Source organism: Macrosteles quadrilineatus, unplaced genomic scaffold (genome assembly GCF_028750875.1).
Source record: "Macrosteles quadrilineatus isolate MER2022 unplaced genomic scaffold, UCM_ALF_1.0 Scaffold_2__2_contigs__length_208266976, whole genome shotgun sequence".
In the NCBI taxonomy this organism is placed as follows: Eukaryota; Metazoa; Arthropoda; class Insecta; order Hemiptera; family Cicadellidae; genus Macrosteles; species Macrosteles quadrilineatus.
The window spans coordinates 206,620,342-206,762,157 of NW_026542595.1; the positions used below are offsets into that span (position 1 = coordinate 206,620,342).

The 141,816-nt window shown below is 34.7% G+C and overlaps 5 protein-coding genes across 13 annotated transcripts; 2 read left to right on the plus strand and 3 right to left on the minus strand.

Annotated features, from left to right (window-relative positions):
• Nucleotides 1–1,576: 1,576 nt before the first annotated feature.
• On the plus strand, nt 1,577–9,114 carry LOC128985318 (uncharacterized). The gene is made up of 7 exons (XM_054404711.1): nt 1,577–1,616; nt 3,706–4,350; nt 4,877–5,041; nt 6,073–6,315; nt 7,757–8,005; nt 8,648–8,701; nt 9,053–9,114. The coding sequence occupies exons 1-7, from the start codon at nt 1,577–1,579 to the stop codon at nt 9,112–9,114; spliced, it is 1,458 nt and encodes a 485-aa protein (XP_054260686.1).
• A 4,333-nt stretch (nt 9,115–13,447) lies between these two features.
• On the minus strand, nt 13,448–69,514 carry LOC128985678 (uncharacterized). Of its 2 annotated transcripts, XM_054405449.1 has the most exons (20): nt 69,385–69,514; nt 67,799–68,055; nt 66,561–66,680; nt 64,758–64,925; nt 64,076–64,166; nt 61,816–62,015; nt 60,437–61,315; nt 58,914–59,027; nt 51,547–51,712; nt 50,586–50,744; nt 48,709–48,804; nt 46,883–46,977; nt 45,817–45,921; nt 44,150–44,203; nt 43,646–43,823; nt 41,843–41,962; nt 40,375–40,509; nt 34,467–34,562; nt 30,287–30,427; nt 13,448–14,400 (listed from the first exon to the last, which is right to left on the minus strand). In XM_054405449.1, the coding sequence occupies exons 1-20, from the start codon at nt 69,440–69,442 to the stop codon at nt 14,285–14,287; spliced, it is 3,348 nt and encodes a 1,115-aa protein (XP_054261424.1). In that variant the 5' UTR covers nt 69,443–69,514; the 3' UTR covers nt 13,448–14,284. The 2 variants fall into 2 exon arrangements, with proteins under 2 accessions (XP_054261424.1, XP_054261425.1); XM_054405450.1 differs by lacking the exons at nt 34,467–34,562; nt 40,375–40,509.
• Nucleotides 69,515–70,976: 1,462 nt separating this feature from the next.
• LOC128986405 (protein lethal(2)essential for life-like) lies at nt 70,977–80,826 on the plus strand. 2 transcript variants are annotated; one of them, XM_054406764.1, is made up of 4 exons: nt 70,977–71,092; nt 75,358–75,516; nt 78,939–79,325; nt 80,464–80,826. In XM_054406764.1, exons 2-3 carry the CDS (start codon nt 75,358–75,360, stop codon nt 79,278–79,280), a joined length of 501 nt encoding a protein of 166 aa, XP_054262739.1. In that variant the 5' UTR covers nt 70,977–71,092; the 3' UTR covers nt 79,281–79,325; nt 80,464–80,826. The 2 variants fall into 2 exon arrangements, with proteins under 2 accessions (XP_054262739.1, XP_054262738.1); XM_054406763.1 differs by lacking the exon at nt 80,464–80,826 and having other exon boundaries at nt 78,939–80,082.
• A 1,557-nt stretch (nt 80,827–82,383) lies between these two features.
• Nucleotides 82,384–89,353, minus strand: LOC128987949 (uncharacterized). Its single transcript, XM_054409078.1, has 2 exons — nt 89,257–89,353; nt 82,384–85,635 (listed from the first exon to the last, which is right to left on the minus strand). Exon 2 carries the CDS (start codon nt 85,584–85,586, stop codon nt 83,772–83,774), a length of 1,815 nt encoding a protein of 604 aa, XP_054265053.1. The 5' UTR covers nt 85,587–85,635; nt 89,257–89,353; the 3' UTR covers nt 82,384–83,771.
• An 11,136-nt stretch (nt 89,354–100,489) lies between these two features.
• On the minus strand, nt 100,490–138,344 carry LOC128987948 (uncharacterized). Of its 7 annotated transcripts, XR_008490297.1 has the most exons (5): nt 138,053–138,344; nt 126,353–128,998; nt 125,305–125,390; nt 117,426–117,520; nt 108,548–113,383 (listed from the first exon to the last, which is right to left on the minus strand). XR_008490297.1 is itself a non-coding variant. In XM_054409076.1 (4 exons), exons 3-4 carry the CDS (start codon nt 113,175–113,177, stop codon nt 100,593–100,595), a joined length of 1,947 nt encoding a protein of 648 aa, XP_054265051.1. In that variant the 5' UTR covers nt 113,178–113,383; nt 117,426–117,520; nt 138,053–138,344; the 3' UTR covers nt 100,490–100,592. The 7 variants fall into 7 exon arrangements, 5 of the variants coding, with proteins under 5 accessions (XP_054265051.1, XP_054265052.1, XP_054265048.1 ...); XM_054409076.1 differs by lacking the exons at nt 125,305–125,390; nt 126,353–128,998 and adding an exon at nt 100,490–102,456 and having other exon boundaries at nt 113,095–113,383; XM_054409073.1 differs by lacking the exon at nt 126,353–128,998.
• Between the last annotated feature and the right edge of the window lie 3,472 nt (nt 138,345–141,816).

The following is a 141,816-nucleotide window of genomic DNA, read 5'->3' on the forward strand; positions in this document are numbered from 1 at the left end:
GCTTTAGCCTTTTCTTCACTTGATTGGGATAAACATGGGGTTCGTAATCCTCTGGAGTAAAATGTTTGCTACACAGGGAAGTCAACTGAGTTGGGACAAAGTTTTTCCTTTTGGTTGCTATTACCCATTTCTTGAGAAGTGCAGGATTCTTCAAAGGAAATCTACAAAGAAAATTTAATGAATAGTCAAAGAAATGCCAGCTGAATTAAAATGTGTAATTATATTATATTTTAAGGAAACTATAATATATATCTTTGACTGTAATATCCAACAAGTTAAAATGTATGGCCGACAAATTAAAACTAGTTGTTCTTGGGTCTCTATTTTCAATCCGGCCTTTAGTTTGGCCAAACTGTATTTATGTATACTACGTACGTTATTTCCAAAATCAATCACACTACTCCTGAATTGTGTCATTTTTAAGTTTGAAATATGCATCAAAGTATAAAACTAACAGTTTTTGTTTGTTTTATAGATAAATGAAATTGTAACAGTACCGGTACCCTTCCCATCCAGCATTACAATTTCTTTTATATCTGTGTTAATGTCCATAGTAGGTCTATCTAAGTTATTGAAGTGAAAGATGCAATGAGAACAGTTATTATAAATAGGAATTTACGGTTAAATATTGATAGTCATAGCCGTTACAGTATTCAAATTTTACCAAATTGAAGAATAATTTACTTACATATGAAATGAAATGTCGCTCCCTTTCTTCCATTGGGACGTGCAGTTAAAGGCAGCACAACTTCTCACCATTGGATGTAGACGTAGACTGAGACTGAGGGAGGTTATTGTAACACGCACGTGCGCCCAAGGTCAGGTGTCGAAAACACTGTTTCGCGCGCTTTATCCCACATGCTGCCTTCAATTTGCCCATGCGGCAACCCCTATACACACCTGTATTGGCTCGGAAAGCTCTACACGAGCCTTACGGCCTGCGCGCAATCCATATATGTCGATGGTTGTACCACATGTAGAAGTGTTTGATTGTTCTGCTGAGTTTGTTGTTCTGCAGCTGCCATTAACTGTAGCTTCATCTAGTTGGTAACAGACTCTCAGATAACCAGTATGCATTATCTTGCAAGTTATATTCGTTCTGAGTGACAATATTTCTTAGTAGTTTGTGAGTTTCATAGCTTCCATTTTATAGAACCAGTTCTGTTAATTTTAGGTCCTTTTGTGGATGATTTATTTCATAATACATTTTGGCAGTTTGGCAAACACCTGAGGTTTAGTTTACCTATTGTAATTTCCTGACATAACCCTAACTAATTGGTGATAGCACCTTATCAATGCTATCAGTGACTGTTATGAGATAATGATGTGAACTTCTACAGCTACCTAGTTTATTATTTGTTTTTCAACAAAAGTGGCAATAATAAGTCAAACTGGTTTTTAATTCTGCAAAATCTTTAGTGACATGTCCTATAGCTAATGAAAAACTTTTTAAAACAGTGATACCCTAATAACATTTACCCCACACAATAAAAATTAATTGTACTTCTTCAAAGTGTTTTGGTTCAGTTTTGATAAATTATTGCAAAGCTTTGTGTTTGTAAAGTTCTCGGTAATCATGGGAAAGAAGAAACGCAACTCTTCTGGAAAATCCCAAGGTATGTCTAAATTTAATTCTAAATTGTTTTACTTTCTCCAAACCCCCTATAGCCTACATAGTATATAGAGAAAGTACCCTTATCGTAAAATTTTTTTAGTTTCAGTTTTGAGTAGATATATCTGTTTTGGGCCTCCCTGAACCCAAAAAAGTGGTTTTCGAAGTGATGTCTGTGCGTGTGTGTGGATATGTACAGAGCGACAGACCACACCTGTAGTCCGATTTTGATGAAATTTGATGTGTAGGCGTAGGTACCAATCCATAGTATCTCCAGGCGTTTTTTTTCAAATTTAGATTTTTTAATGCAATTTTCCCATAAAAATCCATAGATAACAAAAAATGGATTTTCTAGAAAATGGCCCAAACGATGTTGATAAAAGTTTTGTATGTTATAGTCCTTTAAATTCTGAGCAAAATGGTACAAACACCATTCCGTAAAAATAATGGTTCAAAAGTTATTGCAAATTTAGTGATTTTTCATACAAAATATCATATTTACTCCCACCGCTTACCCATGTTAAAGGTTGTTGACAATGGGAGAAAGTATGTGTCAGATTGCTGATACCGTTTATTAAGCAATGCAGTAATTTACTTGATAGTTGATACTTAGTCATCACAACTTAAATAAAGCCAGCAAATTTAACGTGCTCCAGCTCCAGCTTAATTGTAAACAATGACTTTCAAACCAGCTGCCAGAAACCAGCTGCAATGTGTCAAAAACATAATTAGGGAGTAAAATAGCTTTTTAGACTGTAGCAAACTCAGAGTAAGTGTTATTGGTTGGAGAGGAATTTACATTATTTCCTGCAACGCAACTACATCATTGGAGTTGGCTCCATAGCACCTATAAATCACAAAACCTCATCAAGTTTGTTTAAAAGGTTCTAACATTTATTTTTAAGCATTCCATACAGTAACACATCACTTACGTAAATAAAAATTGTCTTGTTTTTAAATACGGTTCAAAATCCACCTGCTTCACAATATCAGTTTACATTCATTTAGCCTTTGGAATTTTACAGATTTTAGTAAGGGATCAGTTTTGTAATGTTTTTATTACAATTTTAGAAAAACCCTCTTTTATACCAGTTGTGAGAATACCACAAAAAAATGTATAAATATTGAATAAATATTGTACATCATATACAACATATACACAACATATACAATATTGTGTATAAATATTGTGAATATATCATTAGAATAAATTTTTTTGAGGGTGAATTTTTCACTGTAACATATTTGGTGTCATGGAAGCTCTAGATTAGAATAAATTTACCCAAGCTTGTCTCTATTGTGCTTCAAAATTCCCATGTTAAAATAATAAATTTTATCTAATTGGGTAATATCGGACAAGTGAAGCATTTGCAAAAACATTTTAACTCGGTAATGAAAATAACAACAGTTTTAATATTTCATCTTTCTTTTAATTTACTTTTACAGCACATTGAAATGTTACATTGATAAAGAACGTATAGCTTTGATTTTGAAAAAAAAACAGGCTGACATATACACCAGAGCCCTGCTAAACTTAATTAACCGGGACCCCACCTTGATCAGATAATCAAATTGTTCAATTTGGCTGGAGAGGTGGTATGGTAAAATTGAATTATTATAAAAATTAAAATGGTGTATTTTTATGAATCTAAGTGGCTATGTATTGCCACCGCAACACAATAACACTGTAATCATCTTTTGAATCTCGTCAAAATTTGTGAGCATCTCCTGCGATTGCATTTACGATATGAGAAAGAACACACCCACCCCATGTCAATACAAACATGCCACACATAGATCATGGTTAAAGAACCCATAGGCTTCAAAATTTCCGATTTCCACAAAAATGTACGTACAATTCCTGGTTTTGGTTTTCTTGGTTTCTTAGTCAGTCTATGTTTCAAAACAAATATACTACCTTTAATTTAATACATAATTTGAAATACAGTGAACTTTTTCCTCCAAGAGGTGATTCGGATTAGCTAGGGGGTTTGGATAGTCGGGAAACTGGTGAACATTCACTGGAATATTATGACTAAAAAATAAAAATTATAACAGCTCTAAATACTTCTGTGTTCTGTAATTTTGTTCAGACACCAAAAGCGAGCAAGGGAAGTCATGGCTGCTGACAGAACAGGTGAAACCACCCGAGCCTTTGAATTTTCAAGACTCTAATGGTTGGAAAAGCTGGATCAAACGTTACAAGATGTTTCACAGTGGAGTGGCACTGTCGTCTGCTAGCGAGGAACGTCAAATAAACATGCTGCTCTACTGCATGGGAGAAGAAGCAGAACCACTTCTCACTTCCATGGGAATGACTGAGGATAAAAGACTATCTTTCAACACCGTCGTTGCTGCATTTGAAGATTATTTTGCAATGAGGAAGAATGAATTTTATCACCGAGCTTTGTTCTTGGGGAGAGATCAAAAGCCTGGAGAAAAAGTCGACTCGTTCATAGACGATCTTCAAAAACTGTCTGAGAAATGTAACTGGTCTTGTAAAACGTGTAAGAGTAAAGGTTTTGTAGAAGAAATGATGGTGCTCAAGCTTGTGAATGGTCTAGCCGACAAAGATGTATCTAAATCTATTCTACGTGAAGGAGCCACAAGTTTAACTGAGGCTAAGAAGATACTAAGACTGAAAGAGTCTGACGCTAGAGGAAGAGAAAATGCAAGCGTATATGATCTTTCAGAGGATTTCAATTTGATGGCAACTGGGAATAAGGTTGGATGTACAGGTAAGATTCCCAATATATACTGTAGTATAAGTTAAATTATTTTGACAATACTATGGGTTTTTAACAAGGATTATCATACATTAAATATTATGAGTTTGAACAACCACAGAAATTAAATATTTTGAATCTAGGCCTATGCATCTAAACTTGGAATAGTCCCGTTATATGAAAACAATTTTTATATCTTAAAAGGGTTTCACTTGAATGAGTTTGTGATAGCCATGGGGCGAATAAAATCCCGTTTATTGTGTTTCCCAGTGTTTGCTTGGTTTTTACTCTCCTCTTGTTAAGTTCTAGCGATTTCATCCTACCTGAAGACGTGGACAGATTCCAGATCCAGAAACTTTGTGTGATTTCAGTTTTACTATTCAATGATAGACATTAAATTTACACAATAATCCTTAAAAAACATAAACTCAACATTAACACCAAAAGTGAACTTTGAACAATTAATGTAATCCGTGCAGTAGGTTAGATCTACGGTAAAATCTAGATACAAAGAAATCATTAAGATAAAACTGTTCAGGTGCAAAGAAAAAAGAGCTTTATAAGAGTGTAGCCACGTCAAGCAAAAAGGAACCGAGCAGTTTGCATTTCACAGAAGATGAAAGACCAAAGAGCTTATATTTGAACACAGAAAGAGTAAATAAGAAGTTATCCTTTTCTTCAGGTGTGGACTCAGGAGACGAATGTAAGTTATGTTTGTTTAGTCAAAGAATATAGATTCAATGATTCAAAGTCAGGTCAAAATATACTTTGTCAAAGAATATCCTCACATTTCAAGTCCTCTTAATGCTTTGGACAAACTTTAACTGTAGTGTTGTTTTGTTCTATAATATGACTAAATATGTTGATGTTAAAGCATATTGGTTATTTTATCATATTGAAGAGGAATTTAGTTTGCAAGTTAAATTATTACCTTTTTAAATGATAGACCTTAATTTTTTAAATGCCTCAAAAATAGTTTAATCATATTTACAAAAATAAATTTATAAAATTATCTCTAGTTTAAAGGTCCTTCCTCATAAATTCTAAATAAAATATATTCTTATTTATTTAAAAACTGTGATACATTGAATAATGTCAATACTAGTAGGCCTATACAGGGTGTTTCCAAATTGTCTGGACATATTTTGTGGACTTGTTCCTTGGGCTAAGACGAACATAAAATGCCATATAAGTATGGGACTAAAATGCCTAGATTTCTGTTTATCGGTCTGTTTGTGATTTTTAAGAATTATTTTATATCGTTAACATTTCTTAAGAAAGAAATTTCAAAATTTGTATAAATGTATACCAATTTTGAAATGTCTATCTTGAAATATGCCCAAGATATAAAGATATACCGGTAATTCTTATAAATCACAAACAGACCGAAAAAAGAAATCTAGGCATTTTAGACCCATACCCTTATGGCATTTTATGTTTGTCTTAGCACAAGAAACAAGTCCACAAAATATGTCAAGACAATTTTGAAAACACCCTGTATTTCCAAAATTTTGGTACTACACAAAAAAATATGATTACGGTACAGAGAAAATCTGTGTTCAAAAAACAATAGGTAGTTCTTCAGTAAACAATGAATTAAAATAACCTGATACTATTGTACTAAACTCTTCTATTGTTATTCTATTATGAATGACAACCAAGACATCTACCTTACAAATCATTTGTATTTGAAAGTAATTGAATAAACACTTAACTACTTTCATGTGTCAACAGATTCGACAGATGAGTTTTCTAGTGATACTATCTATTTCTTCCTGGAAGAAAAGGAGGGAAGTATTGTATTTAGAACCAAAGACCAAAAAGGAAATCTTATTCTAAAGGGAAAAAGTATCTGTGATGCAAAACAACTTGTGACGCAGTCAAATAATGGCTGTGAATGTACAGTGCACAACTGCCAACATTTAACATCCAAGAGGGAGACTGCTCCTAAAACATCTACAAAACTTGTAACTGCTGGTAAAAATAATTATTTAATTTATTAAATGTAGCTTATCTTTTAAAAAATATACACAGCCCTCCTGACGAGACCTCGTATAGGAACTCAAAAAGAATTCCTTCATTCACCTGTCTTGGGGGCAAGGTCTTTCTTTAATTGATTATGTACTATACTGTAGATTATATTTCTAAAACGACATGATTTTTAGGTGAGGTCAATAATTCAGTTAGATAAGTATTTTTGGGCATCACTCACCTACTTGAAATCAGGACCAGAACAGTCCTTGTCACCACAGTTCGAGTTCATTGTACCATAGACAAATAGAATAAATATAGACTGTCAAAGGAAAGTTCCAGCGCCCACCGCTAGGAGTGCCGTGTAGTTACGGCACACAACGCTGCAGGCGAGAAGCGCAGGAGCCGTATGCAACCAGCAGACGCTGCAGCGGTGTGTATGGTAACCACACGGCAAACCTATCAATTATCAATTTACAGCTAACGGTCTATATTTATTCTATTCGTACTGTATATGATTTTACACACACATTGATTAAAAATACAAAAATAAAAAATAAAATCACAGACAAAAGTTCTCTTACTCTGACGTTTCTCCGCACCAATATCAACGTGCGGCGTTTTCAAGGTTATTTTTTTCACGTTTTAAACGTTGTGAGCGCCTAACCACAACTCAATACAATGTATATACCGTACTGCAGATACACAATACACTGTGCATGTAAGGCCTAATGCAGTGATTGAATAAGGTATGCAACGATTCAAGCAAGAAGAGGTGAATATTGTAATCTTGTACAAGTTGCATGGACCCACACCTAGCTTATGCTCTGAGCCAGCTATTATTCACATAGCTTGTCATAAAACAATTTGATATTGTTTTCCTTTAAAACTTTATGTTAATTTGATACAAAATTTTACAAAAATCTATCCCAAGTTTACATTGGAACTTTATTCACATAGGTTACCTACTTCATATGTTTAATGCAACATAAAAATAATGAATAAAAATAAGTTAATGTTTTCTTAGACTAGGTCAGAAGAGGAAAAATAGAAAGGGAAAAATTTTAAAAACTAGTTTATCAAAACGGCAAAGCCCCATGCAGCAATTAATAAATAACTAATCTCAATGTACTGAGCAATTGTTGGAACAAAGCTAAATTTATCAAATTCCAAAGGTTTCAAAAATAGTTTGTGTCCTTTCAAAATCCCTACAATTAATTACATTATGTCCCTTCTGTGAAATGAGTGTCCTTAATAGCATATGTAATCATCTTAATAACACGTATAAATATTGATAAAACAGCCTCTCAATAACATGATTTTTTGAAGCGACAATTCAAGTTAAAATTTTCTGAGTAAAGCACTATGAAAACATTTAAGAGTTAATAACAAATGTTATGCAGGTCATTTCTAACAGTAATTATAACAACAATGCTGTTTCCATTAGGTTCTTCAGGCTCAAATACAATGCGACAATCACAGACGTTTCCAAACCAAGCTGTACCTCCAACTCATATCAACCGAGGAGAGCCTGAGATGCCGGGATGGTCCGTCTCCGAGTCTATGAGGCTGAACCAACAAAAGCAAGCATCAAACTTCAACACTGCCACAACATTCAACACAGCTAACATTCTCTCGGTAGACTCGTTTCCACCTTTGCGGCCAGAGAAAAGTAGAAGGAAGATCCGGCAAAGAAGTAATATAAAAATGTCCTATGAGTAATGATTAGTCTTTACAGTCAGATTTAATAATAGGCAATCTTAATTTACACCTGGGGATGCCATGGATTAGTACATACATACTAAATTCCATCAAAATAGGGCCACAGGTGTGGTCTGTAGCTCTGTACACACATACAGACAGACACACACTCGGACAGACAACTCACTTCGAAATCCACTTTTTTGGGTTCATGGGCACCCAAAACGGATATATCCACTCAAAACTCAAAACAATACCGTACTTTCTCCATATACTCTATATACTAGTATAGGAGGATAGAGTAAAAACAATACTTTCTTCATATACTATGTATAGGGGGAGAAAGTAAAAGGTACTCATCTTAAATTCCTATTTAGGTTCAAGTTAAAATGCACCGTAATGTTTCCATCTTGTCATATAATAAAGGTGATGGCAGTCTAGCTGAAATGCAATATTGATCACAAGTAATTGGGCTCATGTCTTAAAAGAAAAAATGTTACCTAACATGATAGTTTTGTTTAGTTATGTTGGACAAGATTTTGCAAGGAAATACTGTAATCAGTTTTGGTTTTTGCATCACCTCTAATGAAAAATAAGTTGGTTTTAGAATGAACAATATAGTCTGGTTTTTACACAGGCCTACCTTCGATGCAGTATGAGACCTACGAAGAGTTTGATTCTGATGATGAAAGTGAATATTTGGAACAATTTTACTTTAATCAAGTGGATGACCGATCACAGTTTTACAATGTGAGCCAAAATGAAGTACAAAAACCCCTTGAAAACTTTCATTTCTCTGTCACTGGACATCAGTCAAGGAAAACACTAAGGTTTGCTGTTATTTTAAAGGAAATATAAAATTTATTTGGTAAAATTGGTCACTTTTGACTTGTCCTATTTTGATTAAACTTTAATTTGCCATTTTTACATTGAGAGTTTAGATTTTAGAGAATTTTCCATAGGAAATAAGCTATTACTGTAGGTCTTATGGTAAAGACTTGTGCCTGGGATCGATATACTTTTTTTGTTTTTATGTCCCTAGAGGCCAACAACATCGTCAACATCATCCATTCAAATTCATATGTGTGTTTGTCTCTTAGATGATAACTCCTGTAAATTATCCAATTTTAATGAATAAAGCTTAAACGTTAAACATATGATTAAACGTACAAATTAAGTTCAATGTTAACATAGCTTTTTTCGAATAAACTTTATTTGAATGAGTATGGAGCATGATTGGACTATGGGAATGTGGTTAAGGGGTAAAAAAAATTGTTTTTTTCTATTTCTAACCCTCAAGATATAGAATTTTTAATTTATCATTATTGTCTTATATAGCATTAGACAATTATAAATTCGTCGAGTTTTAGGGGACGTAGGTTTAACTGGAAACCCCGTTATCCAGACCGAGAAGTCCGGATAAAAGGGAGTCTACTGTATTTTAATTGTGATAAATCCAACTGATTTTCTTTAACTGCTGATTTGTCTTTTGAGGGTGGTGAACATAGAAATTTGGTTTCTTTGCAGAAAGATGTGTCAACAAAAGTTGAAGCAGTTTCCCCAGTGAAGAAACTCTGAAGAAATTCAAGATTAATGGATTCTTCGACATATATTTACCCGCAGCATTCTCTTTTGTACTTTTTTGATAATCTTATCACACATTATGGTGTATGCCTGCTACTTTAAAATACACAAGAATTCTAAAAGTTATCTTTGTTGAATTCGTGTTCCATACACTGATCAAATATACTTTCTAGACTCTAATTTTTTACTAACAAGACGACTATATATTAGTCAACTACTTTTCAATGCAATCAGTAACAATGTGTACAATATTTTTTTTTAAGTTACTGACATATACAACACTTTTAAACAGTCACACAAAATGTTTTGATACTACCAATTATTGTGTTATTTTTTCATTCAACAGAAAACCATTAAATATTGGATATTGTTGTATTAATAGGCAAAGGTATAACCAATGTAATGTAATCCTAAAGCTTTACAAGCGTGTAAAGCATCTATCCAAATACACACAAACAGTGACATACAAATTTTTTCAGCTGATTACAAATGAAGGGTGATTATAATTGAGGTACCACTCAATGGAGGTTTAGACTTTTTTAGGTAGGTAGGTGAAATAGAGTAGATTATCCTACTGTATTTTGAGGCAATGGTCAAAGTTCCTCATCTTAAACAAGGTTCAATTTCATTAAAAAGATACTGAATTGTGCAGCTCTTCTACATAAAATACATACATTTTTTTTGACACTGATTAGTCCACAAATATACAGAAACATCACAAAATCAAAATCAGCGCTGGGTTTAATGAAAAACACAGTAAAACGGGGTCTTTATACCATGTTAAATTGATCATGGTTCAAAGTGTAAGAAATATATGAAAAAGATTGTGCTTAGTAAAAATGTATTCGAGTAAAAGAGGAACTGTAGAGGATTGAAAGGAAGAGTTATAGATTACAATAAGAGTCACTTTCAGTAAGGTACCTCAAAATCTATAAATCAAATTATCAGCAGTTATACTAAATGTTGTTGACATTTTATTTTAATTCTGTTGTGCCATTATGCCTTTGACAGAGGACCAAAGACGCAAAGTTAACAAGTAAAGGAGCTCAAAGAGTAACATGAGACTGAACCCGTTGAAAACACCTATCATCCCTAAACTGTAGGCAACAAACTCAGCAAAGCTATTGATGCTGTAGGAAATTGTCGAATACACCTCCTTGTCCTTATAGTTAATTTCAATAAATGTGTATTTGTACTGTTCCACACACTTGTTGCCAAAAGGACTGCTATTTTCCTCAAACAAAACATCATAAGTGAGAGAGGTACAATCAGGTAGACAGCCGCAGGTACAGTAAGGGTGGCAGTCGATTCCTGCACACACTTTGACTGAATCATTGGGTCTTGGAAGATAATGTTGTACGCAGCCACATTCTCTCAATGAACAATAGACACGGCATTCTATCTCACAATTCTTCTTTGAATAAATTTTGAACATCGTCAAATTGTTTTCATAAGAAAATAAACATCCTCTCTGAGAGGGCTGGTATTTGGCTAGATCTTCCTTGGTGTTGATAAGTTTTGGTACAAGTTGTAATCGGACGTATTTGCACTCTCGTAAAGAATACTCGATAGAGTTATGTATCATGGGCACTTCACTAGGGCTGTGAACTGTGATTAAGCCGATGTCACCTGGAAATACATTACAGAGATTTAAATATTTGTTATTCCGCTTTTTTACAGCAAAATACTGATGTTCGACGCCGTATATGGGAATCGTGCCTTCTTTACCATCAAATTCCAACATATTATCAGAAGTCCATTTGGAATTCTGGTAAAGCTTTTTATTCAGATGTGTCTCTTGGGATAGAGGGAATCTATATATTAATTTGAAACTGTTTTTCTTTGTGACAGCTAATTTGAGAGAACGGCTGGGTGTAGAAACTCGGTAGGGGTCTCTAAAGAAAGGTCTTGGTTAGATGATCCATCAAAAGAGAAACGTGGTAAATTCCCTTGGGGCTCTGCCCCAGTGGCCTTTAAATTCCCATCCCATGTTATTCTTATGGAGGAAAAACGGGGTATTGTCACAGCTAATTACAGAGAACGGCTGGGCGTAGAAACTTGGTAGGGTCTCTAAAGAAAGGTCTTAGTCTGTAGATGAGCCATCAAAAGAGAAACAAGGTAAATTCCCTTGGGGCTCTGCCCCAGAGGCCTTTAAAGTTCCCTCTTCAGATTTGTTTACATTACGACCATATGCATACATTTACACTACTTTTGAATGAAACAGTTTGCTGTTAATATTTAAATTGTGATTTACTAAATTTGTCAAAATGAAGTATTTGCAATGATTTTTTTATAATTTTAAAATCGATTTTCTTCTAAATCGTGCCATGTTTTGCAATATAATGTTCTATTACCAAATCAGTGGAAAATCCTAATATCACAGTAACTCTTATAATTATTTCTTATGGAGTTAATTGTATGGGTTGGTTTCTGCCTTTTTTACCACTTCTTGGAGATTGCACGTAGACGATATTCTTTGGCGTATTGCATCTGTAGTAGACGATACTTGGTTGGTGTAATTTTTAAAATTACAATGGAAAAAAGTGAGAAATACTGGACAATTTGATATACTAAAAATAAAACTTAAATAACACTGTGCTACATTTCTTGAGCAATAATTGAAAGAGCCGATTTGCAAACAATGGAAACAGGAAAGTCATAGAACACAACCAAGAACAGTAGAAGAAATAGAAATAATGTTTTTTTTTTTCATTTATAATCGTTATTATAGACAACCTAATGCGGCTATGAGTGGGAAACATTTTTAGAAAACACTAAAAAACAAGGTCAGCTTTTGAAAAAAGATATTTACAAAAAATTTTGATTATATCTAACTGCTGTGTACATCTTGAGTATTTCCATAATCTTTGAGTCGACTCTTATAAAGTCATCAGAAATTATGACCGTTATTCGTATTAAAACAACACCTGTAATGCTTCGCAATTGCTCGAATTCGAGCAACAGACACACTAGTAAAATATAATTTTCTATATTCGAATCCCGAGTACCTTTCTTTGTGTTCACAAGCGACAAAACCCCCCCCACAATTTCTCCATTACAATAAATAACCATTAAAAAGAAGTAACGCTTCAAATATAACCATTACAGTAAGTTGTTAGATTCTTATAGATTGTTGTCTTAAAATTAAAATATTATTAGGGTTTAGGAAGTAAGTAGGTTTACACTTTTAAGATTTTCTTTTCAAATTAAATCATAGAGTTAAAGTATTTTAAAACATGCATCAGTTCCACTTATGTGCTGTATTGGCTGCATAGAGAATTTGAAACAATTATCTGAATTAAAAGAAAATAATTTGAATACGTGTTAAATAAGTGTTTTGTTTCTAAAGTAAATAATATATGTGAACTATTTTATACAGCGGATACAAAAAATAGCATTATTCTTTTCCTTGTACTCCATCGCGAAGCGCAGGTATAACAGCTTGTGGTAATAGCTCACTCTAAACTAAAACCATTAAAAAATATATAAAGCTGTCACTTTGACTGGGATGGTAGATACATAGGATAAATATGCAACGTTAACAATTTTTTATTAATATTACCGGTAACAGTCTTTTAAATTAGGTAAATATAGTACAAAATAATATACAAATAGTACAAATAGTATACAAATTGTTGATTTAGATATACAATATCACAGAAAACATACTACTATAACCCAGAATGCCAACCGCATGGTAAAAAGCATTAAGTGGTTTGTGAGAGCTTTGCCTGTCAATCGTAGGCAGCGCCACCAGCGTTGCTATGCTGAGTGCATGGCAACGCTGGTGGCGCTGCCTACGATTGACAGGCAAAGCTCTCTCAAAACACTTAATGCTTTTTACCATGCGGTTGGCATTCTGGGTTATAGTAGTATGTTTTCTGTGACAATATACATTATATACAGAGGAAATCAATACTTTGCCTTTTTTTAATTAAATAAAAACAAAACAGATCATTATTTATATTATGAACACATCAAATGTATGTTAACTAAAATAAAATGTCATCACTACGATTAGCCGGATTAAACAACTTACAAATTTGTAAAATATAAATCACTGCTTGATTTTGCATCTAAGTTTATGTTTTCCCAAAATGTAGAAAATGTACAATAAACGGCTTATTTACAATTTGGCTTTAAGGAATTTTATATCCAAATGAACTCTATTAACTGAATGATTCCTTTATAATTATTAAACCTTTTACAATTTTGTTCCTGGAAATGGATGGTAAGATTTTAGTTTGTAGCTAACGGGTTCTTAACACTGAAAAAAACCTGATGATCTTCACACAGATACAATATAAAATATAATCGTGTTAAATACCTTATGAAGGGAAAAATGAAACAGGACATATAAAAAATACAAATAACCAAGATTAACAATTGTAAATTGCATCTAAACCACTATCAGTCTTAAATGGTGTAAGGAACCACATTTAATTTCAACTTGAACTTTATGAGGCCAAAATATTGACTGCAGCTTATCTGCGTGGCGTAAATCAATACAAATAAAAAATCCATGATCTCTCAATAATAATTACTGAATTAATATTATCTTTGAAAAGCAAAAATAATACAGTGGAAAGTTAAAGACAAAGTAATGTCAAATAATGATCTACATAACACATGATCAATCTACAAGAGTCTAAAGAAAACAAAATAAATAGTGTAAACACACAATAAGTATTTACTCCATTGATTCAGTGGCGGCTGGATCAATGACGTAGTACAGAACGTTGTCTGACAACAGCTGGTCTGATTCACTGACTGATTCGTCAGTCAAAATAAAAGCACTTGTAGATCCTGGAACAAATAAAAAAAAAAACAAATTTTAATATCTTCTATGAATAGAAATATTTATGAAAGACAATATTTTCTTCTATAAAGCCTTCCTTCAGATCAGAGTAGCTTTCTCATTTTTGTGGAGGTTTTAAGGTTATAACCTGATTTAAAATTGAATGAATTTTTATGTAATCACTTAATTTTGGCAGTATAATTTAAATTTTACTAGTAGTGTTATTTAAAGGTTCATAATGGACTTTTTCCATCTCAATGGTAAAATGCAATACACAAAATTTCAGAATCTGAAATCTGAACCTGTCCTAAGGTGAAAACAAACTTAACCAACGTATTACACTAGGGATATATTGACTCTCGATTAGGGATGGGCGAGTAGTGTTTTTTTGAGTCGAGTCGAGTAATTAGCCCTAATACTCGAGTATCGAGTCGAGTCGAGTCGAGTAGTTCACGAGAAAATCAACAATTTTATTTTACATATATTCCATCTTCATTTTTACGAACAAAGCATTTCTCAATTCACCAAAAATTAGGGGTCTGCGGTACAGAAAATTTAAGGTCGGTACGGTTCGGTACGGTACAATATTTTGTACCTCGGTTCTCGGTACAAAATCGGTACGGTACGCGGCTACCCGTATTTTTGCGGTTTTCTGCTCAGAACTGTATTTAGACCATTATTTTTAACTTTAATACATTGACATTACTATGAAAATTGATAGTATCCTACTTTCCTGGTATTCTAACAACAATTACTGTACCACACATTATTAAAACAAAACCTTTTACTACTACGAGGATTGTGTCAAGAAAAATCACAGTTAAGATAAAGGCTTTACCTATTTTACTCTGAGATACTTTGAATAGCCATGATAAAAGTGGTTTTAAAAATAGGGTAAGAGTTTTTAGGAATAAACATGTTTGAAAATTTATTGGCAAGATAATTTTACACAACTGGTAAATTATTTCCAACCAACACAATGTCTAGTTGTTTTTTAGATTTTTAAAAACATATAAAAGCATTCAGTACAAAGACAGTGTAGCTGCCAGCTGTTCACAGCAGACAACAATGAACAACTGGAGGATATGATGAAGTAATGGCAAAGAGCATCTTTTTTTATCAGCTCCAAAACTAGTTTATAAGATCGGGTCGGATTCGATACGGATATCCGAACCGGGCCCAAATTCGATATCCGACACTATCTGTTATATATCCGACTTTTTCGGATAGGCAATATATTTTGACGTTTTGGACAGAAAACTTAATCTCCATAGCCACCATTAGGTTCCCAGGACAAAATTACAGCAATACGTTTCCAACGACCTAACACCAAACGGCAAAGAAGCCGTATGATGCAATACTGATAACTAGTTTAGTCGTTATCGGCTGTTTTGCTTTACGATTAGATTCGTCTGGAACGAACAGACATAAAGCAGAAAAGAACTACCATGGTCAAATGAAAGTCAACTCGTGCTTGTCTCGCTCCTGACACTAGGGGCGCTGCGTAATAGTTTTTTTTTACAGCACTGTTTCAAAGTAGAAAAATCTAGCCTACTACTGTGATGTTACGTAAACAATAGATTTAATGTTTCCCGAAAAAAGTCAGAATAGAAACAATAGAAAGGCAAACAATAGAAGGGTGGGAGGGGTTGGGCAATGACCTCGAAAGGAACGCGGGTAGTGAGTCAAGTAGGACCGGAGGGGGAAGGGGTGGGTAAGACCTTGAAGCTTTAAATAGACTTGCACTACTTCCCTAAACCTAAAGGACTGGCCGGCGAGTGGTATTCCAATCACAGGACAAGATACGTTGTTTTTTGGGTATTCATTGCCCGGTTTGACTTTGGATTGTCTTACTGTGTAGAAACTTTGAATAATAAAAGATAAAGTTAGAACTAACCACGATTATTTAGCATTGATTGTGTACATATTAAATGATTAAACTATAGGGACCATGGATATATACAAACTTTTGTCAACATCAAAATACAATATTGCACAATCGTGATATTTTAGGTCATTGACTCAATTATGCATCTGGTATTGCTGTTTCAGAAGAGAAGCACGTTGATAAATTATAAATTGATATTCCCGTAGTTAAAAAGAATTATTTTATAAACCTATAAAACAAAATCATAAAATCTTACATAAAGATAACAATAACGGAAATTGTAAAAAGGGTATAAAGATAACAACGTCATTCTTTCTCTTTGTTCTTCTATTTCTTGGGTTTCCCTTCATACGCATTCAACAAGTTGCCATGGTTACTAATCGGCTGTTATTGAACCGCCACGAGTTTTATGGCCGTCCCGAGATACTTGAACTGCCACGATCATTAGAGCGGATTATAAGGGTCAGTTTCGTAGGGTTGTAAAACAGTTGAACTGCCACGCGGGTTCTGCAGGTAGCGAGGGAACTTTTTGAAATATTTATCCCTCCAGTTTCCCACTTATATATAGGATGGACTAGGAGTCAAGATTCAAGGCTACTGCGAGCAAAAAACTATGTACTTCCTAGTACAGAAACTCAATGTTAAGTATTAGATTTCGTTTTCTCATAGTTACTTCCTTTTTTTTTAACATACTACGTGTTTATTATATTTAATTTGTGTGCCAACATAAAAAAAACCTTCAATGATGTTTATACGTCAGTATATGTTCTATACTAACTCTAAAGGTCTGTAATTTATCACCTTTAAAATATTGAAGATACATAAGCTGTTAGATTTGTTTTGGTTTAACTATATATTTAACCATATTATAGTTTGTTTGTTTACTTTTACTTGAGTTAACATTTTGATTCTCCCATCGATTTTTTCATTTCAGGGAAATGACCTACGTTTTTCTTAAAATGTGGGATAGTGTTAAAACTTTTGAATTTTGTTTTAATTATTGTTTAATTATTATTTCAGCACTGTATATTTTAAAAACACAGCAGAGAAATGTTGCAGAGAAATGTTGGGTATATCCTACTCTATAATACTTATAATACTAGCTATGTCTGTTTGTTTGTCTGTCTGTTATATATACCTCAAAATCCAGCGGAAGGATTTTGACTAATTTTGGAATTAGGGACTTATAGCCCTAAAACCGTGATTGGTGACAGCCACTACGTTAAGAAAATTCGTATTTTACTACAAAGCTAATTTGAAAATTCATAAATTTAATATTAACGTTATGAGTAATTAATGCTAGTTTGCGCAATTTTAAGCGAAAATGTTCAACATCGTTAACAAAAACATAAAAATATAATTTGAAATATGTAAACGGTACGACTTTTCCACCGTTTCTACAAAAGTATATTCATAAAACTATTCTCATGCGCTTTTGAATACCGGGTTCAGAGCCTAGGTTGAGACAGCTACGGATTTTTGATTGGTGTTTGGCGATCCATCATTGCCTTCTTTATCACATTATAGGCACACTTTCAATCAAAAATTTATCACATTCATCACACATTACGAATAAGCTATTAACTCTTATTTAGAATTTGTCAATTTTATAAAACTGCCCAACAGAATATTAAATAGTACCAATATTTATATTGCCCGTTGTTTTTTAAGTGAACTGTCACCATATCGGCTAAGAAGCTCTGATATAAAACCAGGTTAATTTGAATCCATTAAAGAATGTGCTGTCATTATACATTCTAGAACTCAATTATTGGTAATTTGACCGATTTCGTTTGTACGTTAATTCAGGTCTTTGTGTTAGCCTCATTGTGGGCCTGAAATTCCAGCCCGTACATCGACATTTTTGTGAACACTTAAGTAATTTGTACAGGGGGTAAAACTCCAACTAAGCTACACAAATAATTTTTCTTGAGGAGGGGGGGGGGGTTGAAATTACAGGCCGTACATAGCAATTTCTCTGAAATCTTAGAAATATGTAAAGGGGGTAAACTTCCGGCAACCCGAAGAATTCACGCATAGTATAGACGGCGTGGTATTCGGTATATGCCTAGATGTGTACATAACTGTTAACATAAGCATGCAGTAAGTAGGTAAATTTTGTTTTCGCGTAAATCCTCAACATACAATTTGCATCTTTACTATAACGAATTATTTATTGATAACAAGCTTATATCAACTATGGGATGTTCAACTTTGATATTTTTATATTTATACCAGGCTTGTTTAATTCTTGGCTCTAAGATATATACCAACTATAAACCAACTAAAATATATAACAAACCAGTTATTTTCCAGGACTCCATGACCTAATGCACAAACTTATTATAAAATGTGGGATAGTGTTAAAACTTTTGAATTTTGTTTTAATTATTGTTTAATTATTATTTCAGCACTGTATATTTTAAAAACACAGCAGAGAAATGTTGCAGAGAAATGTTGGGTATATCCTACTCTATAATACTTATAATACTAGCTATGTCTGTTTGTTTGTCTGTCTGTTATATATACCTCAAAATCCAGCGGAAGGATTTTGACTAATTTTGGAATTAGGGACTTATAGCCCTAAAACCGTGATTGGTGACAGCCACTACGTTAAGAAAATTCGTATTTTACTACAAAGCTAATTTGAAAATTCATAAATTTAATATTAACGTTATGAGTAATTAATGCTAGTTTGCGCAATTTTAAGCGAAAATGTTCAACATCGTTAACAAAAACATAAAAATATAATTTGAAATATGTAAACGGTACGACTTTTCCACCGTTTCTACAAAAGTATATTCATAAAACTATTCTCATGCGCTTTTGAATACCGGGTTCAGAGCCTAGGTTGAGACAGCTACGGATTTTTGATTGGTGTTTGGCGATCCATCATTGCCTTCTTTATCACATTATAGGCACACTTTCAATCGAAAATTTATCACATTCATCACACATTACGAATAAGCTATTAACTCTTATTTAGAATTTGTCAATTTTATAAAACTGCCCAACAGAATATTAAATAGTACCAATATTTATATTGCCCGTTGTTTTTTAAGTGAACTGTCACCATATCGGCTAAGAAGCTCTGATATAAAACCAGGTTAATTTGAATCCATTAAAGAATGTGCTGTCATTATACATTCTAGAACTCAATTATTGGTAATTTGACCGATTTCGTTTGTACGTTAATTCAGGTCTTTGTGTTAGCCTCATTGTGGGCCTGAAATTCCAGCCCGTACATCGACATTTTTGTGAACACTTAAGTAATTTGTACAGGGGGTAAAACTCCAACTAAGCTACACAAATAATTTTTCTTGAGGAGGGGGGGGGGGGGTTGAAATTACAGGCCGTACATAGCAATTTCTCTGAAATCTTAGAAATATGTAAAGGGGGTAAACTTCCGGCAACCCGAAGAATTCACGCATAGTATAGACGGCGTGGTATTCGGTATATGCCTAGATGTGTACATAACTGTTAACATAAGCATGCAGTAAGTAGGTAAATTTTGTTTTCGCGTAAATCCTCAACATACAATTTGCATCTTTACTATAACGAATTATTTATTGATAACAAGCTTATATCAACTATGGGATGTTCAACTTTGATATTTTTATATTTATACCAGGCTTGTTTAATTCTTGGCTCTAAGATATATACCAACTATAAACCAACTAAAATATATAACAAACCAGTTATTTTCCAGGACTCCATGACCTAATGCACAAAACTTATTCAAAACTTTCGATAAGATAGCTGTTTTTAATAAATTGTACAACCATGTTAAGAACTAATTATGACAACTTAAAAATATTTCAAAGGTAGCTTTAAATGTATTAAAGGAACCATGTTATGATTTACATTTACTGCAATTCTCAAGTCCACAATTGTATCCAAATTGTCCGTCAGTTGTAAAAATAATCACAGTTCAAAGTCTGTGATATATTTGACGTATAGTTGATAAGGGCGAAACAGATTTTTCCTACAGTCACCCAACAAAGTTGGCTTCCTTGCACTGTTTATAGTACAGAAAGCTGGTAATTGCTGCATTTACTTACTTTGTCGCACGCTTTATACTTTGTCGTACCCGTACGATTCATGATTTGGCGCACATCGGGATTCAAACCAAACAACACAAAACAGCGTGGTTTTATTATGCACGTAATCTGGGTACGCTTGGAAATAGGTTGGCTACACTTAAATATAATAATACTATGATAACTGTACTAGAGTTATTGTACTATGATAGCCTGTACTAATAACTACAGTTTGTTGCTTGAATTATTATTGTTCCTTATATCTTAACTCTTATTCCATACTATATCTAAGTGGGATAATGGAGGGATAAATATTTCAAAAAGTTCCCTCACTACCTGCAGAACCCGCGTGGCAGTTCAACTGTTTTTCAACCCTATGAAACTGACCCTTATAATCCGCACTAATGATCGTGGCGGTTCAAGTATCTCTGGACGGTCATAAAACTCGTGGCGGTTCAATATTCCCCTACTAATCACCCATGTCGTTATCACCGAGTGCAGCCGAGCGGCACTAATGAGGGTCGGACCTTCTTGGGGGTGAACAATAGACGGCTTATCAGACCCTCCCCTCCCCCGTGGTCTGGAGAAAGCTTGTAAACAAACTATTGCACAAGCGCAATGAATACACAAACTATATAGTTTGTGTATTCATTGACAAGCGTGACTTGACATTGGGCTGACAGTAGGCGTAGGCTTGAATAACGAAAAAAAAATTATGCAAACAACAACTATCAACAACAACTATGCTTGTGGTTTCGTTAATAGAAAGATAAAATATCTATAACAAATATTTTAAGTTATAAAATAAGATTGTACATTAGTTACAAGTTTAATATGTAGCCATAAACAGTTTATGGCAGTAGGCAATGGCCAGCGGCAAATTTAATATTCACGAAAATACTGACTGAGTTCAAGATAACATTTAACAGTCATCATAAAACTATTATATTTATGATAAAATAGAATTGGGGGAAGTCGTGAAGAAATAAAAGTGATAAAACTCAACAGTTCTTGGAAGTACTTGAATACAACAATTATTGTCGTGATAAAATGTTAATGGACTTGGGACTGCTAATGGGGTTTTTATTGCATCATCACCCTAGTAATAAATTATGAAGATCGTAAACATACATCTGATAAGACTTTTATGTGCTTGGAACCAACTGTCGTTAACTACGATAGTAACTGAAAGTAATTTATTATTATAATAGGCTGTACCGAACCGAATTTGTACCGTGTAAAATGCTGTACCGAACCGATGACGGTAATTAAGCTTGTACCGTACCGTACCGACTTTTTCGGTGCACCGCAGACCCCTACCAAAAATAGACCTGGTTAAAAACTTCTATACCATATAAAATACCCCCGCCGCAGCAAACCTGCAGACTAAGCGAATTTCCATTTCCCTGAATGGATTTACACTAAAATGTCTCCTTAAAATTATCACATTTATTCCCTATTTAAATAGAATCAGTTTAAAACATACTTAGGTTTGCTGCAACAGGGAGGGTAAAAGTGTTTTTTATGTAAAATGTTAATAGTTAGTAAGAAATAAAAACATTTTCCAAATTTGGGCAAAATATGTTTATAAACAAGCAAACTACAACAGTTTACTTATTCTCCATAAGAATAACATGGGAATTTTAAATTTACAATTTTTTGGAATTTTCTCCGTAACCATTAGGCGCATTATCGATGACGATAATCGAATCATTTCTTATACTAGTAGAGCTGTATCGTGACGTAATCGATGCATCGGGATTTTGATGCATGCTGGATCAAATCGGGATTCGATGCATCGCACTCGCACACCTACACCTGTGCTGAGACAGCTGGTTTTTATAACCAGCTTTTTTTTGGTTTTGGTTTTTTTTGGTTTTTTGGTTTTTGGTTTTTGGTTTTTTTTGGTTTTTTAACTTGCGCAGTGGAAGCGTGCTGGGCCCATAACCCAGAGGTCCGTGGTTTCCTGCTTTAACTTTTTACAACTTTCTAAACTTAACTTCTTTACTCAAAATTTTTACAACTTCCAACTTTGAACTTCACTTTCCCGAATAACTAAGAATGACTTCAAGATGGGACCTTCGATTGAAATCTGCCTTACTACGACTGAAGACTTATACTACTGATACAAATGCATTCTTGGAGACTACAGACTTAACAGAACTACAACTTCAAACACGACTACGGACTTTGACAAGCTTTGTAAAGAGAGTGGAAGAAATTCAAAAACGTTTGGACACCGAGCCTATTACTGAAGATGGACAAACTGAAGGACCCACCACAGAGGACGACTTCATAAATACTATGATGGACTGTGAGGAGGTGCTTGCACAGCTTACGGTAAGACTAGATATTTCTCAAACTAATAAGTCACAGGCAACAGTGCCTGATACGTCTACCGTTCAGCCAATACCAACTATACAGCACCAGTATGTTCAACTACCAAAGTTGGTATTACCAACCTTCCAAGGGGACATGCTACGGTGGCAGGAGTTTTGGGATAGTTTTGAGTCTGCCATTCATAGCCACCCCACACTCAGTAACGTTGACAAATTTAACTATTTGATTGCACAATTAAAAGGTGACGCTAAACGTTGCATCGCTGGACTCCCCATTACAGATCTAAACTATGATATTGCTATTACCTTGTTGAAAGACAGATTTGCTAAGAAACAGGTAATAGTGAATTCTCATTACTGTGCCTTGAGGGATATGCCACCTATCAAGTCCAGTGACACGGTAACACTAAGGCGAGGATTTGACAACATTGAGAAACATATGCGTTGTCTTCAAGCCTTAGGTGAAGACGTTACTTCTAACTACTTTGTTTCTCAAATTTTCAGTAAGCTGCCCTATGAAATTGTTTTGAAAGTTGAAGAAATGAATATTTCTGGGGAATTGGATGTTAAAACTTTGTGCAAATTTGTAAATAACTTAATTTCGATTCGGGAGAAAGCAGAGCAACTGACGACCTCAACACCTAGCACTTCATCTTACTCTAATAGTTTTGTTACTGTTCCCAATCCACAGGCGGACACTAAGAGGTTGACAACTACCCACTCACTCGTGGGAAACGATAAATTAAATTGTATTTTTTGTGAAGGAACACATTGGAATGACCAATGTACAAAATATCAATCTGCTGAGGCACGTAAGAAAGCAATTCAAGGTAGGTGCTACGTATGTTTAAGTAAGGGACACACTGTGAAATTTTGTAAATCACATAAAAGGTGTGTTTACTGTAAACAGCAGAATAATCACAATAGAAGCTTATGTACCAAACAGTTTCCTACAGACCAAATTTCTAGAAACACCATCAAAGTAGACACCCGATCAACTAATCATGCCAAAGCTTTGCCTGCAAGTAACTTCAACCCGAGCAAGGTACCTATAAATACCGAAGAGTCTGCTTTAATTTCTATGTCGGAGAGTGTTATTCTTCAAACTGCAACTATTACTTTGCGTAATGCTGATACTAAACAAGAAACGCGTTGTGGTGTTCTTTTTGATAGTGGTAGTCAGAGGTCTTATGTGTCCAAAGGTTTGGCTTCTAAACTGAGTTTGAATAGTAAATATTGTCAATCATTATCTTTATTTACGTTCGGCAACCGTGAATCTAAAACTGTTGAGACTCAAGTAACAGATGTTCGATTACTGCTGAACGACGACACATGTATGGATATTATAGTAAACATTGTTCCACATATCACTGGGAAGGTAGTTTCTAGTACCAATATCAACTTAAATACAATTGCTTCCTCCTATCCCAAATTAAAGTTAGCAGACGGCCAGTTTACTTCACAAAATATTGATCTATTAATAGGGAACGATTATTATTTTGATATCATTCAGGGTCAGAAGATAGAAATTTCACCAGGCTTATTCTTAGTGAATAGCAAATTTGGTTGGATCGTAACTGGTAGGCATAACGATAACAATGATCATTTCCCTCTGATGTACGAGTCATCTTTTCTTACTCTAGTAAAACCCAACAACTTATTTCCTAGGTCACCACAAACTTTCAGCCAGATATCAATATTTGTGAAGGTGACGACATCAAAAACTTGTGGCAATTAGAGACTATTGGTATTAAGGATGACCCACACGTGAAAGATGATGACATCGCATTGATTAAATTTAATGAGACTGTTAAATTTGAGAATGGTCGTTATTCAGTTTCCTGGCCTTGGAGAGATTATCCTCCGAATTTACCCACAAACTACAATCTTTCTCTCGTTCGTTTGAAATCTTTAACAGATAGACTTTCAGACAAACATAATCTTCTATGTGAATACGACTCGGTAATTCAAACCCAATTGAAAGACGGTATAATCGAACGAGTGAGTTTTTCAGACAGAAACGATGGAGTCCTTCACTATATACCTCATCACCCTATTATCACTGAGTCGAAAACCTCAACTAAACTTAGGATAGTGTATGACGCGTCAGCCAAAACCAGAAAAGGCAACAATAGTCTTAATGATTGTCTTTACCGTGGACCTGTAATTTTGGAAAACCTATGTAGTTTACTTTTACGTTTTAGAATGAATGCTATTGGAATTATTGCTGATATTGAGAAAGCATTCCTTCAAATAAATCTTCAAACTCCAGATAGAGATGTAACTAGATTTCTGTGGCTCAAAGATCCTTTGTCAGCACCTACTAAGGATAATATTGAGGAGTATCGATTTTGTAGGGTTCCGTTTGGAATCATATCCAGTCTATTTTTACTCAGTGCTACTGTTTTTCATCATTTGTCAAATTGTGAACTTGATAATCTTAATGAAAGGTTGAAGTCTTCATTTTATGTTGATAATGTGGTTACCGGATGTGACACAGATCAAGAGGCCACAACACTATTTACAACTGCTTCTAGTTTGTTCTCTGATATTAACATGAACCTTAGATGTTGGTCTTCAAACTCAAAGACACTAATGACACAAATACCAATGGAAAAAACTACAACTGAGAATCCTACTGATGTTAATGTTCTTGGATTAAGATGGAACACCAATCTTGACAATCTTCACATAAAACCTGTTAACAATGACAGAAACAAACCTATTTCAAAAAGACAAGTTTTAAGTACTATATCATCCGTTTTTGATCCCTTAGGGTTATTATCCCCTGTAACACTGAAGGCTAAAATCTTTCTCAAACAGTTGTGGGAAGACAATTTGGATTGGGACGAATTACTAGATGAGCCTAAATGTAGGGAATGGAATATTATATGTGATGATATTATTAAAGTAACTGAAGTTTCTATTCCTCGATTCGCAGGATTACGAGCAGATCATGTAGAGCTCCATTGTTTTACGGATGCATCAAAGGATGTATATTCGTGTGCTGTGTATATCAAATTAATTAGTAAGGAGACTGTCAAAGTGACTCTCATGTTTTGTAAAAGCCATTTAACTCCAAAGTCAAAGCCGAAAATTACCCTTCCAAGACTCGAACTTTTAGGAGTGTTGATTGGAACAAGAGCATTACGTTTTGTGGAAGAATCCTTAAAATTTCCTGTTGTAAATAAGATACTGTGGACTGATTCACAATGCGTGTTACGTTGGATTAGCACAACAAAGCTGCTTCCTAAGTTTGTGGAGAGAAGAGTAATGGAGATCAAAACCAACACCGAGACGCAATTTAGATACGTTCCTACTGACGAAAATCCAGCTGATATGGCGACTCGAGGTAAAACGGTGGATAGTCTGAAACACTGCAATGAATGGTGGTCAGGTCCACAATGGATGTCTTGTAGTCAAGACTTGTGGCCGGATTGGTCTTCTGATTTTAACAAGCCATTAACTGAAGACGATATGGTTGAAACTATTGAAGAAAACGTCGTCACCTTGACTACAAAGACCGAAGACGTGAGTGAAACTAGTAGTCCTTTTGGCATAGATATACAAAGGTTTTCATTACTTTCGAAACTGATTTTGACAACAGTTTTTTGTAAAAGGTTTATAAGTGGATGCAGACGGAATAAACAACCAAATCATGTTATTCCTACATCTGAAGAACTCAAAGATGCTCGTTTATCGTGGATCAAACATGTTCAAAACACTTGTTTTAGTGAAACACTAAGTAATATAAGAGATGGTAGGTATGATAGATTGCAGAATCAACTTGGCCTATTCGTTGATATGAATGGACTTATCAGATGTAAGGGTAGGATCTCAAATGCAGACCTTGAAGAATATTGCAAGTTCCCTATACTTCTACCAAAGAACGATTTATTTACTCAACTGCTCATAGAAGAGTGTCACTGTAAGATTTTTCACATGGGAGTGCAACAAACTCTCTCGGAACTTCGGAAATCCTTTTGGATAATCCATGGCAGAGCTGAAGTCAACAGAGTTTTGCGAAAATGTTTGAAATGTTTAAAATACGAAGGTGGACCATACAAGCTGCCCCAAATACCCTCGCTTCCAACAGAACGGGTGACTGAAAGTATACCTTTCCAATTTACAGGACTTGACTACTTTGGCCCTCTCTACATTAAATCCTTTCAAGCTTCTAGAGTTGAAGTTTCAAAAGTTTACGGTTGCATATTCACCTGTTTAGTCACGAGAGCTGTTCATTTAGAGATCACCAATAACTTGTCGTCAGAAGAATTCTTACTATCTCTCAGGAGGTTTGAGGGAAGAAGAGGTACTCCGAAGAAGATTTACTTGGACAACGCTACTCAGTTTAAGAAGGCTTCCTCGTTCTTGAATGATATGTTTGTTGAGCATCTCGATACACCAGAATTACTGTCTTATGTAAGTGAAAACCACATCAAATTTACTTACATCCCAGAGTTTGCACCTTGGATGGGAGGAATGTACGAGAGGATGATATCTTTGATAAAGAGATGTTTAAGAAAGAGTATTGGTTCAGTTACTCTGACTAAATCACAACTCGACACTGTGATGATTGAAATAGAAGCTGTTGTCAACTCAAGACCACTAGTTTATGTATCTTCCTCAGATCAAAGTTTGACTGACTTTATTATAACTCCTGGCCACTTCCTTAACTTCCATGGAAAAAATGGTTTTGTAAATAGTTTGAATGAATGTCAAGAAAACGACATGGAGTTTATTTCTAAAGTGACTGAATCGGACTTATTAAAGATGTGGAAAAAGGGAACCAACAACTTAAATAGCTTTTGGAAGATTTGGAAGAAAGACTATCTGTTGAGTTTAAGGGAGAGAACTCAACATAATATCAAACAAGGAAGAATTCTGTCAACCCAACATCCACAAGTTGGTGATGTAGTTCATGTTCACGACACATTACCCAGAGGGACATGGCGACTTGGGAAAATAGAAGTCCTTAACGTCAGTGCTGATGGAAACGTAAGAAGTGCCAAATTAAAGTTAGGATCTGGGAAATACATCACCAGACCTATTAACTTGTTGTATCCCATTGAAGTCTCTGACGTGAATTCCGGAAAGAAAAAAGGGGCCCAGAACAACTAACTAATGATGTGGGAGTGTGCTGAGACAGCTGGTTTTTATTTTTTGTTTCCATGGAAATAATTGATTGTAAATAAACTAATACAAAAGAAAGAAAGTTGATACAATTTTAACTCTTTATTTATTCTACATTTATTAACTTAAAACTTAATTTAAAGCAGGAAAACCAAACATAACTTAAACTAATCCACGGATTCACTATAACACCACTGCCTATCGCCTATCACCGGTCACCGTATCACCCAGTGTCAGCTCAGCTGTCGGCGCTGTCGCTGTCAGTGAAATGGATGACGCAAGCGATGTCTAGGTTGCCGATTATTAGTAGGCCTAGGATGTCAATATTTAAAGGGGTTAAGGGATTAAATAAAACTCAAGCATCTTCCTTTCTTACTATGTATTTGTCAAATATCAATGAAAATAACGAAATCGGCTTAACGTCTACTACTCGACTCGAGTCACGAGTATCTTTAACTACTCGACTCGACTGTCGAGTATCTTTAACTACTCGACTCGACTGTCGAGTATTGCCAACTACTCGAGTAATTACTCGACAGTCGAGTACTCGCCCACCCCTACTCTCGATACCCCCGATACTAGGAGATTGGTATCGGTATCGAAAATCTATCGTCAAAAGTTGATTCTGACACCGATACCAAACAGGTCCGTGAAGATTGCATGATACTTTATTGAAGGACTTAAAGACAGGGGTTTGTGTAGTGTTACCAATTCATTAAGAAAATTTGGTAAAACTAATCTATAAATGATTGTATCCGTATCGATATTAGGAATTGATAAATTTTGTGATCAACACATCACTAGTCGTAATAATTATAAACAAAAAGTTACAACCAACATTGCTGTGAAAATTACGATTCAAAAGTTATTGCAGCTTTTGTGATTTTCCCCATAAAATATCATATTATTTAATTGCACCAATATCCAAATACAAATCAACAGCTTCATACTTGGGCTTATTTTTCATCATTCAACTGGGGTATTCAAACCCAAATATGAGTAAAAGATGTGTCAAGAATATAAAAAATAGTAGTTAACACAACGAACACGTAAAGATAGTGTTAACGACAAGAGTAGAATTTTAAAGCACGAGCCTAGACTATTTACACGAGTTACGTACACTACTTTACCTATGACCCGTTTTTAATCAATAACAATCACTACTCATAACTTTTAAGAGAGGTTATGTTTCCGTTTATAACCTCTCATTGCCACTGACAGAGATGCAACGACTCATTGTACCGACCACTAATTGCACCACTCATTAACAATTAAATTGGTGTTAACAGGTGATTAGTTGCAGTTCAAAGCATTACAATTTTACTTCTTTTCTCTCAATCCTTGAACCACATTGGTCCGTTATTCATGTTGTCAAGTAAAACAATGCTGTTAAGTGAATCTTTCTAATTCAAAGATCTGAACTGAAACGGCTAGTTAAAATACCCCCGCCGCAGCAAACCTGCCGTCTAAGCGAATTTCCATTTGGCCGAATTGATTTTCAATTGATCTATTTAAATAACATTAGGTTTAACGAGTACCTAGGTTTGCTGCTACAAGGAAACTAATAAAGTAGTGTGTTTTTAGTAAAATATTGATAGCTTACTATAAAATAAATAAATTTGCCAAGTTTGATCAAAATCCTACTAATATTATAAATGAGAAAGTTTGGATGGATGGATGTATGGATGTAAAATTTACCATTTTTTTAGTTTTCTCCGTAACCAATAACCGTACAAAAACACTTTGATATACTGAATTTTTTGTTTTTTTAAGCTCTTTAAGAAGGTTTAGAGAAAAATTGGGAAATTTTGTGTTTTGAGGTTAAGAAGTGAGAAAAACCAATTTTTACCCCATAAAACCCCCCCATAAAACCCTGTTCCCATAGTCCGATCATGCTGGATCGCGAACTCATTCAAGTTTATCCCGCCTTACACCTTCAAACCAAATTTCATCAAAATCGGATAAAAATTACTCAAGTTATCGTGTTCACGGACACATATATATATATATATATATAAATCTATATATATATATATACATATATAAAAATTTGAACGAATGGTGTTTTTGGCCTCTGGGGACATTAAAATGAAAAAGTAAATCGGTCCCGGGCCTAAGTCTTACCATGAGACCTACGGTAATAGCTACTTCCCTATAGGGAAATTCGCTAAAAACGGTCGTAGGAAAAATGACTTAGATAACTTTCTTACTGACTCAGATCAGCTGTTTTTTTGCATTTACTAAAAGTACAATGATCAAGGAAAATTCCTGCTTTGGGTCCAACCCAGAAATATTACACATAACCCTATCCACCAACTTTCATCCAAGCCATTCACAATTGTTAAATTACGCATTTACCACCAAAGACAGTGATTTTTTTGGGAGTCGTATACTTGAACTCAACAAGACGAGATTTGAACTTTCAAACTGAAGTCTCGTCTCTCAGCCAAGAAGACATCAGTAACTTACAATACTTGTATCACAGGTCACGTACCACTTATCGTTTGAATGTCACTGATGTTAATCAAAGTCGAGTCATCTTCTGATGGCTGTTTGGTCACCAAGTCGTTGTTTAACAGCAAACATCCGTCAGGCAAAACAACCGGGAAGTTCATCACAACTGGGCACTGATCATCTGAAAACATTCATACAATGCTAAAATGATGCCAATTTAAATTACAACTAGCAAGTCAATTATAGCTTGAGAGCCTAGCTATAACACAACTGTAACTCCAACACAACTGTAACTAGAATGATTTTGTTACTAGAATAACTAGAAATAGAATTTCTCTAGGCCAAGATGGCAATTTGCACAGTAAAGGGGTATAAGCTAGCTTAGCTCAAAAAAGTTCTGGTATGCCATACAATATATAGAAGACACAAAAATGCACAACATTTTTTCCCCTGAGGGAACTTGTCAAGTGTAGACAAAGAGGGGACTTGTAATAGTCAAATTTGAAAATAATAATCTCAAATTATTATTTTGAACTGAGTCAAATTCTTTTTTAGGCTTTGAGTTAACACCTTACTAATCTCTGTCCTGAGAATAGTTACAAAATAAGACAAATATGAACACGCCTAACAAGAAAATATTATTAACAAATATAAAAAGAGATAAGATTAGTAAAAGCTGGAAGTAGCTTATAGTGGAAGAATATTAGGAAAATCGACCTAACAAATTCGGACTAAGTGGAAACTTAGTTTATTTTCCTCCATAAGAATAACATGGGATTTTTTTATTTAATAATAACTTTTATTATTTATCTCAATAACCATTAGAGATAGAGCAAACATTGTAATATAAAAAAGATGTATTTTTAGATGTTCTTTAACTTTTGTATTTACAAAAATTGTCTAATATCAATAGTTTGTGAAATATTGTCAAAAAAGTGAAAATTGGCCGCCATTTTCCAAGATGGCGGCTGAAGCACAGCAGGGATTTATGGGGACTTTTGAAATTTTATTTATTTGGGCTTACTAAACAACTGTGCAAAGTTTCCACTTAGTCCGAATTTGTTAGGTCGAATGGCTATTATTCCTAAAATTCTTGGACTATTAGGAAGCTTAATTTAAAGTGAGACAAAATCTGACCTGAAACAAAAGAGGTGGATACAAAGTCTTGCTAACCACTCATCAGCATTAAGATATACCCAAAAGATTACCTGATAGAAGTGATGTAAAATACCCGGGTATTTAAAACTCGGGGTAAATACCCTGGGTATTTACCCGGGTAAATACCCAAAATCTATAAATACCCGGGTATTTTGGGTATTTATGAAATCGATTGAAATTAATTTATATCTAACCCTAAATATGTTATTGTTATTATTACATGATAAATTAGGATAGTTTAAAACACCTTTTACAGTAACTTGAAGCTTTGCTAGTACCTTTTAAGCACTTTTTTTAAATAATACATAACGTTTCTAAATAAGCATGGGGTTTCGTGTCTTAAATCGAGTAACATCAGTTAAATTTAACTTACTAAAAAAATATATTAAAAAAGGCTTTGGCTATTTCAATTTTTATAATTTTAAAAATGTATATAACCAATTAAATAACATAATCAAAATTTAATTTACAACATTTTTATTTATAAATATCCAGGAATTGTTGAAAGGTTTATTGTGCTATAAATTCAAATGTTTTGTATCACAAGTTAATGAAATTAGTTTTTTTTTTTTTTTTGATAGGTACCATTGATACCAACAAAAGATCTAGAACAAAAAAATTATTAAATCCTGCCATCCTACAGATTTAATTTTAACTAGCTGTGTACCCGTTCTACGCACGGGGATCTTATAATATTCAGTTGAAACCTTCTTATATAACGAACAGCAGTTGGTTTGCATATTTTAAGATATGCTGGCCAAACTATTATACATAGCTTCATTTTATGTTGTTTTTTGTTGTTCCGGATCGGTATGACAATCAATAAAAGGTTAAATTACCTCTGTGTCTGCCGGTCGATCCTATAACGGTAGGCTTACTTTTATTTTTACTATCTGATCTCGTTTGCATGGCTCAATCACGTCCTGGTTGAAGTTCGTTCGCTACGCTCACTCACCTGTATGTTGGAGCTCGTTCGCTGCGCTCACTTTCCTTCAGGTTAGCTCGTTCGCTACGCTCACTTGCCTTCAGGTTAGCTCGTTCGCTACGCTCACTCGCCTCCAGGTTGCAAATTAGCTGTTGTCATAAATGTAAAAGAAATAATAGTGCTAGTGCTGCACCCTGTTGGTAATCCTTGTAACTTTAATGCTATTGAACATCACAGAACAGAACCAACTTGTTTAATTGAAACAGCTGTTAAGATTCAATAATTTCATTTCTCATAAGGTTAACATGGGCTTCCAGAAATTCCACGTCAAAAATCGACAAAAACTTGATTTTCAAGGGTTTACTGTTAAATATCTAACTGTCTCATATTCGATGAAATACGTCTAAAACCATCTCATATATGTATAGTATTTGGAAAATAAGTTTCAGGCGGGACAGTGCTATAGTTATTGAGGAGTAGTTGTAATAAAGTGCGTATTTTAGCGTTACCAAGAGAATGACAGATAGACAGACAGACAGACAGACAGACAGACAGACAGAAATTGAGATAAGGTTTGATTCGGTTTCTCTGACCTATGAAATGTAAAAATAACCAAAAAGTTCATTATTCTAAGCAATGTACAGACAAAACTCTAATTTTATTTATATAGATTATTTTCTTAAGTTGTTTACACATAGGCCATCTACTAGGTAAAATTTTACTGTCTTTCTAAATAACATAATAATTATTACTTACTTTACAATAGTTATTTGTGTAACTAGTGGGCAAAGTGGCACTTTGCTGCACACGAGAGCAATGTTTACAATGTTAGCAATGTTAGGAATGATCTCTAGTGCAGCAAAGGCCTTTTGCACTCGTGTTACACTTACACATTATATTTTTCCTACAGTCACTATAAAGCATATAAATAATTAGTCTTTCAAACACTATACAACACGTTTTTAGGTTCAGCTGGCAACACAAAAAGGTGCCCTAGAGAAAGTAGTACCCGGTCCGTATCACTCCGCTATTTTTCCTCGGCAAGAAATGTGCTCCGCGACTTGAGAATATAGTTCCGTATGTTTTTGTAATTTGAAGTGGTTTCCGCGCCTAAAAAAAATTGCTTTAAAGGTATTTTCTTGTTTATTAAGATCGTAGGAATGTTTTAAAAACGTTTAAAAGAAAAGTCCAGAAAGTTCAGAAATACCAAAACTATAAACACGAAATGACAGGTTAAATCATAGTCAATCAGCTGCTCATAGTATTATTATCTATAAGTGTTGCCAACCTATTTCCAAGCGTACACGGATTACGTGCATAATAGAACCACGCTGTTTTGTGTTGTTTCGTTGGAATCCTGATGTGCGCCAAAGTATAAACCATACGACAAAGTATAAATATGCAGCAATTAGCAGCTTTCTGTACTATAAACAGTACAAGGAAGCCAACTTTGTTGGGGGACTGTAGGAAAATTATTTTTCTTCGCTTTCAATCAAATAAATTCATCTATCTATCATAGAAATTAAAAAATCATAAGTAGTCAGGACCAGTGCAACCGATTATTTATGCCGATTATACTTTATGCTCAGACCTGGGTATTTATGGCGATTACAGCCAGAAGTAAAATGCTAGTATTGACCGTATGAAATTTTGTTTAACACATTTTATCATCATTTTACCATCCTTGCAGGGTAATAATTTCAAAAAAACATCTCAATCTTCTCTAACTTTAATAAAAATTATAAATACCCAGTTTTTGGGTATTTACCCGGGCCTGGGGTAAATACCCAATTTATATTTACCTACCCACTGGGTATTTACCCGGCCCACATCACTACCTGATAGGGATTTTAATATTAAAATAAACCACTTTCTTTGTAATCAGCCATTTTACTCAATATAAGATTATCTGTCAAGAACGTTGACTACACGATACTTTATTTAATGTTATAAACTAATTTCACGTGCCACTATATTTGTATGAGACCTTCACTATTAAATAAAATCTCATTTTCATAAAATACATATTTTGATAAAAACTAATTAAATTTAAAATTGTTTCTGACAACCAGGTGATTCCTTTTGACTATGGTATAGATTATCATAACTGTTACCATCATTAATGGTAAATACAGACCTAGCGTTGTGAGGCCAGAGGGAGAGGGAATATCTTGAACAAAAGCAACAGGCATCGAGAGAACTTCTCCATCCAAGCTGACTAACTGTTGTATGTCTGTAACAGAAATGTAACAAGTGAGGAAAACTGTACAGGAATACATTCACAGCTACGATTACGACAATAAGGTATGGATTGTAGAAGATGCCTTTATAAAGCTATATTACACAGAAGCCAAAGGTCCCAAACATGACGGATTAGAAGAATTTTCTTGATAACCAAGCCACTGTTTAGCCGTCATACTCAACTAATCAAACTAAAAAAAAAAAAACCAAGATGGCGGACAACCAACACATTCTGTGAAAGTGTTCCACCAGTTTAGTGCAGTTTAAGTGGGTTAAACCAACAAAAGATCCATTAAATGTGCTACAAAACCTCTAAAACTTATGTAAGTTAAACTCACACATATGTAACTCAATGAAACTAAGAAAAATCAATACTAAAGCAACTCACCTTGTGATGACCTACCAATTTCTAATGGAATTATAAAGGAATCATTTATAAGAATACCAAGCATTTTCAAATCACTCTTTTAAAGGAAAAGAAATATTACACATTTAATTTTTAGCACTAAAATTCAAGATAAACCATCTCATTTGTAAATTCAATAAACTGCCAGTCAGGGAATACTAGGCTTCAACATAATTCCAACTCATCACTATACGTCACAGCCAAACTAGGTGACACAGACTGAGGCAATAACACTGCTGACGACACAATCTGACGACACAGCTGGTAGACGTCAACACTGCTGACTCTGTAACTAACGTCATAGCTAGCAGACAAACAGACATAGCACACTGCTGATCAACAACAGTTGTGTGTTCAGACAACTAGCCTCTCCAACTGAGGTAGAATTATGTATAAAGCAGGTGATTTAGTTTTTGCAAAGATAAAAGGCTACTGTTTCTGGCCTGCAGAAATAAAGGAGACTGTTCCAAAGAAAAATGATAGACAACCACAGTATACTGTTTCTTTTTTTGGAGATAATAAAACAGCTAAAATAAAGGAAAATGATGTATGTCTTTACTCAGAAAACAAAGCAATATATGGTAAACCTAAACAAGACAATTTCAAAAATAAATATTTTAATGCAGCTTTAAAAGAAGCAGAAATCGCTTTTGCAAGGAAATCAAGCAAAACTGATGATAAGCATTGCTCTGAAAGTCAAACCTCAGACGACACCTTGCTTAGCTGCATCACTCAAAGTCATACCTCAATTAACAAGCCCGAACCTATGTTAAACAATTTAAATCTTACCATGGACGATTTTCAAAACATTGTACAAAATTTTGATACAGAAGAGAATGATTTGGAAAGTTCTCTTAACCTAGCAGCGGAGGTTGGAAATGCTCTCCTTGAAGTTGAACAATAAACTTAGAGAGGATGTACACAAGCTGAGTCTCGAAAATGCCAAACTGTCTTTTCAAGTAACAAAAATAAAAAATGGAAATGAAGCAGCAGCTTGGGAAGAAAAAATAGACACACTATTAGACCAAAATGAAAGATTGTTAATGAAAAACAACTCGTTAGTGGAAACCATCAATAATCTTGAAAAACAGCTCGACAATGAGAAGATGCTTCGCAGAGACTTAGAACACACCTTTGAAGAATTGGACAAGGAAAAAGAAGACACATTAAAAAAATATGAACAAGAAACTCAACAACTTAAACAGAACATAAAAGATCTGACACAAAAACACAATGAAGTTAAGCTGGATGAAAAAGAGGAAAATCTGGTTAGTACAAAGCCTGCTGTAGCCCAGACCCATCAATGTATAGCTGGTCACAGTCCTTTACTCTTAGCTGAACTTGCTCAAATTAAAATGAAACAAAATCAAATTGAACACGTCATTAACACCCTGAAAATGCAGATGAACAAAGAGATTTCTAATACCATTTCTCCGACAACTCATACAAATCCTTCCATTCCAACACCAAGTTCATTAAAAAATAAAAGGGCTCAAAGAAATCATAACAGAACTAACATATTCAGCGTATCCCTGCAAAATGCTAAATACCTAGAACAAACAAATCACAAACTTGCTACTGACTGCCGAGAAATAACCAGCAAAACCTTCAAAAACACAACGTGGAGAGCCAGACAAACTCCAACGAAAAAACTGCAAACTGAAACAACAACCGGGAGAGTCAGACAAACTCCTACTAAAAAACTGCCAACCGAGACTACAACAGGGAGTCAGACAAACTCCTACTAAAAAACTGCCAACCGAGACTACAACAGGGAGAGTCAGACAAACTCCTACTAAAAAACTGCCAACAGAAACTGCAACAGGGAGAGTCAGACAAACTCCTACGAAAAAACTGTCATCTGAGACCTCAACGGAACAAGTATCAACAGGGGAAACCAGCCAAACCCCGCCACAAAAACTGTCACAAGTGTCACAAACAGTAAAAGCTCAAAAAAGCCTGAAAGAGACTAAAAATAAAAATAAACTTCCACCCCTAAATGCTAAGCCAAAGAGCAAAGACGAGGATTACAATGATTTCTTTGTAAAAAATATAGGATTTTATTCAGAACATATGAAGAAGCATTATGGATATTTAGTAAAAAGGGAGGCTGCATCGCTACAGGATAATAACTTTGTTTTTTCCTCACCTTCTCAGATTATTCCAACGCAGCCTGATTTTACTTGAAGAAAACTGCAAAAATCAGCAGAGACAAGAGAAACGCAACCTGACTGTTTTTTAGACAATCGAGTCAGGATGTAAACTCCAAACTCATCCTGCTGCACCAAAATACACAGGAAGTCTCAAATAAAATAAATAGACTACAGCACCTTTTAGAAGAAACCAAACCTGACATAGTAATTCTGACAGAACATGGACTGAAACCTGAGACAATAAGTAGCACCGTCATAGCTACTGGATTCTGCCTCAAGGCTCACTATAGTAGAATAGAACACAGAAAAGGAGGTGTTTGCATTCTTGTAAAAGAAAGCCTTGAGAGCAGCACAGTAGCCATAGATGTTTCCAAGTACTGTAAAGAACTGTTATTTGAAGCAGCTCTTATAAAAATAAAATTCAAGAACTCAAATCTGTTTGTACTGGGAACCTACAGACCCCCAAACGGAGACCTTGAGGAATCATTAAACACCTTTACAGAACTAATTGAGGAAACAAAAATTGAAAATTCCCCTCTTATCATCATGGGAGATATTAACGTTGAATTGTGTAACCCAAACAGGAAACACATTATCTTAAATGAAACTCTTGCTATGCACAACATCCAGAGACTACAGCTTCCACCTACGAGAATAACAAATCTAACACAAACCTCCATTGACTGGATATGTACAAATATGGACACAAACCAACTCACTCCAGAAATCATCAATGCAGGACTTTCTGATCATACTGCTCAACTCTGTACTGTAAACTTCAAATCACACATCAACTCAAGTTATCCTGCCCAAATTGGACGCTGCCTAAAAAATAAAAACCTGCAAGACCTCAAGTATCTTCTCAGTCAAGAAAACTGGCTTAGTGTTACCTCAATAAACAATGCCGAAGAGGCTTTTAAAACTTTTAGTAACATAGTGAGAGTAGCTATGGATGCAGCCTGCCCCCAAAAGAAGATAAAAATACAAAGAAAACATAAACTAAAATTCTCCATGGACCCAGAAGCAGTGAGACTTAAAGCCGAATTTCTTAAAGCTCTAAGAAAGTTTGAGGTGACGGGAAATCCAGATGACAGAAGGGTTTCTATTGAAAATAAAAAGAACTATGACCTGTACTTGAAAACGATGCGGAAAAAGGTTAACTCTGACCAGTTGATGAAAGCTGAAAATAAATCTAAAGCTATCTGGGAAACAATAAACACAGTGTGGTCCAAAAAGGAAACATCCCTAAATGAAATAACCCTTCAAGTAGATGGCCAACTCATAAGTAATGTGACCCATGTTGCAGAGCATTTGAATACATTTTTTACACAAGTAGGAGAAAAAACAGTAGAGAAACAAAAACACCTAAAGACCACAGCTCAAACTCCTGACGTAACTCAAACAGGTCCACTGTTTTCCTCCTTTCAAAGCACAGACGAGAAGGAAGTTAAAATGATTATAAACAAACTTAAAGCAAAAAACTCGTCTGGAATTGATAAAATCTCGTCAAAAATACTTAAGCATTGCTGCAATGAACTAGCACTACCATTGGCTGATTTGATAAATAAGTCCCTAAAACAAGGCATCTTTCCTTCACTACTTAAAATAACTAAAGTATACCCGAAATTTAAAAAAGGTAGCACATTAGAAGCAAGCAACTACAGACCAATTTCCCTCGTTTCCACCTTCTCCAAAATATACGAAAAAGTTGTTTTAAAAAGACTTTTAGACCACTGCACAAGTCACAACCTACTAAACAACCTTCAACATGGATTTACAAAAGGGAAATCCACAACAACAGCAATAATTCAGATGGTTGAGTCCCTGATTGACAGCCTAGATGAAGGAAATCTAACAACAGGAATCTTTCTTGATTTCAGTAAGGCATTTGACATGCCTTGACCACCAGCTAATCATTAAAAAGCTGGATTCCCTGGGGGTATCAGGGATAGTAAGAGAATGGTTTCAAAGCTACCTTACAGACAGGAGTCAGTTTGTAGAACTAAGGCACAGAGATAACAGCCTAATAAGAAAAACAAGATCAAATTTTCAACCAATAAATCGAGGAGTTCCCCAAGGTTCAGTTATGGGTCCGGTACTGTTTATTCTTTTTACCAACGATTTGCCGCAACAAATAGGAGACGCCTGCCTTACTCTCATGTATGCTGATGACACAACCTTAGTGTTTAATGAACCACTAGCTGAAAATCTAGAAGTAAAATCCTATGTGTCACTCAGTATGGCCTACCAATACTGCTATAACAATGATCTCGCAGTAAACACGTCTAAAACAACTCAAATAGCTTTTGGCCGTAAATCTCAAGAAGTGCCACGACTCCCAGATGTAGAAGTGGAAGATGAAGCTAAGTTTTTGGGCATCACACTCGACAAGAATTTAACCTGGACCCCTCATGTGGACAATATATGTAAAAAATTAAGTTCAACCATCTATGCTCTTAAACATATAAAAAATGCAACAGATGACATGACAACAAAAGTAGCATACTTTGCACTTTTCGAGTCGCATATGAGATATGGACTTGTAGCATGGGGTGGAACCTCTGCCACTAACATGCAAAGAGTTCTCAGAAAACAAAAAAAGGCAGTCAGAATAACTGCAGGACTCCACAGACTCGACAGCTGCAGGGAAGCATTCAGGTCACTCAAAGTACTTACCCTTGTAGCACTCTACATCCAGGAAGTTGTGTTATTTGCAGTAAGAAATAACCCTACAAGGCGTGGCGAAATGCACCAACACAACCTGAGAAACACCATGCAGTACAACCTTCCACAACATCGCACGACACAGTTTGAAAAGAAACCTTCATACGCAGGAATGAAAATCTACAACAGGCTACCTCCAGATCTAAGAAGCAAGTCAGAAGATGACCTCAAACCAGCTTTGCATCAATGGCTCATTAATCGACCTTTCTATTCCTTAGAAGAATACCGTCAACAGGTCTTTGACTAAACAACACCTCAACCAAACATTTAGAAAAAATTGTAAATTGACGCTACTACTATTCTTAATGAATGTGTAAATAAAGATTATTTGTCTATTGTCTATTGTCTAATCATCAGCAGCTTTTTTATTTCATTTTATCGCTACAAAAAAATTGTATTGGTAGAGAAAAAGGTGTTCACTGAACTTATAAAACATATTTTACACAGATTTTATTGAACAGGTGCATGTTCCCGTATTTTACACTCGAGAACACAAAATTACACCACTATCTCTCACTCACCGTCAGTTCCTTGTAGAACATTTATGTCGAACGAGACATTCTGAGTGTTACCATCTGCCATGGTTGTGACCAGGTTTGTAGTAGTCAGCTGAGAAATATCTGGCATTTGCACATCCTCCATGGCTTCATCGGGATCTAAAGTACAAAGAAAAATAAACATACAGTAGACTCCCTCTTAACCGGAACGGTTTAACCGGACTACACTCGGCGGAAATTACATCTCTTTAACCGGAAAATTTTTATCAGCACATCGGTTTAACCGGACTAGATCGGTAGGAAGTGGGCTGTACTGAAACGACTGTTCTCGTAGGCAATATTTGAGACCAGTGATTACGTGTCTAAACACTATACTGATTCTTGTATTGTTAGTTTATAAAAAAAAATCCAGCAAATTTAGTTATAGTATGTAAGAAGCATAATTGATTTATTTTAATTGTTTGTAGTGGTAACATTGTTTCTTTTTTCATTTCCCTCACAAAGTTTGATTTCATTCATAATTCTGTATCTCATGGCAGGCAAATCTCGTAGACATTGTAAGTACAAAATATTATTATCCATTATAATCTAGGAAAGTTAAATCTGAAATTAAAATTAGTATTAAAAATACTATTGAACATGGATATGGGAAAATAATATTCACTGTTGGTTAACCTCAAATTCTAAAATATGTTAAATTAGGTTATAAGTATGTTAACTTGCAAAAAGCACATTGTACGAAAGAAAATGGTAATTTAAATTTATATTTAGAATAGTTATATTAGTAATATTTATGCATTTGTATATTTTTTTTACAGACGAGTTCCTGTATTAAAATAGAGCTCTACGGAAGGTCATCATAAAGTAAGACTGTTTCAATTAAATAATTATTTAGGACTGAGATACAGAGGTATAATTTAACTAAATGAAAAGTATATATTTGTTATAATTTCATTTATTTTATTAATAAAATGTCAGTGGTGTACACGGAAATGAAATGGCTTCCTTTTAACTTAGGCTAAATCCTATTGAAGTTATATAGTTCTGTATTATAAATTATTACATTTATACTTGTTTATTGGACCTTACGAGTACAACACAATGCTCTCCTTAATTTAGGTCAAATATTTGCGTTACATAACAAGTTTTCGGGGACGTCGGTTTAACCGGAAAACTCGTTATCCAGACTATTTAGTGATTTTTACAGCTTAAAAAAATAATTACTGGACTTGAGATAAGTGTTACTTCTTGTTGCTTGTCTTAAAACTTACAACAATATTTAACATTGTGAATCACCACTGACCAGAATACCACAAAAAGTATTTAAAATGATAACCTAAATATTAAACAAGAACTCGTTATAAATGAATAACAGTAACACACAAGTATTGTTAGTTTAAAACGATGAAAGTTCCTAAGTGATTTCTATATTGACAAAAGTACAAAAACCTGTTCAGTTTTCTCCGATACTAAGTAAACCACAGCTACTGACCATCGACGTTGTCTTCCTCCATCAAATCGTCTGCAGCAGTTTGCAGTATGTTACTGGCGGAAGCATTGTGAACTGTAGGCACAGAACCACCTTCTTCCCTTCCCTCAGCGTGTTTGTTTACTAAAAAAATGAGAAATATTGTTGCAAATTTATTAACAAATTAAGGATGAAAGTGGAGAGCTATGTATACATATTTGGCTTCTCCAATGCCACAAAAAAATAAAGTAGTAAAATTAAAGAACTTGCATTGATTTATCTTTAAATAAAATTGTGATTTGTCGCTGGTTTTAACAGTTTTATGACACAGGAAATTTTTTGAAAGGACATTCACCTGGCCGGCCAAAAACAAGTGATGGCAAAGTCGAAGAAATCCAATAATTCTGCATCAGAGGCCTGAAAAAATTTATATCCCGAGTTCTGACAAAGTCTTACCTAAATCAACACTCCTTCATGTTATTTGTAAAAGATTACTTCGTGCCAAACAAAATTCAGTTAAGACATCACATTAAATCCGCCGATTGTCCTAAGCGTACAGACTTTGCCAGTTATGAGATTCGTAACAATTGGAATTTTATTAAAAGAGTGCTGTTCTCAGACAAAGCCATATTCCACGCAGGTGGTTTTGTTAATCTTCACAATTGTCGAATATGGAGTTCAGCAAAAACTAACATTGTACAGGAACATGTGCCCAATTCGCCAAAAGTGAACGTATGGTGAGGGTTAATGTATTACCAAGTGATGGGCATTTCTTTTTCACTAAAAAAATAAACAAAACATTCAGTGACATAATTTATCTAGATATGCTAGAACAATTTTTGTTTCCTCAAATGAGGATGTTGAAGAGTAGCGCCTATTGCATGTTCTCCCAGGAGTATTGATTTGATCTCTTTGTACTTTTTTGTAGGGTTGTGTAAAGAACATTTTTTACGCTGAGAAAATTTGTGATTTGTCACACCTACGTGTACAACTTTAGAAGTGATTGCCATATGTGACTCCAGAGATGCTACTCAACACTTGGAAAGAAATTGAGAACCGCTTTGATATCTGCAGAGCAGCTAATGGAGCTCATAAACAAACACAAATTAAGGTATGAAATGGATGTTTTTTGGCAAACTTTCAATACTATCAAAATTATAATGATAAAGTTATTAAGTTATTAATACTAATTATGATAATAGATCTGAGACACTACTACGCACGCGGGGGTACATTAGACCCCCCAATGAACACTGTACTGGTAACACAAGCACGCGAGAGGGGGTATGCCAGACCCAGGGGGGTGATAACAGGTCAATGACTTGGTCAAGACTTACAACCCTGCGGCCAGAAGATAGCATATGCTATTTTAGGAAGCTAGTGTTATGCGTGGGGGTATGTCATACCCACGTGCGCGGTTAAGGGTTAAATTGATTAATTTATCTTCAATCGGTTATTTGTTTAATTAATAGTCAAACTTGCCCTACTTAGAAACGAGTACTATTAAAATAAGTAGTCAATTCAACTTAAGCCCATAGCTACCTTGAAAGATGCAGGTTTGATAACCATGTAACAATGAAGTTGAATCCACAATTTGTTTAACCTTGGCTTGAAATTTCTCTTGACTAACTTAAGATAAATATCTTACTAGTAAAATATAAAAACATCTGATCTTATTGTAATGATTAGGCCTACCATATAATGAATTGAACAACTTAGGTCATCTTACCATATTCTACACTGTCCCTTCCAAAAGTCTAAAATACAGACTAAGGGCATTTATGTCTAAATGAAATGATTAAATAGAGATCTGTTTTTAACACTTACTTGAAACTTTTACCTGTTGCACATTAGTTAGGAATTGAGTATTGTCCCATTCCTTAGACTTGTCCTTGTGAAAAGCAGCGAGATGTCTCTTCAGAGAGCTCCTGTAACGGCATTGTACTTTGCAATAAGCACACTGGTATCTCAAATGCCTGCTTCTATGTTTGCAAAGTTGCAATTTCTAAAACAAACAAAAAACACAAGGAAAACAGTGTTCATAGCCATTTATTGTACTTTTTCATACATTCTAAATAAACATAACTTCTAAGTAGATGTGTGCAAGGGACCCAATTTTTGAGCCAAGCATAACCAACCAACTAAGAGTAATCGTAGACAAAGTCACAAAATTGAGCTGAGTTTTTATTCTCGTGGTTTCAGAAAGCCGTTGCAAAGATTGCACTATACCTATAATTTCATTGTGACAGCAAGAGATGTTTGAGCTAACCGAACTACAAGTGGACTGATGTTTATTTATATATCTTTATAAAGCAAGCTAAATCAACTTACCTGTGTAAAAACTTCTTGGCAATCTTCACACTGGAACACTGACTTTCCATGGATCTGTAGATAATGTGAATTAAGTGTTTTTTTTGACAATAAGTTGACCGAGCAGAGATCACAGCTAAAATTACCCATGTGAAGTTTTAAATGTTTTGTAAAATTGGATCTCTGGCGGAATTTCTGGAACAAATATACCATGTTAGCTATAGATCTACTTTTGCTACAACCACAAAAATGAGTGAAAGAAACCGTGATGCCTTGTGTAGTTTTGTTACTGACTAAGGTCAGCTGTTTTTTTGTTGTCAGGACTAGGGATGTGTTGATTCTCGAACACCGATTCTTGGACATTAGTATCAGTATTGAGAATCGATTGTCAAGAGTAGTGATACCCGACAGTGGATGAGAAAAATTTGAATATAAATTCAAGATTCTATAAACAAAATTTGACAATGGAATTTCAAATTTTCAGCAATAAGTTGCAGCATCTAAAAATAATTAAAACAAGGTCAGCGATGTATTAACAACTTAACACACACAAAACACCTACAGACCATGAAAAATCTGTGTTTTGGTATAACATTATTTCCAGCGTTACAAAATGCAGAGATATTGCACAGTATACAATTCAATGACAGGGGACCGGCAAGCGTCTTGCTAACTGGAAATAATCATGTTGATTCTGGTATTGTGTAGGTCATTGCTGATTAATGATTAACTTATACAGAGTCAGGCAACATGCCATTGACTTGCTAACTTGAAAATATTGACTGAAGTAGAAATCAATTTCGTCATCAAGTTCTTAATATTTTGGTCTATTGGAAAAATTATATTTTCATCACTCCTTAACGAAAGTAACTATTTTCGATAACAGCTGATATCAATGAAAGTAGTCGTTTCCCAAGCTCTAATTTAGGGCGAGGGAAAATCGATCAGCTGATTTTCCCTCGCTCTAAATTTACTTTCCCTCGCTCTCAATTAGTTCTCCATTTATTCACTACGCGCGCCAGTGTTTTGTTACGGTTTAATTTAATGATTTTAATCAGCTGTATGTATTTTTAAAAGTTGTGTTATTCTTTTATTTTGATGTTTAAACAAAATTTATTGAGAAATATACGTAGGTTTCTTTTTAGAAGATTTTATTTTATTTTGATGTTCAATCAAATCAATTGAGAAATCAAATTTTTTTAATATACTGAGGTCTGCTATTCTGTGTTAGTGTATTTTTGGGTCGTGATGAAAAGTATCGTTCATAACTCGTACCGAAAGTTATTATCCGGCACTTGCTCCATTATTCCCGTCCTCGGCTTCGCCTCGTACGTGAAAATAGCTCTCACATACTCGGTTTCGCCTTGCACGAGAAATTGGGGTTCCCTGTGTTCGGCTTCGCCTTACACAAAAACTTGGGCGCGCGACGGAAAATGCCACTTTCGGTCCTAGTAATGAAATATACTATTCCAGCATAGACTAGATTGAATAGGTACTGTAATTATATCTTCGATACCAATAATACATTTCTAATATTAAGCCCAGATAAAGAAATATTTGGTTTCAATCGGAATAATTTAATCTTGTTCTCTAAGTACAGTACCACAAGGCAAAACGGAAGCAGGTAGAATTTAAAGAAAAAAATAAGACTTAGTTGTATACATTGGTTGAAATAGAAGTGGCTTTACCTTATCACAAAATCTGCAAGTGTGCGAAGGTTCAGTGTGCATGCTTTTCTGGTGGTGGGAGAGGCCTTTTTCACTTTTGAGCTTCTTCAAACAGATTGGACACTCCTGATACAATCAGATCAATAGGGGTAAGAAAACAAACACAAAACCTTAGAGATTTTATGGAACTATACATTACATTCCCATGCATAATGTGTAGCCAGTTTTATAAAAAAGGTTATTACACATACTTTCTCCCATTAGCCTGTCAACAACATTTCACGAATAAGCGGAAGGAGTAACTAAATGATATTTTATGGGGACCGTAATTTTTAGGGCAATGGGAATAGTACCATTTTGTTTAAAATCGTAAGAACCTTAACACACTGAATTATAATTCGGTCATTTATCATAAATGAATGAATCAGTGTCTGTATACGACCTCAAGAAATGTCAGTTGCAAAACTCCAACCAGTGGATCCAGTCTCTTAACTACCCTAATTCCAATTCCGACTTACCGGATGTTGAAAGCTACTTGAGAATTTTTGCCATGGTCTCTCCTGCTGTATTCGGCAAAGTTCACCTCTTCTTGTCTCAGAGAAGAGGTGAACCATTTTCCTCAGTAATTGCCAATTGTTGTTCTGGTTCTGTATTTATTTGTTATTTGCTATGCATGTGCTATTTATTATTACTTCTTATTTATTATGTTTAAAGCGCTTAATGATTCTTGTGTGAGCATGTACTTTTTCCAATTGTAAATTATAGCTTTGCATTTTTGTAGGTATGGTATTTACTATTTATTGAACAATGGCTTTTGTCATTGTCATATGCTTAAATAATCAGATGATTATTGTTGATATTATTGTTATTGTTTACATTTTATCTTTTGTGTTTAATTAGTTCTGGAATAAAGTTTACTAATTAATTTACGTGTATTTTGTCATAATATAATTTGAAAATTACTTAAACTCATATGATGATGAAAACATATTTACGGTACTTTTAATCCTGATCATATTTATTGTTCTATTTGATTCTCATCTCTAAACTAGGCCTATACAGTCTATTTGCTATTTGTGTTCATTACCCATAAAACATTTTCGTGCTTTTGTGAATGAATCACTAGTCCATCCATTCTGGAAAATCTTTCTCCACAAGTTGAACAGCTGTAGGTTTTTTCATCTGAAAAATGCATTTAATACATTTAGATCAATTACAAGGGACGAACAATTTCACACTTAAAAGTTTTTAATTATTACTAAACTAATTACAGTAGTACCTAGATAGTTTGACACTTTATGGACTTAAGGGATGTCGAACTATCGAAATGTTGAACTATAGCGAGTAAATGGAGTTTAATATACAGGAAAGTAAAAACACAAGTCTTATATAGAAAGCACCCAAAAATGTATTAAATACTAAAAAGCTTAACAATTAATTTCACTGTTCAGTAGTTAAGTCTCAAGTCAACTATAAATGAAAATTAATGTTCAAGTCAGCTTAAATCACATTAGTAACCATTAAATATCACTTGATAAAATAGCTCAGCCCGTGTCGAACTATCGAAGGTTTACTAATTACTTTATAAAATAAACGGTATCAGCAATCTGACACATACTTTCTCCCATAAGCTTGTCAACAACCTTTATAATGGGTAAGCGGTGGGAGTAACTATGATAATTTTGTAGAAAAAAAAAACACAAAATTTACAATAACTTTTGAACCGTAATTTTTACGTAAATAGGATTTGTACAATTTTGTTCAAAATCTGAAGGTCTTTAACATAATAAATCTTTAGCAAAATCGTTTGGGCTATTTTCGAAGAAATCAGATTTTTCCGTTATTTAATGGGTTATTTATGAGAAAATCCCCATTAAAAATCCAAATTTTGAAAAATGGAAAAAAAACGCCTGGAGATACCATGGATTAGTACCTACATACCAAATTTAATCTAAATCGGACTACAGGTGTGGTCTGTAGCTCTGTACACATCCACTCATACAGACACACACAGACATCACTTCGAAAACCACTTTTTGGGTTCAGGGGGGCCCAAAATGGATATATCCACTCAAAACTCAAACTCGAAAATTTTTGACAAAAACAATACTTCCTCCATATAAACAAATAACTCTCATTTTTTATGTTAGCTTAAGGATTACATTGAATATATATGAATTGGTGGAAATATCTGCTTCGTTGTAATCGGAAATGTTGCTAATGCCGCAGCTAGTTTTGGCTTTCAAGAAGTCATCTTCACCTCACCAGAAGGTCGTCGATTCACATATCGTACATAGACACACAAACACGAACATTGAAACGATAAAAGGTACAAGTCTTGAATCTGCATCCATTTGGCCATGACACATAATTCCCCATACAGCCAGGGCCACCACCTTTGGTTGGGGAAAAAATTGGGACAGACCCTACTCCCCCGGATTAACATGGGCATAAACACAGGCCCAAGGGACCGAAATCGGGACTCTCCCGACAGAATCGAGACACGTGACAACCCTGACCGCTTTTATAAATGGGCCATGTGGGCTTGAACTCAGGGGTGCAAGAGGTTTAAGGTTTGTTTGGGGGAGCAAGGATTAAAAACATTGGGCATATGGACCCACGGCTGGCTTGAATGAAGTACAATTTAGAAACTCCAGTTTAAGATCACTTTATCCTGCAGCTGGGGTCATATACCAGCAATCTCACAACGGATGTTTGCTTCCAAACCGTCCAATGTTTGTGGTTTTTCAACATGGACAAGTTGCTTTATTAAGCCCAACAAAATATTATTATGATGATATTCTCTGTGTTTTCCAGGGAAATTTTACGGGTGGAAACTATTAGCATCCCTGTCAATCAGAACCCTTTTTACCAACATTCGCAAGTTAAAACGCTGAACTTTTGGAAACTTACGATGTCTGTGTCTATGGAGACGAGCCCCTGTAATGCTTGTGTGCATAATCCCACAAAACTCACAAAGTAGGGAACGATCTGGTTTAACGTGAGTTCCTAAAACAATTCATAAAAAATCAGTTGTTTATTTTCTGTACAGTAAAGACAAAGTGGATTGTATTGATCTTTCTAAAGTTTAAGGTTCTAAGTTTCAATAAGATAAATCAAGGCAAAACCAATTGATAGAAACTAGAAAGGTAAGATTATTTTTGCTAGTGTAAGTAAAGTAGGGGTAGTCAGATATTGTTTGGAGATGAAAAAATTAGGCCTAAATTATGAATTTACATTTACTAAAGAATAACAAATATTGAATTAGAGAAGAGAGAGGGGTAGTTACTAATGATAGCATATAAATTAAATATTTGCAGCTTTTATTTTTATTTTTATAAATAGATGTACATTAGACTCTCAGTAATCCGGCAGATATAGGACCGTGATACAACCAGATAAGTGAAAATGCCGGATTACTGGAATGTCATCAATAAAAACGCAATCAATTAAAAAGCACAAAACGAGCGATCAAGGAAGGCTATGATGATGTATATATTACCGCAAAGCTCCTAAATACAGTCACACTAGACACTGTGAATTTAACTGTTTACACAATAACGTGTCTCAACTTGAATACCCCACCACACTCGTCAAAAAACGCCAGATCACTGCAGTGCCGGATTATAGACGGTCTACTGTGACATTAAAATTATTCATAAATAGCATATTTTTAAAGAAAATTTGCAAATTTGAGTGAATACTTTACATGTTGGTTGGAAGAACCTAACATACATTATTTATGTACTCATTGTTCTTACGTAAAATATTTTTAGGTTCATCATGAATAACAAATAACTTTTTCTTGACATTTAAAGAGATTAAACATCGGCAGAAAAATTTCAAATGTTTTATATCTAGATAGCATAATAATTCATTGGTCAAGAAGATATTACACTTACGTATAAAAAATGAATGAATATAGAAATAAATATCAGTGATAGCTATATCGGATAGTAGGGATGGACGAGATTAGATTTTTAGTTCGAGACGAGACGAGACGAGATTTTTTATTTCTCATAAAATTTCAAGACGAGATCGAGACGGGATTTCCCTTCTCATACACAACGGGAAATGCACGTTCAAAATTTTTACCTGATTTTGTAACATTGTTAGATGACTGTTTAAATACAAAAATAATGATAATAGGCAAGAATATTTACAATCTTTTATTAAAAAACATCAGCATAACATTTTTTTATTAATCACGTCTAACTTATTAAAAATGCCTACAATTAGGAAACATAGTGATATCAGTTAGGATAGAGTTCAACTTATCCTAAAATAAAATAAATCATAAAATAAAAGCAATATTCATTTTTATAAAATAGTTACTTGTTTTGACTTTTTATAGTAATAAAACATTCCTCACACTGCTTACACTTAACAAAACTTCTCAAATGTTATTAAAGTAATATTATTAAAATAATTAAAGTAATATTTACATTAAAAGAATTAATTAAATAAGAACGCCTTCGCAAAGGAAACGCAACTACAACACGCTCCTGTATTGCGGGTATTGCATTTACTTTCTGCAGGCGTTTTTAAATTTTTTTTTTTTTTTTTTTTTTTTTAATTCTCGTCTCGATAAAAATCTCGGCCAAAAAGAAATCTCGTCTCGTGTAACGAGATGTAAAATTTCCCAAAAATTTCCCGAAATTTCGAGACTTGACCATCCCTATCGGATAGTTATATAAATAAAAAGGATCAAACTGGAAATAAAATCTTTTATCAAATCCTGCAGGGGGAATGATAAAAACTAAATTGAAAGGATATCAATGCAAACTCACTTAAAGTCGGATAGTTTTTGTGTTCAATAAACTCTTTTTGGGAGTTAAACTTTTTGCCGCATAATGTGCACGTCTTCCCATTGCTGAAAGGGCAGTTGTGGGTCAAAAAAAGTTCTGCACTATTTGAGATCAGATGGCACCTACAACTCCACGTGTCACCTGGAACATTTCATATTTCTATATATTTTGCATATCCAGTGCAGTCAGTCCTACCAACTCAGAGTAATGGGCAGCAGAAAAATGACGGGATATTTTATCACAAAAATCTTCTCAAAAAGTGCTAAATCGCAAAGACATGATATCTCTTGGAGGTTTTTATTGTTTTTATTTTGATTTTTTAATGGTTATTTTTGCATAAAACCTAGAAATAATAGAAAACATAATTTTTTACAACTTATTATTCTATGAATATAATCATTTTAACTGCAACAATAAGTTACGATCCTCAAGGAAGTAAAAATTAACGTGTGAGTTTGCTGCTACTGTTAATTTTTTATTGTTGGGGACATTGAGCACTAGTGTGGATAATATGTTTCTCTCTCTTGTTTTAGGGTCAATTTTATAATGTTGTGCTTTACTGTTTAGTTCTAGAACCAGAGGACAAGCTAATGTAAATAATTACACAATTTTATTTGGTTAATCTAGTTTTAAAAAAGTGAAATAACAAGAAGAAATAGTAAACCAAATCACACCATACATTAACTGCATAGAACTAACATCAAGATAGACCTGTACTTGATAAATAAGAACGATGAATGAGAGAGAGCATATACTTAATCTATGGTTGTAATGTCTAAGACATGCTGGTTCGAGACCAATCGCATGCACTATGTTATCACTGGCTTGCCTATGAATGTGACTTAAACGTTGACTAATTTACAAGTTCTTTATTGTCTTTAGATTGGTGCACAGACTTGTAGCCAATGGCGACGGACAGCTAAAGTAAAAAGTAAATAATTACCACTGCAGTAATGTTCCTCCATGTGTTGATGTAAAGAGGAGAGAGAGTAGAACTGGAGTCTACAATACTTGCAGACTATCCGCATCTGCCTGATAGAGTCTTGTGTGTCTTTCGCAATGGAGCAGCTCCGTCGATGGTTCTGCAGATTCTCGTTACGTGCAAACACCTAAACAGACAACGGTCCGACTCTCTTAACATTTGTCTTGACTGGAATGTCCGTAGTTTAAGAATGTAGATGGAGTCAATAAATACACATTTTACAGTAATAAATTGCCGCGGCCGATACGGGCGGGACTAACACGGAGATGGTTACATATCGGGAGCTGCTGGAGGACCGTGAGGAAAAGCCGGGAAAATAGGAGCGTGGTCAGGCTGTGTTGTGATTGGTCGGTTGAGGGTGGCGTGATGATCGGACCACGGCAACGGTTTATTCACTCAAACACTGCCATCATGATACATACATTGACAATAGTTATATACAGAAAGGTGTACTATATGAAATACACTACATTTCCTCCCCCTTAACTTTGATGACTATCAAATCATATATAAAATTGATAAAACTGTTTTGAATTAGAACATAAATATAACACGATAATTATCAGCAAAATACTCATCACGCATTGTAAAAGAACACAACAATAGTTACACACATAATATAAAATCAATAAAATACTACTGAACCGTTATGATATCTGAAATTCAACTCAAACAAAAAATTATACCATAATAATAATAAAAATCAATTGTAACACACAAATAAAAGAATATAGAATCTGTTAAAACAATGAATAAACACAGCATATATAAATACATCATAACTCAAAACAATATCCAGAACATTTGTTATAGGTACATATATTTTACAAGTCAAGTTTCTTGGTTGGTTTACGTTCCCGAGTAGGGTAACGTCGGTCTACTACTGTTTGTTTTGGACTATCAGCTGTTACTATACTATGTGGAGTAGGAATGTCTGCTATGACGTCAGACTTCCGCCTAGTAGTGCTCGCGCGGTGTGGTGTATTTGGTTTTGGACTACGCGATTGTTGTGGCGGTGTACCTGGAACAGCTGATGCCCCCACTACTACTACTGGCCGTTGCTCACCTGACGGACCTGGTGGCAACAATGGTACAGACGCTTCTCTGTCAATACTAAAAGTGGGTGGTATACTGTTTACCCCTATTATTTGGTCAATATGACACTTCCATATTACATCATTTTTCAACCTAACCAAATAAGACACTGCACTTAATTGTCTAACTACTACACCTTCTATCCACTTACTTTTACCCCTATAGTCACGAACAATTACTGGCTGACCCTCAAACAACACTCGGGTCTTACTTCCGCCATAATTCTGAATCTGTTTACTCTGTCGGTCATGTACAAACTGTGGTAGGTTTGGCCTGATCAAATCTAACCTACACCTTAATGGTCTATTAAACATCATTTTGCAGGGGTTTCGTTGGTGGTTAAGTGCACAGAATTTCTATAAGCTAACAAAAACTTACACAAAGATAAATCTACACTGTCGTTACTCATAATAGCTAGCTTAATTCTTTTCTTAACATTTTTGACAGAGTTTTCGGCTAGACCATTTGTAGCTGGGTGAAATGGTGGTGTCAATGTGTGTGTGATTCCATTAGATTTCAAAAAATCTTTAAATTCACAAGAAGTAAACGGTGGTCCGTTATCAGAAACTATTTGGTGGGGAAGACCAAATCTCGCAAATAGTGGTCTGAGCTTAGCGATAGTTTGTTTGGCTGCCGTAGAGCTCACTTCTTCTACTTCCAACCACTTACTGTGAGTGTCAACTATGATGAGATACAATTTACCATTAACAGGGCCCAAGAAATCAACATGTAGGCGTTCCCATGCGTTTTTGGGATGTTCCCACACATGTAAGTTACACTTAGCTGGGCTCTGACGTACCATCAGACAGAGTGAACAGCTGTTAGCTAAATTTTCTATATCCGCATCTAGACCAGGCCACCAAAAGTACGATCGGGCCATGGCTTTCATCTTAACAATTCCGAGATGCCCACAATGTAATTCTGACAAAAGCAACTTCCGTAAATTTTGAGGTACCACTATTCTATGCCCCCACATAATGATACCGTTTTCAACAGCTAATTCACTTTGTCGCTGGTAGTAGGGTTTTAGATTCTCGTCAGTACTTGGTGCGTAGTTTGGCCAGCCATACAAAACATAACCTAAAACTTTGTTTAACACAACGTCCCTTTTTGTCTCTTCTCTTACATTATTAAAATTAACAGGAATGTCATTTTCTTGAATGTATTGCAAATACGTGCCAACATAGTTTACATCGTCTGACTCAAAAGGAAAATCTCTTATATTTAAGGGCAATCTAGATAGGCAATCGGCGTTGGCATTTGCCTCTGACCTCACGTACTTAATGTCAAAATCGTAATTAGTTAGGAAGAGCGCGTAGCGCTGAAGTCTGCTGGCTGCGTACGCAGGCAACCCTTTCTTAGGTCCGAAAATGGACAACAAAGGCTTATGGTCTGTAATTAAAACGAATTTCCTACCATACAAATATTGGTTAAATTTTTTAACCCCATACACAATACCTAGTGCTTCCTTGTCTATGACACTATAGCCTACCTCAGCTTTTGACAATGTACGTGAAGCGTAACAAATCGGTTTCTCTGAACCGTCTTTCTGTCTCTGACTTAGTACACACCCTAAACCATAACTAGAGCTATCAGTAGCTAGGCTTACAGGTAAGTTAGGATCGTAATGTGCTAATATTGGTGCTGACACCAATTTACTTTTGATTAGCTTAAATGCTTGATCACAGGTGGCTGTCCACTCAAAAACACTGTCCTTTCTTAACAAATTATACAAAGGGGCTGCGATAGTTGATAAATGGGGTACATACTTGCCATAGTAATTTACCATGCCTAAAAATGCTTTTAGCTGTGACACGTCAGTTGGTATAGGAGCTTTCTCTATAGCACTTATCTTAGACGGTGAGGTACTTAGACCTTCCTCACTCAAAACATACCCTAAATATTCAATCGATTTACAAAAGAACTCACACTTTTTCTTGCTTACTGTCAAACCATTAGCTTTAAGTTTACTACACACTTCAATTAACCTCTCTTTATGTACCTCATTGTTCTCACCCGTAATCAAAATATCATCCAGGAAACAAACTACTCCTGGAATACCTGCAAGAATGGTTTCCATTATCCTTTGAAAAATACCTGGTGCTGACGCCACACCATAGGGAACTCTGTTATACATGAAAAGCCCTTTTGTAGTACTTATGGTACACAACTTTATTGACTGCTCATCTAAACTCACTTGCTGATAAGCCTGAGATAGGTCGATTTTAGAGAAGGTTTTACCCTTTTGTAAGGTGTTAAAAAGATCTTCTATTCTAGGTATTGGATGTCTATCAATTACCAAGGAATCATTTAGTGAAGAAGCCCGAAAATCAGCACACAAACGTAACTCTCCTGACTTTTTAATAATCGGAACAACCGGACTTCCCCATTCACTGTTACTGACCGGTGACAAGATTCCTTCCTCTACTAATCGATCTATCTCTGCTTCTACTTTACTCTTTAGGGCAAAAGGAATTGGCCTAGGCTTCAGAAATCTAGGGACTGCATTATCTTTTAACACTTACCTAGCCGACTCGCCCTTATAACATCCTAGTTTGTCTGTAAATACTTCCGGGAACTTTTGATACAACTCACTTACGATTTTAGACTCCCCTTCTATCACATTACAAAAAGCTTTACTCTGACCTGAGTTAGCATACACCGTTTTGCTCCTTACGTTAGGTATCTTAATTACAACCTCAAGATCTCGAATCCAATCTCTCCCCATCAAAGGATTCGCGCCCTTAGCAATCACATACAAGGTTAACTCTTTCATAACATCTCTGTACTTAACTCTTACGCTCAATTTACCAAGTGGCTTAATAGGCTGATTAGTATATGAACTTAATACTAAATTTGTACTTTGTAACTCCAATGAGCTGAAATTCTCCTTGTAACAATTTTCATTAATGACACTTACACAAGCGCAACTATCAACTTCAAAATTCAAAGACCTGTTCTCAACTTGCAAATTTACCATAATAGGCCTTACCCTATCATTTGCTACATTACTCTCATCATTATCTAAGGCAAAAAGATTAGTTAAATCATAATCACTCTCTGTAGTCTGTTCATTATGTCCATCTTCATTTTCATCAACATAGTGCTGCTTACTATATTTTTTATGACTAGAATTATGAAATGTAAGTGGCTTACCCCTGTCCTGGCTTCGGCAAACCTTCGCTAAATGCCCTAGCTTTCCACATTTATTGCACTTATATGACTTGAACCTGCACACATTGGCCCTATGCCCTAGCTTTCCACAGCAAAAACACTTCACGTCACTTCCACTTGACACTCTCTCCTCCCTCCTGTAGTTGGTTGACCGGCTCTGGCTCTGTTGTTGTTGTTGTGGGTAGTGTTGACGTTGGCCTCCATGACTGCCACTGCCACTGTTGTTGTTGTGCGCCGCCGCCGCCGGCCCCTTCCGCCCGGCGTTGTAGTGAAGTTGCGTCGTCTGCTGTTGACCCCGCGCTGTCTGCATGCCCGACATCAGCGCCGCTGCACCTCGCTCCGCCATTTCCATATTGGTTGCTATGGTTACCGCCTTTTCAAAAGTCAGCTCCGCCTCGCCGAGTAACCGTTTCTTGATGACGTCACTTCGGATACCGCTCACAAGCCTATCCCTCAAATAATCCGACAGATTGGTTTTAAATTCGCAAAACATCGACAGTTCCTTTAATTGCACTACGTAATCAGAGATTGACTCATGTTCTCTCTGAGTTCTCAAACTAAATTTATAACGTTCCGTTATAAACGATGGCGTTGGACTTAAATGTTTTTCAACTAACTCCACAATTTGATCAAATGTCTTATCCGCTGGCTTATCCGGTGCGCACAAATTCTTCACTAAATTATACGTTTTCAAACCCATGACCGTTAACAAAGTAGACACTTTTTTCTCGTTCTTAATGTCATTAGCGTCAATAAAAATTAATAACCTCTCTATATATGAGGACCACGTTTCTTCAGCTACATCAAACGCATTCATAGACCCTATAAGACCTGCCATTTTATACTCGTTAAATAGTCTATCTATACAAACTGGTGAAACTCCTGACATATAAATTAATTTACGACTCACCGAATGTCTCGTTACACTGCAAACTCTTACCTTTCGTTACTGTCCTATTAATGTCCAGTTTGCACTTTTTCACTCTCACTGCACAGTTCACACACAGTTCCTTGAAGACGCGATCGCGACAGTCCTTCTACTGTTGGTCGCACAATTAATTGTTCACACGCGACAGCCCTTCCGCTTGCCTGAAACAATCTTCTGCACACACGCGACAGCTCTTCCGCTTGCCGGTTACGTGAATTCTCACTGCCTCGTCGCCAAATTGGAATGGCTCTTTAAGGCATCCTCGTCGCCAAATTGGAATGTCCGTAGTTTAAGAATGTAGATAGAGTCAATAAATACACATTTTACAGTAATAAATTGCCGCGGCCGATACGGGCGGGACTAACACGGAGATGGTTACATATCGGGAGCTGCTGGAAGACCGTGAGGAAAAGCCGGGAAAATAGGAGCGTGGTCAGGCTGTGTTGTGATTGGTCGGTTGAGGGTGGCGTGATGATCGGACCACGGCAACGGTTTATTCACTCAAACACTGCCATCATGATACATACATTGACAATAGTTATATACAGCAAGGTGTACTATAGTACAAATAATATAATAATATAATATAATAATATAATAATATAAAATATAATACAAATTGGCATTAATGGTTAAAAGCGATTTTGACACATTCATGGACTGTCAACAATCTCATCCACATAACACAAGATTCAAAAATATTATAAAACCAGTTCAACATAGGCTTAAAATCTTTCATTTATCCCCTCAGTATATGGGACCAAAAATTTACAATAAATTACCCGCTGGGATTAAAAACATTGCCTCATTCTCTAAATTTAAACTATCTTTAAAAAATTTCCTTTTGGAGAGGGCATTTTACTCGTTAGAGGAATATCTGGAAAATGAGTATATTTGAAAGATATTGCTTCTCCCATAGGTTTGTAGCTTATTATATGCTTTATTTCTTTTGTAAGCTATTTTATTTTAAAATGTAGTATAGTATTAGTATTAGACTTTGTGACAAATCACCTGTCAAGAGAATTGATGTAATGTGATGATGTTTAATAAATAAATAAATAAAATAAATATATGAAATACACTACATTGACCAAACTAACTGTAAATACCATAACATTCTCCACCATATATGTGACATATGCATCACTCACGGTTTGTTTTCAACTACAGGGGGATAAAGAAAAATATTGTGCAATAGATTTAACAATTGTTTGATTCCCATCCTGACTAAATTACAATACGCTTATAGGTAATGTACACAATAATTATGATGAACACAATTAATAATACGATCACCAGTCTCAGCTCTTTGCAGACGCAACCAGATTTCAAGACAGGACATCTTAAGGAGTTTCAGTAAAGGCAGACAGCCTGTTGTAGGAGTGGTTCTTATCTTAGCTTACAAACTTCAACTCAATGCAGAGAAGGATCAATCTATCCATTACACTCTTAAGTGAAATGTTCCCGAAGTATTTTCTGAACCTGTAAATCCTTTGGGCTTCTAGCTGGACACTAAACTAACATGGAATGACCATGTCCTGCAGGTTTGTACCATGTTTTCAAAAGCTATTTTTTTGTTAAGGAAGCTAAAATATGTTGTTACAAAAAGATATTTGATTAATGTCTACCATACAGTTTTTCATAGCCATATCACCTATGGCATTGTATTATGGAGACAATCACCAACATTTTCTATAATCCTGCTCCTACAAAAGAAAGCCCAGCGTATCAATACCTCAGCCGATTATCTTACCCACAGTAGGCCCATTTTTCAGTGACTACACATTTTGATAGAGTATAGCCAGTATATTCTGAGTTTCATTTTACAGATCATAGAGGACATCTCATGTTATAAATGCCCAATATACAAAGGACAGCTGGGGCTTGTTTCGATCACGTAAAAACCGCCTCTAATCTTGAAAGGTTATCAATGAGAACTTATTTAGATTCAAGGCTGACTTAAATTAAATTAGTAAACTTCTGCATCTTAAAATTTTAATTTACTGGAACTTCTGTATTGTTAAGTCTAAGGTCACGTTTCATCCATGGCTGTCATTATATTGATGAATAATATCAATAGCCGAGCCAAAGTTAAGTTGCAATTTTATTTATTAAATATTAACCAACCTACCATAAAACAGCTGTTGCACTTGAACTCCCCAGTGTGTTTTCTTAGGTGTCTGTATAGGTATATTGACTTGGTAAAGGCTTTGGAACAAATATCACATTTGAAATCTCCACCTGGCTGGAAAGAACAAATATGATCAACAAGTGTTGAAAACATTGCACAGAAAAAAGGTTGTTTACTTAGACTAATCATTAATTAAAAGCCAATGACAAAAAAATGGCAACTGAGTACCAATTTCAACAATCTAAACAAACATTATTTTTAATTAGTTTGCATGGTGTAGGCCTAAAATATGAATTAATGTTTTAGCTTCACCTAGCTTTATGTTTATAGTATAGTATTCAGGGTGAAATTTAATTTTGATATGGCTGGAACGCTACCAATCGACCTTCTAATAAAGTAACATCCAGGCCTACAGAAGTCTATGAAGATAAAGCAGACTGCTTCAGAGGAAACTGATAAGGTATAGATCGCCTCAAGAGCAAAATATTCCCGCAGCAGCAAACCTGCAGACTAAGCGAATTTCCATTCCATTTGCCTGATTGAATTTTCATTAGCATTAGGTTTAACAAGTACATAGGTTTGCTGCTTCAGGGAGGGTAATTAAGTGTTTTTAGTAAAATATTAATAAATAGCTTAGCATAAAATAAATAAATTTGCCAAGTTTAATCAAAATTTATCCATAAACAAGCAAACTACAACATTTTACAATATTCTCCATTAAAAATACATGAGAATTTTAAACTTACAGTTTTTTTTAATTTTCACCGTAAGTAATAAATGTACAAACAATTATTTGGTTTTTAAAGTTCTTAAAAATGGTCTAGAGAAATTTTGTGTTTTGAGGGTCAAAAATGAGAAAAAACAATTTTTACCCAATAAAATACCCTGTAAATCCTCGTTCCTATGGTCCGATCATGCTGGTTTCCGAACTCATTTAAGTTATGACAGGATATGGAGCCTTCAGAAGTTACCTCGTGAGGATTCAAAAGGTCGAGGCAGATACCTTTTTTTACACTATGGAAACCTCAGAGACGAGAGAGAGCATGCAATCTTTTGGTGCCCAAAGTTTGAAAACGAGCCTCAAAATATGGAGGAAAGCCTCAGCCAGAGGGTCAGAGCTGATAATCTAATCAATAATGTTAGAGAAAGAAGATAACTGAAAAACAACAGAAAGTTTCATACGTGAGGTTATGGAAGAGAAAAGCTGTTGAACTGAAACAGTAAAAACCATCCTGACCAGATATGCAGTAATGCTGCTAACAGTAATGCTGAAAGGTGATCCTGTGGCTAGTTAGGGGTTGTTTTTAGTGGGTTGCCCGGAAGAATTGGAAAGTGGCATCCCCACATACCCTTAGTGTGCAAAGGCATCAGCAAACAGATTTTTTCCCCTCTTGCAAAAAAATCTTGATAAATATGATTTACCAAAGTGTCATAACTATAACTATTAAGATTTTTGTTTGAAACAGTTGATCTAACAACACAAATAGTAAAATAAAACTGTACAATTGACAAATCGTTCTTACCTTAGATTGATTATCTCTCGTCACTACTTTGTTTGCGTGTGTCTCTTCATTTGTCTGATCCACTTTCGCATTATCGCTGCAACACCCATCGGTTATTTCATAGTCACTGGCAAAAAAATTATCTTCCGTCTCAGTCAGTAACTTTTCAACGATTCTGTTCCTTTCTTCATCTGTAACATCATTGCAAGTAGCAAAATCTGTCTGAAGGAATTCGTTTTTCTCGAGGGAATAGAAAGATGTTGATTCCAAAGACGAGTTATGAGGATTGGTAACATCAGGGGGTATCAAGGACGGCTCCACTGTTCCGAACAAATCCAAAGTTCTACTATGTTTCAAGTTACAGTCGTCACTGATCATTTCGTCAAAGGACTTGGTCAGGTGAAAGTCAATATCATCGCTCAGGTCAAGTATTGGAGGGTTCAAATGAGATTTTACAATAAGATTTTCTTCCATGTTTTCTTCTCCATTTTGTAGCTGTTGAAACTTGCAATTTTTATTCTTATCAATCTTGTCTTCAGGCCTCAGACACGCTGATTGTGTAGCAATAGTTTCACTTTTGTCCGTCTCCCCATGTCGTTCTGAAATGTTCCAAGCGTTATTTGCTAAATCCATGCTCTTGCTTGTATCGATACTTGAACTATCAGGTTTACAGTTCGTAAATGCTTCTGGATGTAGGTTTTTTGAAATGTCGACATTGACTGACTGACTAGTAACATTGTTATCATCCACACTAATAACGTCTGACGATATTGCTGCACCAGGGTTCACGACTTTTACAGTATAAATGGTTTGGTTTAGGCCTAAGTCTGATAAATTTTTTGCATTAGAGTTTTTTTCCAGTGCTTTTTTGTTACATATTTCTAGATGTATTCGATAACTCTGGAACAGAAAATATGATTATAGAATTCTTTTATACATAGGAAATATTATAGAATACCGTTGAATTTTATGAAGAATTAAAGGTTATAGGTATTACTGTTGGATTGATCAACTAAATTGGATCAATCTGAAAAAGAAATCAGATAATTTAACCCTTTTTATGTATTCAAAAGCAAAAATATAATAATTTTTTATAAAAAATGAGTTTTCTGTTGCTTAAATTAGATTTGAAATATAATATAAGCAATGGTTGGATAGTGGTGGTTGTCTTACAAAAAAAGAAAGAATCGAATGGCCAGTGTAGTATTTTTATTATATGACATTACTACACGAAAATCCACTGACCACTCTCAACAGTAAAGAAAGTATTTAAAATAACCATTGGACATGGATTGTGTTTGAAAAGTTTTAAGTGCATTCTAATATTAGGGAAAAATAATTATTAAGCCACGAATTGGAGAATGTCTACAGTAGAATTCCATGAATCAATGTTTACTCACAATGTCCTTGCGGAAGTTGACCTTGCAATGCGGGCAGCGCAGAGAGGGTTTTGACAGGCGGAGATGAGTCCTGAGATGTCGAGCAAACGCAGCTACGTTCTCCTCCACCTGGCCGCAGGTGGAACACTCCCACTCACTGCGACGCTCGGCACCCAGTAACTCTCCTGGGAGCACATCAGGCGGCATCTCACGGTAGTAATCTGAGGTAAATACATTCTTACACATCCTGGTCCATCTCGCTTATTTGCAAAAGTATACTGAATAGGCTTAGAATCAGATAGATTCTTACAGAACCTGGTCTAACTCACTTTCTCCATAACATTTCTAATTAGTATTTAGATGCAAAGTTGTGCTAAGGTGAATTTACCGATCTACCTTGCTATAGAACCAAACAATGTGGATATATCCCAAAAGTATGTAGAGTGTGAGTGACCAAATAAATAAATTATCTGTATTATAAAATCCCAGCTGAACATTTCACATACAATTGAATATTTCACAAAATTATAAACAAAAGGTAAGGTTAGGTTAGGAAGATTTTGTTATTTCAACTAATTAAAATTTTATTTAATAATGGATTTATCGGTGTGGTTGTTATATTACCAAAGTACCTTATAATCATGTATTCATGCTCATGATCATATAATCCATGCGCCTTACCGTTTTTAGAACTACAGCACTGAAATTAAACATGCACAGGTGTTTTGAAAGAAACCTGATTAACCTAGTGAAAATTATATTTGAACGGAGCGAAGCGAAGCTCTTAGGGATCGACTTCAATGCAAACTTTCTAACACCTTAACTCAATAACGGCTGAACATATTTTAGCCAAACTTACCAATGTTGTTTTGTCAAATGTTTGGAAGGTTTAGACAAAGCCAATTTCAATATTTGATAATACCTACAGGGTGTCTAGTTTATTTCCATTTTAAAATTAAAGACTAATTCCATATTTTTCAAGACGTTATTTTTCAACAAATAGTGAGTGTCGATACCAAAATCTATCAATTCTAAACGTAGGAAGTGGTGAAGGAAGTAGTAAAGGCTAGCAGTGCAGAGTGTGGGAACGCTTTGGGGCAGTTAGATTAACGTATCTCAAATATTAAAATGCTATGGGAAGGAAGGAAAACAGGTCCACGATGTAGGCAGTGGTGGAGGAAGTAGTAAAGGCTAGCAGTGCAGAGTTTTGGAACGCTTTTTCTAAAAAAATTTCAAGTTTTGGAACCTGTTTAGCTCTAATTTTGAAGGCGGTTGAAATTCATTACTTTCTTACGACTTTTCCTGACCTTTAAAAATCCCCGACTTTTACTCGAATTTCCCGAAATTCCCGACTGGACGTCCTGCAGGCCTAAATGTACAAAATTTAAGAAAACAAACCTCATAAGGTATGGTGACAACTATTTGTACAATTCTCTCAAAACAGCCAAGTCTATGAAAAGTTACATCTTGTAATCATATGGATCCATGCAGGATGATTTCTGCCTGAATTGCAAAATCAGGCCAAGATTGAGAAAATGTCGATTGGTTTAGGTTCAAGGTCGGGATCAACCAGAACTGTGGTTGGATCACCAGATGACATTAGCAAGCAAACACAGGAAAAATACTGATGAAATAGTAGTCACTTGTGTTGTCAACTAGTAAATGCGAAGTGGCAATTTGCACTCGTAGGCTACATATTATATTTTTTCTACAGTTATAATAAAGCATAGAAATAATTAGTCTTTCAAACACCAAACACCACGTTTTAGGTTAGGTTAAATCCAAGCGTTGAATGATATGACTGCAACAGCTGATCGTAGTGGTAGTATCTTTAAGTGTTGCCAACTTATTTTCAAGCGTACACGTATTACGTGCCTAATAAAAGCACGCTGTTTTGTGTTGTTTGGTTGGAGTACTGGAGTGAGGGAAAAGAAAGTAAATGCAGCAATTAGAAACTGTTTGTATTATAATCATTGCAAGGAAACCCACTTTGTTAGGTGACTAGTAGGAAAGGGATACCTATGTATGTAATGTCCACATCTTTACTTATGAAACTTGTTATAGATGTTGGATAGTTCTTAGAAAAACTGATAAGTTAAAATGATGAAATAGTTAACTGTTTATTATAACTAAAAACATTTTTTTACTTATTGCTTTATTAAAAACCATGAAACGTGATCTCTCCCCTCAACTGGCTTTCACTGCTATGAAAGCAATCCTAGTAATGATTGCCTATGTATAACAATTATTGCTTACTTTATAGGGTTTTTGTAACACTTACTTTCTTCATGCATTAACTTTTTTGGTGGTCTTCTTCTTTTCCTTAACTTGGGGAGGTATTGATGATCTTGCATTTCAATCCCCCTTTGTAACTGTTAAAACACAAGCAAGTGTTTTATATTAATGCAAAAACATTTTACATTATATAAAATATAGTTTTTGAAACTACCATACCATTGATTGTTTTGATTTTTAAAATCAATGTTTGTGAATAATTATGATACAATTTACACAACTATTTTGAGGACACTGTTTTCCAGATAAAAAGATGCAATTGGAATTTTATTGCAGAAGGAACTCTACGGTTGCTATTTTATCTATTATTAGAACTAACACATTTAAAAATTGGCCTTTACAAAACCACTTTCTATTGTTATCTTTCAACACAAAAGATTGCACATTTTTTTTGGAGGGAGGTGTGCAATGTAGAAATTTATTCTAAAACCTTAGAGATCTATCCTTATTCTACTAACGATGGCCAACAACTTAAGCTGCAAGTAGCTTAACTAGTACTTAAACTTAAGCTTAACTTAAGCTCATTTCCTACTTGACACATAACATAAATTTTGCACCCAGTAAACAAGATGAAGCAACAAAACTCAATGTTTTATGTCTTTTCTTACCCTATACTAAAGAGTTTAATATATACAATACTTCTTGTAAAAACATGAGAAAATACCAACAGACTCAAAAATTTCCTGGAATTCTTCATCGGAGCTGTGTATTAATTTGGATGGTCTTGGGAATGAGTGAGCACCCATTTTTTCAGCATAGTACGGAGCATACCAAACACGAAGCTCTTCGCCTTTTTCAATATTTCGCAGGCTACAGAAATAAATACTTCCTTTTACCTGCAAAAGTTTATTGACACTGTAAATATGATCTCAATCAGATTAATTTTGTGACAAACAAGAGATAGTGAAAGTTTTAGGATATTTTTTTACATTTTACCCCTACTTACAAAAGTGACCCATTTCAGGGCAAAACATTTATTGTCCAGGTACAACGGATTTAGTACCATATCAAGATTTAACACACAAAAAAACAGTTTAAGTATGAACAGCCGTTGCCTTACATTTGGATTATCTCAGGGGTCGATTCTTGGCCATCGTCGAACGTTCTAAGGGGGTGGCGAAATATCAAACTATAGGTGGTATATGAGCGACGTGAAGCTGGCCCGCCCATTCCAGCACACTTTTTTAAATGTATACAAAAAAGTGTGCTTTAAGTGTGCTCTTTATAACGGCTATTAAAAAAAACTGTGCTCTTATAATAATTATGATTTAATCAATTGTATTTGGGCGTAACTAATTGGATAGTTAAAGTATTGAGTTTTTCCTTGCATGAAACAACAAGAAGGCTCTAGTGTTTTGACCTTGGTGAATCCGTCATTGGCCACTGCCGAAATGTAATGTCATTACGGCCCGTGTTGAATTATCGAAAAGTTATACTATACAAAAATTATAATTACTACCGTAGTTAGTGATGTAAAATACCCGGGTATTTAAAACTCAGGGTAAATACCCTAGGTATTTACCCCAAAATCCATAAATACCCGGGTATTTTGGGTATATGAAATCGATTTAAATTCATTTATATTCACCCCTAAATATGTTATTGTTATCATTACATGAAAAATTAGGATAGTCTATAACACCTTTTACAGTAACTTGAAGCTTTGCTAGTACCTTTTATTTAATGATTTAGCACTTTTTAAAATAAAATATAAAGTTTTTAAATAAGAATTGGGTTTCGTTTTTTATCAAGACAACACCTCGTCAGAGAAATAGTGAACCGAAACCTACTTCTACTGTTATTAAATTATGATAGTTAAAAAATTGTATCGTATAAATGGCTTGGAAGGCTAGACAGACCTAAGGCAGAATGGCAGAATACTAAAAGTAATTAAACTTTTCTGTGTTACCACTTAGTTGGAAAAAATAATATATTTGGATAAACCTACTAAAAAAATGTATCTCCTGTTTTTTGGTCTAACTTAATATAGTTTTGAAAGATTTATTGTGCTATAGATTTAAATGTTTTGTATCACAAGTTTATGAAATTAGTTACTATACTATACCATTGATACCAACAAAAGATCTAGAACAAAAATATTATTAGCCTTCCATCCTACAGATTGAATTTTAATTATTTTCTTAAGTTGTTTACACGCCTAGGCCACTACTAGGTTAAATTTTCATGTATTTATAAATAATAATTATTACTTTGCAAATTATTTTTCTTCACTTTAAATAAAATAAAATCATCTATCCATCATAGAAATTAAAAAATCATAAGTAGTCAGGACCAGTGCAACCATGCGACCAGGGTATTTATGCCGATTATGCTTAACTGTAATAGAAACATGTAACATTTTTAAGTTTAAATTAGCTTACTTTTTAAAATTTTAATTTATAATTTTTTTAACCTATGCAACTAGTACAATTTATGAACAAGTTAGTTTTTAATAAAAGATCTATTCTCACCTGGAAACATATCATATTTTGCTCCTCAGCTGAGCTGGCAGGAAGCACAAGGCACATCCAATTGCAAAATATTTCTTCATAAGTTTCTAGATAAACGCTCTCTGATTCATTTAGAAATACCTGGAAACACGCCCACTGTTTAAATATACCACCACCATCGATCTAACCGATGTACACACCTAAAACTAGAAAGTTACAACACTCATTCAAACCTCATTCAAATTTTAAGATACACCACGTGATAGTTAAGGATACCCATACAGTTGTGAATAATTTCTGTGAATACTTTTTGGATTGAATCTTAAGATTAGCGAATAACAGCTTTGCCTATTTGCTCTGTCCTAACTTCTAATAGGGAAGATTTGTTCTGACCCAGACAACTGCGGCCGAAGTGAGCAAGGTTATCTGCTCAATGGAATCCAAGAAGAGCTATGGGTGATGGGATCCCAAACAGCCAACTTAGGTCTTGTGTGTGTGTGGAATTGCTGATGCTCTGACTGTGGTTAACAATAAATCTATGAAACTGGATTTATAACTCCTAAAAGGTTAAAACATCCAGGGTTGTTCTTTCATTAAAAAAGAATGAACCACAGTTGAGAAAGCCTAATCAAAGGCCAATTACAGTCCAATTATGCTTTAGTAAAATCTTTGAAATTGAATGTTTGAAACATTTCTTACAGTTAATTAGAGAAAATAATATAAAACAATAGCCAGTTTGGTTTTCAGAAGAATATGTCTACATTTTGACTTTTCTAGCTCTCTAATCTCGTTTTTTTTTTTTTTTTTTAAGGTGGTTAATAAACATGTAGCCTAAAGTAACCTAAATGATCTCTTTTTGTCCTTAAAGATTTTTTGTAGCTAGCAAAAATGTTAATAATTACAAAACTATAGTTTTTGTTGGTTTTTCTTTAATTAACTTGGAATTAAAAAAGTGTGTTTTAAGCTTGGAGCAAGATTGTTAGCTCCACTTATAGTCATTTTCTAGACAGTAAGTCTACAATATTTTCTACGTTTAAAAATACGTAAAATATTAGGACCTAAGTTTCTTTTCCAATAATAAATTCAAAGTATAAAATTGTTTAAATTAATTGGTATTATGGCTTTAAACGATTCTGATTCTGTAAATAAACTTTTTACAAAAATGGAGCAGCTTCTTTTTAGCTGCAGGCCCTGTAATTTACAGCTAAACTTATCTTTAAAACACTTGGACTTAACTTATCTTGTTACAAATTATTTACCTTAATTGGAAACTCAATTCTGACATCAATCAACGTAGAAGTCTTGGCAATGAATGGTCCAAACTTCAATCCTTTGGATATCGGTTTGGTGGTAATAACAGTTTTTGACCCGTCAGACAATTCTCGTACTTCAAGTCCGTCTGGCAATGTGAGGCGAGCATATGAGAGGGTGGGAGTGTCGCATATGTGATCGGTGAATCCTTCTATCAGCGTACAGCTATCTACAATGTGACGTTCCCCGCATATCTCACATTGACCTGTAACCAATTGTAAACTTAAAAGTACTCCGGTTATTTTGCATCAAAAGCAAGTTAAGTGAACTTATTGCACTTCTTATGGTAACAAAATACATTTTTTTAACAACACATTAGGCCTAACTTAATATAGGCCTAACTTACTGTCTTGTAGCTTAGAACCTTCTGAGAAGGGAACTGCTTCCAATTAACAGATTGCTAACGAAAGATAAAATTGCACTTTGGTAGGCCTACTGATAAGAATGTTGATATTTAAAACAATCTCTTAAACCTAAGCCCTTAATTAAACACATGCCATAAGTTATAAAAAACATAACCCGACATAGATTAGTGACTAGGTAAGGTTATCACGGTAAGTTTCCTCAAACAAAGTGTAATAAAGGTAAGGCTAACTCAAATACTGTAGGCTACATACATAACGGTACGGTAAGTTAATAAAATTCATTGTTGTAGCCCCGGAATTGTAATATATAAAATATTTGGTTTTACAATACCTTTATCAGTTCCAAAAGATATAAGTTAAGTAAATTTCAACATTTTCAGCATAAAAAAAAAAAAATAATAAGGAAACAGAAGTAAGATAGCTACAATACTGATACGTACAAGGTAAAAAAAAACTGGCTCTGTAGAAAGTTACCTCCACCTAGGTTTACAATTTTTCTAAAAGAAAACATTCCTAATTAACTAACCAATTTATTTAGCCTAGGCTACCTGTGATGAGCTTGTTCATGTTTAGGTTCGAGCGGTTCGGCCTCGCTAGCCTAAGGGAAGAGACGGGAAACCAAAAGGAAAAACAAAGAAAACTGTACGGAAAAATTCTGGGGTTACGACAATACCAAACAGGACATGGAAAGAAAACCGGCAAAAAATTTTCTGTAGGAACTGGGTAGGGAATTAGGCCTATAAGTGTACCAATGTTTTAAGTGGGTAATTATGGCGACCTCCAGTCAACGAGCTCTAATTTTTTTTTATCTGTTCGTTTTTTAGCGCTAATTCCGAAAAATGACCAACTTGAAAACCAGTAAGTTAGGGCCTAGTGAATTAAGCTAACTGAAAGGATTGGCGCTATTGGTTAGCTGTTAAAGTAGCCTAGTAGGCCTAGCAATTTATAATTTATATAGGCCTAGTAAAGCAACATTTTTTCTGACCTAGACTATCCTATTTTTGCAAGTAGGAAGTAAAAGATTTACATTACATTTTCTTACGATCCTCCCTTTCCCTTGTCGGGGATTGACTTTGAAATGTTATTGTAGGGTAGGGTAACCCTCGTAGCCTACAAAAAGAGTATCAAGAGTAGCCTAGGCCTAAGTTAAGAATATTTAAGAGACCTACCACTTTCGATTGGGGCAAATAGGCCTAAAAATGCAGTATCTTCGCTTTCGATACCCATATTTATATTTTATTAAGAAGACTCGGAACTGAAATAACTAAGAAGATTGAAGATCATTTTGGCTGGTTTAGTATATCAACTTATAACCTCAAACACGGAAACTACGAACTAGAACTACATAACTTCTGCAGCTAGCCTAATCAAAAAATGTGAATTTGTTTACTGCATATTTTTCTTCTTTTTTTTGCCTGTTGGCTGACGGCTGACTTGATTTTATAACACAATGCCACAATCCACTGCAGTCAATTTCACACGTCATACAAAAATGTTTACTGCTGAAAACATTACAAATATGTATACAGGCTGTAACCAGGTACAATTTTAATTGTAATACAGAGTTGGGCAAAAGTATGGACACCCCCTATTAACTTTTTAATGGGTGGAAAACCAAACTCAGCACAAATCTACAATCTACATAGGATAAAAGTTCACTTCTTGGTTGGTATCCCAATATTCCAAATTTCGTCCGAAAACCCAAAATGTTGTTATTTTGGGATGGGGGTAACACAAAATCTAAAATGTAAAGACACCTTTTTTTGTCCTAGGACGCTAGGCACGAGCCCGGAATTGTTTTTCACATTACTTCAGGCTAGTGTGGAAAGTGCTCGGTTGTTGCGAAAGTCACATTTGTCACAATTGTAAAAAATTGGCTCGAGACGAATCCTCTTTATAATTTTTAAGTTTTATGATGCTGTGGAGGCTGGCCAATGTTTTGGTTTTAGTTTGCAATATTTTCAACGTCCATAACTGCGTGGTTTGTCGCCAGTGGCGGTCCTAAGATTTCATTTCGGGGGAGGGACGACCACCGGGGGTACCCCCCCTCCCCAGAAAAAGTGTGGAATTTAAAGCCTAAATAAGCATTTGAGCTCTAAAATATGACCAAGTTAATAGTATTTATGTTAGCTAATAAAATATCAAATATTTTGGGGGGGGGATATATCCCTCCCTTCCACCCCTGGGACCATTGCTGTTTGCTGTGTGAGAATAACCAATTTCAGCATGGTTTGCAATGGTTAACATTTTATTTTATTTATATAATTTCATTATATATATTTTTAGCATAGTTCTTTGACGTTACCTATTGTAATTATTACGATTGGTATAATAAGTATTTTGAACCATTATGGTTTTGTTGTGATCTTATTATAGCTCAGTCAGTGCTCATTGTGATCTAATAATCTATCGTCACGTCGTATGTCTATGGTGCAAATACACAACAAAACAAAACAAATATTTTTTTTCAAAGTGTTCTTCTTCATATTCCCGCCAAATCTTCTTTTTATTCGCATAATTACGATTACGACGATAGGATAGGAACGATTACGATTTACTACAAGAATATAATAGGATAGGAATTGCCGTTTTTGTTTTAGGAAAAGGAAACAATCAAACTGGAAGATAGATTTAGATTGATTGATTTAGGACCAATCAGTTAAGAAGATTCCACTGCTAACAAGATTTTAGTGAGTGAGTCGGCTTCGGCTAACACATTTACATAATATTAAGTTACAAGTTACATTTTATTCAAGGGTGGTAGGGTAGTAAAGTTAAGTAACTTTACTTGTACTTTACCATCGCAGTACTGTGACCTGTTCTTACCTGTGCAACTTTAACTTACCATTTAAAATCAGAAGGATCACTCGGAAAAAGGTAAGCCTACACCTACAAGTTGTATTAGCATACCTTATTCTAGTGTAATTAAGGCTTAAACAAAATGGATAAAACAAAACAAACTAAGTTCGGCCTAGGCCTACTGGTATCTTATATTCGTGTGCAAAACATTTACTAACTCTAGGAAGGCATCGCTTAGGGTATCAATAGGCCTATGTGAATTTGAAGCAACTTACATAAAAATTGCATACAGTAAGGTATCATCATACAGTGTGACGTTAAGGGTATCAATACGTAAATTTGACGTACTGCCGGCCGTTTTTTACTAGCCTATAAGTTACACTTAGCCGGCCATTTTACTAAGTTACACACAAAGGGTATTGACACGTAAGATTGACGTATTCGTTCCAAGAAACGGACTAGCAATGATACAACTACCAACACACTACGACCCTTAACCAAGGTAGCCTTCACAAGGCAAATATGACTGCATTAGAGTAACTTAGGCCTACTGCTGGAAGGTGGGGAATGAGTTTTTACCGGACATCAACCAGCCGGTTATATTTGGCAATGATATATATGAAATATAACCCCTTTAATAGAGGTTATAAGTAGTGATTGTTAGTCCTTTTGTCGGCTGGGAATTTATGAGGATTTGTACAGATTTTTTTATTGATATGTTATAGCCTTAGAGTAAGATGGTGTAACATATCGTAACTTACCTCACTTGTCCATATTGTATTTTCCGGACTCGTATGGTAAGTTAATCCCGCACTCGACTTTATCTCGCACAGGAACGACCACACTTCTGGAAAACATCTATTTTCAGGACTTATAACGTAATATACAGGGTTTCCTGGAACTCTAAAAAAATTTTAGAGCATTGTTCCTGAGTAAGAGACATAGGCCTATCTAAATACCATATTTAAATTGTCCGGAAGTTTTTAGTTACTCACACGGCCGCCATTTTTTCACTTATTAAGTTAATTGTTTTCTAAAGAACGGTTAAACATACGAAATTGAAACTTGCACAAACATTTACGACAACTTAACTTAGACAAAGCTAACTTACCAAAAAAGTTAAGATAATTTTTCAAATTCATAAAACAAAATGGCGGTCATTTAAAATTTTGATTTTATTATTTTGTTTTACAAGAATAACTTTTTTAAGGCAATATCATTACAAATTGATTGACACCTTATTTGGACAAATATTAACTGAGATATGGCAGCTTTAGTGATGCGTGACCGCTTCCAGCATGCACTGCAACTAATCTCCAGCGGTCACATATTACTAAAGCTGCCATTATCTCAGTTAATATTCGTCTAATCTCGTCTAAAACAAGGTGTCAATCGATTTGTTATTAAATTGCCTTAAAAAGTAATATTTGTAAAATATTGTTAAATATTTGTAAACGGTTTTTGAGTTCTAGGCTACGGTATTTAGGAAACACAATTTTTAATTGCCGCCATTTTGTTAAATGTATTTTTTAAATTGTGATAATTTTTTGGTAGGCTAGCTTTGTCTAGCTGTCATAAATGTTTGTGCAAAGTTTCAATTTCGTATGTTTAACCATTCTTTAGAAAAAAATTAATAAATGAAAAAACCAAATGGCCTGTGTAAGTAAATAGGGACTTCCAGACAATTTAAATATGGTATTTAGATATGTTTCTTACTCAGGAACAATGCTCTAAAATTTTGGTAGAGAGTTCCAGGACACCTTCTATACTATTAAACTGTTAAGTTCTTTGAAATGTCAGTGAAAAACAATTAGGTAAGTTAGGCTAAATTAATACCGTACTTTAATAAAATGGCGACCATTTGAAGGTAGGTAAGCTATTATGAATGGAGAAGAGTATAGTGGTGTGACCTTGTAATCTTGTTACCGACATGTTCCTTAGACAGAATTGTTACCGGTAAATAAGTTAGCCCATACAGCCAATGACAATTAAGGGACCTACAGTTTATAGTGGAGTCCGAACCACAATTTATGGAAGGTCAAGTTATAGATGTATTGGAAGTATATTTAGGCTCTAACTGTTACAGTAGACCCAAGGGCGCAGGTTTTAGGTCTTAAGTTTTTGGAAGCAAAAATTCCCCGCAAGAAAAGGGGGTGGGCTGTAATTATATCTTGAACATATAGTGCGGCACATGCAAACTGCGGGCCTGAGTATTCCTAGGTACAGTTCGGCCAAAACTTCTGTGCCCGTGGACGGGTTGCTACTAGCCGAACTAAAACATACGGGTACTGGTTATTGGCAGTGCTGGAGGTAGGGGCGAGTGGTTAGCAAGACAAAAATGTTTTTACAAAAGTACCCCCTTGCCTAGACCCAACCAGATGTGGTCGCATGCACAGAAACTTTGGCCGAACTGTCCTTAAGGCTTATTTTGCAGTTCTAAGTTAAGTCTAAGTTAGCCTTCATGCCAAGTTTGTAAAATTGAATTTAAATTTCTGGACACTACGTATGCTGTTTCTGATGAAAAGCCTACATGGCATTTTTGAAATAGGTACATAATCAAGTGGCAAAAACACAAAAAATACTTGGTACTAAAAATTATAGGTTAAGCATTACATTCCATTTTTTAGCCCCTGAACTGCTTAGTATAGACTAAAATAAAACATACCTCGTCTTGCAGTTCAAACTTCAAATAGTGTGTTTTTTAATCCACTATATGTTTCGCCATGTTGGCATTTTCAAGTGGTATACAGAAACATTGAAACATTATGCCATCCGAATTGGATTTGTCAAGTTGTAGAAATTTATATTTACACATAAAACTGTACATACATTTAACACGCACGAACAAAACATTTTCATGTAGGCCTACAACACTTATTGCAACCCGATCACGGCACTGACAGAGACAGAACTGTCAATTGCACACATGTGTTTAAAGACAATACAAATCTTTGACTTTGACTTTGAAAGGTAGTTTACTCACCTGGGAATCAAAAGCTTGCCGGATCGATCCCGAGAGAAATGAGTAACTTTTTGGTGGTTTGAAACACTTAGCTTCTGGTTCGGCTGTTCCTGATCATGGAACTTTAAATAAATGACCCTGGCTAATAAAACAGCTGATCCTGGTCAGTAACAAATCCACACAGATCATTTTACTCCATTTTACTCTCAACCTTCACCCATATTTGAGTTCAAACATACACCTAGGTGGTGTCCCCACTTAAGTTTATAACTAGGCAAATTATTTAAAAAATATATAGTTTTGGAGAAGATTAAAAAAAACTAAATTTAAAATCCCCATGTTAGGAGGATAAATAAACTTTAGTACTTAGTATGGATAACTTGTATAGGGATAAATTACATTTTACTTCTTAAAACCAAAATTGGAAAATTTATTTACTTCATATATATTAACATTTATTTCAATAACATTATTACCCTATAACATTATAATAGTAACATTATAATAGAATTACCCTCCCTGTATAGCAGCAAACCTATAAACACCGTAATCATTAAATTTTATGTTATCAATACCGTAGTGAATAAATCCGACAATTTAAAAAAAATATTTCCCAGCAAAAATATAAAATAAATTAAAATTTGGTATTTGGTAAGGTTTGCTGCGGCAGAGGTACTTTATTTGGTAACTTAGCTTAGGCCTACCTACCTATTCAAATACATTATTATGCACAATTTTTACATATCCTGTTTTCCCCTATCTTATACTAATAGTATATAAAATTCAAATAGCCTACGTACAGTTTATACTCCGTGTATAGGCTTATACAGTATTGTAAAAAGTAGCATGTTTCATTATTAAATTTGTTTTACAAATCAAATTTTGTTTTGCAACTCAATTGAAATCTAGCCTTCTCATCAAAGTCCACCTGAGCCGCTCACTAATTATTTTAGGTGCCAGTGGTGTAGTCGTTAATTTTCCAGTTCAGTAACACTTCAAGTCTCGGAAGAAACACGGGTGCTCAACTTTTTAGCAGGCTACCCGCTGCAGTATAGGATTTTTGGATCAGCTGAGTGTGAAAGCCATTAGCGCTATACCACACCACTGTTAGGTGGGCTTCCTCCAATCAGGTGTGTAGCCAGGGAGTGATATCGGGATTAATCCCTCCCACCCCTCAAAAAGTAATATGTAAGCTGAATATACACAGAAAATTATAAATTACACGGTTTGTACCTAAAAATAAGCACAAAACAGTGTTTTAACCCAAATAGGTGCAAGACAACCAGATCCTCATATTTGGGATCCCCTGAGGTCAAACCCCTACTGAAAATCATTTTTGGCTACTTCACTGTAAGATATAACATACAAGTTTGAATTTCAGATGTCCTTGGTTCCCCATATTGCTAAAGAGCTGCTGAAGGAACTGTACTGTGAGAGTCTTGGTTCTCTGCCCCACACAAACTACATCCGACCCTGGCGACTAACCCAAGCTGAGGATAGTGGCGTGTCCAGTCTAGTCAAGGATCAAGATGGAATCAAGGTTGGTTCTGTTAATTTTACATGACAAATAACTTTGGCCTAGTGAAAAGAAATTACAAGGGTCTCGTTCTTTTAGTAGGCCTAAGGGCCGTTTGTGTGTAAGTTTGCAGCTTCTGAGTTCGCTTGTACGCTGCAATGAGTTTCCTCACCGCTTACTGGCATCATTTGTGAACAGAACGATGCCATTTGCAGCTTTGTAACTACATATAGCTGTGAGTCTAAAAAAGTTGTTAAATTATTGAATCTCCCATTGCATGCAAGATATTTTTTTGACTGCGAGAAACATATCAACTGCAGACATTCATCACCAAATGACTGAAGTTTATGTCCCTAATGTAATGAGTGAGGGTTAAGTGCAGAGATGGACTCATGATTAACGAAATGGGGGGAAATGTCCATTCCGGAAGGAATATTGTTTTTGGTGGGTACTCAGACTTCACAGAAGGGCCAAACAGTAAAAAGGTTTTCCTGGCCAATTTTATACTCCCGAATCCATTCTGCACTTTACCCTCACTCATTAGCGCATTAGGGCCTTAAGTTTCAGTCATCTGGCAATGAATGTCGGCATGGGATACGTTTCTTATGGTCAAAAAACCTATCTCAGACACTGCACACTGCTTCAGACAGCATTGAAAACCTATTCCAATATTGATATAGCCTAATCCAATTTGAGTTCTTTAAAGTTCAATAGACTCATCACTTTAGTATTTTTTTAACCCTCCAAGTGTCTCTAGTTTTGGTCTTAATGTTCGCCCATTTATTGTGCAATCGCAGGGTTTTATTAAAATGTATCTTAGAAACTTAAAAACAATGTAAAGTATACTGTTTTATATATCATTTTGTTTGGAAAATTATGGGCTTCAATGTAACATATAAAACATAACAAAAGAAAAAATGTTCAACAATTTTTGTGGGGTTAACATTTCTCAAAAACTATAAAATAAATGAAAAAAATTTATGTTTGCGTTCAATAAATGGTTATAATTTATAAGTCTACAAATATTTTAAACAATTAAACGTAATAAAACACATCAGTCATCGGTGCGAGGTTAACCAAGCTGTTTACAGCTGCAGCAGTGTTCTGTGATCTGTCCAAGGCGTTCGATTGTGTGAGCCATGATGTATTAAGTAATAAACTGAAATATTATAACTTCTCTGATCTGGCACTGTCTTGGATACAACCTTATTTAAAAAAACAGGCAACAGAGAACTGTCATTAAGAAAAATGGTAAACATTTCATTTCAAAATGGCAAACCATCAATTGTGGTGTACCCCAAGGATCAATTTTAGGTCCCTTGTTATTTTTAATATTCATAAATGATGTTCCTAACAATGTATCATCAAACCTAATATTATTTATGCTGATGACACTACAGCTATAGTAAAAGCAAATGATGTACATACTCTTAGATTAGAGCTTGATCGTTCCATTGTAGACTTAACCCTTTCAGTGCCAACGTCCGGGGAACCGGACGTTTTTAAAACGAGCCAAAAGTGCCGACGTCCGGCCGACCGGACGTTTTTAGAACGAGCCAAAAGTGCCAACGTCCGGCTGACCGGACGTTTCGTAATGATCGAACAGTTGTCATAACAACCGAATGGATACTCGGATTCTTTTAACCCATATATTAACATTGAGTCGAAAGTTACTAGATGCGATACATCGATTTTCGTTGGTCGAAATATCGAAAATTCGATTTTTACAAAATTTTAACCTAAAAATCGCCAGATCGCGCTCGGCATTTTTAGCGCGACCTTCGGGAAAAATCATCGGCATTTTTTGAGCGTTACTTTTATTTCTCGCCTGGCACTCTAAGGGTTAACTAGCTGGTTTGCGGCAAATGGTTTAAAACTTAATAATTCTAAAACACATATTATGCAATTCCAAACACTACAAAATAAGCAAAACATAATTTTTGAATTACCATATGAAAATGATATTATAGCTTTTGTCGAACAAACAAAATTTTTAGGCTTAAATATTGATAAAAATTTGACTTGGAAACATCACATTGAAATATTAGCTAAAAAATTACATACAGCTTGTTTCCAGATGTATGTTTTAAGAAACATAATAGATTCTAAAACAAAGGTCATAGTTTATTATGCCATATTTTTTTCCATTATGCAATATGGTATTGAGTTATGGGGCTCAACATCATATGCCTCAACTATTTTTAAGATACAAAAGAAGTTTTTAAGAATCTTATCATTTACACGCAAAAAAAGTCATGTAAACCGCTTTTTGAAACATATGGAATGTTAACAATGTCTTCACTTTACATTTATAAAATTCTGGTACACTTCAAGAGTAATGCACAATTATTTATAGACAATAAATTTATTCATCAATACCAAACACGTTCAAAAAATAATTTGCAGTATCCAAGACATCGGCTATGCCTTCTATGAAAGATCGCCGTACTACATGAGTCTGAGGCTTTACAACGGTCTACCTGCTCATTTTAAAAATATCAATAGCATTGTAAAGTTTAAGAAAGAATTAAAAACATTCCTTATAAAAAAGAAATATTATACAATAGAAGAGTATTTAAATGACTGTTTTTTTAAAAAGTGACTAGTTTAATTTTAATCCTTAGTTTTAATTTTTATTTTTGTTAGCTAAGAAATGACAATGTCATCTGTTTCACCAGCTTTGCTGGAAATGTGAAATGTTTTATGACAATAAAGTGATATTATTATTATTATTACAAATACGCACGTCAGCTGTCTGCTACAATTATGATCGGCTCGAGAAAAAAAAGCGCTTAGAGACAGACCTCGGGAGAAAGCTTAAAATCTGCCAAAAAAAACTACCTAACTCGATCCAGTTCAATCCGATTTAGTCAGTCATAGAGCCTTCGCCGTAAACAGTGTTTGTGACTGTGAGTCGCAAAAGCGACACAAAACACTACACAAAGTGTGTTATGAGTCGCTTTTACGACACATAACACTCGAAGGGTTAAACATTTTTTCACAACATACCATTTTACATTAAGCAATACTTAATTAATTTAAAAAGAAGTCAGAAACTTAATATTTCTTTTTATAAATCCGAGAATATTTTTAATAGGGCTAATACAAATGCCAAATCCTTCTCTTATACCATTAATGGAAAATCCTACTGGTAATTAAAAAATACAAAATATCTTTCCTTGAGGAGTGGTCATTCCCCAAATAACAAGACCTTACTGAAAATGTATCATATGTTATGTGGGAAAGTAATATCAGGTGATAAGCTGTAATGAAAATGATACTCTCTCTTTGTCCTATCCAATGCCATACAAATCATCCATGATTATAAGTTTTAATTTATATAGTAAAAATATGCTCTTTCATTATGAAACGCCCAGTATAATTCTACATATTTAGAATTGAAATAAAGTACTACTATACAGTTTATTAAATGATTCATGTTTCAGATCTCTCTCGACGTACAACAGTTTAAGCCGGAAGAGCTAAGTGTAAGAGTTGTCGGTGATTTCATTGTAGTAGAAGGGAATCACGAGGAACGTGTTGACGAACACGGATTGGTTTCTAGACAATTTACTCGCCGCTACCACTTGCCTGACAATGTTGATATTGATGCTATCAAATCAACAATGTCCTCGGACAACGTTTTGCAGTTGACAATTCCGAAGAAAGTTCTTGACAAGAAAAACATAGTCAACATCCCTATCTCTAAAATAAACCCTCCACCATCCCCATTTACCAGCCCAAAACCACCTGCTGAGAAGAGAATGAAGATTGAAGAAGGAGCTTAAGACTGAAGATTGAAGGAGGTGACCAAGTTAAGACTGATGATTGAAGTAGGTGCTTAAGTTAAGATACAAATAAAGACTGTATTAGGAGCTTATAAGTTAAGAATGAATATTGAAGTAGGTTAAGATATATTTTTGGATACTTTTTGTTAAAGTTTGTCATCACCATTCTCATTCCTCCTCAATTGAAACTCATTGAACTGCATTATTCCTACTTAAACACTTATAGCCTTCACATTAGCTAATTGGTGAAAATGAGTAACTTTAATACCTAAACTAAATCTTACTTTACTGAGTTCCATAACAGGCTAATAATTCTATCTTTTGCTATAATATACTGCTAACTTCAACAGTTCAAGTTACTGCCTCCAATACCCTCAAACTTTTGATTCTAAATTGTTGTTATTGGTTTTAACTTGCCAATCTATAAGTTTCAGATAGAAGTGTGGTTGTAAATTAACAGAAAAGATCCAAAAAGTTTTGTTTACATATGAATGATAATTGGATTGATGTGGTTTTGTTGTTGAAATGTAGTTGTATTTTTTCTTTAGTCAACATTCCTGTTTATCATGTATAGTTCCTTAAAAGACTGATTCATCTCATTTGTAGTGTATTTTTGTAAATCGTAAGGTTAAAAGCTTAGGCTATTTCAAAGTATTTGAGCTTGAAAAAATCTTAAGCTTTGGTATTATTCTATAGCTTTAGTTGTACAAAGTAATTTAAAGTAACTGTAAGTGTTAGGTATTTTTAACTGTTTTTATGTACAATCATCTGATTTTTGTTATTTACCGTTTAATCTTTTGTGCTCCACTCTCTCCTTACCGCAAAATAGCATAATACTTTGATATCAATTTTGTGACAAGGTTTTGTAGAAAGAAACAATTTCTTATAAATATTCATGCTATAGATTTCAAAATTATCATAGTACGCTCATTCAGTGGTTAAATCTTTCTGACAGAAATCCCATCTCAATTCATTGCTCAGGTAACAGGCCCAGGCCTCTACAGTTTAAATGTGAAATGTGACGTGCTATGGGCCCGAGAGACAATTGCACCCCCTTCCCCCTACTGTGCAGGAATTTTTCTCTTCCATTTGCGCCCCTTGACCTAGGCCCTTTTATTAAAGCGGCCATGAGAAGGCAAAACTAGTTCTTCCGATGTTATAGATTCTTATTCTTCTGCTATAGATATCTCCATGATGTGGCAAACTAGAGTAGTCAGTGTCAATGGACTGGTGGACTAATTAGTAATTACATGTAGTTCTTGTGGAAACTCCAAGGATTATTTATCTATTGCTAAGGACTCTGTTGGGACTTGCCATAGCAAAGTTATTTTTAGTTCTTGCATGCTGTGTTTGCTGCAATTTATTCATTTTTTTCTTAAACCATTCTAAATTTATTGTTATTGTTGCTGTTTTGTGTGATAGTAAAGCTATTGCAATGTCATAAGTTCAAGGTGGTTTTACTGTGATAGATACCACTTTTACAAACCAATCCATTAATACTTTTAAACTTTAAATTTGTAGACTTAAATGCTGTTGTGTATTTTACCAGGCCATAAAAGCATTTGTTTGTGCCTGGTTTTGGGTTAAGTAAGGTTGTCTTATTGCCCAACCAATTAATTGTGCGTTGGTTGTTGGTTTAGCTTAACAATTATAGGTCAATATTTTACAATAGTTACACCTTTTTTCAATACTTTTTACATTAAGATTTTTAAGTAAGATATGGATTTGATGGCCAATATACAGTTTCAAAATTTATGTTAAAAAAGTGAGAATAGAATTAAGGTAAGTTGTTGTGTTTTGGTTGTAAGCATGTTTATTTAAATAAAACATTTTTCTTAATATTTACCAACTATTTTTCCCTGTGAATCTTCCATCCAACAACATAGTTGACTTGACAATGTTGACATCTTGTAGAATCAGTGAAGATATGGTATGTTACAAGAGCTGAGAGACAGTATGGTGCAGAAGTCGTATAAATTTTCATGATCAAATTTAACCATGATTCATCTATCTAGCTATGGAAAGCAAAATTAAAGCAGTTTTATTCCACTCTTTTAACAATGGAACAGAACTTTATTTCACGATAATAGTATACATAGTCTTATAGAGACTAAAATAATAGTCTAAAGCTACGGCCACTTCTATATAAGAGCCAAAAAGACACTATAATTTTGAATGTATGCACAATAAAGAAATTTGTATCTGTAAATTTGATATAAACAATTTCAGAAAAAACATACAAAAGGTTTTAAACTGTGATGGATTGAACAATAGTACATTTCACCATGTACCGAGAGTGACATTTTCCTGTGCTTAAGCTCCACGTGTGAGGCAATGCCAAACACAGGAACACCAAATTCCTCGTGCAAAACAAAACCGAGCATATGAGATTATGTTTCACGGGTATAAGGCGAAGCGTAAGACAGGAATAACTGGAGCAACTGCCGAAAACTCACGTTCAGGACAAGTATTAGCTTACTCTGTATTATACTGTGTGTGTGAAACAGTTATTTAAAGTCCATAACTATTATAAATAATTAAAAAAATACCATTGAGACTTTTTGTATGAATAATTAGCAATAGGGATTGGTATCAGTTATACTAAGAAAGTTTTAATTTGGTAAAATATATATTTCAAAGGAGAAACAGAAACACCCAAATTGTATATCTTACGCTAAAATAATTTGTCAATACAAACTGTTAAAAGGTAATAAAATAATATAACTCTACCCATATTATAAGTAATGAAATTCATTAGGTATGAAGAAATGTCATGTCTGTTACGTATATAAAAGAGATATAAAAATATATATCTTATCTTATTAATATTATAAACATACAGAGTACCTGTCGTTTGTACGGGGTTGGCGTATAAGTACAAAATGCTTATTGCAGTCATGCTCTTGCTTTGCGCTTGCAATGGGAGAGGACACGTACATTATAAGAAAATTTGGTTTACATTAATTTACTGCATACTGCATACTATAGTACTATCTACCATAGCCATAATGCTCTACAACTGCACCTAAACAATAGAAAAAAGTAAAGTTCTCACAGCTTTTTGTTGCTGATTGGTTCAAATTAGCTGTTGTTATAAAATCAAAATGATTAATAACAATGATAGTGCTTCACCATGTTGGTAAACCTTATAACCAACTTGTGTACTTGAAACAGCTGGAAAAATTCTTTAATTCCTTTTAAATATGAATACTCATAAGGTTAACATGAAAAATTCTAGAGCCACTGGGCCGAAGCAAGGCCCCACTAGAAAAAACAGGCCATGCTGCAGCGCGGGTAGCGCAACACTACGTCACAGTGGTGGATAGTTGTACTAAACTCTTACCATTAAAATCTTACAAACAGCCAGCTTGTTTATTTACCTAAAACATATGGGAATGGTGATGGCAATGAATTTATCAATGAAATCCATCCACTAGTGTGACGTCATGGATCCTGCAGCATGGCCTGTTTTTTCTAGTGGGGCCTTGGCCGAAGCCCGAATGGATGTTTTAGATAAGAATATGTCATACGTCTATATGTTATTTGGGAATGTGAGCTATCAATCATCATACCAAATTTAAACTCAATCCGACCAATAGTTAATGCGTGATTGAACAAACAAACACACAATAATATTAGTATGATGTGAAAGTTTGTTTGTTTGAAGTTCAATCACGCATTAACTACTGGACAGATTGGGCTGAAATTTGGCATGATGATAGCTGATAGCTCACATTCCCGATTAACATATAGGCATATTCTTATCTCAAAAATCCTTTCGGGCTCCGCCCCAGTGGCTCTGTAGTTCCCCATGTTAACCTAATGAGTATTCAAAGGGAATTAAAGAATACAGTCAGCTGTTTTAACTAAAAAAGTTGGTTCGATGGTATGCAAAAGCATTAAAAAGTTATAAGATTTACCAACAGGGTTCAGCACTATTATTTTTTTTCATTTATGAAAACAGCTAATTTGAACTAGGCAGCAACAAAAAAACTGTGATACGCAATGAGAACTGTCAAAGATTGTTTAGAGTTATGTTTATGTTTTTAATTTCATGAATAATTTGTGATATTTTAAATTTTTTGTTCTCTATTATTTAGGTAAAGTGGTAGAACATTATGGCTATAGTAGATGTGTAATACAAATCCTCAGTATACAGTAAATTAAGAAAGGAAATTTGATCAACAGTCCCCCATTGAAAACGCAAAGCTTGAGTATAACTGTAATAAGCATTTTATACTTATATGCCAACCATTTTATACTTATACATTTTATTATGTTGTCTATTGTCTAACCCTGTACGAAGGACGGGTATTCTGCTAGTATATATATATATATATATATACAGTAGCGAATACATACACTAGTGGTCACTTGAGAATTACATAATTGCAGTTGCACATTTATCCATACTTAATCTGGTCCGTATAGTGTTACGAATATACGGATGAATAGTTTGGTTGCAATTGCAACAATTTGGACAGTAAATATTTACAAGCTTTGTAGTTGCTTTTGAGCAAGATGACCTTCTTCTTGAAGATGATCTTTCAAAAACATTGGATCAATGGTACAGTTACACAGTACACAATGGACAGAACCATCTGTGAGATTGATTGTGCAAAAATCTTTATCATCTTGAAACCTTTGTGGGAGCGACTGAAACAAGTGTTCGACCAACAAGTGGTAGGATTCTCGAGCACCGTCGCTGTTAAGTTTCAAGTCTCTGCAAGCTTCTTCCCCAGTGTTTAGAGCGCTGAGCTGTTTAATTTGACATTGAGTTTTGTTCTTGTGAAACTTTCCTGAGAGATGAATTTTCACAAAGCGAGTCGATGGTTGGACTGAACAGTTGCAAATCACACATACCAGTTTGCCATTTTCATTCTCAGCCATGCAAGTGATGTTTCCGTATTGATTTTTCAGGGGTAGGAGTATTTCTTTAATATTGAGTTTACTTGTTCCTTTGGTCATATTTTCCTTCGGTTGGGCCATGGGACTTGAGTGATGAGGCTTCAGTGGGGTCTCGTCAGAAGACATCAAGTTAGCCAATCCAGTATCAGAACTGTTATTCAAAGGGAACTTGTTATTTTTGGTCGAAGGAAGTTTATTGGTCGACAGAGGGCTCTTAAGAAATTTGTCTGATTTTAACTTCTCGTAGCTTTTACAATGTTCTAACAACTGTTCGATGTTGGCTGGCACCAAAGAGTTACATTGTGTGCAGTTAATACTGCCATTCAAAACAGAGAAACAGTGCACTCCATTCCTGTCGCCATTCATATCTTTGAAAAGCCTCAAAACACGAATTGCTTTGGAGTTCTCACTGTGCAACTTGCTATTAATATGTGTAAGGAAGTTTTGCTCTAGCTCAAAATTATTTTTGTTGAAATGAATTATTTTCTCACACAATTTACAACTGAAACGTGGCTCGATTTCAGCCTCAATGAATTCTTTATGTTGATTGATCAAGGAGTTTTTCTCTGTTATTAATTCTAAAATTCCTAAACTACTATTGTTGTCTTTTGGATTCTTGAGGGATTTTGCTTGGGAGTGTTTTACATCATTATTGTGAGAAATGACGTTCAGTAGTGTCTCTTGAGGATTTTGTGAGTTCATCTCTATTTTGCATCTACAAAGGTTGCAACATAAGTTAGAGCCGTAAAATGATACATACTCCATAGTACTCTGCATGTGATTAGATAGTTTACCTTTCAGCCAGATGATTACATTATCTTCATGTCTTTTAGTTTTTAAGTGATACTCAACCATCTGCTCTGTATTCAACGTTTCACCACAGACATGGCAAACAAAACTACTGCTGTTTACAGTTATATAACCTCTGTGATTTTCCAAATCTTGTGACAAATCAAACGATTTACAAGGTTGGTCTGTCAATGTCAAAGTTTTTAAATTTGAAATACTGTCTCTGTCTCTATTCTTCACCTCAGTGAAATGTTCAGTTTGTTTTTTTACAGATAAATTGTTTGCAGAATCCAATTCATGAATTTGTTGATGACAAATTTCAAAATGCTCCATGAAGCAATGGTTAATATTGTTTTGGAAAATTTCAACTAAATTTTCACAAACCGGGCAAATTATATAGTTGGTACATTCTTTTAGCTCTCCATAGACTTTATCCTCGTTAAAAACTATTTTTTGTTTCTTCAATATAAACAATGCTTTTAATGTTGGATGTATGTTCAAATAATGTAAGTCCAAAGAAGCTTGAATGTCATTAAAACAATCTTTTTCAATGAAGGTCTTGCAAACAGGACAAAGGAGGTCCCAGTTGTTTACTCCTCCACAAGCCATTCTGAATGAGATCCCGGACTTGAGTTGTTTCAATCTTCTTCGCAGATCTCTGTAAAATAATTTTTATGGTGAGTAATTTTTAATGTACAAAAACATTTACACTAGATGCTAATGACTTTAACTCTAGCCTGAGGAGAACTCTTAAAGACTGCTATGGAGTACAATTGGTCTCTCCTCTCCTCTCCCCGACCCCATTTTTTTAAGGGCTGACTGGGTTATAGCCCATAGGGCAACCAGGATAATTGAGGATGCCAAAATTTTTCCAGCACAGTGTCGCTTACTGCCAAATCACAGCCTAAGTCAGAGTCAGGTTGATGACTAATTATACACTACTATTATCGTTGTGACAGTTTCCCATGCAATGATAGAGGGTTAAGGGCAGAAATTGGTTAGGGAGTTTAAAATGTGAAACTGTCCATTTGAGATGGAATTGTGTTTTTGGTGGGTACCCAGACTTATCACAGAAGACCACAAAGTAAAAAGGTTTTTCTGGAACTTTAATACCCCCTTACCCATTACCACACTTAACCATCACTCTTTGCATTTGGAACATAACCTTCAGTCATCTGGCAACGAATGTAAGCATCGGATATGTTTCTTGTGATAAAAAACGTGTCACTGATTTCATGTCACATGCAGCGTGAGATTCAATAATTTTAAACATTTTCTAAACACACAGCAAAGCGTACACGTCAACTACAGAGCTGTAAATGACACCATTCTATTCACCAATGATGCTGGCCAGTAAGTGGCGTACACGCAAACATAAAAACGGCCCTTACTTATAAAACGACCCTCAATCATCTGGCCTTCGTTCTGACAGTGCATTTTGAAACTGGCCAGAAGAGCACACTCTTCTATTTCAGAAATATTATGTAGTGTAGTTCAAAATTACTGTATATTTTTAACTAATTCTTAACTATTATTAGATGTGTTTTTTAACTAATGATAATTTATATTACAAGCATAAATCCATAATTCACAAGATATCAACCACAATTTTTAGTTATTTTTATAGTTAATTAATTCTTTTATCAGAACCAGTTTCATTTTACATTACCTATTATCTTGCACTGTTTATAGACATTCCATTCCCATATTACAGGTGTAGGTAGTCAGTTTTAGAGTACACTAATGTAAATAACTGATTTCTGTTGAATATAAAAATAAAAATACCCTCGCCGCAGCAAACCTGCAGACTAAGCGAATTTCCATTTCCCTGAATGGATTTAAACTAAAATGTCTCCTTAAAAATATCACATTTATTCCCTATTTAAATAGAATCAGTTTAAAACATACTTAGGTTTGCTGCAACAGGGAGGGCAAAAGTGTTTTTTATGTAAGATGTTAATAGTTAGTAAGAAATAAAAACATTTTCCAAATTTGGGCAAAATATGTTTATAAACAAGCAAACTACAACAGTTTACTTATTCTATCCATAAGAATAACATGGGAATTTTAAATTTACAATTTTTTTGAATTTTCTCCGTAACCATTAGGCGCATAACGCTTCAATATACTAAATTATTTGTTTTTTTAAGCTCTACAAAATAGTTTTGAAAGAAATTGCAAAACTTTATGTTTTTTGGGTAAAAAATGGGAAAAACCCATTTTTACCCCATAAAAGCCCCCATAAACCCCCGTTCCCATGGTCCGATCATGCTGGTTCGCGAACTCGTTCGAATAAACGTAGGTTTACACGTTTGTACCAAATTTTATCAAAATCGGATCATTTTTGCTCGAGTTATCGCGCTAACGGACACATATATATATATATATATATATATATATATATATATATATATATATATATATATGAATTTGAACGGATGGTGTTTTTGACCTCTAGGGACCTCAAAACGAAAAAAAAAATCGGTCCCGGGTCCAGGTCTTACCGTGAGTACTACGGTAATAGCTTATTCCCTATATGGGAAATTCGCTAAAATAACATATCAACCAAGTCAAACTGGAAGGACTAATTTTAAGCTATGCAGCATCTTTAATGTCCTCAACTATCATAGGAACAAAAACTAAAGAAGAAATAAGAGTTTTAAACTGCATTATACTATGTGAGTACCTAAGGCCGGCACCACACTATCCCGTTTATCTGGATGCGTTTTTACCGCATTGACATTACCCTGTCACACCTTCCTGCTCTACCACAACATACTTCAAGTGACGAGCACGAGCATCACATGCTGAGCACTGTTGATATCGACAACAGTAGAGATAAACGCATGGCCCAACTGGATAGTGTGGCTGCTCTCAATTAACTGCATGTGTTTCGCCTTTCACCCTGTCGTCGTGCTATGCCGCAGCAGCATGCAGTGGATCCCGTCGATGCACCGCAACCGCAAAAATGTGACCGCTCCCATTAAAACCCATATGCGTTCGAATCATCCCGCCAAACGGGTCCTGTTTAACCGGGCTGGCGAAACGGGGTAGTGTAGCGTCGGCCTATTTCAACTATGTTCTTTTTTTATAAAATAAAAAAATAGGATGTCTACTTTAGTATCCAATAGTCAATGGTATTGAGCAGTAAATTTGTCAAATTTATTTGGTATTAAAAAATTATATCTTTTGCAGGATTAAAAACTTTAGGTTACAAACTAAAGTGGTGCAGTGTGCAAATTGCTACACGAACAATAAACCAAAGGTGAGCCTTTCAGTGCTTCAGTAATGTAGCAATTGCATGTAATGTTTTTCGTGACACATAAACCAATTGGTCGACCAATACTATATTATTAGTTTTTATTGTTGGAAATGGTAAGGTTTTTTATTAGGATGATAGTGTGTATATAGCTCATATTCACCTTCACTAATGATTCTTGAGAAATAAGTTTGACTGTCTCTTCAGGTGGGAAGGAACTTAGTATTTGGTAAGATTGGTATATTAAGTAGGCAACACCAGAAAACAAAAGGCCATAGTTTATACATTGTGTTGTACTATAGCTTGAGTCCTTATCCTAAAGTAATGTGTAAAACAGTTCCGGGCTTCAACCTAGCTTTCTAGGATGTGAAGGTGGGAGATAAAAAGAGTAATAACTTGAGTAATCTGTGTTCTAAAGAAGCAAAACAGGTGTTGTGTGTAATCACTATTAAACTAAAAAATGCCGTCAACTTCCATCCACGCTCGACATAGTTTATTTAAGAATGGGCTCTCCCACCAGCTAAGCCACATATTATTGAGCTTAGTATTAATTGCACATGTACGGGATTCAAACACGCACATGTAGAAAGATCTCAATGCTAAACTCAGTGTAGCGCCTTCAGGTCCAATTCCTATGCTGCGACTTATACAACTGTAGTGGCGCGGCTCCAAGGACTCTTAAGGGTTTATAAATGTTAATAGAATAACGAATGTGTTTTTATTCGCCATGATGTACAAATAGAAATGCTTCCAAAAACTAACTCATTTAACACGTTTACTCATTTAAAAGTTTGACTCTTAAAATTTTTTTAATGGTTCAGACTCAAAATTACTTGACCACTCGACGTCTCACACACCCCTAGCTAGCTTTGAGTTTAGAATTTATGAGGTATTTGAGTAGAATAAAAAAAGGGAGCAAACTAATGAAATGTTAAGGGTTTTAATCTACATACAAATTCCTTCTATATCTCTAGATATGGTCCCCATTTCAAAGTATAGTATAGTGTCTAATATACATACACTTCATACTGAGCTGGATAATGCTGATATCACCCAATGATTAATCGATGTCATCATGAACATTGCAAAAGTGTGATTACTGGTAACTTAACACAAATAACATTCACACCATCATTTCCAGTCAAGTTTATCTAGGCATTATCAACCAATTCAGATAACAGCTACTGTGTCAATGTATCTTATCTGACCCCCAATAAATTAGCCATGACTAATTTTAAGTACACCAGGAAATATCACAGTTCTATCCATGTGAAAATATTACATTTACTAAATGTTTAATTATATTTTGAAAGAAACCTCTGAAGACATCTAAGTCAACAGCACGGTATCTTAACACTACATTACATTAAATTTAACTCATCATTTAAACTTCTCTTAAACTATTTGTAAAACAACCAAGTTTTTATTATTATCTAATTTATTTGTTAGGTTGTTTTACAGTCTTTTACGGTGGTAAAATAGGAAAAAAAATTAAAAAACTACCTGAAGCTATTTCAGATGTGACAGATGTTACTGGTACTTGCAAAACCCATTAAAAAGTAAAATTTTATCCAGAAAAACCAAATTAAAAGTCTATAAGACTATTATGCTGCCTATGGATCTGAAACATGGTTACTAACCAAACAAGATGAAAAGCTTATAATTTTCGAAAACAAAATTCTCAGACAAATATGGCCCAATAGAAAAAGAAGGAATTTGGAGGATTAGAACATGTAAAGAATTACGTTGGGTCTTCAAAGATCCGGATATTACTGCCTAAATTAAAAGCCAAAGACTCTGATGGGAAGGACATGTACAGGAGAAGTAAACGCCCCAATTTAAGGATTTCCCCTCATAACTTGAAAACAATTCATCCTAGATTACATTGTTTATGAAAAAAGTTAAAGCTTATTAAATTTGCAAAACTCAGTACATTATCAGTAAAAAACGCATAGTTTCAGAAATCCGCGTTCAAAAAGGTAAAATGTTTGAAAAAATTGGTTACCTCACATTTTTTTTTAAAATCCTATTTTTTTAAATAAGAATTTGCAATGATTTGTGTAAATTAAGATTTTTTCAACAATGTGACAGAATTAAAAATTTATGTATTTACTATCTGGCCCGACAGACGTCGTCCTGTCCTAATGTGGTTTTATGTCAAATGCTCGTTCATTTTCAAGATGAGCTCGTTCGCATGGCTCAATCACGTCCTGGTTGAAGTTCGTTCGCTACGCTCACTCACCTTTAGGTTGGAGCTTGTTCGCTGCGCTCACTTGCCTTCAGTTACATTTAACAACAAATATTCGTAAAAAACAAATGGAATAGAAACCTATTTGATAGCTCTCATTCGTTATGCATAGATTTGTTTTTAAAAATTAGGTTATCATTACAACAGCTGTTTCCTTAATTTAATTTAATCACGAAATGACAAACATGGCATGGTAAACAAAATAAAACATTCTTCCATAAGATTAACATGTAAACTGCAAAGGGCCATATCCCTTAAGGGCTTCCCTTAAGAGTTTTTGAAACGGAAACAGGCTATTATGTTATTCTAGTACGGTACCTAAGGATTATCCCTGTAAATTTTCATGCCAATTGGTTCATTAGTAAACGCTGTAACTAACACAACTTTCTTTTATATTATTAAGATTTTGATGATCCAAGTTAAACAATTAAAACCTGTTAAATAAATTCATATAGATCAAGAGATGATCATCTTCACATTGTTATTTACATAACTATTACCAATTTATACCTTAAATATAACTTATGTTTGGCCTAAACAATTATAACCCAGACAGCACACTTTCTCCTCAGGACATCCCACGGATATTGCAACAGGATATGCAAGATATCCCGTAGTGGTCCTATGGTCAACTTGGGATATCACAGGATATCCACAGGAATGCCTAATGTCCCCGCCCGGGGATGTCCTACGGATAAGCTCACACGCATATCCGTGGGACATCCGAGGTCATCCCAGGGTAGTCCTCAGGACATATGGGACTACTATGGGATGTCCCTGGGATAAAGTGTGGTCTGGGCCTGAACATAAAAAACACAAAATAATATAGATTTAGTATGAAAAGCTTAATTATAAGTTTAGTAAATTGATTAAATAGTTAATAAACACAAATTTTGAAGAAAAAAACGAGAAAAAAGTTTTTGGCCCAGACGGGTTTCGAACCTGGTACCTTCGCCTTGTGAGCCTCTTACCTTACCTCCTGAGCAATCTGCGCTTGTTGATTATGGGTGTTTTCAAGTGGTTAAAGAGTAGCCGACAGTTGCAATGGTCGCAATACTTAAAATATTTTTGATACTACAGTTTAGGCGATTCTGTTAATCTGTTTAGGCCTCAAGTAGTTGAATTGTTTTTCTGGTAGTTGGAGAGGATACTGGTATTTGAATATAGATTATATAATCACCATTAGATTAGCACTGTAATAATTGATTGTTATATGATTAAAATTAGTTTTTTGTTGTTTTATTAATTTAAAGTTAGAATTAAATTCACATTCCACACAACTATGATAGAACTCTAGTTTTCCTGAACTCAGTGGTAGTAATATGTCAGTAAAGTAAAGTCAACCCTTGCTAGCCATAGTATTAACAAGACATATTTTCAATCTGGGAAACCTTAAACTTTTAAAATAAATTATAAAACCTCAACATCTTAATGCGTGGGAATCTTATTTTTAGAAGAAAAAAAACAGACCAAAATTATTTGTTAAATAATGAAGACGGCCCAATTATAAATTCGGAATTACTGAAAATAATTACATCAAGAACAACACTGTAACATATCCAAAATTCAAAAGATTAATTTTTCTAATATTATTTTTTATTTTTCCAATATCCTTTAAATCGTCTGTTTTAACTTTGTTTAAAATTAATTTATTGAGTAAATATTTACTTTTTGTACTAGTGTTAACACAGCCTGAAGATGGAAACCAAGTTTCTGAAAGCACTAGTGAAAAAAACAAATTATTATATATTGGCCTTGTTGAACATTTAAATTTAGATATACTGTACGTTTCATCAGTGGTAGTATTTTTTTTCTTCAGTTTGTTACCGGGACATTACGGGACATTACAGGATATCCAGTGGATTTTGTACATGTCCCGGGATGTCATGGGACATTCTGGGATATCCTATGGCATTCGTACATATCCCGGGACTTTACAGGATATCCTGAGGTTAACTTACAAATCCCGGGACATTACGGTATATTGTAGGATATCCTGTGGATTTCGTACTCGTCCCGGGATTTTGCGGGATATCCTGAGGATAGCGCACATATCCCGAGACATTCTCAGGACATATGGGACTACTATGGGATGTCCCTGGGATAAAGTGTGCTGTCTGGGAAGAAACCATACAAATCATGCAATGATAAAAAAACCTAGACTTTGCAATTATTTGTGTAAATCATGATTTTCTCTTTAATCTTAAAAACGCTGTAACTTTTGACCTACACCATATATATTTACATATGTGTATATATTATTGAAGCAAATTTAATTCTCTACTACAACTTACTTTCAGTCAATATTTCTGAGAAAATAACAAGTAAAGAGAAAAAAATAACATATTAACAACAAATGTGAGGTGAAAACTTTAGTTTAACATTATATCTTTTTGAGTGCGGATATCTCTGAAACTATGCGTTTTTCACTGATAATGTACAGGACCAAAGTTATTGCAAATTTAATAAGCTTTAACTTTTACCATAAAAAATGTAAGCTAGGACGCACCGTTTTCAAGTTATGAGCAAAAAACCGCAAATTGGGGTGTTTACCCTTTCTACCTCCCCCCCCCCACCTGTAGCGGCAGGGTGATTTTATTCTCACCTATCATATATTCATTAAAGGACCTTCTCCGACACATTTCTGAAAAAAATTGGGAATACATAGATTTGTTCCTCTATTTTTCTTATTTTGCTATTGGATTAGGCCCTATAGCATATATATATGTATAGGACCCTTTCTCTTTTTTTGTAGCTACAGCTTTTTTAATTAAATAAACAAGTAATTTGTTTGTCAACAATTTTATTTCACATAGGGCCTACCTAGTACAAATAAATTCTTTGTTATATTTTGCAATCGATATAGTTATTTGTGCAACTAGTGAGAAAAGTGAGCAATTGACTCACTCGAGAGAAATCCTTACTCACGAGCCGTAGGCGAGTGAGGAATGGTTTCTCGAGTGAGGCAATTGTACTTTGAACTCGAGTTGCACATTATACTTTTCCTACAGTTACCATAAAACAAAAAAATTTGTAAAGAAACATAACCTATTTTTACACAGAAGTGAACTTTTAATATAACATTTAATGTGAAGTGACAAATACAACAGTCCAACAGCTGACCAGCTGATTTACAGCCAGTGCTGCCAACGTATTTTGCGCGCATACGACGTTGCCTGCATGTTACGCGCTCACTATTTCGTGCCTTCACGTTGCAAATCTGGAGTGAGACAAAGTAATTAGAGTGAGACAATGTTAACATTGTCTCACTGATGAGCGAATTGGCCACTTTGCTTTCTCAAATCAGTGAGAGAACATGTATATTGTTAGGTAACTGTAGGAAAAATATATTATCCCCCAAAATTGAACACAAGTTTTTTTAATTTTTTCATTGAGAGGATTGTGATATTTTAATATAGTTAATTATGGAAGTATTCAATAGGATGGCAATCAAATAAAACAAAATGGTTTCAGTTCCTTTATTGTACAACAGTTTATGTGGTACAGAACAATAAGATTACAATATTATTGTTGTAAAAATAATGATTTTTTGTACAGGATCAAAAAATATATTAGTTACAAATATATTAGTACAAGATAATTGTTTAAAATAAATTTGTACAACAGGTCCTATGCACATCCCTAACTCAAATGACAAATTAGTAGTTAGTTCAGATACGAAAACTTATTACAATTTTTCAAATAATTATTACAGAAAATAATTTTTGTCAGTTTTGTTCTGTAAGAAGATACAACAAATCAAACGTTTTGAATATTTTGTGATTGAATTTGTATAACTTTTAACATTATGACTATTTCAAACGTAAATAAATACATTAAGGATGCAGCACAATGCACAATTGACGTTGGTTTGCTGGCTTTGTGCTTTTTTTACTGTGGAGTTGTTGATTGATAGATTTAAGATTAGTCACATCGATTACAATCACACAATTCTCTAGTAAAGACATCAGTTTATGACAGCGAGTCTACAAACCCTGTTAATGAGTCCTTTACATCAAACATTTTTGGAAAAATTGAATAAGATTGATGTAGACTTTTTAAGACACCAACTAAAACTATCAATTCCTAGTTCTCATAATGATGCACAAAAAAACTAATAATTTACGTTTACTACTATAAAAGGGTAAACAAGTTTTTATAATACGAGTGAAGTTAGGCTACTCTAAAATAATGTTAGTTTGTCTTCATTTTTCAACTATGGAAACGGATTTAGTTTTGTATTTACTCGTACAACCTAAAATTGAAAAATAAGTATTAAGGCTAACATTAAATATACTTGTAGTACTGTACAAACAAAAGATAATACTCGGACTGGAGGAGATCAAATATTAGCAGTACAGTGTTAGATTTGAAGACTTTGAGAGAGCCTACGGTATTTTCAGTGATTAAAAAAACACTTTTTGTTGTGTATAACCTTTCAAAGTGAGACCATTAATGTAGAATAACTATACATTTTGAAAGTGCATTCATTTTTAGGTATTTTATTTAATTTGAATGCTGGACACAATCCAGTAGAAACTTTGAACGAGTTTGATGTACAGAATGGTTCTTAGTGAGGGATGAATCGAATGAAGAGGTTATTTCTGCCATGGAGATTTCAGTTGTATCTTTTTCAACAAGGAAGACAGAGTATCCAAATGTCTCAGCACATTTTGGTCTGTCACGACATGAGTAGATTTACTCAAGAGGTTTGGTTTCTTTTTTACTTCTTTTTCTTGACTGTGAACCAACTCTTCCAGATGTTCTTTCAAGTAACGGGGATGAATCGTGGAGTTACAAAGTTTACAGGACAAAAATCGCTTGAACGGACTGACTGTGATGTATTCGATGTCCTCCAAGTACTTGGTAGGAAGTTTATTGAACCAATGGCTGATATTGTCAGTAAGTGTATTTCCAAGTGTATCTCCAATATTGGATACTTTTTTGTTTGCATTATGACCAGATTCTCTCAAATGTACAGCTAAATTTTCAATTATCTCATCATTTTCTCCATTTGAAGGAATTGTAAAATCACACAGAGTACACCTAATGATGTCATCTTCTGTTCTTAAAAAAATAAGATTCTCCCTGATTTCAGTATCAGACAACTCAGTCTTCTCTAGGAAACTAACAATTACTTCCTCTTCTTGAAATGTTAGTGTTTCATCGTGTTCAAGAGTCATGATATGATCTATGATGCTTTCTTCCAGATCTTTTACATTCTCAACCACTATATGTGTGTTGTTGCAAAGCTTACAAACAAAGACACTTCCTTCTTGCTCTATATATTTATCATTGAGTCTGATCACTTCATTGGTTCTTAGCAATTCTTTATAAACAGCATTGATATCACTTATTTGAGCTAGTTCTAACGAGTTTAACAAGACAATGTTGTGCATGTGTTTGTGACTTGAAGTGTGATTTCTTATTCTTTTTTGCCAACTTTTAAACTTACGAGTTATTATTTTATTGTTTTCACTACATATTGTGCAAATATAAAAGTTATCTATTTTGACCACGACCTTTGTTTTCAGGTTGTGTTCAAGCCCTGAGACATGGTCCATGAGTCTTCCTTCTAGCTCTGTTACATTCTCAATTACCATACGCTTGTTCTTACAGGGCTTACAAATGAAGACATTTTCTTCTAGCTCTATGTATTTATTATTGAGTTTGATCATTTTATTAGTTGTTAATAAAACTCTATACACAATATTAATAAATGGCACTAATGGTAGAATGTTTTTCATATGTTCTCCACTAAAGCTATGATTCATTAATTCATTCAATTTTTTAAATGTCATACTTTCATCATTCCTTTTTTCACAACATAATTTACAAACATAATAGTTGCCTACCTTTGCCATGACCTTGGTGTTAAAGTTGTGTTCAAATCCCAAGATGTGGTCCATGAGGCTTCCTTCTACTTCCTCTGCATTTACAATTATATGAGTTTTGTTACAAGGCTTACAAACAAAGACATTTTTCTCTTGCTCTATGTATTTATCATTGCGTCCAATTATTGCATTGGTTTTAATCAATTCTCTATATACAGAATTCATATAATTTCCTTCTGCTAAAGTCATTTCTGCTCCTATAAAATTATCAGTTGTGAGATGCTCATGGTTTTCAGAAACTAATTTATTTGCAGTATCGTCTGTTTTAGGCAGGGCACCACTTTTGTAATTTGATTTTGACTGACTCTTGACCTGGTTTAGGTGGACTAATTTATTTGCAATATCGTCTGTTTTAGGCAGGGCACACCTTTTGTTATGTGATTTTGACTGACTCTTGACCTGGTTTAGGTGGACTAATTTATTTGCAATATCGTCTGTTTTAGGCAGGGCACACCTTTTGTTATTTGATTTTGACTGACTCTTGACCTGGTTTAGGTGGACTAATTTATTTGCAGTATCGTCTGTTTTAGGCAGGGCACCACTTTTGTTATTTGATTTTGACTGACTCTTGACCTGGTTTAGGTGGACTAGTTTATTTGCAGCATCATCTGTTTTAGGCTGGGCACCACTTTTGTTATTTGATTTTAACAGACTCTTGACCTGGTTTAGGTGGACTAATTTATTTGCAATATCGTCTGTTTTAGGCAGGGCACACCTTTTGTTATTTGATTTTGACTGACTCTTGACCTGGTTTAGGTGGACTAATTTATTTGCAGTATCGTCTGTTTTAGGCAGGGCACCACTTTTGTTATTTGATTTTGACTGACTCTTGACCTGGTTTAGGTGGTCATGTGTAAGATCTAGAATACTTTTCTCAAGAGTACTTTCTATGTCATCATTATGACTAATTTCATTGTCAGTGTCTAATTTTGTTTCTCCAAAATGTACCAGTTGTGGTGGAATTGTTTGGTTCGAGTTTTCCTTTGTTTTAACTTGGTTTTCAGGGCTTGGTAAATTTTTTGCTTCATTTACTGATGGTGTCATGTAATCGACAATGTTTTGCACGTGTTCCTGACTTGAGGTGTGTTCAACTATCATTCTTTCCAATTTTTTCAAATTACAACTTGGTATTTCATTATTTGTACTACATATTTTGCAAATATAAAAGTCACCTTTCTTGGCCAGGAGCTTGGTATTCAAGTTGGGTTGGAGTCCCACCATATGGTCCATGAGTCTTAGTTCTAGTTCCTGTACATTCGCAATAAATATACGTGTGTTGTCACAGAGCTTACAAACAATGGCATTTTCCTCTTGTTCTATATATTTATCATTGAGTTTGATCACTTCATTGGTTCTTAACAATTCTTTATAAACAGCATTGATATAAGTTATTTCAGCTGGATCTAACGGGTTTAACAAGACAATATTTTGTATGTGTTTCTGACTTGAAGTGTGATTCATTATTTGTTTTTCCAGATTTTTTAACTTACCAATTTTTATTTCACTGTTTTCACTAGGCCTACATATTGTGCAAACATAATAGTTATCTACCTTGACCAGGAGCTTTGTGTTCAAGTTGTGTTCACAACCCATAATATGGTCCATTAGTCTTCCTTGTAAATCTGTTATATTCTCAATCACTATACGTGTGTTATTACAAGGCTTACAAACCAAGACATTTTCCTTTTGCTCTATGTATTTATCATTGAGCCTGATCACTGCATTACTTCTTGATAATTCTCTATAACAATCATAAATACCATTTATTGAATTTGGATCTAACGAGTTTATCAAGACAACGTTTTGCATATGTTCCTGACCTAAGGTGTGATCAATTATCCTTCTTTCCAAATTTTTCAAGTTACAAATTGGTATTACATTATTTACAAAACATATTTTGCAAATATAAAAGTTACCTACCTTGGCTATTAGCTTGGTATATAAGTTGTGCTCAAGTCCCAAGATGTGGTCCATGAGGCTTCCTTCTACTTCCTTTACATTTGCAATTATATGAGTTTTGTTACAAGGCTTACAAACAAAGACATTTTTCTCTTGCTCTATGTATTTATCACTGAGTCCAATTAGTGCATTGGTTTTTATCAATTCTCTATATACAGAATTTACAGAATTTCCTTCTGCCGAAATCATTTCTGCTCCTGTATTATTATTAGTTGTTGTAAGATGCTCTTGGTTTTCAGAAACTAATTTATTTGCAGCATCGTCTGTTTTAGGCAGAGCAAAACTTTTGTTATTTGATTTTGACAGACTCTTAACCTGATTTAAGTGGTCATGTATAAGATCTAGAATACTTTTTACAGGAGTACTTTCTATGTCAATGTTACCATTGTGACTAACTTCATTGTCAGTGTCTAATTTTCTTTCTCCAAAATGTACCTGTTGTGGTGGAATTGCTTGGTTTGAGTTTTCCTTTGTTTTAACTTGGTTTTCAGACCTTGGTAAATTTTTTACTTCCTTTACTGATGGTGTAATGTTATCAAATATTGTAGGTAATTTTTCATCCTTTTCATTGGTCTTCAACGTGTGATTTTGCATGATGTCCTCTTGTAGTTTTTCCATGTGTTTTGTATTCCTTGTGTTATTCGTTGTATCCTCTTTGTAAGGGCTGCAGAGATCTTTTAACTCACTCTTAGAGTTTTCTAAAAGCTCAGCCCTACTCTTCGTGGTCATATTAGTTTTTGAGAAATTCTCAAAGGCTGATTTTTTCTTCCTTACCGCTTCTGAAATATTAGGACCAAGTAAGTGCACATGATCCTGTGTTGCTGGGTCGCAACAACTTTGGCTCAGGTTGTAACCATATGACTCATGATTAGAGTGGCTCTGTTCAGCGTTATGAGTAAAAATATTGTTGACAGACTGGTGTAGATCACTTGAGCAAAGAATTATTTTACATTCACATAAATTGCAATAGAGATTTGAATTATAAAATGAGACAAATTTCATCTGATCCTTTGACTTCAAGGGCAACAGGGTCTTGAGTGTGTTGATGATGTTATCTTCGTGCAACTTAGTTTTTATGTGTTGTGGAATGTAAGAAATCGGGTCAATTGTAATTTTGCATACACTACATATGGCCCTAGAGTACTCTGTTTCTGAAAAAAAGTTTATATGGACTTTTACACAATCAGGCATTGAGGGAAGAATTTCCTCTAGTAAATTGATTAATGAAGGTTTTCTTGCAGTTGTTCTAGGTTGATTTCCAAACAAATCACCAACAGTTGATAAAGAGGAGTGTGATAATACGTTATCTACCTCACACTGTTGCTTTTGAACAAGTGGCTGAAGGGCATAAATTGCATCATTGCTTGACACTTCAATTTCTTCATTACTGTTATTACCAATCTTTTCAAATTTCAATGGCATCTCCACTTTTATAGATGGGTGTGATTTCTTGTGAAGTTTCATAGAATATTCAAAGTTGTTATTGAGAATCTGCACTAGTTCCTCACATTCTGGACAGACTGCAATCATTTTTGTAAGATTTGCCTTGGCCATGGCAACTTCTTTCTCTTCCATATTCCAATGGTCTTTATATAATGACCTGAAATTAACATTGAGATTATTTTCAAAATGTTAAAAGCCTTGAGGGTATGTTTAAACATTGTTTAAAATTCTCAATCCCCTGTGAATCCATCTGCTGTCTAGTCTAGATGATATAAAATTCTACAGTTAAAACTTTATTTAGCCTAATGACATTATCCAAAAAAATCGCAATGGGTGAACAGACCAAGACAAACATATAATACGAGTACATACATTGAACAATAGTTATCAATTATATTGTAGTAACAACATTTTGGTGCATAGTTAAGAAAAATGAATAATTTTCCCCAAAATTCCATACCCAGTCCTTTAAAATGAGACCTCTCCCAGCTTTCTACGGCCTCCCATTCGCTCACAATTTCATTGTAAAATTTTGGGCTTACGGAATTGGATATATAGATATACATTTTATACCTATATTGTCTATTGTCTAACCCTGTACAAAGGACGGGTACTCTCCTAGTATATATATATATATATACTATATATGTTTCAAATATATGTACAGTAGCGAGTACATACACTAGTGGTTGCTTAAGAATTACATAGGCTAATTGCAGTTGCACATTTATCCATACTTAAATCTGGTCCCTATATATTGTTACGAATATACGGATGAATAGTTTGGTTGCAACAATTTGGACAGTAAATATTTACAAGCTTTGTTGTTGCTTTTGAGTAAGATGACCTTCTTCTTGAAGATGATCTTTCAAAAACATTGGATCAATGGTACAGTTACACAGTACACAATGGACAGAACCATCTGTGAGATTGATTGTGCAAAAATCTTTATCATCTTGAAACCTTTGAGGGAGCGACTGAAACAAGTGTTCGACCAACAAGTGGTAGGATTCCCGAGCACCGTCGCTGTTAAGTTTCAAGTCTCTGCAAGCTTCTTCCCCAGTGTTTAGAGCGCTGAGCTGTTTAATTTGACATTGAGTTTTGTTCTTGTGAAACTTTCCTGAGAGATGAATTTTCACAAAGCGAGTCGATGGTTGGACTGAACAGTTGCAAATCACACATACCAGTTTGCCATTTTCATTCTCAGCCATGCAAGTGATGTTTCCGTATTGATTTTTCAGGGGTAGGAGTATTTCTTTAATATTGAGTTTACTTGTTCCTTTGGTCATATTTTCCTTCGGTTGGGCCATGGGACTTGAGTGATGAGGCTTCAGTGGGGTCTCGTCAGAAGACATCAAGTTAGCCAATCCAGTATCAGAACTGTTATTCAAAGGGAACTTGTTATTTTTGGTCGAAGGAAGTTTATTGGTCGACAGAGGGCTCTTAAGAAATTTGTCTGATTTTAACTTCTCGTAGCTTTTACAATGTTCTAACAACTGTTCGATGTTGGCTGGCACCAAAGAGTTACATTGTGTGCAGTTAATACTGCCATTCAAAACAGAGAAACAGTGCACTCCATTCCTGTCGCCATTCATATCTTTGAAAAGCCTCAAAACACGAATTGCTTTGGAGTTCTCACTGTGCAACTTGCTATTAATATGTGTAAGGAAGTTTTGCTCTAGCTCAAAATTATTTTTGTTGAAATGAATTATTTTCTCACACAATTTACAACTGAAACGTGGCTCGATTTCAGCCTCAATGAATTCTTTATGTTGATTGATCAAGGAGTTTTTCTCTGTTATTAATTCTAAAATTCCTAAACTACTATTGTTGTCTTTTGGATTCTTGAGGGATTTTGCTTGGGAGTGTTTTACATCATTATTGTGAGAAATGACGTTCAGTAGTGTCTCTTGAGGATTTTGTGAGTTCATCTCTATTTTGCATCTACAAAGGTTGCAACATAAGTTAGAGCCGTAAAATGATACATACTCCATAGTACTCTGCATGTGATTAGATAGTTTACCTTTCAGCCAGATGATTACATTATCTTCATGTCTTTTAGTTTTTAAGTGATACTCAACCATCTGCTCTGTATTCAACGTTTCACCACAGACATGGCAAACAAAACTACTGCTGTTTACAGTTATATAACCTCTGTGATTTTCCAAATCTTGTGACAAATCAAACGATTTACAAGGTTGGTCTGTCAATGTCAAAGTTTTTAAATTTGAAATACTGTCTCTGTCTCTATTCTTCACCTCAGTGAAATGTTCAGTTTGTTTTTTTACAGATAAATTGTTTGCAGAATCCAATTCATGAATTTGTTGATGACAAATTTCAAAATGCTCCATGAAGCAATGGTTAATATTGTTTTGGAAAATTTCAACTAAATTTTCACAAACCGGGCAAATTATATAGTTGGTACATTCTTTTAGCTCTCCATAGACTTTATCCTCGTTAAAAACTATTTTTTGTTTCTTCAATATAAACAATGCTTTTAATGTTGGATGTATGTTCAAATAATGTAAGTCCAAAGAAGCTTGAATGTCATTAAAACAATCTTTTTCAATGAAGGTCTTGCAAACAGGACAAAGGAGGTCCCAGTTGTTTACTCCTCCACAAGCCATTCTGAATGAGATCCCGGACTTGAGTTGTTTCAATCTTCTTTGCAGATCTCTGTAAAATAATTTTTATGGTGAGTAATTTTTAATGTTCAAAAACATTTACACTAGATGTTAATGACTTTAACTCTAGCCTGAGGAGAACTCTTAAAGACTGCTATGGAGTACAATTGGTCTCTCCTCTCCTCTCCCCGTCCCCATTTTTTTAAGGGCTGACTGGGTTATAGCCCATAGGGCAACCAGGATAATTGAGGATGCCAAAATTTTTCCAGCACAGTGTCGCTTACTGCCGAATCACAGCCTAAGTCAGAGTCAGGTTGATGACTAATTATACACTACTATTATTGTTGTGACAGTTTCCCATGCAATGATAGAGGGTTAAGGGCAGAAATTGGTTAGGGAGTTTAAAATGGCTGTGAAACTGTCCATTTGAGATGGAATTGTGTTTTTGGTGGGTACCCAGACTTATCACAGAAGACCACAAAGTAAAAAGGTTTTTCTGGAACTTTAATACCCCCTTACCCATTACCACACAACCACCACTCATTGCATTAGGGCCATAACCTTCAGTCATCTGGCAACGAATGTAAGCATCGGATATGCTTCTTGTGGTAAAAAACGTGTCACTTATTTCATGTCACATGCAGCGTGAGATTCAATAATTTTAAACATTTTCTAAACACACAGCAAAGCGTCAACTACAGAGCTGCAAATGACACCATTCTATTCACCAATGATGCCGGCCAGTAAGTGGCGTACACACAAACATAAAAACGGCCCTTACTTATAAAACGACCCTCAATCATCTGGCATTCGTTCTGACAGTGCATTTTGAAACTGGCCAGAAGAGATCAATAACACTCTTCTATTTCAGAAATATTATGTAGTGTAGTTCAAAATTACTGTATATTTTTAACTACAGTAATTCTTAACTATTATCAGATGTGTTTTTTAACTAATGATAATTTATATTACAAGCATAAAGCCATAATTCACAAGATATCAACCACAATTTTTAGTTATTTTTATAGTTAGTTAATTCTTTTATCAGATCCAGTTTCATTTTACATTACGCATTATCTTACACTGTGATAGACATTCCATTCCCATATTAAAGGTGTAAGTAGTCAGTTTTAGAGTACACTAATGTAAATAACAGATTTATGTCGAATATAAAAATAACATCAACCAAGCCAAACTGGAAGGACTAATTTTTAAGCTATACAGCATCTTTAATATCCTCAACTATCATAGGAACAAAAACTAAAGAAGAAATAAGAGTTTTAAACTGCATTATACTATGTGAGTACCTAAGGCCGGCACCACACTATCCCGTTTAGTGTGATGCGTTTTTACCGCATTGACATTACCCTGTCACACCTTCCTGCTCTACCACAACATACTTCAAGTGACGAGCACGAGCATCACATGCTGAGCACTGTTGATATCGACAACAGTAGAGATAAACGCATGGCCCAACTGGATAGTATGGCTGCTCTCAATTAAGGGGATCCAGGCTTCAGAAAGTGAAAAAATTGCCAAAATTCACTTATTTTTTTATAGTATTTTATTGTTATTTGGTTATTTATGTACAAGAAAATATAAGTTTTATAGGTATCCTACACGTTTTTCATAACAAAAAATATATTTTCCCCAGATACTACATGCGCGCGTCTTAGTATTTTCTAGGACTTCGATCGCGATTCCCCGAAAGTTGTGGTTTTTAGTGTTTTGTAACAGAAAATTTGATATATCTCAGCCAATTTTTGTCCTATCATGTTGAACTTTTTACCAGATGTTCTTGATAGTATTTACAAACTTTTTGGGTATAATTATTAATATAAGTCAAATAGTGAAACAAATATAATTTTTTTTTATTTGAAATATAGTATAAGAATTTTTTTTTTGTTTTTCAACCTTTATAAAATAAAAACTAATTATCCTACAAACAAAGTAATACCCAGGATTTCAGTAAGTGTACATAGCTACAAAAAGACACCTAGTTGAACAAAATTGATCAACTATTTTATGAGTTATATCAAAAATAAAAATGTGTTACGTTTTATGATACATAAAAATACATAAAATGGTACTGTGGTACATAGAGTGGCTACAACAAATAAAATAACAGTTTTTAGGCCCATTTTATATACTAAATATCTTTAAAAAATGATAAACATAAAAAATAAAAAAATGTATTTTCTGAAGCCTGGATCCCCTTAACTGCATGTGTTTCGCCTTTCTTCCTGTCGTCTTGCTATGCCGCAGCAGCATGCAGTGGATCCCGTCGATGCACCGCAACCGCAAAAATGTGACCGCTCCCATTAAAACCCATTTGCGTTCGAATCATCCTGCCAAACGGGTCCTGTTTAACCGGGCTGGCGAAACGGGATAGTGTAGCGTCGGCCTATTTCAACTATGTTCTTTTTTTATAAAATAAAAAAATAGGATGTCTACTTTAGTATCCAATAGTCAATGGTATTGAGCAGTAAATTTGTCAAATTTATCTGGTATTAAAAAAATTATATCTTTTGCAGGAGTAAAAACTTTAGGTTACAAACTAAAGTGTTGCAGTGTGCAAATTGCTACACGAACCAAAGGTGAGCCTTTCAGTGCTTCAGTAATGTAGCAATTGCATGTAATGTTTTTCGTGACACATAAACCAATTGGTCGACCAATACTATATTATTAATTTTTATTGTTGGAAATGGTAAGGTTTTTTATTAGGATGATAGTGTGTATATAGCTCATATTCACCTTCACTAATGATTCTTGAGAAATAAGTTTGACTGTCTCTTCAGGTGGGAAGGAACTTAGTATTTGGTAAGATTGGTATATTAAGTAGGCAACACCAGAAAACAAAAGGCCATAGCTTATACATTGTGTTGTACTATAGCTTGAGTCCTTATCCTAAAGTAATGTGTAAAACAGTTCCGGGCTTCAACCTAGCTTTCTAGGATGTAAAGGTGGTAGATAAAAAGAGTAATAACTTGAGTAATCTGTGTTCTAAAGAAGCAAAACAGGTGTTGTGTGTAATCACTATTAAACTAAAAAATGCCGTCAACTTCCATCCACGCTCCACATAGTTTATTTAAGAATGGGCTCTCCCACCAGCTAAGCCACATATTATTGAGCTTAGTATTAATTGCACATGTACGGGATTCAAACACGCACATATAGAAAGATCTCAATGCTAAACTCAGTGTAGCGCCTTCAGGTCCAATTCCTATGCTGCGACTTATACGACTGTAGTGGCGCGGCTCCAAGGACTCTTAAGGGTTTATAAATGTTAATAGAATAACGAATGTGTTTTTATTCGCCATGATGTACAAATAGAAATGCTTCCAAAAACTTACTCATTTAACACGTTTACTCATTTAAAAGTTTGACTCTTTAAATTTTTTTAATGGGTCAGACTCAAAATTACTTGACCACTCGACGTCTCACACACCCCTAGCTAGCTTTGAGTTTAGAATTTATGAGGTATTTGAGTAGAATAAAAAAAGGGAGCAAACTAATGAAATGTTAAGGGTTTTAATCTACATAAAAATTATTTCTATACCCCCAGATATGGTCCCCATTTCCAAGTATATAGTATAGTATTTGGTCTAATATACATACACTTCATACTGAGCTGGACAATGCTGATATCACCTAACGATTAATCGATGTCATGAACATTACAAAAGTGTGATTACTGGTAACTTAACGCAAATAACATTGAAACCATCATTTCCAGTCAAGTTTATCTGGGCATTATCAACCAATTCAGATAACAGCTACTGTGTCAATGTATCTTATCTGACCCCCAATAAATGAGCCATGACTAGTTTTAAGTACACCAGGAAAGATCACAGTTCTATCCAAGTGAAAATATTACATTTACTAATGTATAATTATATTTTGATAGAAAATGTTTCTGCAGACATCTTTCAATCATAATTGTATAGTTATAAGTCAACAGCACGGTATCTTAACACTACATTAAATTAAATTTAACTCATTTAATTTACAATTTTCTTAACACTATTTGTAAAAGAACCAAGTTTTTATTACCATCTAATTTATTTGTTAGGTTGTTTTACAGTCTTTTACAGTGGTAAAATAAGAAAAAAAATGTCAACACTACCTGAAGCTATCAGTTCAAGCAAATAAGTCCAATAGGAATAATAGAGGAACAAACCTTAACCTATGTATTCCCAATTTTTCAGAAATGTGTCGGGGAAGGTCCCCTAATGAATATATGATAGGTGAGAATAAAATCACCCTGCCGCTCTAGGTGGGGGGAGGGGAGTTGGTTAACGCTCCAATTTGCGGATTTTCCCTCATAACTTGAAAACAATTCGTCCTAGACTACATTGTTTTATGATTAAAGTTAAAGCTTCAAAAAGGTATAATGTTCGGACAAAATTGCTCACCTCACATTTTTTGTTACAATCCTATTTTTTTTTAAACAAGAATTTGCAATCATTTGTGTAAATCACGATTTTTTCAACAATGTGACGAAATAAAAAAAGTTATGTATTTATTATGATGATCCAAGTTAAAACAATTAAAACCTGCAAAATAAATTCATATGATGATAAAGATTGATCTTATTCTTTTTCACTGTCTTCTTCCTCATCATTTTCACATTGTTATTTACATAACTATTACCAATTTATACCTTAAATATATTTATGTTTGGCCTAAAAAATTATAAGAAACCATACACAAATCATGCAATGATAAAAATACCCCCGCCGCAGCAAACCTGCAGACTAAGCGAATTTCCATTTGCCTGATTGGATTTACACTAAAATGTCTCCTTAAAAATATCGCATTTATTCCCTATTTAAATAGAATCAGTTTAACACATACTTAGGTTTGCTGCAACAGGGGGGGTAAAAGTGTTTTTTATGTAAAATGTTAATAGTTAGTAAGAAATAAAAACATTTTCCAAATTTGGGCAAAATATGTTAATAAACAAGCAAACTACAACAGTTTACTTATTCTCCATAAGAATAACATGGGAATTTTAAATTTAAATTTTTTTGGAATTTTCTCTGTAATCATTTGGCGCATTATAACGCTTCAATATACTAAATTATTTGTTTTTTTAAGCTCTATAAAATAGTTTTGAAAGAAATTGCAAAATTTTATGTTTTTTGGGTCAAAAATGGGGAAAACCCATTTTTGCCCCATAAAAGCCCCCATAAACCCCCGTTCCCATTTTCCGATCATGCTGGTTCGCGAACTCGTTCGAATAAACGTAGGTTTACACGTTTGTACCAAATTTCATCAAAATCGGATGATTTTTGCTCGAGTTATCGCGCTAACGGACACATATATATATAAATATATATATATATATATATGCATTTGAACGGATGGTATTTTTGGCCTCTAGGGACCTCAAAACGAAAAAAAAAATTGGTCCCGGGTCCAGGTCTTACCATGAGTACTACGGTAATAGCTTATTCCCTATATGGGAAATTCGCTAAAACCAAGAATTTGCAATTATTTGTGTGTAAATGTTGATATATTATTGAAGTTAATTTAACCCTCCACAACTTTCTTTCATTCAATATTTCTGAGAAAATAACAAGTACCGTAAGGAGAAAAAATAAGATATTAACAACAAATGTGAGGTAAATTTTTTTTAGCCTACATAATATATTTTTGAGCGCGGATATCTCTGAAACTATGCGTATTTCACTGATAATGTACAGGACCAAAGTTATTGCAAATTTAATAAGCTTTAACTTTTACCGTAAAAAATGTAAGCTAGGACGCATCGTTTTCAAGTTTCGAGCAAAAAACCGCAAATTGGGGCGTTTACCCTTCCTACCAACCCCCCCCCCCACCCAGAGCGGCCGGGTAATTTAATTCTCATCTAGCATATATTCATTAAAGGACCTTCTCCGACACATTTCTGAAAACATTGGGAATACATAGATTTGTTCCTCTATTTTTCTTATTTTGCTATTGGATTAGGCCCTATAGCATATATATATATATAGGATCATTTCTCTTTTTTTGTAGCTACAGCTTCTTTAATTAAGTAAACAAATAATTTGTTGGTCAACAATTTTATTTCACATACCCAGTACATATAAATTCTGATTTGTTATATTTGCAATCGATAAATATATTATCACCCTAAATTGAACACAAGTTTTTTTTTTAATTTTTTCATTGAGAAGATTGTGATATTTTAATATAGTTAATTATGAAAGTATTCAATAGGATTGCAATCAAATAAAAATAAGATTACAATATTATTGTTGTAACAATAATTATTTTTTGTAGGATCAAAAAATAAATTATTTACAAGATAATTGTTTGAAATAAATTTGTACAACAGGCCCTATACACATCATCCTCTTACCTCAAAAGATGACAAATTAGTAGCTAGTTCAGATACAAAAACTTATTACAATTTTTGAAATAATTATTACAGAATTTTTTTTTTCTCAGTTTTGTTCCGTAAGAAGATACAACAAATCAAAGGTTTTGAATATTTTGTGATTGAATTTGTATAACTTTAAACATTATGACTATTTCAAATGTCAATAAAAACATTATGAATACAGCACAATTGACCTTGGTTTGCTGGCTTTGTGCTTTTTTACTGTGGAGTTGTTGATTGATAGATTTAAGATTAGTCACATTGATTACAATCACACAATTCTCTAAAGACATCAGTTTATGACAGCAAGTCTACAAAAGTGAGACTATTATGTAGAATAACTATTCATTGTAAAAGTTCATTCATTTTTAGGTATGTTATTTAATTTGAATGCAGGACACAATCCAGTAGGAACTTTATGAAGAGTTTGATGTACAGAATGGTTCTTAGTGAGGGATGAATCAAATGAAGAGGTTATTTCTGCCATGGAGATTTCAGTTGTATCTTTTTCAACAAGGAAGACAGAGTATCCAAATGTCTCAGCACATTTTGGTCTGTCACGATATGAGTAGATTTACTCAAGAGGTTTGGTTTCTTTTTTAGTTCTTTTTCTTGAGTGTGAACCAACTCTTCCAGATGTTCTTTCAAGTAACGGGGATGAATCGTGGAGTTACAAAGTTTACAGGACAAAAATCGCTTGAACGGACTAAATGTGATGTATTCGATGTCCTCCAAGTACTTGGTTGGAAGTTTATTGAACCAATGGCTGATATTGTCAGTAAGTGTATTTCCAAGTGTATCTCCAATGTATTCATTGGATACTTTTTTGTTTGCATTATGACCAGATTCTCTCAAATGTACAGCTAAATTTTCAATTATCTCATCATTTTCTCCATTTGAAGGAATTGTAAAATCACACAGAGTACACCTAATGATGTCATCTTCTGTTCTTAAAAAATTAAGATTCTCCCTGATTTCAGTATCAGACAACTCAGTCTTCTCTAGGAAACTAACAATTACTTCCTCTTCTTGAAATGTTAGTGTTTCATCGTGTTCAAGAGTCATGATATGATCTATGATGCTTTCTTCGAGATCTTTTAGATTCTCAACCACTATATGTGTGTTGTTGCAAAGCTTACAAACAAAGACACTTCCTTCTTGCTCTATATATTTTTCATTGAGCCTAATCACTGTATTACTTCTTAATAATTCTCTATAAACTTCATTAATTGTAGCTGGATCTTCTGTAGTTCTGGATTGGTTGTAGTTCATTAAGACAATGTTTTGCATATGTTCCTGACTTGAAGTATGTTTAATTATCTTTCTTTCCAATTTAGGTAACTTATAATTTGGTATTTTATTGTTTACAACACATATTTTGCAAATATAAAAGTTACCTTCCTTGGCCAGGAACTTTGTTTCCAAGTTGTGCTGGAGTCCCATCATATGGTTCATGAGTCTTAGTTCTAGTTCCTGTACATTCACAACCAATATACGCCTGTTGTTACAGAGCTTACAAACAAACACATTTTCTTCTTGCTCTATGTATTTATCATTGAGTCTGATCACTGCATTGGTTCTTGATAATTCTCTATAAACATCATTAATTGCAGCTGGATCTAACGAATTCATTAAGACTATGTTTTGCATATGTTCCTGACTTGAAGTATGATCCATCATCTTTCTTTCCAATTTTGGTAAATTACATTTTGGTATTTCATTATTTACAAAACATATTTTGCAAATATAAAAATTACCTTCCTTGGCCAGAAACTTGGTATTCAAGTTGTGTTTAAGTCCTAAGATATGCTTCATAAGTCTTCTTTCAAGTTCCTTTACATTCACAATCACTATAGGCAAGTTGTTACAGAGCTTACAAACAAAGACATTTTCCTCTCGCTCTATGTATTTATCATTGAGTCTGATCACTTCATTGGTTCTTAGCAATTCTTTATAAACAGCATTGGTATCACTTATTTCAGCTGGATCTAATGAGTTTAACAAGACAAAGTTTTGCATGTGTTTCTGACTTGAAGTGTGATTCATTATTCTATTTTGCAAATTTTTTAACTTAGAACTTTTTATTGTATTGTTTTCACTACATATGGTGCAAAAATAATAGTTATCTACCTTGACCAGGAACTTTGAGTTCAAGTTGTGTTCAAAACCCATCACATGGTCCATGAGTATTCTTTGTAGTTCTATTACATTCTCAATCACTATACGCGTGTTGTTACAGAGCTTACAAACAAACACATTTTCCTCTTGCTCTATGTATTTATCATTGAGTCTGATCACTGCATTGGTTCTTGATAATTCTCTATAAACATCATTAATTGCAGCTGGATCTAACGAATTCATTAAGACAATGTTTTGCATATGTTCCTGACTTGAAGTGTGATCCATAATCATTCTTTCCAATTTTGTTAACTTGCAATTTGGTATTTCATTATTTACAAAACATATTTTGCAAATATAAAAATTACCTTCCTTGGCCAGGAACTTTGTTTTCAAGTTGTGCTGGAGTCCCATCATATGGTCCATGAGTCTTAGTTCTAGTTCCTGTACATTCACAACCAATATACGCGTGTTGTTACAGAGCTTACAAACAAACACATTTTCCTCTTGCTCTATGTATTTATCATTGAGTCTGATCACTGCATTGGTTCTTAACAATTCTTTATAAACAGCATTGATATTATTTATTTTAGATTTAAGTAAGGAGTTTAACAATACAATGTTTTGCATGTGTTTCTGACTTGAAGTGTGATTCATTATTCTTTGGTTCAATGTTGTTAACTTCTTACAAATTTGTATTGTATTGTTTACACTACATATTGAGCAAATATAATAGTTATCTACCTTGACCAGTAACTTTGTGTTCACGTGGTGTTTAAGTCCCAAGATATGGTCCATGAGTCTTCCTTCTAGTTCCTGCTGTACATTACCAATCACTATATGAGTGTTGTCACAGAGCTTACAAACAAAGGCATTTTCCTCTTGCTCAAAATATTTATAATTGAGTTCGATCACTGCATTAGTTTTTGAAAAATTTCTATAAACAGAACTAGTATAACTTTTTATAGCTGAATCTAATGATAGGAATAGTATCATATTTTTTATATGTACTTGACTTGAGATGTGATCTTTTAATGATTTTAATTTTGTAAACGTCATCATTTCATTACTGTTTTCTTTGCAACATGTTTTGCAAATATAATAGTTATCTACCTTGGCCATGAGCTTGGTATTTAAGTTGTGTTCAAGCCCCAAGATATGGTCCATGAGTCTTCTTTCTAGATTCTTTACCTCTGCAACTAAAATATCTTTACAGGGCTTACAAACAAAGACATTTTTCTCTTGCTCTATGAATTTATCATTGGATCTAATTAGTTCATTGGTTTTTAATAATTCTCTATAAACCGAATTTACATTATTTTCTTCTGCTGGAGCTTCCTTTGTTTGAACTTGGTTTTCAGAGCTTGGTAAATTTTTTACTTCCTTTACTGATGGTGTTATGTTATCAAATACTGTAGGTAATTTTTCATCCTTTTCATTGGTCTTCAACGTGTGATTTTGCATGTTGTCCTCTTGTAATTTTTCCATGGGTTTTGTATTCCTTGTGTTATTCGTTGTATCCTCTTTGTAAGGGTAAAGGCTGAAGAGATTTTTTAACTCACTCTTAGAGTTTTCTAAAAGCTCAGCCCTACTCTTCATGGTCATGTTAGTTTTTGAGAAATTCTCAAAGGCTGTTTTTTTCGTCCTTACCGCTTCTGAAATATTAGGACCAAGTAAGTGCACATGATCCTGTGTTGCTGGGTCGCAACAACTTTGGCTCGGGTTGTGGCCACCTGACTCATGATTAGAGTGGCTCTGTTCAGCGTTATGAGTGAAAATATTGTTGACAGACTGGTGTAGATCACTTGAGCAAAGAATTATTTTACATTCACATAAATTGCAATAGAGATTTGAATTATAAAATGAGACAAATTTCATCTGATCCTTTGACTTCAAGGGCAACAGGGTCTTGAGTGTATTGATGATGTTATCTTCGTGCAACTTAGTTTTTATGTGGTGTGGAATGTAAGAAATCGGGTCAATTGTAATTTTGCATACACTACATATGGCCCTAGAGTACTCCGTTTCAGAAAAAAAGTTTATATGGACTTTCACACAATCAGGCATTGAGGGAAGAATAGCCTCTAGTAAATTGATTAATGAAGGTTTTCTTACAATTGTTCCAGGTTGATTTCCACACAAATAACCAACAGTTGAGAAAGGGGAGTGTGATATGTTATCTACCTCACACTGTTGCTTTTGAACAAGTGGCTGAAGGGTATAAATTGCATCATTGCTTGCCACATCAATTTTTTCATAACTGTCATTACCAATCTTTTCAAATTTCAAAGGCATCTCCACTTTTATAGTTGGATGTGATTTCTTGTGAAGTTTCATAGAGTATTCAAAGTTGTTATTGAGAATCTGCACTAGTTCCTCACATTCTGGACAGACTGCAATCATTTTTGTAAGATTTGCCTTGGCCATGGCAACTTCTTTCTCTTCCAGATTCCAATGGTCTTCAATTAATGGCCTGAAATTAACATTGAGATTATTTTCAAAATTTCATAAAAGCTTTGGGGGTATGTTTAAACATTGTTTAAAATTCTCAATCCCCTGTGAATACATTTGCTGTCTAGTCTAGATGCCGTAAAATTCTACGATTAAAACTTTATTCAGCCTAATGACATTATCCAAACAAATCACAAAGGGTAAACCAATCAAGACAAACATATACTAGCCTACACATACATTGAACAATAGTTAACATTAGATTATAACTTTAACCATTGACTATATAACACTAGTGACTTATGGGAAGTCATATCATAATATGACTATATAGTGTTATGTAGTCAATTAGAGTATGATTAGTCAATGACTATATAGTGTTATGTAGTCAATGCTTTAACCCTCCATCTGATGACTGGTCAATACTCGCTAAAAAGAGGTTATTTCACTGGCTATCCTCCAGTCACTAGTCATTTGAGCATTGATCTTATACTCTGCTTATTTGTTACTATAAAACATCCCTATACTTAGAAATTGAATTACAGAATTTCATTTAAGAGATTGTAGTATTTAATATCCTATATTCTAATACGAGCTATTTCTGTTTGTCTGTCTGTCTGTAATATATCTCGTACTCCAGTGGAAGGATTTTGACTAAATTTTGGAATTAGGGAATTATAGCCTTGAAAACGTGATTGGTGACAGCTTTACCTCAGGAAAATTTGTATTTCGCTACACAACTCCTTTGAAAATTTAAAGATTTAAAATTGGCCTAATGGGTTGCCAAGTAACTTAAGTGATGTTACTCCGCTACGGAGCACCTGAGTCTATAATTATCAACAACAGGACTCATAACATCACAAACACGGCACCTGCACAACCGAACTGGGTAGTAAAGACCATGATTCCTCAGATCGTCACAGGGAATATATACAATTTATACAATTTAATGATAATTTTTTACAGTAAATTTTGCCGGCTTATCTTCGACCCGATAGGCTCTGCCAGTCAGTGGCCAACGGTGACTATCATTTTGTTCTATATAAATGAATCTTTACAGAACTATAACTGAACCGCAGACATTAGGACATTACGCTGATCTCTACATGAATTATTGTTGTTAATTCAGAAGTTCTATCCTGATCTGAGGGTGTAAGTTGGTGATTCGTAAACAGCATTTTTTTACAAGGTGGGTTGTCGGCCCAACGCTCAACCCCCAACCTGGAGGACCAGGAGGAGTTATAGTCAGCTCACAAAGTGAAGAACACGGTAGAAATAAAGAACCGAATAAACCTAGCCAGTAGAAGTACGTATGCTCTAAACAAATTATTATCATCAAAATTATTGTCTCATCATACTAAACTTAAAATCTACAAATCTATCATAAGACCTGTTCTTCTTTATGGAGCTGAAACCTACGTAATGGATAAAAACACAGATAAAAATCTTATTACTTTTGCAAAGTCCTGCGCAAAATCTTTGGCCCTACTAAAGAAGGAGATATATGAAGAATTAAACATATTCAGGATAAGTGACCGGTTCAAGGAGCCTGATATAATTAAGAGCTAAAAGCAGGAGGCTCCGCTGGATGGGCCACATCATTAGAAGAGAGGAAACAAGCACATAATATCAAATATGGAAAAGAGAAAAGAGATATTCAATATGGAAAATGGGGAGAAGCCCACGAGGGAGACAGAAGAAACACTGGACGGATGAAGTAAAGAAGGATATGGCCAGAATGGAAGTCAATGAAGATACTGCAAAAGACAGGACGACATGGAGGCAGTGTGTTGTTGAGGCCAAGTACCACTTGGAGTAGAAATAGCCATGGGAGTAAGAGTAAAAGTAATTCAAAAGTTAAATACCCCGAGACTCACTATTAGACATGTTCCTCTGCTGTCACGGGTGATACTAGTAAGTCTTGGAGAGTGTTTTATTTAATGTTGAGGAATTGTAATCTAAATTTATCTCAACCCAGCTAGATAATCTATGTTTTAGCTATACTAACCTAAATTACTCAGTAGGAATTTTTTCTGTAAATTACAATACGTTCATCACCTTTTATCGCTTTTCGCTTGTTAAAAACTTAGTAAGTTTAAGCATAGACTAAGCAACACAAGTAGACTTCTCAGCCCATTGTACATTTTGAAGTTTGATTTTCGTGTCTAGTTCATGTACGTCAAAACTGATCGCTGGTGGAGACAAAATTTTGTTTCTATTATTTTAGGGTTATTTTCATGATTTGTGCTCTACTGTTTGGTTATATAACTAGGAGAGCAGTTATTGTTTATGATTATATTGTTTTATTTATTTTAACGCGGTTTTAAATAACTAAAATAACAAGAAACAAAATGTAAACAAAACATGACCTCTACAGTGCGGCGTCGTACAGAGCTAACAATAAAATTGGTTTCAGCTGTTCCATAAGGATGACAAATCTACTAGGGGAGTATGTTTTATCTATGGTTTAAGACAAGCAGTTTTCTCAAATTGGTCGGATAGAATGACTGTTTTAGTCCAAGTAAAGTGCTGCCCTCCCCCCTCCCACCTGTGAACTGAAAAACAATTTTAAAACTGTATTCGTACAAACTAAAAATGTTTTAGAACCTGTATGCAATTCTGATAAACTCTAGTTCTTAGCACAAGTACTGGTACTAACAATAAATTTTGGTAAGGTACTAATGGTACTAAAAAGTCACATTGCTAATGGGTTTGTCATATTTTTTACACCGTGTTGGACTAAACATTGTTTTCACCATCCTGGTCTCCTTCCCTCCTGTTACTCAGGTTCTACTTAACAACCCGGTTGCCTATTCTACTTAATTGTGTTTTAATGAGCTCCTATATTGACCGCCATTGTGTACCTGGACTAAGCGAAATTCCTGCTAACAGTGCAAACCTAATGTAAAGAATCTTGTTTTAACAAAATCCTTGATAACTTTTATTCAGTTCAGTCCCTTAAGATTTGTTAGATCAAAGTTAGACTTATATTTTATTTTAAAACTACAGTAGTTTTAATATTTAGTCCAATGTTGATCTTTTTATTATGAAATGTTAATAAATTACTTAAATAGGGAGGGGACGAATTTTATTGTTCAATACCATTGACTTTCTCATACTTAAGTAGATACTTCACCTACATGGACCACCTGTCCATATTTTTCAAATAATCAAACTAGAACAGCCAATTTTTTTGAAATTTAAAATAGTTAAACGAACAGACACTGGGATGACTGGCGTAACATAAAAGATACAACAGTTTACAGGATGTATGGTCGCCATTTCATTGAACAGTATTGAACAACAGTATTGAACAGTAAATTGCTCTCTCAGGTTGGTTTGGTTAAAAAGTTTGCTTATTCAACATTCAACCAAAATCAGTAATTTATTTCAACACAACTCAGTTGGTGGGTCAATTGAACCCCATTAACTTCATGATAAAACTGACAACAGCATGGGAATGGTATGTAAACTTCTCTAATGATCAAAGATGAAACTCGAACTGCTAGGTAGTGCCATAGACAAAAAAATTAAATATAGACTGTCAGCTGTGCTGCGGATACCATGGTTACCATAGGTTTTGGCGCACACCGTGTAGTTAACGTAGCGCGTACGACGTAACTACATGGCACTAACCAGTGGAGTGTGCCTGAACCTATGGTAACCACACAGCACAGCTGACAGTCTATTTTTAATTTTTTTGTCTATGGTAATGCATCCCCCAAGACTCCTTCAGGGAGCTGCCACTGACAATACACATGCTAAGGTGTAAGCTAGATAAATAAAGGTTGAGTGGACCTAAAATTTGTCTTTAGATTTTACAAAATGTTGAGCAGTCTACAGTACTTGCAGTTTCCAAAGTCGGTGGTGCAGAAAATGTATTAAACAGAAAACTAAAAAAAAACAAAAAAAAAACACCATATTTCGATGGCAAACATTTAGTTTTTAATGTTTAACATTAAACCTTAAACATTATGTTTAATGTTTGAATGTCCATACCCCTCATGTATGAACTTTTTTAAACATTTATACTAGGTAGGCTACTTTGATAAAATCTTGTTTACCTGTTTGTCACAAGCTTTTAACTATTTGTTATTCATTTCTCTTCTTGCCATATTTATGACGTGGCGACTCATGTAGAATAATTTTTTCCATACCACTGTAAACAAAACATTAAATATATAAAAATAATTAACAACACTATTGACATTTTAGAAAGTGAATAGACATAAGTGCTTGCAAATTTCTTTTTTAGCTTTGATAATATGTTTTTCACATCTTGTTTGTGTGTATATTTAGACTACTAATGTTACAGACTTTTTTAAGGTTTTTTACTTGAAGTTTTTATCCTTGACCAACACTGTCTGACAGATTGTGACTATTTTTCTAGGGAACGGGTTTGAAACCCTGGTCTTGTTACTATCTAACGTTGAATTTTTTACTATCACACTTGTCTTTGAGAAGACAATTAAGGAAACCACTCGTTTTTACGATGTTTGAGAAGGCAAAATTAGTTGGTTTTCTGGTGTGATGTAAGTGCAGGCTTTGGGTTCTTAGCTGGTGACTTGAGACTACATGAAATGATTTAGAGGGATGTAACATTGAGAGTTTTAAGTTATTGGTGTGACGGTGAGTTTTTTTTGGATTATTTTGTAGTGACAGCTCTGGAAGGCCAGTATTTGTTTAACTTAACCTAAATAAAAACTCAAGTTAGAATTGGAGGCTCCTTTCCATGGGTTACTACCATTCCATATACTGTATGAAGCGTCATTTGAAGAGGCATAGGAGACTGATTTGTCAAAGGAAATCACTTAAGAGAATTAGCCTTAAAATGTGAGTCTCTCTTTCAAAGGTTACTTATGTCACTGCTTTAAAAGTTTTGAATCTACAGTACATCATTCCAAAGGTTCTTTTTGCACTTTCTTCTTCTTTTCGGTTAGTGTTGTAGATGTTAGACATTTATGCTTAAGGCGATGTTGTTAATTTGGACTGGTTCATTTTGTTAAGTAGTTGTTCTTTGATGTTGCATTATTTTTTTGATTACTGTTTATCGGGACACTAAAGGCCCGATTGCACAGAGCAAGATTACAAGCTACTTAGCCAAAATTTATTTGCAGCTCGTAAACTACCCCACTGTACTCACCACACTTGGCCAATAGCTGCTATTCAAGTAGTCAACATGGAAAAAGTTGACTCTGTCAGTTGAGTTGTAGTAGATTCCTAAAGCATGTGTTGGATGGTAATTAATTACCATATTATTTACTGTAGCTGTTGGTGGTCCAAGTTCTATGTTTAAACTTTATGCAGACCTTCTCAACTGTGTGAATCTACACACTGTACACCTATGCTGATTATAGGGCATAAGTGCACTGTGTTTTGCACTAGCATGGTGATCAATAGTTTACCCTAAGGGGTAGATTTAATTGATCGAGCTATTGCAAGGGTGAATTTATTTTTTATGAATACCAGTAAAAACAGTAGTCCTTGAAACATGGTAGAGTACAGACCGGAAAAGGAACCGGTTAACCTGATGGAGCAGAGACTAGTCCCTTTTGACCAGGTGTTTCAGGGCAAACCCAACAGAACAAGCAGCTTCCTCAAAGTGAGATTTATACTATGGGCTTACGTTGTAGGGGTGTCTTTGAAAATGTACCCGTCCTAACACTCAATCTAGGTTGAAGACAATTGCATATCCCTCTGTATCAACAGTAATTGGCCTTTTTTTTAGTAAACAAATAACTGTTTTGCAAATTTACGTTTTTTTTTTTTAAGAGGTTGGCGGCCTCTTTTAACCTTGCATTTGCCCGTCCACATAGACTAAGCGCCCGTGCGTGGATCGTTAACAGCAAAGCAAGGAGTGAGCCAGTACAGTACAAAGCTGAACTGTACTGATAAAATGTTATCGGCAGTGACCAGGATCCGAACCCACGACATCGCTGCCTTGGGCCCGAAGTCCGCGACGCTACCGACTGAGCCACCGACTCACTAATTTAGTTTTTTGTTTTTTAGTTTTTTTTTTTAGTTTTAAGGTAGAATTATAATTTCCCTACAAGTTCTCTAAAGCAGTCTGAGGAACACTATATATATTAGAGGATGTAGAATTTTTAATAAATATCTAATAGTGATGTATCCAGTATTATCTTAATGTATATTTTGTTGTTTGTGCTGGTTGCCTGCCTAAGTATCTTGTTTTGAGTGTCATTAGAGGACCATACAAAAAAATTAACTGAAAGTCTAAGCCAACTCAGAGGTGCCCATCCTATCAAGGTCCTCATTATTAAGTAGAACTTAATAAAAATGTTAATCCAGGCAAAATTTGTTTCAGTGGAGTTTTTACATAACTGTAAGTGTTAAGGTCCAAGCCCTTTTCTTAGTACTGTAACGTCAACCTTTTGTCAAATGATATAATTAATTTAGTCCAAAGACCAAACATCCATGTTCATAATCAAACCAGTAATTTTCACATTTTAGGGTGATCACCATAATCGCTTGGCTTCTCAGACATATCACAGTATTATTGTTTGTAAAATAGGTTCTCTACAACTCTGTAAACTTTCATAATCATATTGTGTGTGATATTAAGAGCTGTGTAGTAGATTTCTCACCCCATGGTAAATTTTGAAGCTCGTTAGTTTCAAAGAAATTTTGTATCTATTATTTTAGGGTTAGTTTTATTATTTGTGCTTGACAAAGCATTTATATTACCAAGCTGTTATGTAACGAGGAAACAAGTTTTTATGATTAGACCAATTTATTAGGTTAAATGAGGTTCTAAATTACTTAAATAACAAGAAACAAATTGTAAACAAAACACAATCACTACAGTGCACCGGACAGAACTAACAATAAAATTGTCTTCAGCTGATCCATAAGGATGAGAAATCTACTAAGGGAGTAATGTTTGAACTTATCAAAGGAACCATGACTGTGTTACTGTATGATTGTAAAATCCTTTATAGCCAATTTTCAAATAGGGAATAAGACATTACCGTAGGTCTCGACCTAGACCCAGGACCGATTTTAGTTACTTTTTTGTTGTGACGTTCCAAGAGACCAAAAACAGCATCCATTCATATGTGTGTGTGTCGATAAGCTGAAGGCAACAATGTGTGCACACTTATGGCCTAACTCACCAGCCAGCAACAGCAGTGCCCCTAGATTCTGGTGTAGACACTATCAGATTCAATGCAAAATCTATTGTTTGTTGAGTTCTGGGTTATTTATTTTGTGTCAAAGAATAGTTGGCACAAATCCTTGATACAACCTTGCACAACGAATCTATAAGAAAAACTGGCCAGTTTTTTTAAAAAAGCAGCTATTACATTAGTTACCAATACACTCATTACAGTTTGTATGCAAAATAAACCAGTTGCTCTGCCAGTGCTTTGCAACAAAATGACAATACAAAAGAGAATAATGGGGCTTTTTAAATGAATTTAATTTTAATTTATACAATTTTCCTACGCTAAGTGTTTTGCCAAAGATACGTTTCGGGAGGTAAGGATACTCCCTCCTGTTTTCAACTGACTATAACTATTGTTAACTTCATATTAGTTAGTTTAGTTTGTGGGATGTGCTAGAATGGTGGTGTCCCTGAGTGTGTTGTGGTTTTCTTTTCAGATCAGATTGGAGGCATTGGACTGATAAGTATATTTTTGTACTAATTGTAGTTTCTATTGTGTGTTTGGTTGTGTTAAGTTTCCATTCAATTGTGGTTTTGTGAATTGTTTTTAGGTTTTGTAATGTAAAAAATGTTTATAAAAAAAAATGTAAAAATGTAAATTTATGAAAAAAAAACATTAGGTATGTTAGGTTAGTCAGGTAAATAAATGTAGATAATAGTTTGACACTTGAAAATGGGAGAGTTTCCTTACCTAACAAAACATAGTATAGTCAAAACACTTGATGTAGGAAATGTCCAACACAGACTTTAAATATACTATAAAAAACAGTTGTACACTCACTATTATTTATATTATTTCAGGGAAAAACTCAATCATACTTATTGCTTATTTTAACAAAAGGTCTCTTTGGTTTATGTATTTGCAATCAGTTGTGTGCCAGAATCAAAACGTATAACTTTAATCGTAATGTAAAAATAGAAAAATCTCAAAATCTGTAATAAGAATCTATAACAAAGGAAAAAAGTTAACAATCAATTAAAAACAAAAACAGATTTAACAGAAGTTGCATATTAACTATTTTAAATGTGTTTAAATACAAGCCTTTGATTAGGTTTGTGCTCTTAGGATATGGTTTATCGTTTCCAGGAAAGTTCTCATCAAGACTTATCATTCAATTCTTGATAGGTGTGCACCTAACGGTTTGCTCAAAGTTTGTGTTCCTAACTAACTTTTATATACAGATAAGATTGTACAAGTACTGTTGTTAACTGGTTTTTATAAAGACACATGATCAATGTCCAACACTTTATTTTCAATAGTAAAACATATAAAACCAACACCCAAATTGTAAAACATAACATCAAATTGAAAGAAGTGAGTTAACAATTGTGACGGATGTAAATTCAATAAAATATTGCTAAAAAACAACCTTGTTAAGGTAGCTCCAGACATGCGCCATTCTCCAAGCACAAATTATTTGATGTTCGGTGATCTAGTTGTCTTTCTATTCGTCGATTAACGAAACACGTGTTGTTTCCCGAGCAACTGTTAAGTTTTTTTATTTGTTTTAGGAATAGCAAATATTCATTCACTTTGATGTGTGCAAAAATACCGATAATGAATGGGAAAACACGAGCAAGAATGTTTGCTGCTTGCCAAATAGACAAACACTTATCCACACTACTCGCGATTTGGAAAGTTGCTACTCAGTGCTTGGCGAATGGCGCATACCTGGAGCCGCCTTTATGTAAATCACAAATACCAATACCAAATAATATACATGAAGTACTGGGACAAAAAATATATGATTTGAAAGTTAGATGAAATTACAATACCACTAACTTAAGTAAAAATAAAATAAAGTAAGAGTCATATTTACAAATACAATATTACCATTATTTTAAAATGATGATTGAATTCAGACATCCCAAAGGCAATGTTTTCCAAAATACAAATCATTATAGGTTTTATTTTCTTTTAACCACATGGAAGAACCAGATAACAGTAGTATTCATTCACAACATTAATTGATTTGCCTTTCTCTTAAATACTTAGGCCTGTTGGATTTTGTATTTTAACATAGGTCTTTCTTACCTTACAAAATATATTTAGGATTGGTGCAATGATAATTATATAAAACGAGCATGTAAGGCACTTTTGAAAGCCCTTGTTGGATAGTAGGCTATACATTGATAAACACAAATAATCAGTCATTATAATAGCAGATAGGCCTAATATAATAAAAAATTGTTGTAGGTCTAAGCAGTATTTATTACAAACGCTTAAATATTTCTGTCATTAATAACAACGTCAGATACTAAAAGGAGTTAACTACCCCTAAGCTGTTGGTTTTTTTGTGCAAGTCTTCAAAAGGTGTTTAAAAAAACTTGGTATGGATGGTAGAGTAACAAAGTTTACAGTTGGCCTACAATATAGATAACCAGTGATAGGGTAATCATCAAAAACACAAAGTCCACTGCTAATGTTGGTGGGAGCTGATTTAATTCTTCTTTGGCAATTATTTTCAGATCAGCTGGACCAAGAGATGATGCAATTTCGCCCTCAGTTGTTTGACTGGGCACTTTGGTAGTACTTAACAGACCAGTAATTTGTTTGTCAACTGAACCAACTGATAATGCACGTTTGCTCTTAATTGTTTGACTGGTCACTTTGGTAGTACTTAGCAGATCAGTAATTTGTTTGTCAACTGAACCAACTGATAATGCACGTTTTCTCTCAATTGTTTTACTGGGCACTTTGGTAGTACTTGGCAGATCAGTAATTTGTTTGTCAAGTAAACCAACTGATAATGCACTTTTGCTCTCAATAGTTTTACTGGGCACTTTGGTAGTACTTAGCAGATCAGTAATTTGTTTGTCAAGTAAACCAACTGATAATGCACTTTTGCTCTCAATTGTTTTACTGGGCACTTTGGTAGTACTTAGCAGATCAGTAATTTGTTTGTCAACTGAACCAACTGATAATGCACTTTTGCTCTCAATTTGTTTACTGGGCACTTTGTTAGTACTTGGCAGATCAGTAATTTGTTTGTCAACTGAACCAACTGATAATGCACTTTTGCTCTCAATTGTTTTACTGGGCACTTTGGTAGTACTTAGCAGATCAGTAATTTGTTTGTCAACTGAACCAACTGATGATGCACTTTTGCTCTCAATTGTTTTACTGGACACTTTGGTGATACTTTGCAGAAAAGTAATCTGACCATCACCTGACAATCCTCTTCTTTTACTATGTTCAGCACCTTTAAGATGTGTGATTACATTTTGAATAGAAGTATCATCACTATCTGTTAGAGGTATCATACATGTACACAAAGCACAAAAAGCATTTCCACTTTGTGCTGTCAAAAACATGTGATTAGCTTGGATGTATTTGCTGGAAAGTTGTCCTATTTTCAGAATTTTTTCAATCTCATTCAATAGTTGTTTCTGATGTTTTTTACCGTTGATGTGGACTGTAATATTTTTCTCAAACACCTCTATTAAGGGTAGTTTTCCAAATTTCCCTTCAATATTACAAAGTTTGCATTTGTACCCGTCATTAAGACTTTCAAAATATTTAACACTCCACAGAATAGACACATTTGTTTTAAGAACCGTATTATAAATTACATCTTTGACATTGTAAATGCGTTTGTTAAAATGGTTGTGGCCATGTATTAGTGGTCCCTTTTGATTCTCCTCCAGCCTGAGATTTATCTGTGTAGGCCTACTTGATAGATTTGATGGTTTTACATTCTCTGGGTCAAATTGGCTTTCTTCACACAACACTGACTTAGTTAAAACATGGGAATGCAAATTATCTATATTTGACTCAACAGTCACAGAACAAGATAAACAATGAATAGTTTGTCCTGCTACTACAAACTTGTGCTTTTTATTCCCATCAATATTCAAAGCATTCCATTGTTTCAAAAGACTAACAGCTTCCAAAGCCCGTTTGTGACAAGGGGAGTTTAAATGGGATTTAAAACAGTCCAATAGTTCAACGTTATTTTCACTGTACAAAATTGCTTTGTCACACAGTTTACACAAATAGTGAGGACTCATTTTAGATTCAATTATATTCATATTTTCTTTTACGAGAGGATCAGTCAGTGCAAGAGTTTGTAGAATAACTAGAGCCTTGTTGGCCTGCCCGATATTACTCTTAATCCTTGCATGGGTTTGGCTAGCATTATGTGCAACAATTTCAACTACTGTTTTATGAAGGTTATTTGAATATAGATTTATTTTGCAACTGCACAGATTGCAAACAAGAGTGGAGTCGTAAAAAGAGATAAAATTCATTTGATCTTGTAACTCGGATGGTATTAAAGTCTTGATAACAAAAATAGTGTTGTCTTCATGTAATTTAGTTTTTAGGTGTAGTGCAACAGATAACACACCTACTGGTTCAATAGTTAATCCACAGGGATTACAAAAAGCTTTGCAATCCTTTTCTGATATGAAACTTTCATGAGCTTGCAAACTTGGCATAGTATGAAAGATGTTTTTGATGATAAAACTAATCTCCTTCCTTCCTTTTGGTTCTTTAGAATTATCCTTCTCAATATTTGAATTTTTTAGAATTTTGTGGTTTTGAGCATGTAGTTGAAATGATAAAATAATGTCATTATTTATTATTTCGATGTCCTTATTACATTGGTCGCAACGTTTTGATTTTGGTAATGAGGTATTATACTTGTTTTCTTCAAGGCACTCCAAACTTCTATTGATTGCTTCAAGAGATATATGTGATTGTTTGTGTAAATTCATGGAAAATTCAAAGTCGCCATTCAGTACTTCTATTTGCTTACCGCACTCTGGACAGCTATTAACCCAAGATGAACAACTTGCCATGGTGATACTTTAATTAAGCTTAGTTTGTTGCACAGAACAGGACCTGGAAAAATAGAGTAATTTCAACATCAACCCCCATTGTAATTTTTTCAATGAATTGTATCTTTCCTTGTTCTCTTTGTCTAGTTTATACATACCGGTAGGTATCTCATATTTTGCATTTGATGTATTGGGCCTAAAGCATTGCAAAATCAGTATATTTTTTTATTATTTATTTGTTCAACAGGCCTGAGCGTAGGAGATTCCAAATCACAAGAATCTGGCCAATTTTACATGTCTACGAGTACACACTGAATTGGAAAAATCTAACAATACATCCTTGATGAATTTATATATATATATATATATATGTGTGTGTGTGTAACATTAAAGAATACAAAAATAATTTTCTTAAACTAATTACCGTAGAATGTGATTTGCATAATTTTAAACCAATACTAATTTGACCAGACAGAAATCTTACAAGTTTAAAATTAGGAGTTGCACAATTTCCTAGAATAACAATGATTCCTTGTTATGTACCATTAAGGATCGCTAAAGAAAATCTTTGCTATTATTAGAGTTTAAGTTATGTACATTAAAAGAGTTTCCAAACCGATGTTTTGAAAGTACCATAGTATTAATCGGTAGTTAAGTTACATTGTAAAACAACAAACTTTACAACTAACTGTTATTAAAGTTAACAATTAAATGTTTGCAGTTTCTAAGAAAAGTCAGTGACGATTTGATTTGAAGGTCAAAGATGGTTACAATTCTGTAAATGTTGCAATATGATAAATTTTCATTCTGTACATTTGTTGATATTCTACTTAATAATTTGACTGATTCATAAAATTGATTTTACAACAGAGTATTCTCTACTGCCTAGCAAAACAAAAATGTGATCTAATAAACACTTTTTCAAAGCTTACAAAACTTATACACGCTGCTAAATAGTTAGTTGCATTGTTAATGAATAGTAAGTACTTCAGTAGTAGTACTGGGTGATTAGCAAAATATGTTTACCTTATCAACATGTAAAATAACTGGCAATTAACACAACCAGAAGAGTTTGACTTAGTTTTTATACGAGATTCAGAATTTCCCCTCTTTCCAGAGCATTCCAATAACGTCCTCCAACTTCTTCAATTGCTGATCGAAGGCTGCGGCATTCTGATGGGAAGACGCAGATGGCATACTTGCTTTAGATTCCAACTTATTTTTGTGCGCAGAGCCTGATAAATGGACTTCTAGGTTGTGTCTAAGGCGATCAGCATTAGACATAGATATTTGACAGGGGCATAATGTACAGATAACGGTATCATTTCTTTTCTCCAAGAATTTTCTACTGTTTCTCACTATTTCGCTATCGATCTGCATTTTGTCAAGCATCATACTAAACTCACCGGCTACATTCTTCAGGTGTTTCTTACCATTAAAATGGCTCAAAAAGTTTACTTCGAGGAGATTAATGTCAAACGAAGCTTTTATTACCGCTTTGCATAGTTGACAAAAATAATCCTCATTAGTCTTGCATATGTACTTGCTATTTTTCTTGATTTCTTTATGGTTCTTCTTAAGATCTTCAAATATAGCTTCTGGGTCGATAGTAGGTTTTCCCACTACATTTTTTAGTTGAATCTTTCCAAATCTCTCAACTGATGATTTATGATAACCACCTTCAAGATGTTCGATTAAACAGTTCTTGTGTCTTGAAATCCTAATGTAGCAGATTTCACAATAGATAAAATTCATCCCCTCTGGTGCCTTGATATATTGCAAATCTTTTTGAAAGGTCATGGGGATTACATCAAAGAGTTCCTTCACCAAACAGTCGCTATGCCTGGGTAACAATTGACACATTTCCTGTTTAAGCTGGATTTTGTTCAAGTGATCTTGATTGTCAATATGTAGCAGAATGTTTCTTTGCAGGTTTCCATCTTCTTGAAAAATAGTCCCACATAGAACACAGATGTACTTGTCTTCACCATTATACCTAACAAAGTACTTCTTATTTTCAGCTAACCGTGAATGATAAATGGATGGCGAATAAAACTCAATGCCAGAGTTTGGATTAGTTGTTACCTTTTCTTGACCACGAAGTCCTTTGAGTTTCTCAGCTATATTACTGTTAGGCCTACTAGCAGACGATTTTGATTCATTTTCTTTCTTTTTGTGACTATTTCCATTAAAATGGGTTGTCATATTGTAAGTTGTTGGTGGAATTGTGCAGTTGCAGATTGAACACACAGCCTCTCCTTTCTTATTCATTGTAACCATGTTTTGAAACTGAGCAGGTAAACTCATCACTAACCTTTTAACTGTGGCTGATACTTTTGGTATTTGATTTTGTTGAGCCAAGGATGGCTTGTTTATAATCTCTTCTGATTGAGTTTTCATATTTATTTTACTTTGTGACGAATCAGTTTGAGTATGAGGTGTATTCATAGTCTTTTGAGCAGCATTAGACTGCGCTGGTTCTTGCATGACAAAATTCATTCTGACATGAGACAGAAGTTGATCAAGGTTTGCTTCAATATTACAATTGCAGCTTGAACAGTAAATATTTTGTTTCTTTACGGCAAAATTGTGATTTTCTTTACCAGGGATGTTCAAACCACTCCATTTCGACAAAAGCAAAACAGCGCTCAGATGTTTGGTGTGAGCTGAAGAATTAAAGTGAGCAATAAAATTTGATGCCATCTCCTTATCATTCTCACAATATGCAAGTTGCTTTTCGCATGGTTTACACTTGAAGTAGGGATGCATGCTGTGTTCAATAAAATGTTGGTTTTCATTAATTATAGGGTTCATGAGAGCAAGACTTTTTATGATAAGTAAAGTTTTATCAGTACTATTGCCATCATTAGTTCTTTGACATGAGTGACCTTTCCCTGCATTGTGAATGACTATACTCATTGCAGTCTTATGTAGGTTATCAGAGCAGAGATCGATTTTACAGCGGCATAAATTACAACAAAGATTTGAGCCATAAAAAGATATAAACTCCATTTGTTCGTGTAGCTCTGAACTAAATATTCTTTTGATTACTGAGATCGTGTTGTCTTCATGTTGCTTTGTTTTCAAATGTTCACTCATGCTAAAAATGGGATCAATTATTATTTCACAAAGGTTGCAAACAGCTTTACTGCAACCTTTTTCAGAAATGAAACTGCGATGGGCCTTCAAACCTTCAGGCATTGTATGGAAGATGGCGTCTAACATACTTGTTACCACAGGCTGAGGTTGTTGTTTCTCTTTTGTCACTTCTTGAGATCCCTTAGTTTTTTTACTAGAGGTAGATGAATGATCTGACAAAGCATCTGTATTATCTCCTTTGTGTTTCTCAGCATGTCGTTGAAAAGATAAACTGAAGTTGTTATTGATAATTTCAAAACTTTCATTACAATCGTGACAGTAGTTCAAATTCAGTTTTGAAGCATTATCTATCTTTTCAATTGAGCGGTTAAGGTTTCCGTCCAAAGAGTTGTTGACATAATCTAGTGATTTATGTGATTGGTTGTGCAGTTCCATGGAAAATGCAAAATCGCCGTTGAGAATTTCTACATGTCTTCCACATACTGTGCAAATGTTGGCCCACGTTTTTCCACTAGCCATGATGTTGTTTCTAATATTTTCCTTTTATATTTTTTGTAGCACTGGTCATAAAACCTGGAATAAAATACCTTGTTACAAAACTTTAATGAGAGAACCTTTTCCAGGTAAAAATATCTACTGATCCTTGTAGAGAAGTTTTCTAGGCCCATTCTACACGACCGGGAAACCTGCAACAGGATTTTCCCTTTGGTGCCACACGATCGACAGGGACCATTGAGTTAAATTGAGGTGTCTACACGAACGGGATTCACGACGAGAATAGACGCAGGTAGGCAGGGGCGCTGAGTTGACATCGACATCCGTGTCAGACCCGTGTCGGGAATTCCATTCAGCCATCCTACACGTAATGGTATCACCGCGCACAGCAGCAGATAACTTCACATAATACTGTCCAGTTGTGCGGGGTAACACGATCAGGTGTGATGTTCGATCATGAATGTAGCATTAAATTTGTTTTCATTTCTCAAACATTTTATATTCCTTTAGTCACAAGTATTTTTGTTTAAACTATAAAAATAATCAGTCAACTAGTAAGTTAGTAATGTGTTTGACATTTAGTAAATTTAATTTATTAACATAAATTACAATAGATATTCATTTGTAATTGAAGAGTAAATACAAAGAATAATCACAATAGTACAACCATAATTCGTTCCATAAAATTAAAATTGCAAATTATTTGTTGGAGATAAAGCGACTTTGTATGCATTGAAGTTTAAGTAAGTTATATAGGAAATAAATAATTAAGGATAACTAGTCCAAATTTCTGGAGTTGAAGATCTACAGGCATAAAACCGAGCTCCACTGTGTCCTGCATCTGAACCGCCTCAAGTAGAATGGCCCCCAACGGGTTTCAAGCGGACTAGATGTAACAGGGATCCTGCTACATGTAGTTTGCACAACATTTTCCCGCCGTCACGAGACGGTCCTGTCCCGAAATTCACGCTCGTGTAGAATGGGCCTTGAACATGGTGACCAAACTTAGCTTGTGCTAAAAAATGTTTTTATGCTAAATATTCACCATTTTGTTTAGAAGTTTTAACACTTTTCATAAATGAATTTACGTACTAATCTTAACATAACAGCTACCTATTTTTAATTATTTATTAATCCTAATGATTATACTTACACAGGCTTAATAGAATCAACATTCCAGACATTACTCCATGCCGTGCTTGTATCACCCAAGATTACCAAATTAATTACAATTTCAAAACAAATCTAACTGAATTGAATTACACTTCACTGAGAATATGTTCCAACGGCTGAAACTATTCATGTTATATTCTTTTCTATTCATTTACCACTAGATAAGCAGCGTCAGATTACAAACAAGATAAAAACAATTTCAAATGGCTTTATTAAAAAAAAAATGATTACAGTAGACCCCCTCTTAACCGACCCTAACGGGACCGGACCTAGGTCAAATAACTCACAAGGTCAGTTGAAACAGGCATCCCTAAAAAAATTGAAGTGCTATTATTTGGAAAGTTAATGTTATTGTTATTATTCTAATGTAACGACTCCAGGTAGGTCTAATTGAATTTAGAATCAACAACTTAATTCACACATTTCTTTGAACAAATAGGCCTATTGTGATTTTTTATTGTTGTTGTAAATTTTATATTATATCTTTAGGATTTGAATTGTATGCTATTTGGCCAATATACTTGCAGGCAAAAAGGGTCTTTGTCAATGAATAACTTAAATAAATGCTGAATCAACCTACAAGACAAGATATGGCTGTAATTTAACAAAACCACTCAGTTTTTTTTTACTATCACAGAATAAAGACCTAACACTGAAAAAAAAAGGTTTCGCTTTTGAATCATTTAGTGCCTACACCAGAATCTAGGAGCCCGGCAGTCACTGGCTGGTGGGCTAGGTCAGACCTGGGACAGTAGTAGAGATAACTGTTGTTGCTGATGTGTAGATCAGCTTAAATACAGTACATGTTTTTTTATGAAACACAATCTAAATTACAAGCATAGGGAGTCACTGTTCGGGGAAAAGCTCATGAGTTGGCAGCCCTCCTTCCAACGTAGGCCTACTTCATTAACAATCAGCTGAATTGTATTGTTGCATTGTTGTTTGTATAAATTAGTGTAATGAGGAATTGATTGTAAATAATCGTTAACATTGAGTTTTGCAAGCTCAAAGATCATGAATTGTATAAGAATATCTACATTTAAGTAAATCATTTGATTCATTTCAAGAAATATTTGCAACAAAAAATGAATAACAGTACCGTAGAACCCCACTAATACGATCTCGGCTACGCTAAGCAGATTTTTGTGAACAGAATTCCAACCTCATTTTTAGACCGATTTTGATGATTAAAGTGTAAAAAATGTCCCTGAACTGTAGTTTTGCCAGGGGTTTTCATTTTTTGAAATCTTTATTAGTTTTGGAAGGATATTCCATCAAAGTCTGGTTTTCTCCCATCAGGTTAACATGGGGGAATCTATATATTTAATTGGAAACTTTGTCTCCACTAATTTGAGAAAACGGCTGGGCGTAGAAGCTTGGTAGAGGTGTCTAAAGAAAGACCTTGGTCTGTAGATGTGCCATCAAAAAGAAAAAAATTTGGAAATTCCCTTGGGCTCCGCCCCTGTGACTATAAAAAATTCCCTCCCCGGATTTGTTTACATTATGGCCATATGAATAATTTTTTACTACTTTTTAATGAAACAGCTGTTCATATTTAAGCTGTATTTATAACAACAAAGATTAGGGAGTTGAATTAGTAAAAAAGAAGTAGGGTGACTTGCCCAGTGAATGAACACTGCCTATGAAGAATATGACCGTTTTGTTCTAAAACATCTATAATAAAGGTTAAATTAAGACAGGAGTGAAAAAAATAGTTTAGAAAATATATAATTACTCTATTCTCCATATTAAATTATCAGTTGTTGTTGTTAATTATTTATGTTTATTTTGATGATCTATCTTGGACATGTTTTGAATTTTTGTTTTTAGCTTCTGCCACTATAAGAATTCTGCCTTTGCCTAAACGAAGAAATTTGTAGAACATTATTTCAGGGTAACTCAATGTCTTATTTCTGGTGATATACAATTACTAGGCCTAACTTGACTTATGGTTTTCCTCATTTCACTCTCTCGGGAATAATTATTGGGTACAGTTCCCCAGAGAACCTGCGATATATTATAATCGGATTAAATACCTATCAACATATATAGATTACTAGTGCACCTGTTGCTCGAATTTGAGCAGTTGCAAAGTGGATTATTAAAGGCGTTATTTCAAAACGAATAACAGTCATAATTTTCGATGACTTAAAAAATTCAACTCAATGATAACGTAATCAGTCACTCCACTCCAGTTATCGAAACTGAAATGGAACGCTCTTGTGTGTAATGTACTATGAACAGCTGTTTTAGTATGCAATTAATTACAATTATTCGTCTGTTAAACAAAATCTTTTCTTCATAAGAAATAGCCTACATTGGGATTTTGATGGCCTGTGGGGCAAAGCTCGAGGACTTTTATTACAGGAGTTGGTGAAAGGGGGCGTCTACACAAAAATACTTAATTTTGGCACATCGACTGTACAAATCCGTCCATTACTAACAGAGGAGCAGTGTTTTGTAGAAATCACCTTCATATATTATACAGGGTGAATTTTAAATGAGTTCCCCCACAGCCACCTCTAACACAAGGCCGCGACGTTCGAACTGGCAACGCCGCAATCACCCCCCCTCTGCGTCCGTCTTCACACGCGCTAGGCTATGAACATCAATGAGAGTATTGCTGCTCTGTATCAATGAATGAATGTATTTAAATTCGTAATAACATATTTTAGTAGATTTTAAGGTATGGTAAAATAGACAAAATTGGAATCTAGGTTGTTTATTTAGTGAAAAATTGCAACATACCACAATATGTCTAAAACTAAAAATATACAAACATAATGTTTTTGGTTGCATTTATCGTATTGTAAGTACGATGAATGTGGAAATAGATGGACTTTACATATTTCCTTTGTTAATTTGATAATCTACACTATTATATAAAAATCTCATGGTGTCTGTATATATGTGTGTTATTCAACATAGTAAAAACTACTAGACAGACTGTGCTTAAATTTTACAAAATAAAGCTACTATACCAAGAATGGTAATGGTAATACAGTAGGACTGACTAACTTATTGCCACTTCAATATTTGTAGAGACTTTGGGATTTGTAGAGACTAACATATAACAATTTGTTCGAATCAAATTAATTTTCAATTTTCAATAGGAATATTACGTTTTAGTCTACCTGAGAAAAACATTAGTTAGCGACAACAAAATTTTAAGTTTTCATTTTGAAGGCATGCTGACTATAAATAATTTATTTTCTTTGAATAATTACTAAGCAAAACGTTTTTCATTTTGTAAACGATTTCAGAAGCTAGGCCTCCATATGGCTTTCCACAATATTAATAGAATTGTTTCATCACATCAACATTCAGACTGGAGTCGGAGAATATGATGCTTTAATTGTTAGATAGTGTAGTACATATTTTTTACTAGTAGGCCTACTAAACAGAAACACCGGTTTATTTCTTCGAAGTGCTAGTTATTTAAGTTATTTAATCACTTAACAACAGCTTTTATCAATAGATAGACAAATAAACAAGGAAATAGTACGGCTTGCTCATACCTAAAACTCGCTTCTCGCGTGTATATTTACACGAATCAAAGTCTTATTCTTAAATTTTTTTACAAATTTAATTTCATATTCGTGAAAATGTTTCACACAAAAACGAGAATTGTTTTAAGATGTCTAATTTGATCGAAGCATAGCAGGAAGCAATTGTTACTAACGCGGCGGATCACGTAGAATCTTAGAACACTGTATGTATTATTCATTTTTAATTGAGCTATCGTAATTATTCTTGCATCCAGGCACATCACATCTATCTGGCATGCTGTAGTAAGAAGTTTAATGTCATTAATAATGATTAAAAGTAGTAGAAACGCGATTATGTACGTCGGTACGCGACTCCTCCATTCACTGTAATGGTAAGACGACCGCGCACCAAGACACTGATGCGACGTTGCCGCTTTCACTCGCCGCGGCCTTGTATTAGAGGTGGCTGTGGTTCCCCCCCTACTTTTTTCTACATTTCTTAAGATATCAACTTCGGACTACGTCAGATCATTGTAGTGTAGTAAGTACTTCATTTTGACAGGGTAAACATTTTTGGCCGCCATCTTGGACCCGCCATATTGGATACAAAAGTTTTTTTTCAAATGTAAGGCTAGGATTATACTAGGACGCTGGCGTCCGAGAGGCCAGCGTCCGGGACGCTAGCAGGGCATTAAATCAAATGGGGGCGATTATACTATGGATGCTAGCGTCGGATGCTAAAAAAAGCCACCGAAAGCTCGAAGTTATTACCGTAGGTGGCATGGTAAGACCTAGGCCCGGGACCGATTTACTTTATCATTTTGATGTCCCCAGAGGCCAAAAACACCATCCATTTAGATTTAAATATTATAATATATATAGGCCTATATGTCTGTAAACGCGATAACTGGAGTAACTTTTGTTCTATTTTGAAGAAATTTGGTTTTAAGGTGATGGGTGGGATAAATTCGAATGAGTTCGCGAACCAGCATGAACATACCTTGGGAACGGGGTTTTATGTGCTAAAAAAAGGGGTTTGTCATTTTTGACCCATAAAACTAAAAAATTCACAATTTCTCTCTAGACAATTTTAATGAGCTTAAAAACAAATAATTTAGTATATTTAAGTGTTTTTGTACTGTTATTAGTTATGGAGAAAATAAAAAAAGAGTATATTAAAAATTTCCATGTTATTCTTATAGAAAATGTTGTTAAGTGTTGGAATTTTCTTGTGTATGGATTTATTTTGATTAAACTTGGCCAATTTGTTTTATACTAAGCTAATAATACAGTATTTTACTAAAAAACACGCTTTATTAGCCCCCTTAAAGCATCAAACCTTGGTACTCGTTAAACCTAATGTTATTTAAATAGATATAAACAAAAAGTGACTGAACATTGAAATAAAATGGCATTCCGAGAGGCTAGCATCCCAACACAAATCACGTCATTTTTCGGCTCGAGGTGGGAAGCTAGCCTCTCGGATGCCAGCATCCCGGACGCCAGCGTCCTAGTATAATACTAGCCTAAAACTGTAGTATCCAATATGGCGGATCCAAGATGGCGGCCAAAAATGTTTACCCTGTCAAAATGAAGTACTTACTACACTACAATGATCTGACGTGGTCCAAAGTTGATATCTTAAGAAATGTAGAAAAAAGTAGGGGGGGAACTCATTTAAAATTCACCCAGTATAGGCTATTAGAATAATTCGGTTCTATAGCATCGAATTGATACATTTGTAGCTAAGGTAATAACTTAAGTTAACAATAACAAAACATTAGGCCTTATAAAGTTGTTTCTATTTTTTAACCTTAGTTGTAGGCCTATCCAAAATTTTACAACTAAAAAAAAAAATCGCGACTGACCTGTCGCGACTTATCCATCACCGGCGCCGCATCACGTTTCGCAGTCATTCTTTAATTAATGTTTAAATGTTTCGTGCGTGTTTTCGTGTGTGTTAATGTCTACATGTTTTTTGTGTAACCATGACGAAGTCAACACCGAGGGATGTTTTATAAAGAAGCTGGCGTTCAACAAACCTGAAGATGTGCCAGTGATAGGCATGAAACAGCTGTAATTTCATAAAACTACCGAGGATCGATGACAGAAGCCAGGTAATTTAAACCTTATTAGTGCTAATTTTAATGATCCAGAGGCCAACCATCATGGAATATACATTTAAGGAATTGCTAAAATTAGTTAAACCACTGATTGAAAAAACATTTAGACAGTTGTACTTTTGTGTAAAACCAAGTGGAAAATTATCTTTTAGTCGCCGATAGCACGCTTCTAAAGGTGGTCGGACTAAGACTACGCTGCTGGCTGGCGTCAGCGAGTGTGAGTGATCATGTGATTACAAGTCACTGCTGCCTTGCTAACCAAAAGTTGAACATGTCCGACTTCGCCAGCCACTGACAAATACTTGCCGGCTGGTGGTGTCAGCTGCAAATTTTGAGGTCACATTAAGCTGACAGCTTCTTTCAATTCGCCGCTGATGCCAGCCTAGTGTGACCCGTGCTTAAGTGGAGAGAGTAACAAAAGTTAGATGATGAGAAGAATAACATCATTGATTAACTTCATTTTTTTAGAGATATAGGTAGCCTACGGTAGATAATACTGTCTGACTAATTACATGTAGGCTAGTTCTTTTAGGCATGTCAGGGTGGTCGGTCGAGTTTTTGCGAATTCGTGACTGCATTACCGTAAGTGTTTTGTAGTAGGTTATATGAGGAAGGTAAAGTTTAGGTTATAATGAGCCGTAAAGTACTATATTCGTACTTACATACTTATCGTACTTTAGGTGTTTTTCTCTCTCTCAGGGATTTAATTGTACAAAAACAGACTGTAGGTAACATTTAACCTAACTAACAACTCGATTCATTATAACCTTAACTTTACCTTATCAAATCACCCCTTACCTTCAAACCTTCAAAGGACTTAATGCAGTTTTGCACGTCATCTGTCTGCTACATTATTTTCGGAACTAAAATGAAAAGCGTCTAGAAACAGACATCAGGAGAAAGCTTAGAATCTGCCGAAAACAACGATACCAATCTCGATCCAGTTCAATCTGATTCAGTCAGTCCCAGAGCCTTTGCCGTAAACGATGTTTGTGTGTCGCAAAAGCGACGCATACCGGTAACACCACGGCAGGTGTGTTGTGCGTCGATTAGCCTACTGTACGCGACGCTTAACACTCAGAGGGTTAAGTGTTTTGAAGTTAGATTAGATTAGGAAGGTAAAGTTTAGGTTAAAGTGAACAGAGTTGATAATTTATATTACATACAGACTGTTTTGTGCTATTGAAATAGTGACTTAAACATAACAAAATAACAATTTATTAAATGCTTGCAGGGCTAGAAAAAATATTGTTACCAAGCATGGAATCTCTTATTGTTGGGGTGTCCTTAATATACATGTAGGCCCTAATAGAATTTTATTAGTTTATTGCTGATGAAATTATGCACTAAGGCACGTTTTCACTTTAAAGCACTGTGGGATTGTGCGCCTAGATATTATGCACTATGGGATTAATGTATGCACTGTGAAATTATGCACTAAGTTTAACTTATGGGATTATGCACTATGGCACTTTACTTAACAGACGTTGAAGGTTAAAATGAGGAGACGATCATGTTGTTATTGAAGTGGCAGTGGTATAGTCTCTATTAACTTCTAAGGTTAATAGAGACCTAACACTCTCTATTAATTTTATTTTTTAATAAACTTATTTTAATGAATGTTGATGTAATCGTTTATGTATCGCAGATGAGTTACTGTTTTCTAAACGATGTCAAAGTCCGTTGGTTTTAATAAAATTGAATTCTTGTAAGAAATAACTCAACGAAACTGAAGCTTGATATTAATTATTTAATTGTACATCTACTTAGGAATCTCTCCGACAAAAACTGATTACATTTTTTGATTAGGCCTAGGCCTAATCGTGAAAAAAACTAAGTAGGCTAGACATCAAATTAGCCAGCTACACTTTACTTGACGTCCTACACTCATTCGATTGTTTTTTTCGATTCGATATTTTCATTCGATATATCGTTTGGTTAGTTAGGTTAGGTTAACCTTACCTAACTAACCAAACGATATATCGAACAAGCAATCGATTAATCAATATATCGATCGATATTTTCATTCGAATGAGTGTAGGACGCCAAGTAAAGTGCAGCCAATTAGCCTACCGGTACATCCTAAGTTATCCCAATTTAGCCTACTTAAGCTAATTGGATACGCTACTATCATAAGTGACCGAAATATTGCACTATTAGTGTTGCCCCCTCCCTTATTACTCTGTTAGGCCTAGGCCTAGTCTGCAAACTATATTTAAGTTCAACTTGTTCGTTATCACAGAAAACATAAGTTACTACTAAAAACACTACTGAACATTGTAATAGTAGTATGTTTTCTGTGTCCTTATGTACAAAACAAGCAAAAGGGCCCACAATGTGTTACTTACGTAAGTTAAATAAGTTAGGCCTAGGTCCACTGGTTACATGGCTCCACATTCCATACTGTAGGTCTAGTAGGATAGCTTCCCAAGTTACATCTTCGATACTGCTAGTTAGGCATTAACAAATTTGTATCAAAGGAAAAGATACTTATTGACGCAGAGAAACTGTGATTGGACACGTAGGTTAGTGTAGTACCCCAATTCTAATGTAATTTGATTATACATACAAATTACAAACGGAAACGAGTCGACATCACACCAAAAATTGATGTCACACTCACACCTCACCACCACAGCCAACAGGACATAGGACAGGACAGGACAGGACGACAGGAAGGAAGGACACAGGTTGTTTTGTTTTGTCTTTTCTTTTTCTCTTTGTCTGTTCATTACATAGAGGATAGAGATGCTCTTCTTCTTCTGTGGTTCGTTACGTCTCTAGCTGACGTACATTGGCTATTCGATTTTCGATTTTATTCCAGCCAGCGAGCCAGCCCATAAGGACTAGATGACTAGATGGGGGAGGGACTAGGGACTAAGGGAGGGACAGTCGAACAGGAAATTGGAAGAAAGATTAGAATATCTCACTCTCGCTCAATTCCTATACACTTCCCTGCATAGCCTCCTCTAATACAAGGCCGCGGCGAGACAACAGTGACAATACCGCTGCCCCGGCAAACCGAAAACGCTTGTTTACACCTTGTCATTTCTGTTATTACATGCCGTTACGACAATGCCACACACCAATGCCGCGGCCTTGTATTCGAGGAGGATATGCTTGCATTCATTCTTCTTCAGCCTCCTAAGTGTGCACCACTGTCTACTGTCTGTCTCACAGAATTGGTAACTCATCACCATTGGTTTTAACTAGAGGTGGCTGTGTTTTAACTCACCACCACCACCTCAAACATTTTAGTGACAGTTTGACAGGATGGAATTGGTCTTTACCGTGTGTTGTGGTGAGTTATCATGGAAGCACACTGTCGGGTTGGCACCTTGTCACCTGTGTGTGTGATGTGATAGCAGGTTGATGGGGACAAACACGACAACTCTCCACTCGAAAATGTCGTAATGGCAGATTGTCGGGAAGGCGCCTCGTCTTGTCGCAAGCGTGCGTGGGTGTGGGTTGTCGTCCTGTCTGCTTGTCGGGGCTGTCACCCTACGCTGACAGGGTGGCACATTGACATGGTATGTACATTATTTACATTATGATCAGCTGGATAACTTAATGGCTGTTAATATTTTAGTTGCAATTAAGGGAAACGTGTGCTACAAACATTTACTGACTTGGTTAAATGAAATATTTACTATTTGAATTTGGGTTAGCGTAAATATTACAATGGAAACAACCGAGAAAGCTTGGACATAGGTGGCTTTGATATAGGTACTAAAAAGAAAGCTGAATTAAAACTGTGCTGCATTTCTTGAACAATCATTGAAAGAGCCGATTTGCAAACAAAGGAAAACATAGGAAAGTCATATAACACCACTAAGTAGAAGAAAAAAGAAATATTTTTTATAATTTATAATCGTTAATAAGGACAACCTATTGCGGCTATGAGTGGGAAATATTTTGTAGAAAACACTAAAAAACAAGGTCAGCTTTTGAAAAATGATTAGATATTTGCAAGAAATTTTGATTATATCGAACTGTTTATGTAGGCTACATCGTGAGTATTTCCATAATCTTAAAGTCGATCTTAAAGTCATCGGAAATTATTACTGTTATTAGTTAAAAAAAAAAAAAAACGCCTGTAATACTTCGCAATTGCTCGAATTCGAGCAACAGGTGATATTTAAATGGATTTAGGTGAAAATCCAATCAGACAAATGAAAATCTGTTTTGTTGCGGCAACTGCCACCTGTTTCAGTTAGCTAAATTACTCTTTATGGAGTATATCTAAAATCAACAAATTTAACTTGTGTACTGTAAATCAGTAGTTTTATTCACCTAATAACTATCTCAAACAACCATAATATTTTAAAGATCAAAATGTGTTACATTAGATTCGTTTTGCCTCAAAAACAAGTATTGAACCCTAATAAAAAATGTGAATATAATTTGTCGTTGTCATATATTTTTGAACCCCCTTAATTAACCACATACAAGGCCGTAGCATAGACTAAGCAACACAAAGGGAGTATGATTTATCTATGGCCGTAGCCAGGACAGACTTTCGGGGGGGGGGGGGGGGTCAGGTCAGTGGCGGTTCTAGGATCTTGTCACGGGGGGCTCCCGGGTGGCTTGGAACACCCCCAATATAAGAAGGAGGTCTGGCGGTCCTCCCCCGGAAAATATTTTATATTTTAAAGTAGTTAAAGTAACTTTCTAAAGCAATTTTTAACGCCTAAAACTGTCTCCAATCGTAAAAAAACTCCCATTTAACCTGTTTTTTTTTATTTCCATAAGCAAGTAGACATTTGCAAATTTAAACTATGACGATTGTATTCATAAATTTGTAACCATACTGTAAGCTACGGCCATATCCTCCTAAAAACCGTATGGTACTTTATTCAGCCCCTGTAGCCCCTCCCCCCCTTGGAACCAACACTGGGTTAGGTCTTGACTGTGGATAACAGATCTAAGCACTTTCATTCAAACACCAATTCCCATGCTTATTTCTAAAATGTTGATATAGTTACATATGCAAAATATTAGGATGATAAATCTGTTTTGTTTGAGTAAAGTATTTTTGTTGAACCTTATTTGCAAACTTTCCAACTAATGTGTAGTTTACAAAGTTTTACTCGACAAATTACTTGTTTCGTGGATTGCGTTTGTGGCATTAATGTGATATTTTGTAAACTATAAATTTGGCATGATAGACAGCATGTCTTGGGCAATCGGGTGAGCCTATTGGCATTACACAAGCTGATTAGGCACACACTTTATCTGCATTATCAGTCACGGACAATAGAACACCAATAGTCTATTCTCTGTTATTATATACACCGCATGTGTAACTCACTGACTCACTGGTCAGGTACACCTCAGAGTAATAAAACATTAAATTACAAAATACATAAAAAAGTACAAAATACAGTATAATACAAAATTATGTATTATTACTCTGAGGGTATACAAAATTTTACCCACTTCTAGAATAATAGCATTGTAATAATCTCCTACATACATGTTTATACATACGAATTTGATGGCGTGTTTGGTCTGTAAAAAGAAAAAGCAAATCAGTCCTGAGCTTAGGCCCCGTTTATGCACCAAGAGCGGGAGCGGTAGCGACAGCGGGAGCGATTTCTAACACCATTGAGTTAAATGGGGCTGTTTATGCACCAAGAGCGATAGCGATAGCGGTTGACCTCCCGCTGCGGTTTCTAATTCGCACGCTGTGTAGTTACAAATCGCAGCGGTTGCTTGGGATATAGCGGTTTTCAACGACATTGAGTCAAATGGGACTGTTTATGCACGGCGGGAGCGGAAGCGGCTGAAGCCAGGGTTGCCAACTTGACCCACGCGCAAGTGCACTTAGGACAAATAGTTGTGTTAATTATTTGGCAGAGTTTGAGTTGGCAAGACTGTGTCCCCCTTCTATTCTCCTTTAACCAACCGCTACCGCTATCGCTCTTCGTGCATAAACAGCCCCATTCACAGCGGGAGCGGGCCCGCTATCGCCCCGCTCCCGCTCTTGGTGCATAAACGGGGCCTTAGGTTTTACCATGAGACCTACAAAAACTTATTATATGGAATATTCTCTAATTGAACATGTTCGATGGCGACAATTGGCGGCATGCAATGGGCGAAGGTATGTATG

Bases quoted from the DNA above. Each gene is read 5' to 3' on its own strand.
- LOC128985678 (XM_054405449.1), bottom strand. From the start codon at position 69,442: ATGGGTATCGAAAGCGAAGATACTGCATTTTTAGGCCTATTTGCCCCA. The intron at 64,926-66,560 runs GTGAGAATAGAT...AAACTTTTGCAG, and splicing joins AAAATATGATATGTTTCCAG to GTAAAAGGAAGTATTTATTT. The intron at 50,745-51,546 runs GTAATTATTTAC...GAAATGTTCCAG, and splicing joins GGAGGAACATTACTGCAGTG to GTGACACGTGGAGTTGTAGG.
- LOC128987949 (XM_054409078.1), bottom strand. From the start codon at position 85,586: ATGGCTTGTGGAGGAGTAAACAACTGGGACCTCCTTTGTCCTGTTTGC.
- LOC128987948 (XM_054409072.1), bottom strand. From the start codon at position 113,337: ATGGCCAAGGCAAATCTTACAAAAATGATTGCAGTCTGTCCAGAATGT.
- LOC128986405 (XM_054406764.1), top strand. From the start codon at position 75,358: ATGTCCTTGGTTCCCCATATTGCTAAAGAGCTGCTGAAGGAACTGTAC. The intron at 75,517-78,938 runs GTTGGTTCTGTT...TTCATGTTTCAG, and splicing joins AGGATCAAGATGGAATCAAG to ATCTCTCTCGACGTACAACA.
- LOC128985318 (XM_054404711.1), top strand. From the start codon at position 1,577: ATGGGAAAGAAGAAACGCAACTCTTCTGGAAAATCCCAAG. The intron at 5,042-6,072 runs GTAAGTTATGTT...ATGTGTCAACAG, and splicing joins TGTGGACTCAGGAGACGAAT to ATTCGACAGATGAGTTTTCT. The intron at 8,702-9,052 runs GTGAATATTTGG...TTATGTCCCTAG, and splicing joins GTTTGATTCTGATGATGAAA to AGGCCAACAACATCGTCAAC.